Source organism: Oncorhynchus gorbuscha, linkage group LG12, assembly GCF_021184085.1.
Source record: "Oncorhynchus gorbuscha isolate QuinsamMale2020 ecotype Even-year linkage group LG12, OgorEven_v1.0, whole genome shotgun sequence".
NCBI classification, from domain to species: Eukaryota; Metazoa; Chordata; class Actinopteri; order Salmoniformes; family Salmonidae; genus Oncorhynchus; species Oncorhynchus gorbuscha.
This window is the reverse complement of record NC_060184.1, coordinates 27,513,287-27,657,465: the sequence shown is the minus strand read 5'-3', so window position 1 is coordinate 27,657,465 and position 144,179 is coordinate 27,513,287. Positions and strand designations below refer to the sequence as shown.

The following is a 144,179-nucleotide window of genomic DNA, read 5'->3' as shown; positions in this document are numbered from 1 at the left end:
ACGTATAAGACGAACGTATAGCAACCCAAAGGTTGTTTGTTTGAATCTCATCATGGACAATTTTAGTATTTAAGCTAATTTGCTCATTTGCAATTACTTTTTATGTATTAGCTACTTTTCAACTACTTAGCATGTTAGCTAGTCCCTAACCCTATCCCTTTAACCTAACACCTAACCTTAACCCCTAACCACTAACCCCTAGCCTAGCTAAAATTAGCCACCTAGCTAATGTTAGCGGTAGCCACTTAGCTACCTAGCTAACATTAGCCACTGGAATTCGTAACATATCATAAGTTAAGCAAATTTGTAACATATTGTATTAATTGCAATTCATAACATATTGTATGAATTGCAATTCGTAACATATGATACAAATTGTAATTCGTAACATATCATACGAAATGGATGATGGCCAACCACAAATTAATACATATACAAAACTTAACATATCATACTAATTGGAATAGCCCAGATTTGCGTTTACTATGTTACATCTACCACTGAGTCGAGGTTGAGTAATTTGAATTCAATTAAGTTTGTTATTTTTTGTGACCTCAATGTGCACATTGCACAGTTTCTCAGGAGCTAAATCAGATCAAGCCTGAACTGTGCGATGTAGTAGTACAGAAAACGTGGTAATTAACTACAATGACCATAATCCACTACGGGACCACTTGTCCGGTCTGTATGTGTTTTTTTAACGCACGCATTAGGTTACTGTGGAGCAGACAAGAAAAGAAGAGACTGAAGAATGAGCGATAGAGAGGGATAGAGAGAAGATGCTTCAAGGATTCTATAAGTGATCTAAGTGATTGATAGTTGGTATTCAGCAGTCATAAAAGTATGCCTTTTTTATAAAGAAGAACTACTAAAATAGTGATTTGTCATACAGCATAGGCAACGGCTCTATAGATGAGATGACTTGGAGGGAAAAAAAAGTCATCAAATACAACATGTGTAATATTCCCAACAACTGGAATATTTTATTGATGTAAAGTAATGTGAGTAAATTATTGTTAATATGCGGCAGGTACATTACATTACATTTACATTTAAGTAATTTAGCAGACGCTCTTATCCAGAGCGACTTACCCTAGCAGTTAAGAGCGTTGGGCCAGTAACCGGAAGGTCTCTGGTTCAAATCCCTGAGCCGACTAGAGGAAAAATCTGTCGATATGCCGACCTCAAAAATAAGTAATTTCTCAGCACTAATTAAGACTTGTTTTCAGATGCTTCATAACATAGTTTGAAAAACAAAAATTCTGCACACCAAGTTTAGACCGCACACCTAAAGTAATGCACCCCCAATGCAGTGCATAATAGAATTTGATGCATAGCTAATTACCACTACCTCACCAATATGCATTAGTATCTTAGCCGCCCTCATCAACCACTCTATTACCCCCATTTATCCCCTCCAGAATTCCAAAATGTTCCCGCTCCACATCCTTGCTTCCCTGTGATGGTGTCCCTGAGGAGGGGGTCCTTCCCACTAGAGATGAACTGTCTGTGAAAACTCTCTCTATTGAGTAACACAATGATGGGCTGCCTTCTGTCACCTTCTCGCTAAAGTGGAACAAATGTTAATGCATCTCTGCTGTCTAAAGGTGCCTGGGCTATGTCAAGGACAAAATTATATTGCGTCCGAGATTGTTCCCCATATGACTTGGCATTTTGCTGTCTTGCTGATTAAAACATTCCCTCGCTCCCCTCTCTTGTTTTTCCATGAAGAGTAGAGGTCTTTGGGGAGATCCACATAATCATTTGAACTCTTCCTGCATATTTTATGACCTTTAATATTAGTATTTTTGACCTTTAATACTCATAACTCAGAAACTCACAAATGATAAGAATTGTCAAAATGACCCATGCTTGGAGATGCTGTGGACTTTGCAACTGTCTCTACATAGCTAATTATGACAGATGATAGTTACATAGCATGTTGTATTGAATACACAGATGTGGGATCTTCATTTGATCACCCTCTTGCAGGAGAACTTTCCTGCATTCCAGGACATTTAAAACTTGCAGTGTATTTGAGGTTTAAAAAGGCTTCTGAAGTTTGTAGTTTACACTGTGAAATTTCAGACTTGATTTTTCTTACGAACACCTACAAGAAAATGGCCATTAATTATAATCCACAGAATAATTCACATTTCCTGATGCTGCAGGATTATTTTCCTGCTGATGCAAACTGTCTCAAAGTAAGATCCTATGTCTGTGGTAGGTGTATTGACTGCTAATGTTCTACCAAAAAGTACTAAGATTTCTTGCCTGTGAATTAGTTGTGGCCTAATAATATTCAGTGAAGTGCAATAAAGGTTTTAACCAGAGATATATTTGGTTGTGAAGTGGTTGTTTTGCATTTGGACTGTTTCCAGCAGTATATATGTTGTACATTGTAGGTCATTTGTTTTCTGTGTCTGAAACACTTATTTCACTGTCAACAAAAAGGGGATGAAGCAATTATGTTCCAGAGACAGTCCACCTGTGTGCAATGCGTGAATGATAAATCTTTCATAATGTTGAGATAAATTATTCCTACACAGCAAATTGTCCAGTGTTAAGTCAGCACTGACACTGTTCAATTTAACACTGCTCTGGTGTCTACGAGTCCACACTTTTCAGTGTTAACACACTTCTAAGTGTGAAGTCTTATTTACGTATACCCCTTTGTCTTTTGAGTGAATTGTAGAGTTGTCATAAATTACTGTATTTGTTAGTGACAGAGACAGTTGTTGCATTCATCCATTTTCAGTCCTGTGACGTTCACAGTGGCGATTTTAGTATTCAGTGCCCTTGACTTTTTCCACATTTTGATACGTTACAGACTTATTAAAACATGTATTCAATTGCTGTTTTTCCTCATCAATCTACTCACAATAACACATAATGACAAAGGAAAATATCACATTTACAAAAGTATTCAGACCCTTTACTCAGTACCTTGTTGAAGCATTTTTGGCAGCGATTACAGCCTTGAGTCTTCTTGGGTATGACGCTACAAGCTCGGTACACCAGTAATTGGGGAGTTTCTCCCATTCTTCTTTGCAGACCCTCTCAAGCTCTGCCAGTTTGGATGGGCAGCATCGCTGGACAGCTATTTTCAGGTGTTTCGAGAGATGTTTGACCGTGTTCTAGTCCGGGCTCTAGCTGGGCCACTCCATGACATTCAGAGACTTGTCACTCCTGCATTGTCTTGGCTGTATACTTAGGATCATTGTCCTGTTGGAGGGTGAACCTTCACCGCAGTCTGAGGTCCTGAGCGCTCTGGAGCAGGTTTTCATCAAGGATCCTGACTAGTCCCTCGATCCTAACTAGTCTCACAGTACCTGCCACTGAAAAACATCCCCACAGCATGATGCTGCCACCACCATGCTTCACCCTAGGGATGGTGCCAGGTTTCCTCCAGACGTGACACTTGGCATTCAGGCCAAAGAGTTCAATCTTGGTTTCATTAGACCAAAGAATGATGTTTCCCATGATCTGAGAGTTATTTAGATTCCTTTTGGCAAACTCCAAACCGGCTATCTTGTGCCTTTTACTGAGTAGTGGCTTCTGTCTGTCCACCCTACCATAAAGGCCTGATTGGTGGAGTGCTGCAGAGATGTCCTTCCGGAAAATTCTTCCATCTCCAAAGAGGAACTCTGGAGCTCTGTCAGTGACCATTGGGTTCTTGGTCACTTCCTGACCAAGGCCCTTCTCCCCCATTTGCTCAGTTTGGCCGGGCAAACAGCTCTAGCTAGAGTCTTGATGGTTCCTAACTTCTTCCATTTAAGAATGATGGAGGTCACTGTGTTCTTGGGGACCTTCAATGCTGCAGACAATTTTTGGTACCCTTCCCCAGGTCTGTGCCTCGACACAATCCTGCCTCATAGTTCTATGGACAATTGCTTCAACCTCATGTCTTGGTTTTTGCTCTGACATGCACTGTCAACTGTGGGACCTAGACAGGCTTTTGCATTTTAAAATAATTTCCAATCAATTGAATTTACCACAGGTGGACTTCAATCAAGTTGTAGAAACGTCTCTAGGATGATAAATGGAAACAGGATGCCCCTGAGCTCAATTTCGAGTCTCATAGTAAAGGGTCAGAATAATTATGTAAATAAGGTATTTCTGTATTTTAATTTTTAATAAATGTGCAAAAATGTGGTGTATTGTGTGTAGATTGATGAGGAACATTTTGTATTTAATCCATTTAAGAATAAGGCTGTAATGTAACAACATGTGTAAAAAGGGAAGGGATCTGAATGCATTGTACATCTTGGTGGGGCAAACTCAACCAATTTTTAGTTGCATGCCAGCAAAGCCACAACACAACATTTGCTGGATTGACAGCAGGCCCAATGTATTCAACCTTATCTGGCCCATTGTGTTGCATGTGAATGTGCATCCTTTTAAGCTTGGAATAGAAACCCTTTCAGACAGATGTTTTATATCCTTAACCCAAACTTGGACCACACACCCAAACCACCGAATGGTAGGCAAAATAGTGATTGCTTTGCCAGGCTTGCTGTTAGCCATTGATTCCTTTCAAACCACCTATTGTTGAATTTGCGATTTTCAACTTGTTGTGTAAAGTTTATGTCCAATGATAGATGAGCACCGATACATTTTATCTATAATTTGTCTTCGTATGACAAGGATTGAAAACGATTTGCCAGCAGATTGCTGATGTGATTCATGATGATGACTGCTTGTCTAGCTGGCTAGCTAAGATTGTGAATGTATGATGTTGACACGATCAGTCCAATCAAAGCAACAGTAGATATGTGATTTGAAGTCATATTATCTGTGGCCAATGACCTTGAGCATTCTTGGACGGGTACTTTTATTGCGAATCTATGGCAGCACCCAAGGGGGCTTGAACTGCCTAGCTCTCTCTATAGATTCAACAGTGATGTAGTGTCTCCATGAGTGACAGAACACTGAGACAATCATGGCTCAACTAGAGAAGATTATTAACACCTATGCTCTGTATTTTCACTGGCTGCCCCACCACCACAGAAAGCATTGAGCTGGGCTGAAACACCTGCATTTTGGAGCTGACTTACTCAAGAAAGAGACCCTGTTTGTACGCAGCCTTATTAACTCAAGGACACTTTTTTCTCACATTGTTGGCAAACTGATATGCGACACAAATTAATGCCATAATAACATGCAAAACAGGGACCATTTTCAGTTTTTTGCTAAACAGGTGGGGCTCAAAATCACCTTCCTTGAATGATGTTACAATGTTACATAATGTTACACTGAAACATCTACAGTAGGTAACACTAGCCAATTTGCTGTCTTGCCATCAACTTTCATTTTGTCTAGGTCTACCTTCCTCTCAGGCCAAATGTCTCCCCCTCAAAAATCCTCAAGTCCTTTTGTTGTCAAAGCAGTACCCTAAAGTATTTACTACTGCAGAATTCCAAATCAATCCGTGGCTTCTAACCTCCAGGCACTTGTGGGCAATTCCATGGTAACGGAATTACGGTCTGTCTGTCTGTCTGTCTGTCTGTCTGTCTGTCTGTCTGTCTGTCTGTCTGTCTGTCTGTCTGTCTGTCTGTCTGTCTGTCTGTCTGTCTGTCTGTCTGTCTGTCTGTCTGTCTGTCTGTCTGTCTGTCTGTCTGTCTGTCTGTCTGTCTGTCTGTCTGTCTGTCTGTCTGTCTGTCTGTCTGTCTGTCTGTCTGTCTGTCTGTCTGTCTGTCTGTCTGTCTGTCTGTATATGTGTGTGTGTGTGCCTTCCCGCATGTGCGTGTATGCGTTTATGTCTGTGCCCACATGTGTGTATGTATAGTATGTGCCTGTGAGTTTACGAAGTTACTTCCACCCCCTGTGTTTGCCATATAAATAGATAAATGTAGATGTTTGCATCTCTCAGGGCTCAGTTGCCCTGAGAGGTAGTGAATAGTGATGCATTTGAGGATGGTTATCCTGTTGAAACTCCTCACGTAAATATCAGGAAACTTTGACTTTTGGCCAGATATTATCACTTATTCAGGAGTCCAGGATTTTAATTAACAGTGGCACAACCCATTCCAGGGTGACCCTGACGTGTGAGGTTGTCAATAAACCCTGGCTGTTTTTCCCTTCATTTCTCTAGTGTCTAACGGGGAGTAGCATCCTTACATGATAAAGTGCCTATCATAGCACCTTTTCAGCACTAGGCTTTAGTGTTTGGCAGCCGATGGTCCGGAGTTAGCGATCCGCCTCGTGGGTTGTCTCTCTTCAAGGATAGCCTAATTAATGGTGAACTCCCAGCTCAAAGATGAGTGCTTCGTTTCAAATGGATGGATTTATTTTGCCCTCTACAAACAATACCCAAGTGGGGTACTGTGGGCCAGATCTGTTATGCTGCACAAACTTCTCTAATCTAAGGCCACTGAGGACACAGAAACCAGACTGCTACAGATGCTGTCAAGGTTACCAAAACTAAACATTTCTATTATGTTGTTTCAACCAAATTTGATGTGACATAAGCACTTTCCTCCATAACGTAATGTTAATGTGAAGATTGTAAAAAAAAAAGCTAAGGATGTTTTGAACTTTAATAGAGCAATACGCAGCTAAGATTCACACATCTTTATTTTGCATGATTTTCAGAAGATATTCATGGGTGATACTCCGAGAAAAGGTGAAGATAAATCTGATGGTCTCATGCTCAGTTTGCATGGGCCAATTAATTTTCTGCATTATAGCATGCATGACACCATAAACAGTCCATTATACACATAACTCACACACACACATTGTCCCCCTGTTTGGGTATAAATCATGCAATTACTATATGCATGAAATAAAACATCTAATGTTTTCCGCATCACACAACTCATTTGCAGGAGAAGTAGGACATGGGAGAAATTTCAAAAAGCAATTTACTAATATCCCAATGATGCCGCTAATGGTCTCTGTGAAATCGCCATGGAAACTATGTGTAGTTGTAGTATTTTGACTCTCCCTCCTCCACTCCAGACAGACACATCTGCTAGATGTAGATACTACATAAAGTGGAGTGTCGAGGCTGCAGCAGAACCAATCCAGTTAGCTCCACTACCAGTGGATGTGTGACTGTGCGCAGATCAAAAGGTTTGGGGAAGCTAGATAAATGAATTCCTCATGGCCAGACTCACTCTGGTATTCGCCTCTTGAATGTTTATGTGTCCTCAGAGAGGGCATGCCTATAACGCAGCAGCACAAGTATGTCTTTGCAAAAGTGTCCTTTTTCAAGCATCACTTCTTGTAAACAATGGACGCAGGTTCAAAAGTGGTGCTTTCATTGGGCTGTGCCTATGGTAGCAGCCTGAAAATGAGAAAATGGTCACATCACTATCAATGACACTGAAACATGTCTTTCCCACAAAAACAAAAGAGCCAAGAGGTGTAATCTGCATGCGGACTAATGAAGGCCATTTAAATGCATGATACAGTGCCTTGCAAAGGTATTCATCCCCCTGGGCATTTTTCCTATTTTGTTGCATTACAACCTGTCACTTAAATATTTTTTATTTGGATTTCATGTAATGGACATACACAAAACAGCCAAATTGGTGAAAAAAAACTAGTTTCAAATTATGTGGTGCGTTTGCTATGAAGCCCCTAAATAAGATTTGGTGCAACCAATTACCTTCAGAAGTCACATAATAAGTTAAATAAATTCCACCTGTGTGCAATATAAGTGACACATGATCTCAGTATATATACACCTGTTCCGAAAGGCCCCAGAGGCTGCAACACCACTAAGTAAGGGGCATCACCAAGCAAGCGGCACCATGAAAACCAAGGAGCTCTCCAAACAGGTCAGGGACAATTATGGAGAAGTACAGATCATGTTTGGGTTACAAAAAAGTATCCTAAACTTTGAACATCCCACGGAGCACCATTAAATCTATTATTTAAAAATGGAAAGAATATGGCACTACAACAAACCAGCCGAGAGGGCTGCCCACCAAAACTCATGGACCAGGCAAGGAGGGCATTAATCAGAGAGGCAACAAAGAGACCAAAGATAACTCTGAAGGAGCTGCAAAGCTCCACAGCGGAGAATGGAGGATCTGTCCATAGGACCACTTTAAGCCGTACACTCCACAGAGCCGGGCTTAACGGAAGAGTGGCCAGAAAAAAAACATTGCTTAAAGAAAAGAATAAGCAAATACATTTGGTGTTCGCCAGAAGGCATGTGGGAGACTCCACAAACATATAGAAGAAGGTACTCTGGTCGGATGAGACAAAAATTTAGCTTTTTGGCCATCAAGGAAAACGCTATGTCTGGCGCAAACCCAACACCTCTCATCAGCCCGAGAACACCATCCCATCCCAACACCATGGCCTAGTCAAAGCCCAGGCCTCAATCCAATTGAGAATCTGTGGTATGACTTAAAGATTGCTGTATACCATCCAACTTGAAGGAGCTGGAGCAGTTTTGCCTTGAAGAATGGGCAAAAATCCCAGTGGCTAGATGTGCCAAGCTTATAGAGACATATGCCAAGAGACTGCAAAAGGTGGCTCTACAAAGTATTGACTTTGGGGGGGTTGAATAGCTATGCATGGTCAAGTGTTCCGTTTTTTGTTGTCTTATTTCTTGTTTGTTTCACAATAAAAAATATTTTGCATCTCCGAAGTGGTAGGCATGTTGTGTAAATCAAATGATACAAACCCCCCAAAATCTATTTTAATTCCAAGGTGTAAGGCAACAAAATAGTAAAAATGCCAAGGAGGGTGAATACTTTCGCAAGCCACGGTATATGTTGTCATCATTAATGTGTTACCAAACACTTTGTCTACTTCCAGCAAAATCTACTGAAACTGTAATGAAACTGAGGCCTGATATATACTTTTTCATCACCACGCCATGCATCATTTAGCCTTAAAAAATGAATCGATTAGGCTACACTCTGTATTGTTCCAGCTATGGTAAATCAAATCAAAATAAATTGTCTTGTTTGTCCGCTTTAACCCCGGAGTGTGTAGAACGTTTGATATTCATATTCTTGTGATAATCACAAGTATGAGCCTTCAACCACCACTGTAAAAGTGCAATAATAAGTATGCAATAACATGTTACTCAAGATACTAGATTTTATGTCAACTATTTATTTTACATATCAAGGTAGACCTACCGTGTAATGTTCAGTATTAGTCAAAAGTCTTTGGGATCTTGAAAGTGTATTTACCATGGTAATGAATCATTTTCATTGCTATCACTATGAAAATGGGAACTGTAGTCTAAGAAAAGTAGTTGAAGAGGCTGGAGTCTGGTGGCACTCACTTAATAGACTGAGACAGAGCTCTGAGTTGTGAGTCTTTCAACCAGCCTGGCTCTGAGTACTACTTCATCCATTAGCTCTGTCATCAAACTCCTCTCAAGTGCCCCCCCCCCCCCCCCCCCTCCCCCCCCCTCCAGCCTCCCCTCGCCTCTACCCTCTCCCCCTGCCTGCTTCCAGCTGTTAGCCCGGGGCCACATCCCTCACGCGTGCACACACCTTCTTCAGGACCTTTCCACTGATTTATCGACATGTCCAGGCAATGCTTCAAAAAGACTGAAATGTCCTTTGGAAAAATCTGCGCGCATCACTCAGTTAATGCCTCTCTGATGCATATTCCTTGTCTGCCAAATTACATTCCACCTTATGGGGAGACAGACAGACAGTTAGAGCAGCACAACTTTCTCACAGACAGAGAATGACAGACAGGCTTCTGCTTAAGTGACCTATTTTCTGATGTAGACTCAAAGCACGATGCATTTGGTTTCTTTGCTGGATCGATGCAGAGACTCCCTGGACGGTTGTTGTCATTTATCTTGTAGACTCAAAGCTGGACATGCTGCTGAACTTCCCTAATTCCACAGGGAAATATCATAACGAAACTATTGGAGCATTTATTTCCAGTTTGTTCAACCTAATTTGTCACACTTTGAATTCGTCTCATAGACTGTTATCATTGTGCAGTTTAGCTGTGGGCAGACTAGTTGATCAAGTGACAGAGTGAGTAGAGTGATGAATATTACCCACTACTCAAATGTAACTATTATTTTTATCCATTCAGACTAAGACAATAGTTCCTTGTTGGTAATAACCACTATGGACGATCCATGAAGCATGAAATGGATCAGTTTGGTCAGTTTGGATGATGTGCCTACTGATAACACTCAAATAAAACAATTGTCTTCTTCTCCTGTTTTTTTTATCATATTTCTCTCTCACCATTGAGACACACAGGTGGACTGATGATGTTTCAGAGAGAGAGAAAGAGAGAGAGAGACTTTATTAATGACCAGGAGGACTAGTTCTAATTGTCCCACATTATGTGGTGGCTAGGCCGGCTCCAGGCATAAGCAACGTAAGTGGTCGTTTAGGGCCCCAGGCCGCTTGCCCCCCCCCCCCCCTTCAATCGGGGTTTCAGCTTACTGTTGAGAATTAGAATAGTTGAATACACAGGGTGCAAGTTCGACATTTGGTGTGATCAGCAATTTTATCTTATATCAGTCACTGACAGTCACTCAATTAGCCATGTAACCTAAACAAATGTTGATTGGTAAAATAGTCTAGCCAGCTATTTCAACTTGTAGTAATTATGTCCAAGTACAGACCAGCCACATAGGGCCCATTGATTTTGTTACCCACTCTCACTAACATATCAATAAAATGGCATAAGTCAATTCAAAATATGTAGAATTGCAAGAAATTAGCCATAAAGTTAAAAAATAATTGCCCTCCACCCCCAGATAAAATCCTTTTGCTTTTAGGGCCCCCAAAATGATTGAGCTGGCCCTGCGTTGTGGAAGCATTACCTACTGCCATCCCCACACAATAAAGGTTATTGTGGGACTTATATTAATTTCTCTCCCCTGAGAGAGAGAGAGAGGGGGGGGCAAGCAGGATGAGGATGATACCAATGTAGGCCTTGTGTAGAAAAGCAATTAGCAATCTAAAGTGTTTGAAAATTAATTGGTTTTATCAAGAGTTAGTCATTTAACATTGATAGCTTGATTTAGTAGAGTAATATCAAATTAATTTCCAATGGGAGGGAAAATATTAAGGGAAAAGCTATTGGGTTTTGTAAACCAATAGGCTTTAGGCTAGCTAATGAAATGGAACAAATCACAGTTCCATCTTATTGCACTGGGGCCCCTGTGGCCATTTGGGATCCAGCTTCTGATATTATTTCCAAAGGGGTCCATGTAAGGCATCATTCATTTTAGGAAACTCAGTCCAGAGACCCCTATGGCACCAAACTAAGTTAAGCCTGTCTCCGAAAGAAACATTGATCCAGTTTTTAAAGTTACACACAACTCATTGAGGCAGAATTACATACCACTTTAGGCAGTGTTTGCCAAGTTCACCATGAACACATGTTATTAAATCAAGCCAGGGGTTGGAACCAAAATGATTTCCAATCGTTTCGTTGTGAACAGAACCACACATTTCTTTTGTTACGTTCCACTATTCCGAACAGCAAATTAAAGTTCTGAACCGGTTCGAACCCCAAAAAAGTACCGGTTTGTATCGTTCTTTCTGTTCCCGTTTTAACCTGTGAAATCAACAGTATTTTTATATTTAGCTCATTAAAATACTTCACCAATGTGCAGATAGAGCCGTTATTCACATGTGTGATGGACAGACAAATGTAGCCTATGGGGCAAGATGCAACAGATAGGGTTGAGGAGGAGGCTTGAAGTGCTGGGCATCTTGTTATGACATACTTTAATTTGAATTAGGTCTACAGAATTATACTTGGGAGGAGCAGCTTCCATGGGTATAACATTTACAGAAAATACAGAAATTCGGTGTTGCAGTCTAGAACCACATTCCTGTAAAGCTTAGAGAGGATCTCATGTTAAATACTGTTGAAGTAATATGGTTACTGTCACGTTCTGACCTTTATTTCCTTTGTTTTGTCGTTATTTAGTATGGTCAGGGCGTGCGTTGGGGTGGGCAGTCTATGTTTGTTTTTCTATGATTTTGGGATTTCTATGTTTCGGCCTAGTATGGTTCTCAATCAGAGGCAGGTGTCATTAGTTGTCTCTGATTGAGAATCATACTTAGGTAGCCTGGGTTTCACTGTTTGTTTGTGGGTGATTGTCTATGTTAGTTGCTTGTGTCAGCACAGGTCTTATGATAGCTTCACGGTCGTTATTCGCTTATTGTTTTGTATAGTTTGTATTCAGTTGTTCAGTACTTTCTGTAATGAATAAATCATCATGAACACACACCACGCTGCATTTTGGTCCGCGTCTTACGACGATCGTGACAGTTACAGGTTCATCTGCCTCACCTAAAGCCCATTCTTATGGGAAGCTGCTATAGACCACCAAGTGCTAACAGCCAGTATCTGGATAATATGTGTGAAATCCTTGATAATGTACGTGATATAAACAGAGAGGTATATTTTCTGGTTCACCTAAATATTGACATGCTTTCATCAAGCTGCCCACTCAAGACAAAGCTTCAAACTGTAACCAGTGTCTACAAGCTGGTGCAGGTTATCAGTTAACCTACCAGAGTATTTAAAAACAACACAGGGATTAAATCATCAACACTTATGGATCACATCTTTTCTAATGCTTCAAAGCAATATCCAAATCCATCGAATGTAGTGATCACAATATAGTAGCCATTTCTAGGAGAATAAGTTTTGTAGTGATTCTTATGTTGATGTAAATAATATTTGCTGCTCTGTGATGTGTAATGAGGAGCAGCCAGACGATGCACCTGACACATTTATGAAATGGTTTATTCCAGTTACTAATAAGCAGCACCCATTAAGAAAATGACAGTAAAAACTGAAATCCCCTTGGACTGATGAGGAATTGAAAAATGTTACGGTTGAGAGGGATGGTGCAAAAGGTATGGTAAATAAGACTGGCAGCACAACCGATTGGCAAACGTACTGCAAATTGAGAAATCATGTTCAAGATAAATTATATAAAGAATCACCTTAAATTACATTTTGGGCAAAAAGGCAAACTCAGCTCCATCACAAAACCCACTGATATTGCCAACGACTTTAATATTTGTTTTTATTGGAAAACTTAGGCATGACGTGCCAGCAACAATCTATGTATGTGGATGACTCAGGACTATACACATCAGCTACCACAGCAACTGAAATTACAGTAACACTTAACAAAGAGATGTAGTTAGCTTCAGAATTAATGTGAGTAATAAATCTTTCAAAAACTAAAAGCATTGTATTTGGGACAAATCATTCACTAAACCCTAAACCTAAACTAAATCTTGCAATGAATAATGTGGAAATTGAGCAAGAGGTGACTAAACTGCATGGAGTAACCCTAGATTGTAAACTGTCACGATCAAAACATATTGATAAGATTGGGAGAAGTCTGTTCATAATAAACAGCTTTGCCTTCTTAACAGCACTATCAACAATTCAGGTCCTACAGGCCCTAGTTTTGTCGCTCCTGGACTACTCATCGGGTGCCACAAAGAAAATTGCAATTGGCTCAGAAAAGGGCAGCACGGATGGCCCTTGAATGTACACAAAGAGTTAACATTAATAATATACATGTCAATCTCTCCTGGCTCAAAGTGGAGGAGAGATTGACTTCATCACTACTTGCATTTGTGAGAGGTATTGACATGTTTAATGCCATGAGCTGTCTGTTTGAACTACTGGCACTCAGCTCTGACACCCATACATACCCCACAAGACATTCCACCAGAGGTGTCTTCACAGTCCCCAAGTCCAGAACAGACTATGGGAGGCAGACAGTACTACATAGAGCCTTGACTACATGGAACCCTATTCCACATCAAGTAACTGATGCAAGCAGTAGAATTAGATTTATTTTTAAACAGATACAAGTGCATCTCATGGAACAACGGGGACTGTGAAGAGACACAAACCCAGGCACAGACACACACGATAACATACGCACTATACACACACCTACACATGGATTTTGTGTTGTAGATATGTGGTAGTAGAATAGTGGCCTGGGGGCAAACACTTAATGTGTTGTGTAATCTGTTGTGAGTGTATTGTAATGTTTAAAAAATTGTATAACTGCCTTAATTTTTGCTTGACTCCAGGAAGAGTAGCTCCTGCCTTGGCAGCAGGTAATGGGGTTCCATGAAGAATTCGGATAGCTTTTTTCCCTTAATACATTTGTGTAATATTAAAATGAGTTTGACCTGAAACATTTAAGTGTGACAAATGTGCAAAAAAATAAGAAATCAGGAAGGGGGCAAATACTTTTTCACAGCACTGTATAAATAAAGACCCAGTTGTTATTACAGTGGCTTGCGAACGTATTCAGCCCCTTGACATTTTTCCTATTTTGTTGCCTTGCAACCTGGAATGAACCATTTTGGGATAGGGGGCAGCATTTTCACTTTTGGATTAATAGCATCCTACTCTGTCTCAGATGCTAATATATGCATATTATTCGTATTGGATAGGAAACACTCTGAAGTTTCTAAAACTGTTTGAATGATGTCTGTGAGTATAACAGAACTCATATGGCAGGCAAAAACCTGAGAAAAATCCAACCAGGAAGTGGGACATCTGAGGTTAGTAGTTTTTCAAAGCTTGGCCTACCGAATACAGATTGAGATATAGATGAGGTTGCACGTCCTAGGGCTTCCACTAGATGTAAACCATCTTTAGAAACTGGTTTGAGGATTCTACTATAAAGGAGGGGCTCATGAGACGGCTTTGAGTCAGTGGTCTGGCAGAGAGCCTTGGTCTCATGACGCGCGCTCCCGACGGAGTTACTTCTCGTTTCAGTGCTTTTCTGAAGACAAAGGAATTCTCCGGTTGGAACATTATTGATGTTTTATGTTAAGAACATCAATAATGATTGTTAGATTGTTTGATATGTTTCTAAAGGACTGTCACTGAACTTTTTGAGTTTTTGTCTGGATGAAGTGCCTGCGCCTCATGAAGATGGATTACTGGGCTGAACACGCTAACAACAAGTGGCTATTTGGACATAAATGATTGAGCTTTATGGAACAAATCAGTCATTTATTGTCGAACTGGGATTCCTGGGAGAGCCTTCTGATGAAGATCATCAAAAGTAAGTGAATATTTATGGTGTTTTTTCCAAAATGGTGGATATTCCTCTGGCTGTTTTGGGTTCTGAGGGCCGTTCCCAAATTATGCTTTTTCCGTAAAGTTTTTTTGAAATCTGACACAGCGGTTGCATTAAGGATAAGTCTATCTTTAATTCTGGGAATAACACTTGTATCTTTTATCAATGTTTATTATGAGTATTTCTGCAAAATCACTGGATGTTTTGGAATGAAAACAGTACTGCAAGTAAGGCACCAATGTAAACTCAGATTTTTGGATATAAATATGCACATTATTGGAACAAAATATACATGTATTGTGTAACATGATGTCCTATAAGTGTCATCTGATGAAGATCATCAAAGGTTAGTGATTAAATGTATCTATATTTCTGCTTTTTGTGACTCCTGTCTTTGGCTGGGAAAATGTCTGTGTGTTTTTTCGACTTGGCTATGACCTAACATAATCATATGTTGTGCTTTAGCTGTAAAGCATTTTTGAAATCGGACATGATGGGTAGATTAACAAGATGTCAATCTTCTATTTGCTGTATTGGACTTGTTAATGTGTGAAAGGTACATATTTCAAAAAGAAAAATTGAATTTCGCGCGCGCTGCCTTTTCAGCGGAATGTTGTCGAGGGGTTCCGCTAGTGGTTAAGGTTAAACAGCTTGGAATATTCCCTAAAATGATGTCATGGGTTTAGAAGCTTCTGATAGGCTAATTGACATCATTTGAGTCAATTGGAGGTGTACCTGTGGATGTATTTCAAGGCCTACCTTCAAACTCAGTGCTTCTTTGCTTGACATCATGGCAAAATCAAAAGAAATCAGCCAAGACCTCAGAAAAAAATTGTACACCTCCACAAGTCTGGTTCATCCTTGGGAGCAATTTCTAAATGCCCTCTCGGCTGGTTTGTTGTGGTGCCATATTATTTAAATTTTTTAATAATGGATTTAATGGTGCTCCGTTTCAAAGTTTTGGATATTTTCTTCCCAGTAGCATACTTTGTGTGTGAGCTGCTGACTGCTCATAACTTGCAGATGATTGTTGACACATCAACCAGGATTAAGGAGCAGGGCAATTGGTGACTGTTCTTGTTTTGGTAATCAGTGGCTATATTGGAAAGGCAGTGGTTTCTCCTCTCCTAGACAATCAGCAATTAGTACCGGGTGGTGTTGGCTTCACCTCTGCAAGGCAATTAGCTATTAGTGTTAATACTTCAGTCTCCCCAGTTTTCTCAGCAGCAGCTGTAACCTGTGGCCGTGTCAGTGGCGGTCTCGTAGACAAAGCAAGTACAACACTACCATGTTGTTTTGCGGCATTATGAGATCAAGGCTCCAAATTGACTCTCTCATTTGAGTATCTTACCTAGTTATTTTCCTATTTCATTTTGCTCTTTTGTAGCTTTGGCAACTACGTGTGTGTTTTCTATACCTGTATGTTTTAGATGCTCCTGACAATTTGGCTGCAACCGTTCTAATTTAATGCACTCTGTGGAATTCATGGTCTCCAACACCATTTGAAACTGTCAAACTGCGATCAAGAACGCTAGTTCATCTCAGCCTACACTCTAGAAATTAAGGGCTCAATGGTTCTTCTAAGATCCTCATAGTTCTTCGAATAACCTTAAGATTCTTGGCACTGAAAATGGCCCTCAAAAGGTTCTTCCAAGAACCCCATAGGAGGTAGGGTTCATTGAGGAACCACCTCAGTTGGTGGGGGTTCTTGCAGGAACCTATCTTCCAAACTGAAACATTTGGCTTTGAATTTGAAAGGACAGCAGGTAAAGGCACCTGACTAAAACATGTAAAGATTTCCTCAATTTAAGGTAAGGTTTGTCCCTTGTAGGATTTAAAATGATATTGTTTTCTGATGACACATCTCTTTTCATATTTGTGCAAATCTTTCTAAAACAGAAAATGGACACAATACAATGGATATCAATCAACAAAGCGGTAAGAATATGTTCTGTAGGCTATAATAATATGTTGAAGGCTGGCTGTATTGGGTGCAGATGACTGAACTGCTCACTTTTGTGTCTGTCTACAGTTATACAGAGGCATACAAAGGTATGTCATTTGGTATGTTATGCAGATCAGACTTACCATCCTCCTCCCTTACCTCTTCAATGAATATCCCATAGGTCTCTACATTATGGAAACGGTATGTCCATAATAATAGTATTTTTTTCATTCACATTTAATACAAAAACCAAGGTATGAATACTGTCGTGGGCATGTTTTGTTGATCATCTGTATAACTCTATTTTTTTTAGGATTCACAGACATCACCCTTCCTACACCTCTGAATATAACAGGAAACCTGTTCTATCACCATGCTGTGCAAACTCATTCTGGTGATAGATACGGAGAACATCTACACATTAACATCAACACGCCAGAAGATACTTTACACTTTAAAATGGTTCTTCAAAGACCTTATAGGGGTTCCCTCATTGTTTCAATTTGAAGAACCCCTTAAGGATACTCCAGGAACCTTTTTCTTTTAGAGTGTATGCTGCCCTTCAGTCCCTAGACTTTTTGGCCCTGACGGGGACATGGATCACCCCAGAAAACACTACTTCAGCTGCTCTCCCTTCATCTGACTACGTGTTCTCTCACAGTCAGAGCATCTGATCGTCGCGTTGGATCCTGGGAGCTACTAATTTCTCCTCTGAGATTTTATTTCTTCTCCCTCACTCAGCCAGCTGTACATCTCTTCATTTGAATTCCATGCTGTCACTGTCACCTCAAGCTTAAAATGGTTATTTATTTCCCACCAGGTGCCCTTAAAGTTAATCAATAAACTTGACACCTTGATAAGCTAATTTATTGACGATGGCTTACTGCTCTTCGTACTGGGCGACTTCAACCTCCCTATGTCTGCCTTTGATTAATTTCTTTCCCCTCCTTGCCTCTTTTTTATTTTACCTTTATTTAACTAGGCAAGTCAGTTAAGAACAAATTCTTATTTTCAATTATGGCCTAGGAACAGTGGGTTAACTGCCTGTTCAGGGGCAGAACAACAGATGTGTACCTTGTCAGCTCGGGGATTTCAACTTTCAATATTCCGGTTACTAGTCCAACGTTCTAACCACTAGGCTACCCTGCCACCCCTCTTGACCTCTCTTTCCCAGTCCCCTTCCACCCACATGGCAGGCAATATGCTTGACCTCATATTTACGAGTCTGCTCACCTACTAATCTCCCTGCAAACCCCCTCCAGCTCTCTGATCACTACCTTGTTTCTTTTTGTCTTCCTCTCCTCCAATCCTAGTCCCTCAACCCCTACACAAATCTGCTGCCTTTGACACAGTGAACCATCAGATCCTCCTCTCCACCCTCTCAGGGCTGGGCATCTCAGACTCTGCACACTCTTGAAATGCATCCTACCTGGCAGGCTGCTCCTACCAAGTGACTTGGAGAGGATCTGTGTCTGCACCACGTACTCTCACTACTGGTGTCCCCTAGGGCCTGGTTCTAGTCCCTCTTCTCTTCTCTCTCTATTCATTACCTTCAGAAGTCACATGAGTTAAATAATTAAGTCCACCTGTGTGCAGTCTAAGTGTCTCATGATCTCAGTATATATACACCTGTATATATACACCTGTTCTTCAAGGCCCCAGAGTCTGCAACAACACTAACCAAGGGGCATCTCCAAGCAAGCATCACCAAGCAAGCGGCGCTGTGAAGACCAAGGAGCTCTCCAAACAGGTCAGGGACAATTGTGGAGAAGTACAGATCAGGGTTGGGTTATAAAAAATATCAGAAACTTTGAACATCCCACGGAGCACCATTAAATCCATTGATAAAAAATGGAAAGAATATGGCACAACAACAAAAATGCCAAGATGGCCGCCCACCAAAACACACGGACCAGGCAAGGAGAAAAATTGAGCTTTTTGACCATCAAGGAAAATGCTATGTCTGGTGCAAACCCAACACCTCGCATCACCCCGTGAACATCATCCCCACAGTGAATCATGGTGCTGGCAGCATCATGCTGTGGGGATGTTTTCATCGGCAGGGACTGGGAAACTGGTCAGAGTCTAAGGAAAGATGGATGGCACTAAATACAGGGACATTTTTGAGGGAAACCTGTTTCAGTCTTCCAGAGATTTGTTCACCTACCAGCAGGACAATGACCCTAATCATACTGCTAAAGCAACGCGAGTGGTTTAACGGGAAACATTTTAAATGTATTGGAATGGCCTAGTCAAAGCCCAGACCTTATTTCAATTGAGAATCTGTGGTATGACTTGATTACTGTACACCAGCGGAACCCATCCAACTAGAAGGAGCTGGAGCAGTTTTGCCTTGAAGAATCTGCAAAAATCCTAGTGGCTAGATGTGCCAAGCTTATAGAGACATACGCCAAGAGACTTGCAGCTGTAATTGCTACAAAAGGTGGCTCTACAAAGTATTGACTTCGGGTGGGTGAATAGCTATGCATGCTCAAGTTTTCCGTTTTTTTGTCTTATTTCTTGTTTGTTTCACAAGAAAAAATATTTTGCATCTTCAAAGTGGTAGGCATGTTGTGTAAATCAAATGACCCCCCCCCAAAAAAAAGAACATCATTTTTAATTTCAGGTTGAAAGGCAACAATATAGGAAAAATTCCAGGGGGGTGAATACTTTCGCAAGCCACTGTAAATATGATCTTAACTCTGTTTCTTGACCTGCATTGTGGGGTTAAGGCCTTGTAAATAAGCATTTCAAGGTATTCGGCGCAAGTGACAAATAAAATTTGATTTGACACTCAACTAGTTTTCTCCTTCCACCCTTCTGACACCCAGGTGGCAACACACATCTCTGCGTGCCTTGCAGATATTTCAGCTTGGATGTCGACCCACCACCACAAGAAGACGGAGCAGATCTTCCTCCTGGGTACGCCCTGCCCGCTCCAAGACCTCTCCATCACTGTTGGCAACTCCATGGTGTCCACCTCCAGACTGCAAACATCAAAGCAGACACGCTCCAGCAGTTTCATGCTCTACAACATCTGTAGAGTATGACGCTACCTCACACTGGAAGCGGCACAGATCCTATTCCAGGCACTTGTCATCTCCCGTCTGGACTACAGCAACTCGCTGTTGGCTGGGCTCTCCGCTTGTGCTATCAAACCCCTGCAACTTATCCAGAACGTTGCAGCACACCTGAGGTTCGACCTTCCTGAGTTCTCCCATATGGGAGAACGTCAGAGTTCAAGGGCTAGTATTTGTTTTACCTTCCTTTCAGTCTGTCTATCCATTATTGATATTTCTGATTCTTTCTGTGTGTTCTTGTTCCTATCTACACTGTTGACCCGTTAGCAATACGGATCTGAGTTATACTGCACTAAACCAAGAAGAGACTGAGCTAAGAAAAATCATGTGGAGAGAAAAGAGTTGCAGGACGGGTCGATATGTTAATGGATTTCAGCTCTACACTTAAATGTAAGTAATTCATCACAGAAGCCCGACTGTAGTTATTATATTGTATAGATAAATAAATAAACTAAACCCATTTAAGATGAGAATTTCTAATAAATGGATATGGCTACTCTTGTTCAAATGCAGCCAAAACTTTGTTTTATGAGAAAGAGAACTCCATTGATGCACTTAGGCACTATAGTGCTGCTATAGTGCCTAATCAATTAGACACTATAGCAGCACGTTAAAATATTGTTCTAAATAGGCTACATTAAGTAGTGCAGACATTTGTAACTCACAAATGTGCTGTATGTTCAGCTTTTGGTTTGCTATTTGGCATGATTCTGGCTTTTTATTAACACTTTATAAGTATCGGTTCACAATTAAGCGTACTGCTAATTGAGAGTGCCTAATGACACAAGTGGCTTTGACCAAAAGAAACTACTCTCAAAGCTGTGTAGTAACACTGTTATTGCAGCAATAACATTGCTATTCTTACAGATGTATATGTTGCTTTGGAAGTTATTCTCTCATTAAGTAGAAACTGCAACACATCTCAGTGGATGGTGATGGCTTGAAGTGGATGTCCACTATGGTCTGTGAGAACAGGATCGGCTCATGTATGGGAACTGGGATAATTAAGTTGAGTGTGTTTCAGACTCGGCAGCAGAAAGCCTGCTCCTCTCCTTAATACTATAACTTCACTGTTAGTTAGCCTCTCTTACACACTTTGATCAGCCTTGACAAACACAAACTGTCTGCAACTTAGGGATGCATTTTCTCTTTTCCTGGTCATCCGTCCTGAGCTAAACACTTTTCCCAATTTCTAAATATCCCTCTTGGTCTCTGGTCTCACCACCACAATAACCCTGTCAGAGACAAGTGTCGGTGACTCATCAATAGTGAAATGCATAGCTACGTTAAAAAAAATGCTAAATGAAAACGCATAGACATTGAGTAAGTGATGTCTGATAGCAGAAGAAACAGAAACCTCCTCAAAACACATGGTGCAAGTCTGTGATTATGCTGAAGAAGGCTGCTACAGTAAGGGCCTCTTGGGCATGGAGGGGAGAACAACATTAATAACAGAAGAGGGGGGGGGGCAGAGGGAAAAAACACACTGTGACATTGTTTGACAGATGCCTCCAGCATGAGTCTGGCAGTGTCTGTGGAGACAGCTGGGAATATAAGGTCACTTTAAATGTCATTACTCTTCCTGATAATTAGGAGGAATGGAGCGTTCAGTTATAGCCCATTATGGCCTGTTACTTTTTTGGTCATTACTGGATTTCAAAATTTCTCCAGTTAGCTGTAGCTAATTATCATGGCTTGTGCTCTACATCTGTTGGTCCTTCCATCAAAAAAAGATGCATGAAACTCATTGGTAACATCCTCCAACACCAGCGCACGTCATGCCCACATGTCAAAACACATATGCAAGATGTTCTTATCAGCAAGAAGAGCTGTAAAAAAATGACTATTTAATGAGTGGCAGTAAATCTCCCCTACCCACGTTAGCATGTTCCAGTGTCATGTGGGGAGGCAGGAAATCTCTGAAGCATGTGGCTGAAATCGCTGACTGGGGTGTCGCCGGGCAGATCTCCAGGGTCATGTTTTTTTTAAAGGTTTCACGCTGATGGAATGACAGTGGGGCAGTGGCGGCCATCTTGGATTGGCTAAACGCTTAATCCCTGTGATCTCACCTCCACTCGGACGAGAGAGAGCGAGAGACAGATGGGGTTGGGGGTTGCCTACACTGGGAAAACCCTTTTACAGAGGGAGATTTCATAGTATATAGTGTTCCTTTTCAATTAAATGTATATTCTTTTGTTGGAAGATTTCAGTGAGCAAAGAATGCCATTCTGTAAGATTATGGACACTATGTCCTTATTAGCAATTGCTTCACATGGAGTACTTTCTCATTACTGCATTGTAATGTGTTGGATGTTGTACTATAGCTATAGTACATAGCTGATAGCAAACAGACTTCGTAAGATACTAAAACAAAGATGACCATGACCATTACGGAACAACTACCACCTGTCAGGAGATAATTACAGGCTAATTTCAGGTCAAAGACACTGGGTTGTTGCTATGTACTGGTCAACTTTTCAGTAAACAGTGGATCACACCATAGGGGGACATGCTTTAACGATGCCTGGAGAAATAAATAAAATGACATTTTATTGGTCGCATACACATATTTAGAAAATGCTAGGGGTGTAGCAAAATGCTAGGGGTGAAGTGAATACTTGTTGTGTGGCAAAATGCTTATGAGAGGTGTTAGTGGAGAGCTGCCTCCTGTGGAATGCTTAGCTATATATGTCTTAGATTCTGAGTTACTCTATGCCGTGTTTGTGTAGGCTATAAAGTACAGATGCAAACGGATAGGATGGATACTATTTACTGTCAATATTTTGGCTGCAATGCCTTTTAGAAGAAAAGTCATGAGCAACATCATAACAAACATGGATTAGAGTGTTTAGGCCTGCTGAAATGACTTACGGTTATGCAACGTTGTATTATTATTAACATTGTGGATTGACAGCACACTAAATTTAGCTAAAGCTCAGAAGCCTTCTATTTTAAAACCTCATACAAGAGGCCCAAGTTGCTCCTCAAAGCAATAAGCCCTAATTTTCTAATGCTGTGCGGGGTGGTTGATGTTAGCAGCCACTGAGCCACCACAGCAGATGACTGGCTGAGTGAGTAACATGTCATAATAAGCCTCTGATCGTTATTCCCTTTCTTCTATTCCAGGAGCTGCAGGATTCTTGCTCTTCATTTTGTCCTGACATCCACTCCTCTCATCTTCATGCTACTATCTTTACATCCCCCTCCTAACCAGCTCCTAACAACGGTGGGGAATTATGGGCTGCCGCAAACATAACAGGAGGGTAGGATGGAACACTGACAGAGAGGATCTTAGTCCCTATTTGGTAATGACATACAGTACATTGGTGGGATTAGTTTGTATGATATTGTATGTTAGTGACAGTGTCATTACATTTTCATGGGTAAAGAGGAAACACTGTTATTTTTCTGAATCTTTGATATTTTGACCGTCCAAATGAAAATCCATTCTGGCTTTATTTTTTATTTATTTTACTAGGCAAGTCAGTTAAGAACAAATTCTTATTTTCAATGACTGCCTAGGAACAGTGGGTTAACTGCCTGTTCAGGGGCAGAACGAGAGATTTGTACCTTGTCAGCTCGGGGATTTGAACTTGCAACCTTCCAGTTACTAGCCCAAAGCTCTAACCACTAGGCTACCTTGCCATATAGCCTATAGAAATTATGATCAAGGCTCTAATATGGAGAGCCTTGATCAATGCACATCTAAGTTAACCAGTTGGATGCTTGCCTAATACAGTAAGGCTCTTTGACAGCCCAGTATTATATATTGAAATATAGTTCCACTCATCCACGGGGTTTATAAATTCCTGTGTTTTCCTATTCCGTTCTAACATACATCACTGTCAGTTGTGTTCTCAATCAGAACCCTATGACACTGTCATCTGGGCAGAATCCCTGGGTATACTGTACTGCATGGGGGAGGCAGTATATTGTCTTCTCAGCCTGAGAAGATTCCATTAAGTGTATTCCTTCCTAGTGATTCCAAGATGCCCCACATAGAACGCTGTGGAATGTTTGAAAACCATGGAGTCAGAGTGGAATTTACCATCGGGTCCCCAGCAGGGTAGGGTGGTGGGTAGTGACTGGGCTACAGTACATCCCTGAGTAGGACAACCCCTTGCATCTGTATGGCAGGAGGTACAGCTTGTGAAAAATGCATGGTAAATCATTGATAATGTACACAAAGCATTGGAGGGGGAGAGAGGCTGGGAAAGAGGCAGATCCCCCCCCCCCCATAAATAAACCCACAATTCTCTCCGCTGTGCCATGCCTCCTGGATTCACTTGCTGTTTTTTCTTCCTAATATACAACATGTCTAAGAGTGACTGAGGCTCCCTGATCTTTTTATAACACTGTCAGTCGGCAATAATTGTGAATGTTAAAAAATGTATTGGCTGTGGCAGAATAGTTTCATGTGAGATCCATCAGATTTCTCGAGGGACTTTGTTTAATGCGCCACAGATTGTGCAGAGACCCTCGGCATTGCATTCTACATAAATTATGAAATATGTTTTCTCAAATTGGGATCTGGATGCAGTGAGATTCAGGTGAACCCAGTGGAGACTGGGAGGCCATTACACACAGAGAACAGGATGGAGACAAACATTTTATCTAATTTGTTTTTGTGTCAAAGGATGGGACGGGATGTGTTTGTGTGTCTGCACATTTACCTGAGTGCATTTGTGGAAATAAAAATGTCAACAATTCCTCTGAGGACTATTTGTTATGTAGTTTGTATGTATTCCGTGCCAGGGTATAGCCCCACAAGCAGATAACGTCAGGGGTAATCCATCATCTCAAATGAGAGATCTTATAGGAACAACACCATGCTATTGTATAATATTGCACAAATACAAAATACAAACCCCCCAGAGTAAATCTGAACGGTTAATACCATAAAGCTTGCCAGCCAGTTGAACTAAATGGCAGCGCATGCATGTTGTTTTCACAATCAGTCTTTTCAGACCACCATCGTAGCAGAGCCAAACAATCAGAGTTTAATTTCCTTGAAAGCTTCCATTTGTGTGTGATAAAGGAAATGTCACATAAAACTACACTCACCGATTGAGTGTAAACATAAAACTACACTCATCGATTGAGTGTACACATAAAACAAGTCTCTGCCATATATTACGGCCATTAGGGCTAGTTGGTTTGTGGCAGGCAAGCAGGAAGAAGGGTGGCTGGTGAGAGGTTTAAACACAAGAGGTCCCATGGGTAAAACATGGAGCACCCCCCACCCCATTAGTCACTGGTAGATCAGCCTAATGCCTGCTGTAGAACTTTACAGCAGCACCAGTAGTACCAGTACACTGCATTCAGCTCATGATGACCATGTCTACTAGTCTCAAAACTCCCCCGCAGATTTTCTTCCTCCTGCCCCCAGGCTTTGTGTGGGTGGGTGTATTGAGGACTTAAGGTGTTGGACATTGGATTTGGGAAAAGTGAGTCTCCTTCCCAAATCAAATCACATTTTATTTATCACATGCTTCAAAAACAACAAGTGTAGAGTAACAGTGAAATGCTTAGTAAGGGCCCATCCCAACAATGCAGAGAAAAAATCATAATAATAATAGAAAAATAATGACACAAGGAATAAATACACAATGAGTAATGATAACTTGACTTTATACACTGGGTACCAGTACCGAGTCGATGTGCAGGGGTACAAGGTATTGTAATTGAGGTAGATATGTACAAGTAGGATACAGTGGCTTGCGAAAGGATTCACCCTCCTTGGCATTTTACTATTTTGTTGCCTTACAACCTGGAAATAAATTTGATTTTTGGGGGGTTGTTTCATTTGATTTACACAACATGATTTACACAACATGCCTACCACTTTGAAGATGCAAAATCTTTTCTTTAGTGAAACAAACAAGAAATAAGACCAAAAAATGAAAACTTGAGCATGCATAACTATTCACCCACCTAAAGTCAATACTTTGTAGAGCCAGCTTTCACAGCAATTACACCTGTATGTCTCTATAAGCTTGGCACAGTAGCCACTAGTAGCCACTAGTATTTTTGCCCATTTTCAAGGAAACACCACTCCAGGTCCTTCAAGTTGGATGGGTTCCACTGGTGTACAGTAATCAAGTCATACCACAGATTCTCAATTGGCTGAGGTCTGGGCTTTGACTAGGCCATTCCAATACATTTCAATGTTTCCTCTTAAACCACTCAAGTGTTAACTTAGCAGTATGCTTAGGGTCATTGTCCTGTCTCAAATCTCTGGAAGACTGAAGAATTTCCCTGTATTTAACGCCATCCATCATTCCTTCAATTTTGACCAGTTTCCCAGTCCCTGTCGATGAAAACACCCCCACAGCATGATGCTGCCACCACCATGCTTCACTGTGGGGATGGTGTTCTCATGGTGATGAGAGGTGTTGGGTTTGTGCCAGACATTATGTTTTCATTGATGGCCAAAAAGCGAAGTTTTGGTCTCATCTGACCAGAGTACCTTCTTCCATATGTTTGGGGAGTCTCCCACATGCCTTTTGGCGAACACCAAACATGTTTGCTTATTTTGTTTCTGAACACTCCTCCGTAAAGCCCAGCTCTGTGGAGTGTACAGCTTAAAGTGGTCCTATGGACAGATACTCCAATCTCCGCTGTGGAGCTTTGCAGCTCCTTCAGGGTTATATTTGGTCTCTTTGTTGCCTCTCTGATTAATGCGCTCCTTGCCTGGTTCGTGACTTTTGGTGGGCAGCCCTCTCGGCTGATTTGTTGTAGTGCCATATTCTTCCGTTTTTAAATAATGTATTTAATGGTTATCTGTGGGATGTTCAAAGTTTCTGATATTTTTTTATAACCCAGCCCTGATCTGTACTCCTCCACAACTTTTTAAATTATCTGTTTGGTTAGATCATTGGTCTTGATAATACCGCTTGCTTGGTGGTGCCACCTGCTTAGTGGTGTTGCAGACTCTGAGGCCTTTCAGAACAGGTGTATATATACTGAGATCATGTGACAGATCATGTGACAGATCATGTGACACTTAGATTGCACACAGGTGGTCTTTATTTAACTAATTATGTGACTTCTGAAGGTAATTGGTTGCACCAGGTCTTATTTAGGGGCTTTATAGCGAAAGGGGTGAATACATATGCACCCACAACTTTTCCCTTTTTATTTTTTAGAATTTTTTAAAACAAATCCTTTTTTTCATTTCGCTTCACCAATTTCGACTATTTTGTGTGTCCATTACGTGAAATAAAAATAAAAATCCATTTAAATTACAGGTTGTAATGCAACAAAATAGGAAAAACGCCAAGGGGGTGAATACTTTTGCTAGGCACTGTAAGACTCAATCTAGTCAAAATGCAAAGAGCATTAGAGCACCACTCTCTCTGTTAAAAGTAATTATTTCATGGATGCAAATATCTTCATGGCTACTCAGTCACTGACTGAATTCAGCATCATCGTGCTTGGTACTTCAATATTTGATTGGGGGTCAATCCTGAATGTACCAGACAAAATGTGCCAGTTCTGAATGTATTTTAAAGGATACTACTGGATTTTAGCATTCTATTCGATAGCCATAGACTTCCATTCATTTCGCTAACTCTAGACAGCAATGCCTTGCTAAACTACCTCAAACTTCCTTCATACTGGACACAAAGACATAAAAATGGTATCCATGAGTTCATCTGACTCTGGGTAAGTAGATAAAGGGCTTCATTGCCAAGATACAGAAGTATCCCTTCGATACAATGAAGGTCTTGATGACAGCACTCTGGATTCTAAGGACAAATTACTGTTGCTAGAGGTTTCAAAATGCTTTCTCCCATTCTATGCCAAATGAAAGCGAACCGGTCAGGTTAAAGGTTGACTTGATGGTGAAGGGCAACATTCAGTGAGGGGAAGTGTGCCCAAAGCATCAACCTGCAACAAGGTCAAATTAAAGGGTTGTTTTACAACCCAGCGATGCAGCACCACCGTGGTGGGCCTTTATGAGCAATGGCATGTCATCTCTTCCATCTGAAGCAATCTCATGATAGATTTTATGACAGTGCTCTGCTCCAAAATGGTAAGGGGTAGGAAACGACTGCTGTACCTGTGCATCACATCCTGTGTTATTGTGATTTCATATTTCAGGCCCTGGAAAGACCATTTACATCCAGTCAGTGGAATTGATATTTGACAGAGGCAGATCCCAATATAGCACATATTGTGTATGGTGGGATGGATATCTTCACAGTAGAGGTAAAAGAAGCAGCCTACTCCCTCCTACAGTGTAGTAATCTTATTACTTGCCAAACCTCTTCCTTGAATTTGGCCTCAGGATATGTCATGTATTCTTGGGTTTGTTTGTCTGCGTCCGTGCGTGTGTGTGTTTTCTGCGTGGAGAGTGATGTGTCTGCAACGCTAATAGTGTCATTCAACAGCAGGCCACACAGTAGTTCACACAGAGAGCTCCTGAACTAGAAAACATCTATTGTGAATATGAATCTGCAGCTTAGACCCACTGCAAGGCTGCTTTACAGACGTGTTACTGTGATAAACATCTTAAGTCTGTTCCTATCAGCCTATCAGATCCTGCATCCCCCATCCGGATATTGAATTATCAGCCATTCCAAACACACCAGGAAGACAGTAACTACAGCATTCTGTCAGGAAAATTTCCCAAGGGCACTATATAAGGTTTGGGATGGAAGTTATTCTGGGCCTGTTTATTGCCTGTTTACAGGCTGTCTGTAGATAACAGTATATTACCTAAATTACCGTTCCTGCAAGAGCTGCTGCAACAATAGCTCTGGTTAGTTGTCACAAAAACGATTATATACTAATTATCAAAAATTTTACACTCATGTTTTAAACCATGCATGGTCACATTTCTCTGATTGCATATCTAAGGACCCTACAATGGCTCAAAAGCAGAAGAGCTGACATATAGTGACGCTACGGTGGCAAGACCATAATATTGAACATGAAAGAGTGACGTTTAATTTGACGATCTTCTCCAGTAGAGTTTGTCAACCACTTTGAATAGAAGGTTGATGACGTCCGCTCCTCATTCACTCAGCCTATTGAGTCCGCTGGTCCACTCACACAGAACTACCCTATGCCTTGACATCTTTCTGCACTCTCTTTCCAGATGAAATCCTGTGACTAGTGAGGTCCAGCTGCCAGGACAACCTGCTCGCTCAACCCCATCCTCGCCTCCCTTCTCCAGACCATCTCTGTAGACCTTCTCCCATTCCTCACTTCCCTCATCAACTCATCCTGACCCCTGACTGCATCCCCTCTGACTTCAAAATGGCCAGAGTCGCTCCCCTCCTCAAGAAACCAACACTCGACCCCTCCGATGTCAAAAACTACAGACCGGTATACCTTCTTTCTTTTCTTTCCAAAACACTGAGCGTGCTGTCTCTGACCAACTCTTTCGCTATCTCTCTCAGAACAATGTTCTTGAGCCTAACTATCAGACGGGTCACTCAACCAAGACTGCTCTTCTCTGTGTCACGGAGGCTCTCCACACTGCCAAAGCATACTGTCAGTTGACAACTCCATGGTGTCCCCCTCCCAGAATGCAAAGAACTTTTACGTGACCCTGGACAACACCCTGTGTGTGAAGCAGTGATCTTGTCATCTCCCGTCTGGACTACTACAATTTGCTGTTGGCTGGGTTTCCCAAACCCCTACAACTTATCCAGAACATTGCAGCCAACCTGGTGTTCAACCTTCAAATGTTCTTCCATGTCATCCCACTCCTCCGGACACTCCACTGGCTTCAAGTCGAAGCTCCCATCCACTACAAGACCATGGTACTTGCCTACAGAGCAGTAAGAGGAACTGCCCCTCCCTATATTCAGGTTATGCTCAAACTCTACATCCCAACCTGAGTTCTCCGATCTGCCACCTCTGGTCTCTTGGCCCTTTCACCCCGACCCAATGGTGGAATCAGTTTCCCCCTAAAGCTAGGACAGCAGAGTCCCTGTCCATCATCCAAAAAGATCTGACCACCCCCCCCCCCCTACACTATTCAACCAAAACACTGGCTCCAACTATCTGTGATGCTACGTGGCCAACATATCAATCATATTTGAATTGAATTTGACAAAATAATATCCTAAAATTGAAAGGAAATTAACGGGAGAGCATTCTTGGACAGCTGCAGGTTAACAAACTAATGACTACTGAGGGAGGGGATACGCTATTATAGTACATCAAATATAAGACAAATAAATAGAGAGGATTAAATGAGGTGTGAGGAAAGGGAAATTAGGAGGTACAGGGGGCAGAAAGTAATGGACGTTGTTGTTTAAAAAACACAAGATATAATAAATCTCCCCTGAAGAATCATTTGTTATTCTGGTAACTTCTTACATAAGAGAATACCAGAGACTTTGCTGTCTGTGGTGATGGGATGGTTAAGGACCCTAGTAACACCTACACAACAACAGTAGGTTGTTCCTATTCCATACTGGACTGTATCATAAACAAACCAGAGCACATACCTGATTTAATATTATGATCCAGGTCAAAATCAGCCCATTTTATGTTTCTCCGTTTAATTACATTGATATGTTTTTTTTTCAGCCAATCCACATCCTGTGATCTTTCCTCAGGTCACGTTGTGGTCAAGCAGAAGTAGCCCATAGCAACTGTCGGACAGAACACTCCTTTGGAGACTCCCATCAGTTCTGGAGCTGTTTCTAACTTCCCTATGGCTCATTTCCTCACACAATCTGAAGAGAGACAATTTAGAGAAATTGGGAGGATTAAGTTAATATATTAACTTTGGGAAATATGGTTATGGGAGGATATCCAAGCTCCAACCTGCACTGGTGTGCGGGGGGGGGGGGTATTTACAGAGGAGCGAGCAGTGAGATGCGAAGTGGTTTGGGTACCTTGAAGCACTATTTCTTTCTATCAAAACTTCATTAACATTAGCTGCATAGCCATTTGTACGGTCCATCATGAAGACACAACTTTGTCAGTTTTTTTTGTTGTTTAATGATAAACATGATATCGATTTTGTTGCCATGGGTCCCCAGAAAGGAATTACACATTAGATCTGAGGAAATGTTTCTGCTGCTGCCAGAGAGCAGGAACCTACAGAAAGGTTAAGTCTCAAAGATGTTTTAATTAGGAGCACTAATGAGGGAGCAGAATGATATGGGTAAACTTTAAGTACAGATATACAGTGCAGCCCAAATTCTACCCACCAGTGACAACACCAGAGGGCCTATTGGTTTCTGCTCTATTTTCCTAATGGTACTTGTGTATTTGCAACTTCCATTAATTAACATTGCCAATACAATCTATTCCAAATACTTGACCTCTTTCTTTCTAACTTGTCTGTCCTACCAGAGCTGTTGCTCTCATTTTCTCTGTCTCCTAACTGCCTAGACGTTTCACCAGAATGTTCCATAAGGAGAGGACAGAGTAACTAAAAATTACTCGTCTGCATCCATTTCTGTCAGCCAAGCATGTCATACATAATAAATTACACTTAGCATGTATGGATTGGCTTTCCAGATAGGAGAGTCTCTCACGGCCCAGTGAAAGTCTATGCAGACTGCAGCAGACAGCCAGTGTTGCTATCAGGAATTAGTAATTCCCTGGTGGTAATAGTATTCCTCCATTCCTCCATCCCAGCCCATTCTCCTCCAGTCACATCTAGTCATATACATCACATCACCATGGATCCATCTGCTCTGTCTGCTGCCTGCATGGCTGGAGGGGCCTGCCTGCCTGGCAGTGTGAATGAAACAAAGAGAGGAAAAAAGTGAGATTCAATGTTGATGGTGGTGAGAATAACATTGTGTAGAGTTGAATAGATGGTAAACTGTGGTGGGTTTAGGGGCGGATGTGTTGTGAATCCTAAATGAAAGGTGTGCAGTGTGCAGTATGGCAGAGTGGCCAGTGTTCAACGAGGCATGGGTGTCATGCTACGTTGACGAAGTTGGGTCCCTGGGCGCCCTGTGTCACGACCTGTTTACACCTCTACAAAATCTATGCCTTTCCTCTCAGTTGAACAGGTGACAGCTGAGATATACAGTAGTGAAGAGACTGAGGTAAGCTATGCTTCAGGGATTCATTTCGTATTGTAATTGTACCCATCTCTCTGCACATAGCTACTGTACAGTACATGATTATGTTTATGCTATAAGATATAGAGTTGAAAGAAAGAGTCTGTTTATGCTTGTTTTGTTTGAAGCTACCGGTCAAAAGTTTGGACACACCTACTCATTCAAGGGTTTTTCTTTATTTTTACTATGTTCTACATTGTAGGATAATAGTGAAGACATCAAAAATATGAAATAACACATATGGATTAATCTAGTAAGCAAAAAAGTGTTAAACAAATCAAAATATAAAATATATTTGAGATTCTTCAAATAGCCACCCTTTGCCTTGATAACAGCTTTGCACACTCTTGGCATTCTCTCAACCACCTTCATGAGGTAGTCACCTGGAATGCATTTCAGTTAACAGGTGTGCCTTCTTAAAAGTTAATTTGTGGAATTTATTTTCTTCCTAATGTGTTTGAGCCAGTCAGTTATGTTGTGACAAGATAGGGGGAGGGGGTATACAGAAGATAGCCCTATTTGGTAAAAGACCAAGTCCATATTATGGCAAGAACAACTCAAATAAGCAAAGAAAAATTACAGTCCATCATTAGTTTACGACATGAAGGTCAGTCAATGCTGAAAATGTCAAGAACTGAAAGTTTCTTCAAGTGCAGTCGCAAAAACTATCAAGCGCTATGATATGATGAAACTGTCTCTCATGAGGACCGCCACAGAAATGGGAGACCCAGAGTTACCTCTGCTGCAGAGGATAAGTTCACAAGAGTTACCAGCCTCAGAAATAGCAGCTCAAATAAATGCTTCAAAGAGTTGAGGAGTGTCTGTTACTTGAACATCAACCTTTCAAATGAGACTGTGTGAATCAGGCCTTCATGGACGAATCGCTGCAAAGAAACCACTACTAAAGGACACCAATAATAAGAAGAGACTTGCTGGGGCCAAGAAACAAGAGCAATGAACATTAGACCAGTGGAAATGTGTCCTTTGGTCTGGAGTCCAAATTTTTTTTATTTCCAACCGCCGTGTCTTTGTGAGATGCGGTGTAGGTGAATGGATGATCTCCGTATGTGTATTTCCTACCGTAAAGCATGGAGGAGGAGGTGTTATGGTGTAGGGGTGCTTCGCTGGTGACACCGACTGTGATTTATTTAGAATTAAAAGGCACACTTAACCAGCATGGCTACCACAGCATTGTGCAACGATTAGCCATCCCATCTGGTTTGTGCTAAGTGGGACTATCATTTGTTTTTCAACAGGACAATGACCCAACACATTTCCAGGCTGTGTAAGGGCTATTTTACAAAGAAGGAGAGTGATGAAGGGCTGCATCAGATGACCTGGCCTCCACAATCACCTGACCTCAACTAAATTGAGATGGTTTGGGATGAGTCGGACCACAGAGTGAAGGAAAAGTAGCCAACAAGTACTCAGGATATGTGGAAACTCCATCAAGATTGTTGGAAAAGCATTCCAGGTAAATATGGTTGAGAGAATGCCAAGAGTGTGCAAAGCTGTCATCAAGGCAAATAGTGGCTATTTGAAGAATCTGAAGAATAGAATTTGAAGAATAAAAATATATTTTGATTTGTTTTAACACTTTTGGTTACTACATGACTCCATATGTGCATTTGCATAGTTTTGATGTCTTTACTAGTATTCTACAATGTAGAAAATAGTCCAAATAAAGAAACACCCTTGAGTGGGTAGGTGTTCTAAAACTTTTGACCGGTAATGTATGTTTCAACAAAGCAATAGAAATGTGCATGGCTCTCTTCATTTAAATCCAGCTCTCATTTCCTGGTTCTGCTGCTATCTAGCATCCCTGGATGTTTCTGTATAACCTGGTTAGAAAGAAGTCTATTTTTTGGATTAACACATGTTTCATAGCGTTAGATGGTTGCCTGATAATGAGGTCAGTGAAAGAAAGGGAGTGGAAGAGAGGGATCTGGTTTGTATAATGCCACAACAACACTGTGATAAAAGACACTCAACAGTTGGGTACTCTTTCATTATCTCACTTTTCCAACAAGGCAGAATTATTAAGGGAATTAGAATCACAGAAACTGTGTCACTGAGTCATTTTTCAGGGGAAGGTTTGGTTGGTAGTCATTTCATAAAGTGCCTTTTTCTATTTGAACTTGTACAGGAGAGCTGAGGTTTGATAGTGACCCATAAAGATTAGCCACCAGTGAGGGCTGGCCATCTGGACAGTGTTGGCATCACTTATGACATCATAGAGGTTAATAGTTAATCGTCCAGGAGAAACACCTCCGATTCAAGCACATTGATTCAAACCTAAGTAGGGTTTCAACTGGGAATTCTGGAATTTGGGCAAAGTTACCAGAATTTTGCAAGACTAAACCTGAGCAGATATCATGATATTTGTTGTGTGGAAAAACTACAGTTAGAGGTGTAGAGGAAGATACCTGCAGGGCATTAGTGTCTGGTACCCATGATTGGGGTTAACCTTGATGACATAGCTAGGGGCCCTAAGTTCTTCCTGATCCTGACTGTGTAATCTGATCAAAGGAACTCATGCCCCTACAATAGGCCACCAGGTTCTGTGTATCTGACCACGCCCCCATATTGCCCCGTCAGCCTGATTGTGTCCCCCAGAGGTACCCAGAGCATTCAGTGACCACAGACTCAATCTGGGTCCTGGATCTGGGAGCCACTGATCTGAACTCATTGACATTTTCACCTAAATTCTACTTCACTAATAAGACTTCAAAGTCTCTAAAATGAAACACTCCTTTGAGTCCAGTTTAAGAGTGAAACAGAATTTTTTTTTTTAAAGTAACTCAATGTCTTTTAAAACCAGCCTGTAACAACTTCTGCGGCGGTGAAGAAAGCAAAGGCCCCGAAAAATCAATCCAATTGCGCCACAGAGCACACTCAGTAATGAGAACAGGGTTGAGGAACTGGCAACAATGGGACCCTTAATAAACTCAATCCCTGGCCTGCATCTAAAGCGGCAATCTTTTGGATCCTATTGTTGTGTGTATAATGTACAGTATTGATTAGCTGTGCATTTACATCAAGGTGAACTCTAGGGACATTGCTATGTGGACACCAGTTTAGTTTGTCTGACTGGCTAACAATCACATCCTTCCTGGAGATATTTTCCAGGCTGATTTAAAGGATGCTGACTTCACTGCCTACTAAAGTTCAATTAAAAAGCAGGGCCCTTCTGATTGAATGGCAGGCAAAACTCTTACTGAAATGATAAAAGAGATAGACAGTGGAAGAGAGAATAAGAGAGGAGAGGAGAAGAGGAGGTGCCAGGCACAGAGAATAGACTGGGTTAGAACAAAGCGCTGATCCAGCACACCGTGTCCTACACAAATAGGCTGATGCTCCCTGGCAAATTTAGAAAGGCATGCAGGCAGGCATTGTTACTCAGTCCTCAGTGTGCAGAATCACTCTCAGTCAGACCGCTTTGACTTTGCAGTATTTTGCACATTGAGTCAGTGCAGCATGACGGACAGCTCTCTCTCTCTCTTTCATCTCTTCATCAGTTAAGCCTGATAGAGTTCCCTAGATTGACACACGGTGGCTATTCACAATCAACATTACGGAGAAAAAGAGAGGAAGTTGAACCTTTACTGAGGAACATTGAGAATCATCTGTACTGTATGTCGTTCAGAAGAAACACTATGTCCATTGCAGCAAGAACTCATGCGCTGTACATTACTTTGAAAATGTTTTTCTGTTGTTGAATTTTTACCACTTTTTCTCCCCAATTTCGTGGTATCCAATTGTTAGTAGCTACTATCTTGTCTCATCGCTACAACTCCCATACAGGCTTGGGAGAGACGAAGGTTGAAAGTCATGCGTCCTCCGATACACAACCCTACCAAGCCACACTGCTTCTTAACACAGCACGCATCCAACCCAGAAGCCAGCCACACCAATGTGTCAGAGGAAACACTGTGCACCTGGCAACCTTGGTTAGCGTGCTCTGCGCCCGGCCCGCCACAGGAGTCACTGGTGCGCGATGAGACAAGGATATCCCTACCGGCCAAACCCTCCCAAACCCAGATGACGCTAGGCCAATTGTGCGTCGCCGGTCGTGCCACCCGGGACCACTGCACCACCCGGGAGGCCCTGTAAAGTGGTCAATTTTTTGTGTAAAATAATTACATTTATTCAAGTTTCAAAAAGCCTATAATTTATATTGGACTGGAGGCATGATAAGATAACATTCCATAAAGGCAGATGGAGAGGAAAGAGGAAAGCAATGAAACACGGTCCTCTAGTTGTTTGTCTCTATAACACAGTGCCAATAATGTACTGTACATTACCAGTAGGCTACAGTACATTTTCACACAGGTTTGTACTGTGGTTTATTCATTCCTTATAGACTGTAAAAAATCGAATCCATTTTTGTGTGGAAGGAGGGACAAAGCACAACTTTGGTGCAACAGGGATGACTAATCAGCAACTTGTCAGGGACGTTCACGTCCCAAGGTCGCTGAGGTTTTACAGTAACTCTCTATCACCCAACTGGCTAGACTGAAATATGTTGTGTAATATAGCACATATAAAATGGTGCCCACACATTGACTCGTTTTGCAGCAAAACTTCCTGTACATAATCTGCTCTGGTTCCTATGCGTAGTTACCCGCAAAATGCTCAGTAGTGCGTATTCACAAGACTTGAAGAAGCTCAGAGAATGATAACCTATTGAATCATATATCATGTCGTATTGGGGTGATATCTCACTATCAATCAAAATGGTATTCATCACATGCTTCGTAGACAACAGGTGTGGAGTAACAGTGAAATGCTTACTTACGGGCCCTTCCCAACAATGCAGAGAGAAAGAAAATAGAGAAGTAATAGAAAAGTAATAACATGTAATAATAAAAGTAATAATAAATACACAATGAGTAACGATAACTTGGCTATAAACACAGGGTACTATTACCGTGTAACTAGGTATAAAGTGACAGATAATAAACAGTGACAATTACAGTACCTGTGGGTAAATGTCTGGAATGCATCAAACTCGTCCATACAAAATACATCAGAGTGTGTTGGGTCATGTAGATAACACCTAGAGATGAGGCCTCACCACAGGGCAGACTCTCCTCTGAAATGGAAAATGGCAAGAGATTACCATGGATAGTGAGTGTGCAGAATAGATCGAATCTTTAAACCATGCCTCCCTGGTTGTGTACAAAACTGCCCTTGGATATTGCCTGAGAACACAGTGGTGAGTAAAGAAGTATCTTAAAAGGATGGTTGTGTATGGAGACTCTCTTTGCTCAAGAACCCTGTACAAATACTTGGAGGTTGCCCAAGAAAATTACATCAAAATACTTGAAGGCCCAGTTCAGCGACACTGTCCCCCAAATGTATTTTACTCTTATTGGAATGTATAAACCACCTTCCACCAAAAGTGTGTTTTTTGATCAGTTTAATAACATGATTAGGGAATGTGATTTTGGGAAAGAGGTCATCTTAATGGGAGACTTTAACATTAATTATGAAGACAAGTCTTGTAGAAAAACCATCAAATGGATCACTAATACCTTTGACCTTACACAACCAGGGTGACTTGTTGTTTCTAAAACACAGATTGATCTGTTGTTCAGTAATAAACCAGAGAGAGTGACTAAATCATTCATTATGGTTACTGGGCTGTCTGATCATAATATGACACTTAAAGCCAGAAATCTTTCCAAGAACAGGTTTAACCGCTCTACTGTTAGAAAGCCTGTTCTGCTCAGAATACCTAAGAATTAAATTATTAAGAAAACGCAATTGAGGGAATTAACTGGAATGATCTTTTGTCCTATACGGATAGGGTAGCTGTAACGATCTGAGTGTAATGGGTGAGGAGTCAAGCGCAGGAAGCAGAGAGTTCAGGTGAGTGCTATTTTAATGCACCGACAAACGGCGAACATAAGCCAACCCTCACAAACACACAGGGCGTAATGAACACACAAATGCTCCCAAACAGGGGGGCTTAAACGGTCTAGGGAAAACCCACAAAATGGGAAAAACACAAAACCCATAGACGTGCACACAAGTCCACTAAAACAGATGGTCACAATAATTAATCCCGCACAAGGAACTCTGCGGGCCGGCTGACTAATAAAGCCTACTACCTAATTCAAAACAGGTGCACTCAATCAACACATAAGGAGGGGGAGGAAATAATCAGTAGCAGCTAGTAGGCCGGCGACGACGACCGCCGAGCGCCACCCGAACAGGAAGGGGAGTGTCCTTCGGTCAGAGTCGTGACAGTACCCCCCCCCCTTGACGCGTGGCTCCCGCAGCGCGCCGACACCGGCCTCGAGGTCGACCCGGACGACGAGGCGCAGGGCAATCCGGATGGAGGCGATGGAAATCCCTCAACATTGACGGATCCAAAATGTACCTGGTGGGTACCCAGCACCTCTCCTCCGGACCGTACCCCTCCCAGTCCACGAGGTACTGCAGGCCCCTCACCCGGCGTCTCGAGTCCAGAATGGCCCGTATCGTATACGCCGGGGACCCCTCGATGCCCAAAGGGGGAGGAGGGACCTCCAGTACCTCACCGTCCTGTAGGGGACCAGCTAACACCGGCCTGAGGAGAGACACATGAAACGAGGGGTTAATACGATAATAGGAAGGGAGTTGTAACCGATAACACACCTCGTTTATTCTCCTCAGGACTTTGAACGGCCCTACACACTGCGGCCCAAGCTTCCGGCAGGGCACGCGGAGGGGTAGGTTCCGGGTCGAGAGCCAGATCCTGTCCCCTGGTACAAACACGGGGGCCTCACTGCGGTGGCGGTCAGCACTCCTTTTCTGCCGTCCACTAGCCTGTTGAAGGGATTCCTGGACGGCCCTCCAGGTCTCTTTGGAGTGCTGCACCCATTCCTCCACCGCAGGAGCCTCGGTCTGGCTCGGATGCCACGGTGCCAGGACCGGCTGGTACCCCAACACACACTGAAAGGGGGACACATTAGTAGAGGAGTGGCGTAGTGAGTTCTGGGCCATTTCAGCCCAGGGGATGTATCTCGCCCACTCCCCTGGCCGGTCCTGGCAGTACGGCCGCAGAAACCTACCCACCTCCTGGTTTACTCTCTCCACCTACCCATTACTTTCGGGGTGATAACTGGAGGTCAGGCTGACCGAGACCCCCAGACGCTCCATGAACGCCCTCCATACTCGGGACGTGAACTGGGGGCCCCGATCAGAAACGATGTCCTCCGGCACCCCGTAGTGCCGGAAGACGTGGGTGAATAATGCCTCCACAGTCTGTAGGGCTGTTGGAATACTGGGCAACGGGAGGAGACGGCAGGACTTAGAGAACCGATCCACAATCACCAGAACCGTGGTGTTGCCCTGAGACGGGGGAAGGTCGGTCAGGAAATCTACGGATAGATGTGACCATGGCCGTTGTGGGACGGGGAGGGGTTGTAACTTCCCTCTAGGAAGGTGCCTAGGAGCCTTACTCTGGGCGCATACCGAACAGGAGGAGACATAAACCTTAACGTCCCTAGCCAAGGTAGGCCACCAATACCTCCCCCGAAGGCTCCCCACTGTCCTCCTCACCCCAGGGTGACCCGAGGAGGGTAGGACGTGAGCCCACCGAATCAGTTGGTCCCGAACACCAAGCGGCACGTACCTCCGCCCCGCCGGACACTGAGGAGGCGCGGGTTCAGCTCGTAACGCCCGCTCGATGTCCGAGTCCACCTCCCATACCACCGGTGCCATCAGCTTTGAGGCCGGAAGGATGGGAGTAGGTTGGGTGGACCTATCCTCTGTGTCGTAAAGGCGGGACAGTGCGTCCGCCTTCACGTTCTGGGAGCCCGGTCTATATGATAAAGTGAACCAGAATCGAGTGAAAAACATGGACCACCTTGCCTGCCGCGGGTTCAGTCTCCTAGCTGCCCGAATATACTCCAGATTTTGATGGTTGGTCCAGATGAGAAAGGGGTGCTTAGCCCCCTCAAGCCAGTGTCTCCACACCTTCAGAGCCCTGACCACCGCTAACAACTCCCGGTCCCCCACATCATAGTTACGCTCCGCTGGGCTGAGCTTACTCGAGAAGAAAGCGCAGGGGCGGAGTTTTGGTGGCGTACCCGAGCGCTGTGATAGCACGGCACCCACCCCAGCCTCGGACGCGTCCACCTCCACTATGAATGCTAGAGAGGGGTCCGGATGCCCCAACACGGGTGCATCCGTGAACAGCGCCCTCAACCTGTTGAAAGCTCTGTCCGCCTCTGCTGACCATCGCAACCGCACCGGGCCCCCCTTTAGCAGTGAGGTAATTGGAGCCGCTACCTGGCCAAAACCCCGGATAAACCTCCGGTAGTAGTTGGCAAAACCCAAAAACCGCTGCACCTCTTTTACCGTGGTTGGAGTCGGCCAATTACGCACGGCCTTACTGCGGTCACCCTCCTTCTCCACCCCCGAGGTGGAAATGCGATAACCAAGAAAGGAGACGGCTCGTTTGGAGAACACACTTCTCAGCCTTGACGTATAGGTCATGCTCCAGCAGTCTACCAAGCACCTTGCATACCAGAGACACATGTACGGCGTGAGTGGCTGAGTAGATCAGAATGTCATCGATATAAACAACCACTCCCTGCCCATGCAGGTCCCTGAGAATATCGTCTACAAAGGAATGAAAAATGGCTGGAGCATTTTTTAACCCATACGGCATGACGCAGTACTCATAGTGGCCCGATGTGGTACTAAATGCGGTTTTCCACTCGTCTCCCTTCCGAATACGCACCAGGCTATACGCGCTCCTGAGATCCAATTTTGTGAAGAACTGCGCTCCCTGAAAGGATTCCACTGCCATAGCAATGAGAGGTAGTGGGTAGCTGAACCCCACTGTGATGGCATTTAGACCTCTATAATCAATACACGGACGCAATCCTCCCTCCTTCTTCTTCACAAAAAAGAAACTCGAAGAGACGGGTGAAATGGAGGACCGAAAATACCCCTGTCCCAGAGACTCTGTGATATATGTCTCCATAGCCAACGTCTCCTCTTGGGACAATGGGTATACGTGACTCTTGGGATGCGCAGCGTTACCCTGGAGATCTATTGCACAATCCCTTCCCGGTCGATGTGGTGGTAATTTAGTCGCCTTCTTTTTACTAATAGCGATTGCCAAATCGGCATACTCGGGGGGAATGCACACTGTGGGACCCTGGTCTGGACTTTCCACCAAGGTGGCACCGACGGAAACTCCCAGACACCTTCCAGAACACTCCTCTGACCACCCCTGGAGAACCCCGTTTCCACAAAATTTTAGGATTGTGCCGGGCCAGCCAGGGAATCCCTAACACCACTGGAAACGCAGGCGAATCAATAATATAGAGGCTGATACGCTCCCTATGATTCCCCTGCGTTACCATGTCCAGTGGGATCGTGGTCTCCCTGACCACCCCTGACCCTAATGGCCGGCTATCTAGGGAATGCACGGGAAAGGGAGAATATATCGGCACAAGCGGAACACTTAATTTAATAGCAAGTCCGCGATCCATAAAGTTCCCAGCTGCGCCTGAATCGACTAGCGCCCTATGCTGGGAAGAGGGAAAAAAATTAAGAAAGAAAATCAAGACAAACATGTGCCCAACAGGGGGTTCTGGGTGAGTTTGGTGCTGACTAACCTGGGGTGATCGAGAAATGTTCCGCCTGCCATCTCGACTCCCAGACGGACCCCCACAGCACCGATCGGCCGTGTGTCCTCTCCGACCACAGTTGGTGCAGAGGGAGCCTCCTCCTCCGGTACCCCTCAGCAAAGCCCCTCCCAACTCCATCGAAACAGGAGTGGAGGTGCTGGGTGGTGGAACACACAGGACCCTCTCTGAACGCCCGCGGGCAGCCAGCAGATTGTCCAGTCGGATGGACATGTCAATTAGCTCATCCAATGAAAGAACGGTGTCCCGACACGCTAGCTCCCTGCGGACGTCCTCCCGGAGACTACACCTGTAGTGGTTGATAAGGGCCCTGTCATTCCACCCGGATCCTGCTGCCAAGGTACGGAACTCCAACGCGTAATCCTGGGCGCTCCTTTACTCCTGCCGAAGATGGAAAAGTCGTTCTCCCGCCGCTCGGCCATCTGGAGGATGGTCAAACACGGCGCGGAAGCGGCGATGAAAACTCGGGGTAGTGCTCCTTAGCTGAGTCTGGGCCATTCCAAACTGCATTTGCCCACTCCAGAGCACGACCCATGAGGCAGGAGATGAGGACATTCACCCTCTCCGCTCCCGAGGGAGTAGGTCTGGCGGCGGCCAGGTACAGTTCTAGCTGGAGTAAGAACCCCTGGCACCCTGCTGCTGCTCCATCATAGAAACTCGGGAGCGTAAGACGGAGGGTGCTGGAGTCGGGAGATGGGGAGTCCTGAGGAGGGAGGGCCGAAGGTGGAGAGAGGAGACCGCTTCTCTTCCATTGGTCCATTCTCTCCATCACCAGATCCATCGCCGTTCCGATCCGATGGAGAACGGTGGTGTGATGTAGAACCCTCTCTTCAATCGATGGGAGGGGAGTGGCTGTTGCTCCTGCTGACTCCATTCCTCAGGGTGCGGGATTCTGTAACGATCTGAGTGTAATGGGTGAGGAGTCAAGCGCAGGAAGCAGAGAGTTCAGGTGAGTGCTATTTTAATGCACCGACAAACGGCGAACATAAGCCAACCCTCACGAACACACAGGGCGTAATGAACACACAAATGCCCCCAAACAGGGGGGCTTTAACGATCTAGGGAAAACCCACAAAATGGTAAAAACACAAAACCCATAGACGTGCACGCAAGTACACTAAAACAGATGGTCACAATAATTAATCCTGCACAAGGAACTCTGCGGGCCGGCTGACTAATAAAGCCTACTACGTAATTCAAAACAGGTACACTCAATCAACACATAAGGAGGGGGAGGAAATAATCAGTAGCAGCTAGTAGGCCGGCGACGACGACCGCCGAGCGCCACCCGAACGGGAAGGGGAGTGTCCTTCGGTTGGAGTCATGACAGTAGCTGATGGTCAGGTGTTTCTATCCACAATCCAGACTACAATAAATGGCTTCTTAAAGAAAATCAAATCCAAACTTGGCCAAAAGAATATTCTTCCTTAGCTAAATTAAGAAATCTGGAAACTGATGAAAGAACGAGATCATGCTCTAAAAACAGCCCTGAAGTCCAAATTAGAGCATGACAGATGTAGGTTTACCATGGTGAGAAATAATGTGATGAAAGAAATCAGACAGGCCAAGGATAACTTTTTCATCAACATAATTGCTGAAGCAAAGGGAAATTCTAAATTGATCTTGGAGAATCTAAAAAAGTTAACAGGGAAAGACCATAGTAGCACTGCAAAAAAAGACTAGAAATCAGTGTGAATGACAGTCTAACAGAGGATGCAGTCGAAATAGGAACAGCATTCAATTCCTACTTTGTTGACTCTGTCAAGATACTGATACAGAACCCTTCCACTGGTAACTTGGGCTCAGTGCAAGTGAATGACACTCAACCTGACTTCATCATAAGGGAGGTTTCTGAGTCAGAGGTAAAAAAGGTAATTAGCTCACTAAAGAACTCTAAAGCCAAATATGTGTTTGGGCTGGAATCTACCTTTCTTAAAAACTACAAAGAGTCACTCATTGCCCCCATTACTAAGGTCACCAACACATCTATTAGTCAGGAGGTCTTTCCAACATTCTGGAAGTCGGCCATAATAACGTCCATCTTTAAATCAGGTGACCCTGCTGACGTGAGTAACTACAGGCCCATCAGTATACTACTTAGGGTTTCGAGGGTTGCTGAAAAGTGTGTTGCAGAGCAACTGATTGCCCACCTTAACAACAGCCCCTTTACATTACACTCCATGCAGTTTGGTTTCGGAGCAAAACACTCCACAGAAACGGCCAACTGCTTTCTTCTGGAAAATGTGAAGTCCAAGATTGACAAAGTGGGCATTGTTGGGGCTGTATTTCTAGACCTAATGAAAGCTTTTTGTCACATGTTCCATTTATTTTATTGTTGTTCCCTGGAGGGCACCCTTGCTTTGTGTTCTCGTTTCCAGGTTACCCTAATTATTACTTATTGGTTTCACCTGGTTTTGATGACCATCGCTGTTCACCTGGTTGCCTTGCTATTTAGGTTCCTCTGTTGCTTGTATCTGTGCTTAGGTATTATGTTTTGTTTTAGTGCACTCTTGTGCTGTTGCCTTGTTTTTGTCAATACTTTAATTAAGTAAAGAGCTGAATTTACCTTTACTTCTGCTTGCTGTGTTTCTCAGCGTCTGAGTTCACGTTTGTACAAGCATCATTGTAACACTTTTAATACTGTTAACCATGCCGTTCTCATCACAAAACTGTCCAAGTTCAACTTTTCCCGCGATGCTTCGAGATGGAATAAATCATACCTTGAAGGCAGAACCCAGTGTGTCAAAGAGAGCAATGAGCTGTTGCCCACTCTCAGCTATGATGTGGGCATGCCCCAAAGGTCAGTACTGGACCCCCTCCTGTTCAGCCTGTAGATTAATGATCTGCCTTCTGTCTGTACTGGGTCTGAAGTTCAAATGTACGCAGATGATACAGTGATATATGTGCATGCAAAGAGCAAACAACAAGCTGCACAAGAACTCACTACTGTAATGGCCCAGGTTACAAAGTGTCTCAGTGAGTCATGTTTACATCTCAATGTGAAAAAAACAGTCTACATGTTCTTCACAAAGAGGGCAGCTGATGCTACTGAGCCAGATGTCTACAGTACGTGTCTGGGGAGAAGCTTCAGGTGGTATCTGATATGAAGTACCTTGGCATCATAATTCCAACCTCTCTTTTAAAAAGTAGGCGAAAATGGTAACTCAAATAGAAAATTAAACCTAGCTAATTTCCGATTCATACGCAATTGTTTGACTACAGAGGTAGCAAAACTGTCATTCAAATCTATGATACTCTCCCACATAACATACTGCTTGACTAGTTGGTGCCCAAGCTTGCTGTACAACATTAAAACCCATGCAGTGTGTCTACAAACAGGCTCTCAAAGTGCTTGATAGAAAGCCCAATAGCCATCATCACTGTTACATCCTCAGAAAGCATGAGCTCCTGAGTTGGGAAAATCTTGTGCAATACACTGACACATGTCTTATATTCAAGATCCTAAATGGCCTGGCTCCCCCTCCACCAAGTACTTTTGTTAAACAGAAAACCCAAACCCATGGCAGCAGATTCACAAGGTCTGCCATGAGAGGTGACTGTATAGTTCCCTTAAGAAAAAGCACCTTTAGTCAATCTGCTTTCTCTGTGAGAGATTACCATGTCTGGAACAAACTGCCATCAGAAACACATAACTGCACCACCTATCACACTTTCACAAAAAAACATAAAGACATGGCTAAAGGCCAATCAGACTTGTGAACATAATCCCTAGCTGTGTATTTCCGCTTTTAATGTTGTCTGTAGCTTGTGAGGTGTGGAAACACTGTTGCTTTTATGTATTTTGTTTTGTTGCTTTTTGTGGTATTGCTCTGTCTGCCTGCTACGTGTTGCTTGTTCTAAGTTGCTCTGCATGTGCTCACTGCTCATTGTTTGTCTGTATTTTTATTGTGATTGTTCTTAATAACCTGCCCAGGGACTGTGGTTAAAAATGAGCTGATGGGCTAAAATCCGTCACTTTTACTGAAACGTTGAATGATGTGTACTGTCCCTGTAAAAATACAAAATCAACTCAAAAATGTGATTTTCCTGTGTTTTATATGCATTTCTACACTATGAAATTGGAATTATACTATGAAATTGTGAAAATTACGATAATGCCCTTTTAGTGTAAGAGCTGTTTGAAAACACCGCCTGAAATCTCAGCCTGTTTTGGTGGGATGAAAATTAGTTGGGATTAAAAGTAATTAGCTAATAGACCAATAAGAAAGAGAGATCAAAGCCTCTCATCCAATAACAGCTAGTTTTCCCCTTCCCACTCAGATCACTCCAAGACAGTCCTAGCAAACATTTTGCTTGAGAAATTGCTAATAAGCCATTTTTGTTTATTTTTGACCATTTTAATTTAAAACAATCATACTAAGGTACCTAATTGTTACCCATAAAATATTTGATATTGAGATTTTAAAAAATGGCTGTGTTGGACCTTTAAGGCCTAGTTCATCTTTGTAGCAAATTGACACGAGCCGTAAAATGGATTGCAAACAAAATTGGAGTTGAGGTCTGAGAGGGGACATAGTGGATACGGTCAAGAAGTCATCTGGTAAAAGCATGCCTCTTAAGGATCCGCCCCCTTTGTTCAATTTTCGCCTAAAACGACATACCCAAATCTAACTGCCTGTAGCTCAGGCCCTGAAGCAAGGATATGCATATTATTGGTACCATTTGAAAGGAAACACTTTGAAGTTTGTGGAAATGTAAAAGGAATGTAGGAGAATATATCTAGTTAGATATGGTAAAAGATCATACGAAGAAAAAAGCAACCGTTCTTTAGTATTTTTTTTGTGTACCATCATCGTTCAAATGTAAGAGAAAGGCCATAATGTATTATTCCAGCGCAGGTGAAAATGAGATTTTGGCCACTAGATGGCAGCAGAGCATGTGCAAAGTGTTAGACTGATCCAATAAACCATTGCATTTCTGTTCAAAATGTTCTATCAAGACTGCCCAAATGTGCCTGATTTGTTTATTAATAAGTTTTCATGTTCAAAATTGTGCACTCTCCTCAAACAATAGTATGGTATTCTTTCACTGTAATAGCTACTGTAATTTGGACAGTGCCGTTAGATTAACAAGAATTGAAGCTTTTTGCCAATATCAGATGTGTCTATGTCCTGGGAAATGTTCTTGTTACTTACAACCTCATGCTAATCGCATTAGCCTATGTTAGCTCAACCATCCCGTGGATGGGACACCAATCCCGAAGAAGATGTATAACTCTCTGCACTTAAACTTGTACATGAGCCCTGTATGTCAGTGTCAGTGGATACATACGGCACAGAAAGGTCCCCTTCTATTTGTCTGTGATGGGGTGTATACCGCAAGACTAAAGGCCAGTTGAAGAAAAAGGCAGTCCAATTAATAATGTGAGGGTACAGCCGTCCCCCATGCAGTCTGAAACAAATCCATACAGAGTGCTGTGTAGGGTGTTTCTCTGATCAATTTGTGATAATGTGTTAGTCAATATGCCCTGAGGCCAAGCGTACCAGTGCAATAAAAGTAAAACCAAGCCTGAGAATTGGAATTGTACTGTACCAGTCACATCACTGTGTCAGTAGAAATCAGGCCTTGCTAAAAATGTGCATACTATAAGGGACATTCTGTATCTCAAGGAATGTTAATGAGAGCAAAAAACAACAACTTCACTCGGACTCCTGAGTGGCGCAGTGGTCTAAGACATTGCATCTCAGTGCTAGAGGTGTCCCTACAGACCATGGTTCAATCCCTGTATCGTAAACGGCTGTGATTGGGAGTCCCATAGGGCGGTGCACAATTGGCCCAGTGTCGTCTGGGTTAGGGAAGGGTTTGGCTGGGGTAGGCCGACTTGCCTAATAAAATAAGATGTACTGTACACTAAATGTGGGTTGTAAGTGCATTCCATTAATGTATCATAATCACCCACCCTTTGAAAGGGGAGCTGTACATTTTATATTCTGTTAAGAACAAAGCTGTGTCCTACAGTATATCAGCCAATTGCCCACTTGCCATTTCTTGCCATGAGAGGTCAATGGAAAGATACCTTTGGTGATCTGCTTTTCTCCAGCCTATTGCGTGCCAAGGATTTGTCATTGCAGCAGTGACACAAATGTTTTAAAGGTAATCCTCAAAGCTTTGTAATTCTTGACTGAGCATGGCATTCTTCTTAATGAATGTCAGGGGTGTTAAATGTTCCATCATGACTAAGGCCGCTGCTCTACATTTCAACAGGCACTTTCCCTATCAAAGAATACCCAGTGTTTCTTATAATATATATAATATATATGCCATTTAGCAGACGCTTTTATCCAAAGCGACTTACAGTCATGTGTGCGTAGGATACACCTCCATACAGAGACTACACAGACAACATGCAATACAGGTCAAAATAATTAATATTAACAAAGGAAATAGAGACTAACAGTACAGATAGATAGCACACAAAAACTGTACCATAGAGGCATAGAATACGTTAGAGGAAAAACAAAAAGAAATGGAGTAACTTATTCAAGAAAGACCAATGTAATGTATTATTTAAAAAATAAGCAAACTGGATGGAACACTGGGAAAAATGCACCAAATTATTTTAAAATATGAAACATACAGCGGCAAGAAGAAGTATGTAAACCCTTTGGAAACGTCTGGATTTCTACATAAATTGATCATCAAATTTGATCTGCTCTTCATCTAAGTCACAACAATAGACAAACAGTGTGCTTAAACTAATAACACAGAAATTATTGTATTTTTCTTGATTATATTGAATACATCATTTAAACATTCAATGTGTAGGTTGGAAAAAGTATATGAACCCCTAGGCTAATGACCTATCCAAAAGCTAATTGGAGTCAGGAGTCAGCTAACCTGGAGTCCAATCAATGAGATGGAATTGGCGATGTTGGTTAGAGCTGCCTTGCCCTATAAAAAATACACTGACAAAGTTTGGGTTTGCTCTTCACAAGAAGCATTGCCTGATGTGAACCATGCCTCGAACAAAAGAGATCTCAGAAGACCTAAGATTAAGAATAGTTGACTTGCATAAAGCTGGAAAGGGTTACAAAAGTATCTCTAAAAGCCTTGATGTTCATCAGTCCATGGTAAGACAAATTGTCTATGAATGAGAAAGTTCACTGTTGCTACTCTCCCTAGGAGTGGCCATCCTGCAAAGATGACGACTGCAAGAGCACAGCTCAGAATGCTCAATGAGGTTAAGAACAATCCTAGAGTGTCAGCTAAAGACTTACAGAAATCTCTGGAACATGCTAACGTCTCTGTTGATGAGTTTACGATATGTAAAACACTAAACAAGAATAGTGTTCATGGGAGGACACCACAGAAGAAACCACTGCTGTCCAAAGAAAACATTGCTGCATGTCTGAAGTTTGCAAATGTGCACCTGGATGTTCCACACCGGTACTGGCAAATATTCTGTGGACAGATGAAACTACAGTTGAGTTGTTTGGAAGGAACACACAACATTATAAGAGGAGAAGAAAAGGCACAGCACAGAACACCAACATCAAAACCTCATCCCAACTGTAAAGTATGGTGGAGGGAGCATCATGGTATGGGGCTGCTTTGCTGCCTCAGGGCCTGGACCACTTGCTTACATCGACGTAAAAATGAATTCCCAAGTTTATCAAGACATTTTGTAGAAGAATGTAAGGCTATCTATCTGCCAAATAAAGCTCAACAGAAGTTGGGTGATGCAACAGGCCACGGCCCAAAACACAGAAGTAAATCAACAACAGAATGGCTTCAATAGAAGAAAATACACCTTCTGGTGTGAGTCCTGACCTCAACCCGAATGAGATGCTGTGGCATGACCTCAAGAGAACATTTCACACCAGACATCCCAAGAACATTGCTGAACTGAAACAGTTTTGTAAAAAGGAATGGTCCAAAATTCCTCCTGACCATTGTGCAGGTCTGATCCGCAACTACAGACATCTTTGTTTGAGGTTACTGCTGCCAAAGGAGGGTCAACCAGTTATTAAATCCAAGGGTTCACATAGTTTTCCCTCCCTGCACTGTGAATGTTTACACGGTGTGTTCAGACACATAAAAACGTAGAATTGTTTGTGTGTTATTAGTTTAAGCAGACTGTGTTTTTCTATTGTTGTGACCTAGATAAAGATCAGATAAAATTGTGTTAGCAATTTATGCAGAAATCCATACTTTTCCTTGCCACTGTAGAAATGCTACCAAATATATGTATTGAACCTTGATACAAATGAAAGAGTCTCCTATGATTCATCAAACCTACAGAAAGACTAAAGTGAAGAATAAATGACAGAGGAACTTCTTGATGCAATTAAAGCTTTTAAGTCTGGAAAAACTCCAGGGCTGGATGGCATACCAGTTGAGGTATACCAAACCTTGTTTGATGTACTCAGAGGACAGTTATAATAATGTTTTAACCACTCCTGTATAAATGGTTGACTATCAGATACTCAACAAGAAGGTCTGATTTCATTATTACTGAAACAGGACGCAAGTGGTAAATATAAAGATCCAATCCATTTAAACATTCGAGGCCTCTTACACTTCAATGTTGTGATCATTGACGTCACCAGACCCAGGCTTTTGGGGCTTCAGCCCCGAGTCTTTGCCCTGCTGGGATGGTGTAAAACAAGCTAGGCTACACTGCATTACACACTGCAATGGATACTCCAAACATGAGCCCTGTCCTGTCCTGCCGAAAAACAGCATTTCTGTGTACAGTGGCACTTTAGGAGGTGGGGTCAAAGTGGTTTCCCAAAGTCATTTTTGATTCATCCAAAACAATTATATTTTTGCGCGCTTGTTCATTCTCTGAGGGAGAGAGCGCAAACGTAAGAAAAAAACTTTGTTAGCTTGCTATTGCTCTAGAACATTTGGTTAGCCCATGATGAGGTTGAGGTTATTCAGAGTTATTGGCCTCACAGTAATCCAGACTCCAGTAACATTTCAACATGTTGACTCAAAAGCTGCAATGACAGATACCGTTAAGCTAACTAACTAACATGAGGGACAACACAGTCTCGCTAGCAGTGCTACTTCATTAACAGCCTTGCAAAATGAGCAGGGTTTTGGCAGTACAGTTATTGATTAGCTACCACCAGACAAAGTATCACTAACTAACAAATTACTGTCTAATCAAGTACTGTCCAAATTATGCTAAAAGTTACTAATAAAGATAGCTAGCTAACTTAAGGTTAGCTACTTTTGGTAACGTCGGCTCAATAAGCTAGCTATCTATTGAAAAAACTATGCTGGATAGCTGAGTTTAAAAAAAATGTATGTATAGAAGATGGACGTATAGAATTGAAGATGCAGCTCAGCAAACATAGAGATGGTTGTTGCATTTGCAGGAGTAAGTGAATATATTGTGTGTCTATGTTTACAATACAGGGATTTAGTATCTACAGTTGAAGTCGGAAGTTTGCATACACCTTAGCCAAATACATTTAAATTCCTGACATTTAATCATAGTAAAGACCCTGTCTTAGGTCACTTAGGAACACCACTTTATTTTAAGAATGTGAAATGTCAGAATAATAGTAGAGGGAATGATTTAGTTCAGCTTTTATTTCTTTCCAGACATTTCCATTGGGTCAGAAGTTCACATACACTCAATTAGTATTTGGTAGCATTGCATTTAAATTGTTTAACTTGGGTCAAACATTTTGGGTAGCCTTCCACAAGCTTCCCACAATAAGTTTGGTGAATTTTGGCCCATTCCTCCTGACAGAGCTGGTGTAACTGAGTCAGGTTCATAGGCCTCCTTGCTCGCACACGCTTTTTCAGTTCTGCCCACAAATGTTCTATAGGATTGAGGCCAGGGCTTTGTGATGGCCACTCCAATACCTTGACTTTGTGTCCTTAAGCCATTTTGCCACAACTTTGGAAGTATGCTTGGGGTCATTGTCCAATTGAAAGACCCATTTGCGACTCCTGACTGATGTCTTGAGATGTTGCTGCAATATATCCACATAATTTTCCTCTGATGCTGATGTCTTGAGATGTTGCTGCAATATATCCACATAATTTTCCTCTCATAACATGCATTATGCCGTTCTATTTTTGTGTCATTTTGTGAAAACTAGAATGCCCACCAGTCCCTCCTGCATGACAAAAAGCACCCCCACAACATGATGCTGACCCCCACGGCGGCGGCTCTGCCCCCCCTCTGCCCGCAGATCCCTCCGCTTTGGTGGCGGCCCTGGTGCATGGACCTTCACTGGAGGAACCGGGCCGCAGATCATCGCTGGAGGAACCAGACCACCGATCCTCGCCGGAGACGCCGGACTGGGGACCGCCGCTGGAGGCTCCGAACTGGGGACCGCCGCTGGAGGCTCCGGACTGGGGACCGCCGCTGGAGGCTCCGGACTGGGGACCGCCGCTGGAGGCTCCGGACTGGGGACCGCCGCTGGAGGCTCCGGACTGGGGACCGCCGCTGGAGGCTCCGGACTGGGGACCGTCGCTGGAGGCTCCGGACTGGGGACCGTCGCTGGAGGTTCCGGACTGGGGACCGTCGTTGGAGGTTCCGGACTGTGAAACGTTACCCGAAGCTCTGAACTGGGAACTGTCGCCGTAAGCTCTGAACTGGGAACTGTCGCTGGAAGCTCTGGACTGGGAACTGTCGCCGGAATCTCTGGTCTGTGGTAGCGCACTGGAGGCCTGATGCGTGGGACCGGTACAGGTGGCACCGGGCTGATGACACGCACCTCAGGGCGAGTGTGGGGAGGAGGCACAGGACGTACTGGACTGTTGAGGCGCACTGGAGGTCTGGAGTGTAGAGCTGGCACAACCCGTCCTGGCTGGATGTTTATTTTTGCCCTGCAAATGCGGGGCGCTGGCACAGGACGCACTGGGCTGTGCAGACGCACCGTAGACACAGTGAGCAGAGCCAGCGCAGGATATCCTGGTTCGAGGAGTTGTACTGGAGACCAGGAGTGCTGAGCCGGCACCATCATAACACAGTGACTGACCAGTCGCACGCTCCCCACGGTAAGCACGAGGACTTGGCTCAGGTCAGAACCCTGACTCTGCCACTCTCCTCGTGTGCCTCCCCCCACAAAAAATATATTATTGGAGCTGCCTCTTGGGTTTCCGTGCTAGCTGTGTCCCCTCGTATCGTCGCCGTTCCTCTTTCGCTGTTTCCACCTGTTTCCATGGCAGGGTCTTGTCCCCTGCCATAACCCCCTCCCAGGTCCAGGATGTCCTCCACTCTCCCTGCTCCTATTGAACACGCTGCTTGGTTCTTTTTAGGTGGGTAGTTCTGTAACGATCATGGTATGAAGGAGTGGGCCAAAACGCAGCGTGGTAAGTGTTCATGATAAATGTAATACTCAAAACACTCGAACAAAATAACAAAGAGGGAAAAATCCTGTCAGGTGCAGACACTGAACAGAAAACAACTACCCACAAAACCCAAACGAAAAAGGACAACTTGTATATGATCCCCAATCAGGGACAACGATAGACAGCTGCCTCTGATTGGGAACCACACCATCAAAGAAATAGAAACATAGATTTGCCCACCCAAGTCACACCCTGACCTAACCAATTAGAGAATAAACAAGGCTTTCTAAGGTCATGGCGTGACACCTACTGCTAATACATTTATGCTGTTCAAACATAGTCCAAAACAATGGCAGCCTAAAATCCCAATCCAGCTATATTGCACGTAACTAGATTTGTTTTAATGCAAAACATTAATTAATTTGTGGTTTAGGCTGCCACCATATGGAATATTTTGGAACTGCACAGTGTGTGCAGCATGACTAGCTCACATTAGTTATAGTAATGTGACTAACATCAACATGAGGCTTTTTTATTGCCAATCAAATATTGGACATGATTTATGAAAACTTTGCAACAAAATTATAAATACTATTAAGAAGTGTTAATTATTTTGCATCAGGAGAACACAGAGCATGGAAGAAAGCAGTGAGATATGCAACATTAAGTTATGTTTCTGAAAAACTGCTAGGGTGAGGGGCGCATTATCCTCCCCTCCCCCCTCGGAGTCACCCTAGGTCTTCAAGGCTGAGCCTGGATGTTCTGAATGTCTAGTGACGTCCCATGGTGTTTATACTTGCATACTATTGTTTGTACAGATGAACGTGGTACCTTCAGGCATTTAGAAATTGCTCCCAAGGATGAACCAGACTTGTGGAAGTGTACAATTTGTTTTCCGAGGTCTTGGCTGATGTCTTTTGATTTTCCCATGATGTCAAGCAGAGGCACTGAGTTTGAAGGTAGGCCTTGAAATACATCCACAGCTACACCTCCAATTGACTTAAATTATGTCAGTTAGCTTAACAGTAGCTTCTAAAGCCAGGACATTCTTTTCTGGAATTTTCCAAGCTGTTTAAAGGCACAGTCAACTTAGTGTATGTAAACTATTGACCAACTGGAATTTTGATACATTGAATTATAAGTTAAATAATCTATCTGTAAACAATTGTTGGAAAAATGACTTGTGTCATGCACAAAGGAGATGTCCTAACCGACTTGCCAAAACTATAGTTTCGTAACAAGACATTTGTGCAGTGGTTGAAAAATGAGTTTTAATGACTCCTACCTAAGCGTATGTACATTTCCGACTTCAACTGTATATGGGGGATTGGAAATGATGCAGACAATTACATTGATGTAAGCCATAACCTAGCTGCAATATTAAAACAGATCTAACCCCTATTAATTAAAACAATTATGAAATGAACATTCAATACAAGAACTAAGAGCCCATCCTTAATCAAAAAAATGTGTTTTATGTGGATACAATGTGTTTTTCCAACCTGGTCTCAAAGTATTTGGTATTATCCTGTATGTAAATCCGCAACACTCCATTTAGTATGATATCTTACAAATTAGAATTCACATTAGATGTTACAAATTTACAAAACGTACAATGTGTCAATAATTCGCATAACTATTATATGCTATGAATTCTAGCTAGGTTGCTAGGTGGCTAACATTAGCTAGCTGGTTAACATTAGCTAGGCTAAGGGTTAGGCTTAGGGGTTATGGTTAAAGTTAGGGTTAAGTTTAGGAGTTAGGTTAACGGGTTAAGTTTAGAGTTAGGGCAGGTGTAGGGTTAGCTAAGAGGGTTAGGGTTAGGGGAAGAGTTAGCTAAAAGGGTTAAGGTTAGTTAAAGAGTTGCTAATTTTGCTAAAATGCTAAAGAGGTTTGTGATGAGATTTGAACTCGCAACTTTTGGGTTGTTAGACCTTCGCATTATACACCCACCCATCTACCCTGACCAATCATACCAAACATAACTTATCATACTAATTTAAGTATAACAGATTTACATTTACTATGTTACGTCTAGTCTAGATCATGCTGGTTATTCATATTACAGTATTTGCCATTAGCCAGAATATCATACAGTAGGAAACAAAAGCTTTAGAATTAACATTTCCAGAATCTTTCAAACCCTGATTTACTGAGTAAAGCTCATTTTAAACGAAACATGACAATATTGCTATTGTTCTCAGACAGTTAATTGTTTTCCAATTATAAAATAAAAAAGCAACACAAGAAATATTCTTGTGTTCAGTTCACCCAAAACAACTGCAGATTTCCATGCATTTTGAGTCAGTGTGAAAGGTCAGCGGTCAAGAGCAGGGTCTGTTCCACCCAGATAAGGTAATATTAAGCATGGGGGAACCACGAGTTAGAAAAACAGTGGTTAATGTTGTAAACAGATGCTCAGCCTATTGCGCAGCAGGGAGAGCCTGTCAGCCTGTGCTTCTAATCTCCCCCTCATCAGGGACAACAGGCATGCTCTGTGAGCTGTGGGTGGTCAAGCAAGGCTGCAGGTACATGACAATGACAAAATACAAGCTGGGGAGAGTCGATAGAACCGTAAGTGACTCTCCTCTACTCTCCTGGAACGAGGGAGGACCGGACAGTCAGTCCCTAATACACTGAGGCACACACAGGGAAGCAATGGCAGGTGTATGTTTTTACATGTACTGTAAGTTTACATTTCAAATGTTAATGGTCACATGCACCAAATACAACAGGTGTAGACTTTACCATGAAACGCTTACTTACGAGACCGTTCCCAACATTGCAGAGTTAAAAAGTCATTAAGATATTTGCAAAGAGTATATACAGTACCTTCAGAAAGTACACACCCCTGGACTTATTCCACATTTAGTTTTTTTACAGCCTGAATTTACACCTGCACATTGACTCTGTACTGGTACTCCTTGTACCGTGCCTTCAGAAAGTATTCATACCCCTTGACTTATTAGCCATTATGTTGCATAACTACCTAAATAGTAAATGCATAAAGGGTTAGTGTGTATGCTGCAGGGGTATTCAAATGGCAATTTATCCAACATGCCCAGGGCCATTGTTCAACCCAAAGTCTTTACCACAAATACAAATTGTATCTACCTCGTCATATCTACACTAACAAGACAGAGCAAATATCAGAAAATGGCCTGCAGTTTGCATAACAATGCAGTTGTAAAGCAGCCATTTGTATCCACATTACAAATGATGTGCTGACAACCCAGAGTTTCAGTCAGTTACCCGAAATGGGAGGCTTTTGCATTCAGCCCATTGAAAACAGTCAAAGATGGATCTGTTTTTAGGAGCCATGAATGGCAGCCTTTCTTTCTGTGATTAAATCCTAATCAATACAACAAACTCTAGAGAGAAACCTTGGGAATTAGGCCTACGTTGTTGTTACATGACGTTCTTGCCTTATTTTATATACAGTAGTTGTGTAGGGTACTTATTAGCAGATTATCTAAAAGAAACTGTCTGGCAAACCGATTTCCAGAGGTGTTGTTGTTTGTGAAAAAGGTCAACGTGTCCTACTATCTTCGTCTTATGGGCATTTTTGGTTTTCTAAAAAAAAAAACTGTAGGTAGCAGGGCTAGCATTATGGGCGGGCCCTAGGGGGCCTGCCCATTACCAGTCCCCAAAAAATATTGATAATTTTGTTGACCAAGACGCGCGCCGACATAAAGACCATTCAATCTCAGATAAAGCATCCGAGCAAGCCAAACAGTCTGGACAAAAAGTGTCATACTTTTTTCTGGCGAATCTGCCCTGAATAAGCCCAATGTGTTTCTATGGGCATAATATGCAGACCTAAGCTTGTCACCTGCATTCCCGCCTTTGGGCCAATGACTCGCATTGTTAGGGTGGAGACATGAGCATCTTGTGATTATATACAAATCTCTCATTTCAGCCACTTGCAAATTAAAGGAACATTGGCGGGTACACAGTTTGGATGCTTGCTTCCCTCTAAAGTAAATTGATGTTTTGACAAAATTATATAATTACTCCTGTCTAAATTAAATCATTCAAAATATTTTACCAGAGAGCTTGGCTTAGCCACAGAGGATCATTAGGTTATTTAAAAAATAATGTAAATACAGTAGCTGTGGATTGTTGCTAATCACAAGTGCGTAGGCCTATGCATATTTGAGAAGTCAACCATTTGGGCAGCGCACGTGGCAATTGGCCTAGCTGATTATTGAGTTGCGGCTGTCTGTGAAAACAAATCTTAAATGTGTGAAGATAATGTGTCTTGAGTATAATTTAAATTACTGAGACATGAAGAAGGGAGGGGAATGTGGAGAATATGGGCGTCTCTCTTCATAATGCATGCACTCAGCTCTCCAGAATGTGCTCTGCTGTCTCCCACCAATTCTTGCACATTCATTGTATCATTGTGTGAATTGTTTGCCCTTTGATTGTTTAATTTATCAGTTCCTTGTTACATATGTAATCAGTAGGCTAGTAAATGTACTGTTAATTGGTTACATTAACTTTCCTTAAATACATGATTGAAAGAACCTGCATTTTCATCAGTATATTTCAGCCTGCGCTGAAGACATCTATATTCAATTCAATTCAATTCAAGGGGCTTTATTGGCATAGGAAACATATGTTTACATTGCCAAAGCATTTTTACATTGTAGTAAACAAAACAGTGATAAACGAATCCAAAATGTATTTTATATTTAAGATTCTTCAAAGTAGCCACCCTTTGCCTTGATGACAGCTTTGCATACTCTTGGCATTCTCTCAACCAGCTTCACCTGGAATGCTTTTCCAACAGTCTTGAAGGAGTTCCCACATATGCTGAGCACTTGTTAGCAAATTTGGACTCATCAGACCAAAGGACAGATTTCCACCGGTCTAATGCCTATTGCTCATTTCTTATTGGTGTACTTTAGGAGTGGTTTCTTTGCAGCAATTAGAACATAATCTCATCTGAATAGTTGATGTTGAGATGTGTCTGTTACTTGAACTCTGTGAAGCATTTAGTTGGTCTGTTAACTCTAATGAACTTGTCCTCTGCAGCAGGGGTAACTCTGGGTCTTCCTGTCCTGTGGTGGAGAGAGCTAGTTTCATCATAGCACTTGATGGTTTTGCGACTGCACTTGAAGAAACTTTCAAAGTTCTTGAAATGTTCCGCATTGACTTGACCTTTGTGTCTTAAAGTAATGATGGACTGTTGTTTCTCTTTGCTTATTTGAGCTGTTCTTGCCATAATTTGGACTTGGTCTTTTACCAAATAGGGCTATCTTCTGTATTCCACCCCTACCTTGTTACAACACAACAGATTGTCTCAAATGCATTAGGAAGGAAAGAAATTTCACAAATGAACTTAACAATGCACACCAGTTAATTGAAATGTATTCCAGGTGACTAACTCATTAAGCTGGTTGAGAAAATGCCAAGAGTGTGCAAAGCTGTCATCAAGGCAAAGGGTGGCTACTTTGAAGAATCTCAAATATATTGAGATTTGTTTACTACATGATTCCATATGTGTTATTTGTTGTCATCACTATTATTCTACAATGTAAAAAGTTGTACAAATATAGAAAAACCCTGGAATGAGTAGGTGTGTCCAAACCTTTGACTGGTACTGTACATTTTCCAGTTTTTTAAATACTTTGCAAATGCAATTTATTTCTATGTGAAACTGAAATTGCCTGTTTATTCTGTTGCTATTTTAGTCGATGCTCTTATCCAGAGAAACCTACAGTTGTACATGTTCATACTTCTTTTGTACTGGTCCCCCATGGGAATCGAACCCCCAACCAACCAAGTTCAATCAGGTATGCTAGCTCTGGAATAGTTAAAATACATGGAACAGCTGGAGGTGTGTGCACCCCTGCTTGTTGAGGCAATGGTTTTGCCCAGGTAGTGGCTCAATGTATAGGTACCTAGCTTTGCCAGTGTTCAGTAAGCTCTTAACCACATACGGATTATGTCCTCTTAATACGAGAGATCTTAGTAAACAAAATAATAAATTGACTAAATGACAGAATCCCACAGGAAAACAGGAGTCTGTACCTCTCGAACATCCGATGGTGTAAAGGCACACGAGGTACAGTGTGTAGCGTGCAGAACTGCATAAGCAGAGCCTCGAGAAGCCAAGTACTCCTCACTGAGAAGAGGGCCTCAGTGACGTTTTCATTGGTTAATTTTACCACGCTCAACACAACGTAGCCTGCGTGGTGATATGTCAAGAATTACATGTAATAGATTGGATAGTTAGCTGGCTAACATAAGTCTACAGATTCACATCTAACAAAACAAATATTTGCTTTCTAATCGATTTTTGGGTTCATTTTGGTTTCCTTTCACCTTTTTCATGTTTGTTTACACCTTTGCTATGGTCACTGGCAGCTGTCATCTTCCATGTGTGATGATACACAAGATGGAGCTGACAGACGTGGCAGCTCTGCTTCTAGCTCCTAAGCAACTTTGCAGTATTTCATTTTTTTGCGTGTTATTTCTTACATTATTAACACAGAAAAAAAATTATGTTATTACATGCAGCCGTAAATAACTTTTTGATATCAGAGCAGCGGTAACTCACCAGCATCACAATCGAGAATATGACTTTCCCGAATTGAATCCTTTGTTCGTACCCCCCAGGGCAATTTAACTTATCCTAGAGGTTGCTCCAAGTGGCTGCCGGTGGAGAAAAGGTATTCAGAGGGGACTTCTAGTCCGACTCAGAAGGCTGGCACACCATACACCACTTCAGAGTATATGACTTGCTAATGTTCAGTCTCTGGACAGTAAAGTAGACAAGCTCAGGGTGAGGATCTCCTTCCAGAGAGACATCAGGGACTGTAACATACTCTGTTTCACAGAATCAAGGCTCTCTTGGGATATACTGTCCCCATTCATACAGCCAGCTGGGTTCTCAGTTCATTGCGCAGACAAGGAATAAAGAACTCTCCGGTAAGAAGAGAAGCAGGGGTGTATGCTTCATGATTAACTACTCATAGTGTGATTGTTATAACATTTACAAACATTTAAAAGTCCTTATGTTCACCCCACCTAGAATCTGCTAACTGCTAGCTTGTTTAGCCCCGGCCTACTAACTGTTAGCTTGTTAGCACAGGCCTGCTCACTGTCTGAATTGCCATGTCCCCAGCCAGCCCAACCACTCATTGGACCCATATTTATTTTCAATCTCTTTTCGATTTTTAATTTGATTATACCTTCCGGTAACCTGCCTCACCCAATGTGATACGGAATCGCTATTATTCTTAATTGTAGAATACATGCAAGAACCTCCAGAATCTAACCAGCTAATTAGCTACAAGCTGTTTAGTCACAGTTAGCGGCTTTTACCTTCTGCACAGCCAGCCCTGTTTTTAGCCTGGATAATACTCGCCAGTCTACTAGTATCGAACTGTCTCTCCACAACAACGCTGGATTCCTACCGTAATCCCTGGACCACTACTTCTGATCTTCACAGCTAGCTTGCACCCAGTACCGAAGCTATCCCTGAGGCCCACCTCCCGGCCTACTCAGCTGTTCACCCGAACCCCACTCATTCACGGCTAGAGCCCAATACTCCACCGGATCCTTGCTGTAAACTCTGGACCTTGGCTAACGCCACTGCCACGAAGCTAGCACCAGCTAGCCAGGCACATCTCCCTGCTAGCAAACTAAATTCTACAATACCTCTTTCGCCATCTGGCTTGGATTCTCTGTCGACACACCCCCCCGCCTCACCACCACGACTGGTCTGCCGACGAATACCCCATCCGCTGTGCCTTCAACCGGCCTCCGTCTGAGCAGACCCCCCCCTTACCTCCCCTGGGCTACAAACTTTAAACGCTGTGCCGCCCGTGTGCTAGCGTAGTGGCGGCTTCCCTGTTCCATCTACTGCTGACCCCTGGAGACTATGATCACTTGGCTACATAGCTGATGCCTGCTGGACTGTCCATTAATCACGGTACTCCATTCTGTTTATTTATGTTTTATCCGTCGGCCCCAGCCACGAACTCAGGCTCTGTGTGTAGTTATTCCGACCCTCTCTGCCTAGTCATCGCCATTTTACCTGCTGTTGTTGTGTTAGGTGACTAGCTGTTGTTGTCTCACCTGTTGTTTTAGCAAGCTCTCCCAATCAAGACCTGTGATTACTTTATGCCTTGCTGTATGTCTCTCTCAAATGTCAATATGCCTTGTATACTGTTCAGGTTAGTTATCATTGTTTTAGTTTACAATGGAGACCCTAGTTCCACTCCTCACACCTCTGATACCTCCTTTGTCCCACCTCCCACACATGCGGTGACCTCACCCATTATAACCAGCATGTCCAGAGATACAACCTCTCTTATCATCACCCAGTGCCTGGTCTTACCTCCGCTGTACCCGCACCCCACCATACCCCTGTCTGCACATTATGCCCTGAATATATTCTACCACACCCATAAATCTGCTCCTTTTATTCCTTGTCCTCAACGCTCTAGAGGACCAGTTTTGATAACCTTTAGCCGCACCCTCATCCTACTCCTCCTCTGTTCCTCGGGTGATGTGGAGGTAAACCCAGGCCCTGAATGTCCCCAGGCACCCTCATTTGTTGACTTCTGTGATCGAAAAAGTCTTGGTTTCATGCATGTCAACATCAGAAGCTTCCTCCCTAAGTTTGTTTTACTCACTGCTTTAGCACACTCTGCCATCCCTGGTGTCCTTGCCGTGTCTGAATCCTGGTTTAGGAAGGCCACCAAAAATTCTGAGATTTCCATACCAAACTATAACACTTTCCGTCAAGATAGAACTGCCAAAGGGGGAGGAGTTGCAATCTACTGCAGAGATAACCTGCAAAGTTCTGTCATACTTTCCAGGTCTATGCCCAAACAGTTCGAACTTCTAATTTTCAAAATTAATCTCTCCAGAAATAAGTCTCTCACTGTTGTCGCCTGCTACCGACCCCCCCTCAGCTCCCAGCTGTGCCCTGGACACCATCTGTGAATTGATCGCCCCGCATCTAGCTTCAGAGTTTGTTCTGTTAGGTGACCTAAACTGGGATATGATTAACACCCCGGCAGTCCCACAATCTAAGCTAGATGCCCTCAATCTCACACAAATCATCAAGGAACCCACCAGGTACAACCCTAAATATGTAAACATGGGCACCCTAATTGACATTATCCTGACCAACTTGCCCTCCAAATACACCTCTGCTGTCTTCAATCAGGATCTCAGCGATCACTGCCTCATTGCCAACAGCCCCCCCCCCCCCGCAGCTACTCGCCCAAGCCTCCCCAACTTGTCCCATACCCAAATCCATATAGCAGATGTTCTGAAAGAGCTGCAAAACCTGGACCCATACAAATCATCTGGGCTTGACAATCTGGACCCTCTATTTCTGAAACTGTCCGCCGCCATTGTCGCAACCCCTATTACCAGCATGTTCAACCTCTCCTTCGTATCATCTAAGATCGCCAAGGATTGGAAAGCTGCCGCAGTCATCCCACTCTTCAAAGGGGGAGACGCCCTGGACCCAAACTGTTACAGACCAATATCCATCCTGCCCTTCCTATCTAAGGTCTTCGAAAGCCAAGTTAACAAACAGATCACTGACCATCTCGAATCCCACCGTACCTTCTCCGCTGTGACATCCGGTTTCCGAGCCGGTCACGAGTGCACCTCAGCCACGCTCAAGGTACTAAATGATATCATAACTGCCATCGATAAAAGACAGTACTGTGCAGCCATCTTCATCGACCTGGCCAAGGCTTTCGACTCTGTCAATCACCATATTCTTATCGGCAGACTCAGTAGCCTCGGTTTTTCTAATGACTGCCTTGCCTGGTTCACTACTTTGCAGACAGAGTTCAGTGTGTCAAATCGGAGGGCATGTTGTCCGGTCCTCTGGCAGTCTCTATGGGGGTGCCACAGAGTTCAATTCTCAGGCCGACCCTTTTCTCTTTATATATCAATGATGTTGCTCTTGCTGCGGGCAATTCCCTGATCCACGTCTACGCAGACGACACCATTCTGTATACTTCTGTTCCTTCCTTGGACACTGTGCTATCTAACCTCCAAACAAGCTTCAATGCCAGAATATGTGGACATCTATAAGTACCTAGGTGTCTGGCTAGACTGCAAACTCTCCTTCCAGACTCATATCAAACATCTCCAATCTAAAATCAAATCTAGAGTCGGCTTTCTATTTCGCAACAAAGCCTCCTTCACTCACGCCGCAAAACTTACCCCAGTAAAACTGACTATCCTACCGATCCTCGACTTCTGCGATGTCATCTACAAAATAGCTTCCAATACTCTACTCAGCAAACTGGATGCAGTTTATCACAGTGCCATCCGTTTTGTTACTAAAGCACCTTATACCACCCACCACTGCGACCTGTATGCTCTAGTCGGCTGGCCCTCGCTACATGTTCGTCGCCAGACCCACTGGCTCCAGGTCATCTACAAGTCTATGCTAGGTAAAGCTCCGCCTTATCTCAGTTCACTGGTTACGATGGCAACACCCACGCGTAGCACGCGCTCCAGCAGGTGTATCTCACTGATCATCCCTGAAACCAAAACCTAATTTGGCCGCCTTTCGTTCCAGTTCTCTGCTGTCTGCGACTTGAACGAATTGCAAAAGGCTCTGAAGTTGGAGACTTTTATCTCCCTCACCAACTTTAAACATCTGCTATCTGTGCAGCTAACCGATCGCTGCAGCTGTACATAGTCCATCGGTATATAGCCCACCCAATTTATTTTATTTACTTTTCTGCTCTTTTTTATCTCTACCTGCACATGTTCATGTGATCATGTATCACTCCGGTGTTAATCTGCTAAATTGTAATTATTCACTCCTATGGCCTATTTATTGCCTACCTCCTCATGTCGTTTGCACACAATGTATATAGATTATTTTTTTTCTACTATGTAATTGACTTGTTTATTGTTTACTCCATGTGTAACTCTGTATTGTTGTCTGTTCACACTGCTATGCTTTATCTTGGCCAGGTCGCAGTTGCAAATGAGAACTTGTTCTCAACTAGCCTACCTGCTTAAATAAAGGTGAAATAAAAATAAATAAATAAATACCTCAATGAAATGCCGACCGTATTACCTCCCAAGAGAATTCTCTTCGGTTATAGTCACAGCCGTGTATATTCCCCTCAAGCAGATACCACGACGGCCCTCAAGGAACTACACCAGACTTTATGCAAACTGGAAACCACATATCCTGGGGATGCATTTATTGTGGCTGGGGATTTTAACAAAGCAAATTTGAGGAAAACTCTACCGGAGTTCTATCAACACATTGACTATAGTACTCACTTTAAAAAACACTGGATCACTGCTACTTACCTTTTCGAAATGCCTACAATATCCTCCCCCGCACTCCTTTCAGCAAATTAGATTACGACTCCATTCTACTCCTCCCTTCCTATAGGCAGAAACTCAAACAGGAAGTACCCGTAATAAGGTCTATTCAACGCTGGTCTGACCAATCGGAATCCATGTTTCAACATTGTTTTGATCACGTGGGCTGGGATATGTTCCGGGTAGCCTCTTAGAATAAAATTGACGCTTACACGGACACAATGACTGAGTTCATAAGGAAGTGTATAGGGGATGTTGATAACAAGTTGACTATTTAAAATTACCCAACCCAGAAACCATGGACAGTTGGCAACATTTGTGCAAAACCACCACATTTAACCATGACAAGGTGACTGGGAATATGGTCGAATACAAACAGTGTAGTTATTCCCTCTAAAGCAATCAAACAGGCAAAACGTCAGTACAGAGACAAAGTGGAGTCGCAATTCAACGGCTCAGACACAAGACGTATCTGGCAGGGTCTACAGACAATCACGGATTACAAAGGGAAAGCCAGCCACGTTGCGGACACCGAGGTCTTGCTCCCAGACAAGCGAAACACTTTCCTTGCCCACTTTGAGGATAGTGCCACCGACGCAGCCCGCTCCCAATTACTGTGGGCTCTCGTTATCTGTGGCTGACGTGAATTAGACATGTAAGCGTGTTAACCCTCGCAAGGCTGCCGGCCCAGACGTCATCCCTAGCCGCGTCCTCAGAGCAGGCGCAGACCAACTGGCTGGAGTGTTTACGGTCATATTCAGTATCTCCCTATCCCAGTCTGCTGTCCCCACTTGCTTCAAGATGTCCACCATTGTTCCTGTACCCAAGAAAGCAAAGATAACTGAACTAACTGAACTAAATAACTAACTATCTCCCCATAGCAGTCACTTCTGTCATCATAAAGTACTTTGAGAGGCTAGCTAAGGATCATATCATATCACCTCTACCTCACCTGACACCCTAGAATCACTTCAATTTGACTACCACACCAATAGATCCACAGACTATGAATTCGCCTTCGCACGGCACACTGCCCTATCCCATCTGGACAAGTGGAATACCTACAGTACGTCAGAATGCTGTTCATTGCCTATAGCTCAGCTTTCAACACCATAGGACCCTCCAAGCTCATCATTAAGCTTGGGGACCTGGGTCTGAACCCCGCCCTGTGCAACTGGATCCTGGACATCCTGACGGGCCGCCTCCAGGTGGTTAAGGTAGGAAACAAGACCTCCACTTCACTGATCCTTAACCCTGGGGCCCCACAAGGGTGCATGCTCAGTCTCCTCCTGTACTCCCTGTTCACACATGACTGTGTGGTCACGCACACCTCCAACTCAATCATCAAGTTTGCAGACAACACAAAAGTTGTGGGCCTGATTACCAACAGTGACAAGATAGCCTACAGGGAGGAGGTAACGGCCCTGGCGGAGTGGTGCCAGGAAAATAACCTCTCACTCAACGTCAACAAAATGAAGGAGCTGATCGTGGACTTCAGGAAACAGCAGAGTGAGCACACCACATCGACGGACTATCCACCACCTTCGGAGACACCTGGACTGCAGTGGAGAAGTTTTAGTGGTTAAACTGTCCCACTGGATGTCATAAGGTGAATGCACCAATTTGTAAGTCCTCTGGCATACACAAATGTACTGACAATCTGACAATCTGAATTGGTCCACCCACACAGAGTGTGGTGAAGGTGGTGCAACAGCGCCTCTTCAACCACAGGAGGCTGAAGAAATTTGGCTTGGCCCCTAAGACCCTCAGAAACATTTACAGATGCACAATTGAGAGCATCGTGTCGGGCTGTATCACCGCCTGGTACGGCAACTGCACTCCCCGCAAGCCAGGGCACTCCAGAGGGTGATACGTTCTGCCCAACGCATCACCGGGGGTACACTGCCTGCCCTCTAGGACACCTACAGCACCCAATGTCACAGGAAGGCCAAAAAGATCATCAAGGACATCAACCAACCGAGCCATGGCCTGTTCACCCCGCAAAGTCAGTACATGTACATCAAAGCTGGGGCCGAGCTGAAAACAGCTTCTATCTCAACCCTGCATCTTAGAGGCTGCTGCCCTATATACACACTGTAGGCATAGAATCACTGGACACTTTAATAATGTAGTCACTTTAATAATGTTCATTCTGCTTTACTGATCTCAAATGTATATACTGTATTCCATTCTACTGTATTTGGTCAATGCCACTCCGACATTGCTTATCCTAATGTTGATATATTTCTTAATTCCATTCTTTTACTTTTAGATTTGTGTAGTGATGTGAATTGTTAGATACTACTGCACAGTTGGAGCTAGGAACACAAGCATTTCGCTACACCCGCAAAAACATCTGCTAAATATGTGTATGTGACCAATACATTTGATTTGATTTAGAGCTCTGCTACCTGACCCGAGCCTGACGGACCCAACATTATACTGTACATTGGGTTAGGGCCACGTAGGGCCTGTTTTCCATCAATAACTAGGGTACAGGCAGGGCTCGGGTATCACTAAATTGATCAGAGCCGCTATGAGGCAATGGTTTTGCTAGACCTGTGTGGCTCACTTGGTAGAGCATGGCACTTGCAATGCCAGGGTTGTGGCTTTTATTCCCACAGGGGACCAGTATGAAAATGTATGAACTCGCTCTGGATAAGAGGGTCTGATAAATGACTCAAATGTAAATGCGTGCAGGGAGTGAGTGACAGACAGAGAGCAGCAACTAATGGAGCCTAAGCTCGGCCCTTACATTTGGCAGAAGCAAATCGGGCCTGGGGTAGGCTAGGGCCTGAACGGCATGGCTAGGGCTCGGACTTAAAATTAATGCCCGTGCAGGGCTATAATGTGTGGAATTTGCGGTTCGCTTTAAAAATTAAAGTCCCTCGCTGAAAAGGATGCAATGGTTACTAATAGTGGAATCATGACATATTTGGACTAGATAATGCTAAAGGTTGGAATGTTGTTGCCTAATTTTAATTTAAATACAATAATTAATTAATTTGACAACAGAGAGAAACAAACTGTTGAAATCCCATTGTGGATGTATTAGACTGCATAATTGCATTGGGGCATACGTATATGCACTGAACAGCCTTACCTATGGATTGTGAACCCATCGTGTGAACAAATATGTCATAACATTCCAACCTTGTTTGGTATTATCTAGTCCAAATATGGCATGAATCCACTATTTGTATCCGTTTGCATCACTTTCAATGAGGGACTTAGATTTTACAGACAAAAAACAAATTCCACTATTGTGGCTAGTGTCACATACGTAGAGAGAAGTGGGTAACAACGATGTATATAAACTCTGGATTGCTGATGTTATTTATTGGCCATTGAGAGGCTTTGAAGGCACCGGTTGTCCGTATTGGCACTCCCCAGTAGGAGCAGTCCTCCATAGGAATGAATAGAATTCTACAGTATTTCAATTAAATTGTTTTTTTGTAGTGGGACAGTAACATTAGTAATCTCAAAAAAGTACACTTAAAGGAAACATTCAAAAACGTTTTTGTACTGAACATGCCCAGGCTAACCCACTGACCTATACGATTCCTGCTCTACCCTTTGCTTGTCGGTCTGGAAAGCCTCCGCAAATGAAAACGTACCTTAACACAGATGCTGCATTCATCACGTCGGAACCGCCAAACCTCCGAAATAAGTTATTTGCGTGTAGCTTTTTATTTGTTGATTCTGATGCTTTCCAATTGGAAAACTCTGACCGGCCTACCGCCTATCATCTTTCTACAATGTCGTAAAAATTCAGAGTTTCCTTGATCCGACATGTCATGAATGCAGAGATACATGGGACCATTATTAAAAACCTGTACACACCCCCTCCCTAACCTTGAGGCATGCTGAAGTGACTAAACAGCTAATAGTGGCAGCCTTAGTTGTCCCTGTCTATCCTGAACGGGATCAGCAGTGTTGTTTTGCTGAATGAGGGATTGAGCCCACCACTTATCTTCCCCTGGGAATTAAGGAAATCTATGCGATGCACCTCTGCCAGACTATAAGGCAAAACAGAGGTCAGGTTATCAACTGTTGCTGACCTAACTGCTTTTGGAACTCAGCAAAGTCAGGCCACCTGGGAACTGTTTTTCCCTGCTTGGCTTATTGTTGCTTATCTCCCCTCAGCAAATTGCATAACCCAATTGTTCAAAAGTGAATAGTGATGGCAAACGCTCCAAATGATGTCATGACAATTAGTCACACTTTATTACATCATTGATCCCCCCCTCCCACCAAACTTCCTTATCAAACTACAGTAGAATCAAAACCACGTGGCTGTAATCATGCCGAATGATCATAATATACAGTTTGAAATCGTTATCCATTTCTCCTCATTCATCCAAAAAACATTTTGACATGTCAGTTGTCCAGCACAGTTTTGAATATGACTGGTGCAGGCCTCCATTTACTCAGCTTCTTCACTTCCAGTATGTCTGCCTCCCTGTCCTCCATCCTCTTCCTCGCTACATATGGAATACTGCAGAAAGACATCACACACACCAGCCACAAATAAATGGCAAAACATACTATACATCTGGAATGCCTCTTCATCTAAACCTTGCATCAATCATGTACATTTGCATAAATAATATCACTTCTTAAATATAATTCTTCTTCCCCAGGTCTCCAGAAGTGCACAAGTTTAAACTCAACTATCTTAATTGGTTATATGTCTCACCATGTCTTTTTTGGAGGTGGCTGAAGAGGAACGAATGTATCTGCACTGAAGGTCAGTGACCTACAGAGGACAATTCCACTGTGAGTATGAAACCACCATCACACGTCACTGAGCATGCTAATACCCATCTTTTCACAAATGTGAAACTGTGGTTATGTCTCAATTATCTCTCTTTCCTTCCAAATGGTGCATGTCCACTCCCCTTCACTGATTTGAAAGGAAATATGGTGGAAGCTCCCACTGCCCTATGACTCCAGCAATCTACTGCCTTTAGATTGGTTGGAAGTAGTGAACAAGTGTACACTTCAGGTGAAAGGAGAGATTATTGGGATGCTCCCTGTGTGCTAAATTGTTGTACACTTGCTGTTTGTCCCTTGAAACTGGGCAATATAAAGACCAATAGCACCATCTTTCAGCCATCTGTAGAAATTCATGTATGAAAACAAGACAGAGCTACAGTATATCTACAGCACCGTAGCCTACTGTATCCTATTTCAATCAAATATACCATCAACACAACTGAAGGAAAACAAAATCCTTACCCAAAATGTGTTGTTGGCAGTGTTGATCCAAACTTGTGAAAGTCAGGACTGTACTCAGGTGTTAGATAGGGTCTAGAACCAGGTGCAGAATGGCAGGTAAACCTGGCTGGAATGGAGGAACAAGCGGCTACATTATGATACATATATTATAACTTGTTCTCAACTTGCCTACCTGGTTAAATAAAGGTGAAATAAAAATATATTCTCTTGTCTACAGACTACGTAAACATAATCGAGCATCTGACCAAATAATGCAAGATTTTAGGTCTGGGTTAACTGAGATTATAATACATCTAACACTGAGCATAACCTTGTTTAACCCAGAAATAAAATTGTGTGTAATTGTATGTTTACTTAGTCTGTCCAGGAGAAATTACACAGAGCTGTCACGCCCCGGCCATAGAGAGGCTGTTATTCTCTATTTTGGTTAGGCCAGGGTGTGACTAGGATGGGCATTCTATGTTCAGTTTCTATGTTTTGTTTTTCTTTGTTGTTTTGGCCGGGTGTGGTTCTCAATCAGAGGCAGCTGTCTATCGTTGTCTCTGAGAACCATACTTAGGTAGCTTTTTCCCACATGGGTTTTGTGGGTAGTTGATTTCTGTTTCGTGTTTTTCACCTTTCAGGACTGTTTTGTTTATTCCCTTTTGTTATTTTTGTATTTAGTGTTCAGTGTCAATAAACAAACATGAACACGTACCACGCTGTGCTTTGGTCCTCACCTTCTTCAAACAGCCGTTACAAGAGCATAGCCAATCTAGAATGTATTCTTCTATTAGCCTAAGTCATGCATTCCAATGTACCATCAGAAAGCCTAACCATAAACGCAGATAATCCTAAACTACTTATCAACTTTAACACAATAGCCTTCATCGGATAATTTTGTTGAAATAATACTCTGAACATTCTGCAAAACGTATGCGTTTTCACTGCTACTGAATATTTGCAGTACATACCTTGTTTTTTCCTCCCGATGGTGACCTCCAGAGTTCTCTCTGAAGAACACCGTATGGTCCTATACTGGTGACCTCCCTCCAGCAAACAGCGTTTGCCAACATGGAAGGTTCTGGGCTGACCAAAGTTGGGATAAAACGTCCACTCAGTCTGGGACACCATGTTGGCCTCTACAGAAATAAATAAAGAAGAGTAATAGACGTAAATAGAGGTTTGATAAATAGTATGCAAAACATCAGCGTTAGTGACCGAATAAAGAATGACGTCACACAGTTCTATTTATGATGTAGTACTGTACATTCAATAGGGGTTACTGACGAGGTACTGTTTGTCAGATTTGATAAATAGTATGCAAAACATCAGCGTTAGTGATCGAATAAAGAATGACGTCACACAGTTCTATTTATGATGTAGTACTGTACATTCAATAGGGGTTACTGACGAGGTACTGTTTGTCAGATTATTGTCACTTTATACACAGTGTACAAATCATTAAGAACCCCTTTTTGCCCTCAGAACAGCCTCGATTTGTCAGGGCATGGACTCTACAAGGTGTTTGTATTTTGTATTTATTAAGGATCCCCATTAGCTGCTGCCTCTTCCTGGGGTCCAGCAACATTAAGGCAGTTATATACAAAGCACTTACATGTTTTGTCTTGCCCAATCACCCTCTGAAAGGCACACATACACAATCCATGTCTCAATTGTCTCAAGGCTTTAAATCCTTCTTTAACCTGTCTCCTCCCCTTCATTTACACGGATTGAAGTGGATTTAACAAGTGACATCAATAAGGGATCTTATTTCATCTCAATTCACCTGGTCAGTCTATGTCATGGAAAGAGAAAGAGTTATTTTGTACATTGTGAAATCATGGCCTCTTATATATTGGTAAATTAAATGGGGAGGGGGGGGGGTATTGTCAAACAAAAATCAATCATTTGTAGACATGATCTAAGCCCAGTGACTCACGTGGGAAGGACCTGAGCAGTCTGGTCTCTTCAGGGAACTTGATCAAGTTGATGTGAGGGAGTGGAGCATCACTGTAGCGAGGTGCAGGCAGCCACCGCAGACCAGAGCTCCAGTCAAGGTCACACCTGGAGAAGTACAGTACCCAGTCACCAATCCGTGTGCTAGACAGCTACTTGGTGTGCAGGCTTTTATTCCAGCCCAGCACTTACACCCCTGACAGAGCTAATCTGTTAATCATCAACTAACAATCAATAGCTTGATTAGCTGTCAAAAAAAATATATATATATATTGCAGATAAGGAGAGAGGTAGGCTGAGCTACCTTCTAGAAGCACTGCAGGATTACTGGTTGCTGGCTTGCTGCAGCTTCCTCTGCTCTGACATTGTGACATAGCTAATGATGAGACAGACCTGTCAGAATGCCATTGTGGCAAGCCAGTTCCAGAGACATGGGAGTGGTGTGAGTGAACACTTTCTCAGTTAGTATTTTGTGTTCATCTTACATTAACTCTGCCAATGACGTATCTCGGTATGTCAATGAATGAAGTGAAATGATAAAGGAATGCTATTGCCTACAGTCTGGTGTTCTTAGATCCTCTCAACGCGCTGGACTTGGATTTAGCTCGCAAAGGTCACTGTGCCTGTTCTGTATCTTAGCTACCCTACAAACAAACCGTGTAGAAAAAGAGAAAGCACACAAAATAATGTGATTGGTAGGTTGCAAAACTTTAACCTCTAGACTATAGATTGTTGTTTGTAACGTAACCCTTTATCCCTGTACATTGAATCCCTTTTAACAACGTATGTTCATACAGTGTATACAATAGTCTAGAGACGATCACTTACTCTGTTAGGCTGGGCTCTATGTGCTGAATGTGCGGTCTGTAATTTATCTCTCCTCCATGTGAATAGTGTCTGCCGTGGGATCCGAGCTTGGAACACATGCTGAATGGGAACCACCTTTTGCACGAGTTTATTACTTTATATTTCAAGGAAGCGTATCCTGATAGCTATTTTACTTTGACCGTGTTTTGCAGCGGGCATTCGTGTTATCTAGATTAAGTTTAATGCGTCTCGCCCAAAAAGGTTGTTGGAAACAATAGGCCTGTATGATACGTTTGTAGCCTATAGAACGACCCAAGCTGTTGCTAGGAGAGAATGACAAACTTCTCTGAGAGGGGTGGGTCGTTCCACGAATTAGGTGCCTTTTGAGGAGTGTAACTTCGTGAGAGAAGAAACCGTGTTATTTCTCCCAATTGTAACATTCTGTCATAAAGAGCAAATGTTCAACTTAATAAAAACATGTTTCCCCATCTCAAGAGGTCAAATAAAATATCTACTATTACATTTACATTTGAGTCATTTAGCAGATGCTCTTATCCAGAACGACTTACAGGAGCAATTAGGGTTAAGTGCCTTGCTCAAGGGCTCATCGACAGATAACAGGGTCGAACATGAAGGTGCCCACATACATAGGGTTGGTTTGCTTCTAGCAGAACACCGCTAGGCGAAACAAACATCTGTGCTTGCATACTCCCTAAAGACCGTCAATATTGCTGTTGTTTGTCGCTCTTGAGCCACTGTAGCAACAACATTGTCAGAAACACTTCCTCAAAATAGTCAGAATAAACCTAAAATAAATCAATAAATCTGTCATTCATTTCAACGTTTTTGCCAAGGAAGACTTAGTCACAATTTTACATCTAACTGCGATGTTTGGTGCAGCATTTCTCAAGAGAAAACATTTGCATGAAAACTAATCTCTCATTGAATGACAACAAACACTTCGTGTTCCCACTCCTACTACAAGTGTTTTTGACCAGTCACCGACAAAAGGAGCGTAGACTTCGGCTACGAACTTTGACTTGCTTCAAGAAGAAAATGTGTGCTCAAACAGCCGAAAACAAACGTGCCGAATACCAAAACCAACAGAAACATCATAGAACTTCTTCGTAATATATGTGCAGTTTTACAAGCATTCGGTAAGCTTTACAGTGTTGACGAGTTCATCTTAAATAAATTGAAAAATAAGAGTCTGTCTATCTACAGTATGGGTAACGAGTGTTGATGTGTGAAGAGTAGAACCAGCTCACCCACATTACACTATGATTTGACTATTCAATGTTTCTTTTAAAGGAATAGTTTCACTATATTAAAACAATTGAGTTCGCGTAACAGGGATTACCTTAAAATAAGGGAGTAAATTGTTGTTTTGTACCTTAATATGAATCACTAATCACATGAAATGAATAATAATCTTGAGAAATTAGGTCGTTACAATGATGGTGAAAGCTTGGAGAAATGTTGGTGTTAAGTGGGTTAAAATCTTGCTTGAAGTCACAGAGGATACATGAGGAACACACATAATTTTGGCACTTTGGCAAGTCTCTATTTGATAGAGACTTGCCAAATCAGATTGGTTGACTTTTCAGTGCGTCAATCTAATTACATAATTTACAAAACCCCATTTTATTAAACCAGAGATAGCTGTGTGTGTGTGGGGGGGGGGGACAAGGTGGAAGCAAATAGTGCAAATGGCTCAGCTTCAAAATGTTAGTGTTCAATTTACAGTAGTGAAACCCAAGCCTTGCCCGTACCCTAGTTATTGATGAAAAACAGCCCCGACCCGGCCCTAACCCAATGTATAAGGTCAGACCTGTCTGGCTAGGGTCTGGTACCAGAGCTCTAACCCCAGAGATGATGGGAGGGTTACTTGTGCAAAGCATGGAAGGTTCAGGCCTATACCACATTGACAAAGTGTCAGATGCATGACCTGTTATAACAACACATTTTAGTATGAATTTGCTTATAGATCATTTGTGAATGATCATCAGTTTTCTACTTATTATGTCAGTCACTGACAGTCACTCAATTAGCAAATGTCAGCTAAAAACACATGTTGCAAAGTAAGGTAGTCTAGCCAGCCATCCAATAGTACTGTTGACCAAGTGTTGTTTACAAATGTAGACCTTTTCTTGTAGGCTACTATTTAAAAACAGCATCATTTGCTTTTTTGTCATCATTATGGTCAGAAACGAGATATGGTTGTTAGCTGACATGGGTTACAAATGTTAGGTGACATGGGTTAATTGAGTGACTGTCAGTGACTGAAATAACAAGTGTAAAACCGCTGATGCACTACCAAATTTAGAAATTGCACCTTGTGTATTCTAATTTACTAACTCTCAACAGTAAATTGAGTCCCCGACTGAGTTCCTAAGTTTTTTTAAAAACATTTTAAACCGCCAGAGGCGCCTCTGATTATGGTGTCATTATCTGTCACAACAATTTATCAGTGTCATGTTTTTTTGTATTTTCAGACAAGTAGGCTATACTATGTAACCATAGTCACTAGATGGCGCCAACAGATAATTTACTAAGCATTTGCCTGGCTACTACCTAGTCAAGACATCAATTTGACTGTCTCATAATGGTGCCCTGGTGTGCCCTAGTCTAGATACATATGTCAAAGGCTTTGGCAGAGTAAATTGCAATTCGTATTGCTATCCCAATAAATTTCTCGGAGCCAAAATGTAAATAATCTGTGGCATTTTTTTACTTAGCCGTTTTTAAGCCCTATCTATGTAGCCTAAATGTTGGATGCGTCTTATTCTTTGAGATAATCTGTCGACTCTTCACTTGCTTGAAAACAATAGATTACAGTAATTTACATTTGCTAAAACTTCAAAATCCTAAAAAGCATATGCTTTTGAATGGGAAATGGGAAGATAAATTAGATAAACACTACTGCCTGAACACTGGCCCTTTAAATCCACCTGTTGGGGCGCAAGACTGCGCCTTCGGAATCGTGGAGCTATAGGTTAACTGTGGTTTGGAGACACCGTTTATTACGAATGCCAGGAGTGTTGCGGAGCTCCTATTTTAATACCGCCACATTGTAGCCAACCAGATTATCTTTAGTAATTTGCCTGTCCAAAGCATTCTTCCTATCCGGGATGTTTTTGAGCATAATTTGGATCTCTCGATATCCATTTCAAGACATCGCTTGGATTTATATTATTTATATTCTTGTTGTGTAATCTCTGCATTGAAATGTCTGTCGTTTTCATCAAGTCTAGGCCACTGGTCTAATTTCCAATTAAGAAATTGCGCCGCAAAACGTTTCGACTTCAAAGTGAGACCTTGGATGCGCGTTTCGTTGGAGACGTTCTGCAACAATTTGTTGCAAACATTAAAAGCAAAGTGATGGATGGAGTCGTTATCACCTCGGTTTACCATGACACTTTAATCATTTCGTTTTTTTAATGTGATTCATCTGAGTCCTCTTTTCGTGTTATTCAATTATGTTCACTTTCGCTGCCTTTTGCTATATGCTGTCACTGGTCCTCTGTGCTTCCCTGATCTTCTTTGCAATATGGCATGTAAGTGGGCGATTTATTACTTGTTTTAGTTGTTGTTATACGTTTTTTAAGATGTGAAAATACATTTTAATATGATTATGAATGATTTTGGCTATGGACAATATTCCATAATGGTGCGTAATAGCCCAGCGTATTTATACCTGCTCACAACCAATTTGCCTTTTGCGCAAGATAATTAATACATTATTCGATGTATGCAAAGGTGCTGTTTCAATGCCCAACCTTTAACTTGAATTATAATTTTATTAAGATCCCCATTTGCTGATGCCACGCGCTCTAATGGGTAGGAAAATGCAATACATCCCTAAATTGACACGTGCGAACCTGTATCTCAGACGTTTAGCCTAAAACACCACTAATTTCCACTTAATTGACTAAATGGTCATATCAGTTTTATTTTGTTTTTGCAGATTTTTTAGCTATGGTTTCATCAAAGGGTTTTGCAATTCACTTGACTCAGTCATCATGCACCTCTGTAATCGATAAGGAAATCTGTTAGAGACTCTGGACACATTGAGACGAATTCTCCCCCGCACACAGTTTTATCTCTGTGTTATTGTCTTTGTTCAAACCAGCCGGGAGACCCCGCAACACAGAAATGCCAATAAGAACGTATTACAATATTTGGATAATATAATTATTTACTCTGAAAGCCCTTGCGCCCTCCTGCGGAACTTTATATAAAGACAGATTTCGGTCCACACAGTCCTTGGCCCCCATCGACCGGCGTACCTTTGCATAGCAATAGACCTGAGACTGAAGGAGAGCTTCAGGTTTACTTCTGAGCCCAGGCAATTACTGGAGGCATGGCATGTGTCAGGCCCATATGGTGTTCAAAGCAGTGTACAGATCTTATCTAGTCTGCTTGCTACTTAAGAACATACAGCTTATGCCAAGAGCAGAATTATCAACATGGATATTTTCATTCTGTTTATATTACTGTAATATACTGTAATATACACACAGACTCAAATTCACACACTCTGTTATCCAAAACAACTAAAAGCTTATACATTCAATATATCTGGCCCAACTGTGCTCTTGTAAAGCACCATGTTCCAACCAACTGAGACTTATGGGAAACACAATGGTTCTGATGGCAGGGTGGCAATTTCAATTCACAAACACAGGCATAAGCTACAGACAAATCAGAATAGTGTGTTATGCAGGCTACATGGCGTGATCTCACATGCATAGTCAAATACATGGGTTTTAATTACCAGCCCTTTTTCACATTACAGCATGCCTGTCATCCAGACATCATCTGGGTAATTGTAATACATGATCCCATACACTCTGACAGTGAAATGTACCCATACATCCTACAGTAAATATCCATCCCACTGGGCAAAAAAATGGTTAAATCAACAGCAAAGAATCCAAGTCATTTCAACCAAAAATATAAATCTGATGACATTGAATCAACATAGAAAAGCTCAATGGATTTGCAAAAAGTAATCAGTAATCAATGTATTTTCTTCACCCAGCTTTTAACCTAAATCCAATGACTTGGTGACATTTGATATTGATTTCACATTGAATTCACAGTTAGTTGACAACTCAACCAAATGTAAATCAAAACTATGTTGAACTGATGTCTGTGCCCAGTGGGACTTTATTCATTATCTTTCATCTAATTGTCCTGTCGAATATTGCATCCCTCTACTTGACAGGTTTATTACAGTTCTGCCTATTTTTCAGTGGACCTGTCAGGTGTAGCATGACCTACGTATCCTCCTCTTTACTCCCCTGACACGTTTAGAATATCAGGACATGTCTTGTCATTAATCACTGCCTGTTAACAGGCGGTCTCATCTCTCACAGGGCATGTACTGTACTGCACTGAGGCTGACTGATGAGAACCTTATCAGACGTTGACTGATGGATATGATTTGTTGAGCTTCCATGTCCAAGAAATCATCATTTCAGTCTCAGTGATGATGCTTCTCTACATGTCCAGACCGCACAGCACTCCCCATTCTGGGCTTCGGGGGACTCTGAAATGTTCTATCTATAGCAGTGAAATGTATTTTTTACGGTAGTGACAAAGACAAGCTGACGTTCAGTCATCAAGTTCATTGACTAAGCTGAAACCCTCGACTCTATCTAGCTTAACACATGTTCAAGGTTGATCAATAACAAGATAATCTCATTCAATACCCTTAAAAGTCATTCAGTCTGTGGAAGGAAAATCACACCTCGCTGGTTAGCTATCTAGCTTCTGTCCAGATTGAATGATCAGTAATCAATCATGTAATCCCGGTTACACCATCACTCCCTCCTGGGACTGCTTGTAACATTAGGGGGGATTTTAATTAACATACCCAATGAACTGTGTTCTCTTGCACTCCGCTCAGCTCCACACTCGCCGACAGAAAATGGTTGAGTGATTTCCCTCCACGTAGCAAAGCCCCTAATGTATTATGAGTGTCATTATCACCATGTGAATTGCTCCTCTGGATCCAGTGACTTATGGGAAAACCCCTGTGCCCATACGATGTGTAGAGAATGTCCATTGGCTAAGAGGGCATACAGTATGTTAAGTTAACATCATTCACTTTCATTGTGGCCATAAAATTCCCCCTATTGTTGTTTTGGTTTTTCTGACGGTTTTAGTGGATGGTTAGATTACCATAATCATAGGAGGAATCTATGAAGGAGTCATTTGTATACTTGGTTTCTGTCCTGCTGCTTTAATGTGTGCCTCGTGCTGGTTCCTTAGGCAAGTACAGGACATTCACAGGTCTAATGATCCTTCACAGGTCTAATGATCCTCAGAGCATGCTATTATTTGGAAAGGACATCTTGCTTCAAATTTCAATCTATGTGCAGTACAAGAACATTTCTCTTCGTCTTTGAGGCTGTGAGTAGCCTAAGTGGCTCTATAAGAGTCTGCTTGGGTTTAGTTCAGTAGGGCTGCACTTATAAAGGAAGCCCAAATCTGACATTTGTTTCACAAACTAGTCTTGACTAATCAGGTGAGCTCTGAAAAATGTCTGATGTGATTGGTCAAAAGACCAATTAGTGGAAAAAAGATTTGGGGCTGCCTGTGTAAACACAGCCTTTGTGGTTGGTTTTGCACATAGTCCCACACATTCATTAATTCCTCATAGGTTGTTCATCCATCAATGTGACATCAATTACATGAAGTTACATTGTTTCTCACCGTATGTTATATTGCCTTGTATAAATGAAATTGTATTTTCCTGGCAAGAGAAGATAGGAATTTTATTATTCTGAGCCGGGGGGGGGGGGACAAAAATGTTACTTGCCATGCTGGTCTTTGGAGATATAATGTAGGCCTATACAGATGTGAGCATGTTTTAAGGCCAGTCAACCATGACGAAGCAGAAACGTCCAGTCCCAGATATGGAACCAATGCCATTAAAACAAAGTATTGATCGAAAGCTTCAGGAAATGTAATAAAATAAATAAAACACACAGTATAAAGTCCATTCCCTTCATGTAGCTCTGCTGCCTGCAGCCACATAAAAAAGAGCAGCAATCCCCAGATGGGCAGTCTCCACTCACCGAGGAACCATTTCTGAAGCTTCCAAGCGGTTGCACTGGGCGCATCAGACATTTTATTGGTATTCAGTTTAGTGAGTTGATTTGGGGCGTCATCCTGCAATGACTGTGACTGAGCAGACCAGACCTGCCAGTCCATGATTGCCTTTCCAGTCATAGAGAAGTCCTGCACCCAATGATGACAAAATGAACCCATTTCAGGCATTTTAAAATACTCCTGAATAATTATCCATAGCTGGTCAATTATTAAGAATTATCAGAACAACCGTTTTCAGCTGTGCTAACATAATTGCAAAATGTTTTTCTAATGATCAATTAGCCTTTTAAAATGATAAACTTGGATTAGTTAACACAACGTGCTATTGGAACACAGGAGTGACGGTTGCTGATAATGGGCCTCTGTAAGCCTATGTAGATATTCCAATAAAAATCAGCTGTTTCCAGCTACAATAGTTATTTACAACATTAACCATGTCTACACTGTTTTCTGATCAATTTCACATTATTTTAATGGACAATTTTTAAAAATTGTATTAAAAAAACAAGGACATTTCTAAGTGACCCCAAACTTTTGAACGGTAGTGTATGTTTTCACCTGGTGAGCAGGAGGTGTCACTGTGTCAGTTTAGGCAACATTGAAATCAAAGACTTCTATTGAAACCATCCAAAGATGGCATGTCTGCTGTGTGCATACAAGATGTCACCTCATATGGTGAGGATGATAAGCACGAATATATAGCGTGTATTTGCTGAACATTCCATCTCCTCATCACACCCCACTGCCCCAGGTGTTTACAAACAGTCCATCCATGTTGTTTGCCATTGGCCCGTGATGAATTAAGGGAGCATCAACACAGAGAGCCCGCCAGCCAGCCACCAGAATCACACCACAGGGAAATATGGCTGGCTGGCTGGCTGGCTGGCTGGCTGGCTGGCTGGCTGGCTGTGTGTGTGTGTGTGTGTGTGTGTGTGTGTGTGTGTGTGTGTGTGTGTGTGTGTGTGTGTGTGTGTGTGTGTGTGTGTGTGTGTGTGTGTGTGTGTGTGTGTGTGTGTGTGTGTTAATGTGCGTGCGTGTGCGTGTGCGTGTGCGTGTGCGCGTGCGTGTGTAACACAGAACAAATTAATAAACACACACACACACACACACACACACACACACACACACACACACACACACACACACACACACACACACACACACACACACACACACATGACCCTAAGGACTTACATTACATGCAAATACATCCACTCTCTGCCTCTGCTGTGCCACTGAATGGCCACATGGAATAGACATGCAATGTCAGATGTCTCTATAAAAGACGATACCCCCCTATGCAATTACAAGCACTGCTTCTCGTCCTATTCCTAATGCAGCTCTGTCTGTCTGATTGATCCTGTTTGTCATGCAGTGTTGTAATCGCTGTGCTAGCTCCTAGACAGCCTATAGAACCACTGACACAGCTACAGCCACTGACACAGCCACTGTGAGTGATTAACACTGATGCAGGCAGAGAACTAAAACACATTGTTCTTTTTCCTCACTTTGTCACTCTCTCTCTCTCACTCTTTCTCAGATAACAGCCTTTGATGAACTGCAGGCAGACTTTAAGGTCCCCATCGACCAGGGCAATCCACTCCATGCGGTACGTGTGTTTCTCTGCTGTGCTAGTACACGTACATGTTACTCATGTACTACTGTCAAACATGCTCTCTCACTCCAGTAGTGAGTTTATTTTGGCGAACGTGTCTGGAATATGTCTGGAATATGTGAGCGTGTGGAAAGTGTGGTGACTGTAGGATGTGCTCGTGGTGAATTAGTGTATGATGTGTCATGAGTGTGGTATCTGGAATATGCATGTGTAACCAGCGTGTTTAGAGCATGTGAGTGCGTCTGCTGATTGTTTTGGGCAAATATGCGGTGCGTGTGTTAGTGTATGCGTGCGTGTGTGTCTGCATGCCTGATGCTTGCTTACGTGCGTGTCTTTGTGTGTGTGTGTGTATCTGTGTGTGTGTGTGGGGGGGGGGCTTGGAAGAGGTGTGTAATCAGCACCAGGGGCCGCGGCCAGGTGTAGTGCTGCTCCAGAATATCTCCCTCAGTCATCTGCAGCTCTGCATTAATACAACAGGAACCAGATGGCTGCATGCTGTTCAACTCCTCCTCTGGACTGGGACTGAGTGGCTGACAGGCACCTCACATCACAGGTTTAAAGGCCACAACACCCTGGCTGTGTCTGAAATATCATGCAATACTTTTGACCTGGGCCCACGTACCATGTAGTGCAATTTCAGGTGCACGCTGTGTATAAATTATATCCCCTTCATCAGAGAAGAGATGGGACACTGAGGTTGATAAAGGACAGGTTCCGCTCCATGAATCCCCTCTGTGCTTTCTGGGTTATTATTCCCTCTGGCTCCTTAATAGAGGAGAATGACTTGAGCAGTTTAGGTATGATGTCCCTGGGACAACACAGTTTAGAGGTGACTTTGACTGTACTGCCGCAGCACTTGAATGTTGACAGCTGTGTGTCCTTTGGGATAACTAGAGAGAAAAGGTGGATGGAGAGACAGCGTATTCGAGGAACAGGATTGCTGAGCAGTTTCAAATGCAAATGTATGAGTTACTTTTTTCAAAGTCATTGTAGCTTTGAAAATGATCTCAAAGTACAGCGACACTTATTTTTTGTAGCATTTGCTTTGCATGTAATTATGAACAGCACCAGGATAATTAACTTGATGCTAATACTTGTGATCTCAGAGAGAGAGAAAGAAAGAGCCTGAGTGTTCAGTCTTTGCCACTTAAAGAAATTGTGTCGTTTATCACTGTGCAGATTTTTTTTCAAAGCCATTTTAGCTGTCGCACTAGCTGTTCGGTCAAAACAGATTCCCAAATGAAAATTTGTCAGGCTATGCAGAAGTTGCCTCCCACTGAGGCACACGTTGCTAGGCAACCCCTTGGACCTGCCCAGACAGGCTCTGGCTCAAGCCAGTTTAAAAGACTTGCTAGCAAACATTTGTGCTAAGGAACTAAATAAGTACTGCACTCTGACCACAAAAAGTATTTGCTAGATTAGTTCATCGTGTTTTTATTCAAGCAATGAAAGTGAACTTCAAAACGTGGTGTAGTTTTATTGGGATTTGCAGCTGTTGTTGGTAAGAAGTGAAACTGATAGCTTCTGATATGACTTACTCAACCTTTAAATACTTTGACATAAAAATGTATTTAGTCAAATCCATTGCACAACTTCATAGTCTCTCACTCCCCATGGCCTCCATGCTCTTTCCTTCCACTGTGACATGGATATCACCTTCCATTTTTCTCTCCCTCCATCTCTCTTCTTCCACACCATTTCTCCCTCCCTCTCCTACCTCCCTCGACCACCTCATGAGTCCTGATTGGAGATTGATGGCCCTGGGCACCACCCTGCTTCCCTGCCACCCTTGCCACCTCTGCCACCAGCAGTGCCATTCCCATAGGGAGCACAGGGGCATGTGCCCCCTCAGATGTGTTTTTAAAGATAATTGTTTCTCTTTAAAACTACTTGCCATCTAGCAATTTTATGAAGTTGGCTTTAGCTAGCCCAGATACTGTAGATTCCCAATCTCCCAACCTCATAACTAGCCACCAAGAAGCCATTTCAGGCTATGAATCAAGTTAGAGTAGCTATCATAGCTAGCATGCCTGCTGCCAAGGTTGGTAGAATTTTGAAAAGCAAGCAATAACTAAATGTACTGAATAAGACTCCCATTCCTCTCAATCTTTTACCCAGATTTTAGTAGAGATGCAGATAAAAATATATAGTTTATTTAATAAAGAACCACCAGTCAGGAGGATACAGACAGCTCAAGAGGTATGCTTAGATGCATTTTCTTTTACATAGAATTAAGCCTAATGATTATGGCTCTAGATTGCAGGAACAAGCTGTTTCAGGTGTTTGAAAAATGCACAATTCTCCACCACCAGCCATTCTTACATACTTTGTGCCCCCTCAGATTTTTGGGGTGCATGCTACATCAGCCTCACACCCAGGCAGCAGGCTAATTAGTGGCTGACTGTCATCTGCCCTTCCCCCAGGGGGTGTTGTGGGTGTCAGGGCTCACACTAGACCTAGAGCAACCATAGTAGGGATCCACAGACACACAAACACACACACACACACACACACACACACACACACACACACACACACACACACACACACACACACACACACACACACACACACACACACACACACACACACACACACACACACACACACACACACACACACACACACACACACACACACACACACACACACACACACACACACACACACATAGAATCAAACCTCACACACAAACATACACACACAGCTGTGAGTCTCTGGTTCTGGGGCTTCAGGCACATACATAAACACAGGGCCTATTATCACAGGGAGGAGTGCCAACACAGAGAACAGTGGGCTGAAAAAAAGTAGGTTTATTCCTAGAGAGTTTGTGTCCGAGAAGGAGGTGGACGTGTGTGTGTCTGTGTGTGCCCTTGTGTGTAGTGTATAAGTCCTGTGGGGATGTACATTCAGGCCCAGATGTATTTCAGCACTGCCAATGTTGTTTACTTTGAGGAGGCCAGTGCCTATCTCTTCTGATGACACACCAGTGCAGAGCCTGATGAGAATACATTATGCTTTAATACTTTATTCCCCACAGCGCTCAGGGCCCTTCTTGTGATGGGGCCCTGCTTTGTGATGCTGATGGCATCTGTTGCTTCTCCGACTCTGAAATCACGTTCTATCAGCCAGGGATTAGCCTGAAGCAAATAATATCATCTAAGTCTTGCATTAAAAATCAGACTGATAAAACGGTGAATAAATTAATGCAAGGAAGGGGAAGCAGTTACCATAGTTGCATTATCACGCAGAGAGAGGAGTATTACTTATGTTCTGATTTTATTTCCCAAGACTGATCATGGAATTGCGTACTACTCATGTGTAACCTATAGGTTACGTTTGAATTAGATCTCTAGTAAATTAGTACTATAGGTTATATGTCAGTGTGACTCCAAAGGGTGAAGGGTGGATTGGCATAATACTGAGTCCTGTCTAAAAACATTGTTGTTGTTGTTACAAGAAAGGCTTTACAGTAGGCCCATGTAATCGGCCAGATATCAAACCTGGGATGACGGCTCACTGGGTAAACTCTAGGTGTTAGCTCTGGGAGCCGACACAAGTCCTGAGATCTCAGTCAAGGTAAGTCATAATATAAAGCCAGCTTGGAGAACCACCTGCACTATACTGACAGTACATCAGCCTCCACTACTGGATCGTCACATTTCTCCTCTCCTTATGAATATTACTGACGTCAAACGGGAGAGCCAAGGACACGGGTAGTTCCTAATGTTGTAAGATTCTGGCTAGTGTTTACAGAACAACTGGTTCTGAGAGATTAGGATCCGGACTTGCAATTGTAACAGTAAGCAGCTGTAACAAAAATGGATGACTGCAGTGTGGCCGTTATTATGAGTACATGTTCCAAATCAAATCACATGTTATTTGTCACATGCATCGAATTCCACAGGCGTAAACTTTACCATAAAATGCTTACTTACAGGCCCTTTCCCAACAAAACAGTTAAAAATGAAGAAAAATGTGCAATAAAAAGAAGGAAATAGTAACACATTAAAATAACAATAACGAGACTATATACAAGGAGTACAGGAACCGAATCAATGTGCAGGGTTATGAGGTAGTTGAGGTAATTGTGTACATGTAGGTAGGGGTAACTGTCCGAATCAATGTGCAGGGGTATGAGGTAGTCTGAGGTAGTTATGTACATGCAGGTAGGAGTAACTGTGACTAGGCAATCGGGATAGATAATAAACAGAGTATTCAACAGCGTGCGTGAGGAGTGTGAAAGTGTGTCTGTGTGTGTCTGTGTGTGTCTGTGTGTGTCTGTGTGTGCGTGTGTGTGTGTGTGTGTGTGGGGGGGGGATTTGGCGTCTATGCATGTATGTGTGTGATTTGTGTGCGTGTGAGCGTAGGTAGTTTATGTGTGTGTTGGAATGTCAGTGTACAGGGCCTTCAGAAAGTATTCACAGCCCTTGACTTTTCCCACATTTTGTTGTGTTAAAGCCATCATTTAAAATGTATTATATTGAGATATTATATTGACATTGAATGTTCCTACTTACAGTTTTGACTTAAATGGGCTTGGAAATCTATATATAGCAAGACATGAAAATGTCTGTTTAGCAATGATCAGCAACCAACTTGACAGAGCTTGAAGAATTGTTTGTCTATTCATGTTTTTGTATTGTGTCATGTTTTGTGTGGACCTCCAGGAACAGTAGCTGCAGCTTTGGCTGTAGCTAATGGGGATCCTAATAAAATATGAAATGCTCATCTCCAGAAAGTGAACCAGTAATTAGCCCATATTCATTCACTCCTCCGACAAAGCGCTGTGTATACTGTGTACTCTAGACAGTGAAGGTACACACTCCAGAGACGGATTTCTCAATTGTCAAACACTCCTCTTCTTCTCTCAACAGCTCCTTGACCTCTCTAGCTCTCCTCTCTATTCTCACCCTGAGCCTCAGTTGACTTTTGTGTGTCTTATTTACAGTACCCCAGCACACTTGCTTGTCAAGCAAATTCTCGCTGAGTAGCATTTCAAAGCGAGCCCTGTCTAATTGCTTGCTAATGAGAAGTGTTGATACCTCGGCAGTTATCTGGCGTCTCCATGGCTACCACTGGAATATATTAGCATGGCCTCGTTCATACTCCTCGAGATGGGAGAGGAGAGGAGAGGAGAGGAGAGGAGAGGAGAGGAGAGGAGAGGAGAGGAGAGGAGAGGAGAGGAGAGGAGAGGAGAGGAGAGGAGAGGAGAGGAGAGGAGAGGAGAGGAGAGGAGAGGAGAGGAGAGGAGAGGAAAACATGTGTTGAGGCAAATTCAGGTTCGCCCAAATGAGGTGCTGCAGTCCCAAAATAGGGCTAATTTACGGTAACTTCTCATAGATGTTGTGGTTTCATATGCTGAACTACTGCAGTGGGTCGTGAGAGGACATGGGGAGGAGGCAGCAATGCAAAATGTGCTTGGAGAACATCAAAGTATTCTGCAGATTTGACTTCACGTATGCATACGAGACTACCCGCAGCTCAATTTGACGCCTCCTCAACCCCATCCTCTTTCCTACCTCTACTCTTAATATAATAGCACATTTCTCTCCGTGGACGGGGACTTCCTTAAAGTCCAACTTTAAAGTGCATTTAAAACATCTCAATACACTTGGCACTTTTAAAGTAGAAAAACAGTACAGTAAAAGGAGGCAATTGAAGACATTTTCCACCGTCTTAACCCAGAACAATTCCAAGAGGACTGACGTGTAGATTATGTGTCGTATCAGATTTTGAGATGAGAGATAAAAAAAACGGCTGATGCTCAAATGGAGATTAGCCACCAGACTGCACATTTTCCCCACAGAGCCTGTAGAACCGTTGCAATGGTCTTAGTTCCAATGTACGCTAGACTGGCTTTCTACAGTAGTGTTACCTCAGATTACATTATTTAGAGGCGTACAGGCGACTCCGTGATGAATTATACATCCCGTCAGAGGAAGTTCTTCTGTAGTGTTTTTTTTTCTCTCCAAAATACTAATCAAATATGTATGTTTAGTCTTGATTAATGTAGCTTTTGGGAAATAACATTCAACCCCCCCCCCCCCCCTTTTCACCAGCACTCTGCGGAGGAAGATAAGCCTGTTTGGGTGTCATTCATATATCATTTCTCCTCAAGATAACACATCATCCCAAGTATGACAATTTTGCACATCAACCAAGTCAATTTGGTCTGATAGAGACACATGTAGAGACTGGGACTCTCAGGGCGAGGTATCCATCCACAACAGGCATCCCAAAATAGGGAACGTTTCTATGTAATCGCCATATGCCATGCTGCTCACATGCGCCATTCAAGAAATGGTGTCGCCTGGCATTGGTTTTTCTAAATATGGCCCTTGATGTCCTCGCCAGTTTCTGGTTGCACTGTAGTTCTGCAGAGAGAGGAGCGCTGGGCCAAGATGTGGGGGGTAGACAAGTGCTTTAGGCAGTGCTGGGTTGACTCCACAAAGCCCCAGCACCACACACAGACAGACACAGGCAGAGGAAGATGTCTGCTTATAGCTCAGCAGAAGTGGGAAGGTAGGAACCAGCATCATCCATGCCTCACTGTGGGAAAATCCAGCTTCACAGGCCAGCGGCATCACGCTACCCAAAACACTCCTGTATACCTAACACGCTGCTGAAACATTCCTGATTCTCCACAGCTTGTAACAAGTATGCTACAGGCCTTAGTGACTAGACAGTTGGACTTAGTACATTATCTAGTCACTAAGGTCTGTAAAATACCCCTATTTTTGGACTGCTGAACCTCATCAGAACAACTGTTGTGTTTCCATATGTATATTTAATGCAGGTGATGTAACTGTTTCCTGTTTGGCTCCAACAGAGAGAGCGACTCCGGAATATTGAGAGGATTTGCTGCCTGCTGAGAAAGGTAAATAGCCACTGAACACTGTCCTATTTAAAACATTTCCTTTATTACTTCATGTGCATGTGTCATTTAGCCTACATTTTAACACCAGCAAATGATCACAGTCTTCTATATCTAGACTGGTGGCCCGCCAGTTTGTGAGAGTTAAAATAGTAGAATACACAAGGTGCAATTTCTAAATTTGGTTGTGTATCAGCAGTTTTTCTCTTGTTATGTCAGTCACTGACAGTCACTCAATTAGCCCATGTCAGTTAACATTAGTCTAGCTAGCTATTTAAACCTGTAGTTATCATGGCTGAATTACCGACCAGGGGCCCCCCCATTGATTTTGTTAGTCACTCTAACTCAGATATCATATAGAAAACACGTCTCTCCGCCCCATGGCAGAATGTGTAGAATTGAAGGAAATTAGCTGTAAAACTGCAACATTTTCTCTCCGCCACATGGCAAAATTAGTAGAATGAATTCCATTTGTTATACATTGCAACATTATTTCTCTGTCCATGCCAAAATGTGTAAAATTACCGCAAATAAGCTTCAAAACTGCAATATTTGATCTATGCCCCATAACAAAAGAGGGGGGCCACTAAAATGTTTTGCTAGCCAGGTATATTTAATATTAGTATTTTATTAGGATCCACTGCCAGGAGCAGCAGCTACTCTTAATGGGGTGAAAACAGGAAACAAAATACAACAAATAGAATACATAATATACATATACAATATATAATACAATGCAAAATACAATACATAATACAATATATAATACAATGCATAATACAATACATAATACAATACATAATACAATACATAATACAATACATAATACAATACATAATACAATACATAATACAATGCATAATACAATACATAATACAATACATAATACAATACATAATACAATACATAATACAATACATAATACAATACATAATACAATACATAATACAATACATAATACAATACATAATACAATGCATAATACAATACATAATACAATACATAATACAATACATAATACAATACAATACATAATACAATACATAATACAATACATAATACAATACATAATACAATGCATAATACAATACATAATACAATATAATACAATAACATACAATACATAATACAATACATAATACAATATATACAATACATAATACAATACATAATACAATACATAATACAATACATAATACAATACATAATACAATACATAATACAATACATAATACAATGCATAATACAATACATAATACAATATATAATACAATGCATAATACAATACATAATACAATATATAATACAATGCATAATACAATACATAATACAATGCAAAATACAATACATAATACAATGCAAAATACAATACATAATACAATGCAAAATACAATACATAATACAATGCAAAATACAATACATAATACAATACATAATACAATACATAATATATGAAAATGTCTGTGTCTCTTCACAGTCTCGGTCATGCCGTAAGGTGTTCTTTTATCCTAAAATATATATATGTATGGTTTTATTGCTAGCTTGAGTTAGCTGGGGTGGCACGGAGTTCCACGTAGTCATGGCTCTATTTACTACTGTGAATTTCCCAGCCTCTGTTCTGGAACTGGGGACTGCGAAGAGACCCCTGGTTGCATGTCTTGTGTTGTACCGATGAGTGTCCGAACTGTTGGCCAACTGCTTGAACAGACAGTTCGGTACATTCAACACCTCACACAAAGACCAATAGTGATGCAGTCAATCTCACCTCAACCTCAACCTTGAGCCAGGAGAGATTGACATGAATGCCATTGACATTTGCCCTCCATGTAAATCTAGTTGCAATATGTGCTGCCCTGTTTTGGACCAACTACAACTATGCCTATGTCCTTATTTTTACATGACCACACAACTGGGTAGTAGTCCAGGTGCGACAAAACTAGGGCCTCTAGGACCTGTCTCGTTGATTGCGATGTCAAGAAAGCAGCACAGCGCCTTATCTTGGACTGACCTCTTCCCCATGTTAGCAACCTTTAAGTTGACATATTTTGACCATCACAGCTTGCTATCTAGGGTTACACCTAGCAGTTCAGTCTCCTCAACTTGCTTAAACGCCACATTATTCAATAATATATCAGAGGTTTAGGGTTGAGCGAGTGATATGTCCCAAAAACGATGCTTTTAGTTTTTGCAATATTTAGCAGCAGCCTATTGCTAGTTACCCATTCTAAAAGTGACTGTAGCTCTATGTTAAGGGTGCCAGTTGTTCATTTTACTGTCATAGCCGACGTGTGAACTGTTGACTCGTCAGACACACAGGCTTTATTCAAGGTCAGTGGAAGGTCATTGGTAAAAACAGAAAACAATAATGACGGCCCTGATGTCCTCATACTTTTGGATGAGGTCATTTCGTCAAACTTGTGAGGCTCTCCATTCTCATTAGTTTCTCATTCAACATCATTTGCTGCTGCTTCACTCAGTCTCAATCCCACTTGAAAAGGCTCCCTTCCTAGCTGTTTTACATTCCCTAAAACCAAATATTGGCCAAACATTCCCAGATTTTCATTAAACGGCCATACGTGGTCTCTCGTTTCTGCATCACCAAATTTTGCGGTAGGCAACCATTAGTTTGCTAGTTGCGCCGAGTGCTGTGTAGTGCTGCACTTCTCACAATGGTGCTCATTCAGTAAAGTTAGATCAAAGCTGAACCAATGTCTTGGAAGATCACATAATGATTCATTAGTATTCCACATAACATAACCAAGTATAATAGCATAGTATAATGTTGCTGTTACATCAAAAACACCATCTCATTTCACGAGATTTTAGGATGGTTAGCTGAATAGTCCCAAACAAATCTCACACCACCAAAACTCAAACAGTGCACCACTAGGTTGAATGTGCTCCGACTGAAACAAAACACAGGAGGGCTCTGTAGTTTTCTGCTCTAGTTGGCTCACAAACACTTAAAGAAGATAGAAATGCACATTCCCATGAAACTGATTGAGATCAAATGATTGGCAGGCAGACGCAGTTTGGACATTTTCACTGGTAAAACGTTCAGAATTTACAGTGATGATGCCATGGCCTATTTTCAAATGGTGTTTGAGGGTATTCAAAATATATTTTTTATTTTCAGACAATATGTGTTGGCATGGGCAGATGTTGCAATTGGAAGATGCATTTTATGCATATTCTATCATGATATTCAATAGTGTACATGTGTCAGTAAAAATTTTTTTAATGATGACGTCATTTACATTTTGATTGCTCTCCGGCACTTAAAAAATGAGCGAGAGCCAATCATCAGTCATTTGTGCCCGTGCTGAGCGTGTTGCGTGTTCTTCCCTATAAGTATGTTGAAAGTCCATTGCCAATTTATTTTCTGTAAAATAACATTATATTTGGTCAAACACAGTTTTTTCCGAAAGTTTGCTAAGCGCAGTTAACAGGCTGATTGGTCGCCTGTTTATACCATTAAAGGGTGCTTTGCTATTCTTGGGCAGCGGAATGACCTTTGTCCCCCTCCTGGCCTGAGGGCACACACCATCTTCTAGGATTATATTGAAGCTGTGGCAAACAGGAGTCACAATGTATTCTGCTTCCAACCTCAGCAATTTACCACCCAGACTGTCGGTACCAATCCTCTTTCTCACCATTTTTGCGGAACTCAAAACTACAGCGTTTGTCTTTCATTATTTGGTTCCATATGCATGAATATGAAGGCTCAGCATTTGTTGTTTGCATGTAATGGTTAAGTTTGCTAGTCTTATCAACAAAAAAGTTATTAAAGTGGTTGGCAATATCAAAGGGTTTTGATAAGAACAAGCCATCTGCCTCAATGAAAGAGGGAGCTGAGTTTGCTTTTTTGCCTAGAATTTCTTTTAAGGTACTCCAGAGCTTTTTTACTATCATTCATTATATAATTTATCTTTGTTCCATAGTATAGTTTCTTCTTCTTTTTGTTTAGTTTAGTTACGTGATTTTGTTGGCATATCTGCTGTGTTGTCAGACTTATTTGCAATTCCCTTTGCCTCATCCTTCTCAGCCATACAGTTTTTCAATTCATCAACTATCCATGGGGATTTGGCAGTTCTTACAGTCAGTTTGTTGATGGGGCGCATGCCTATCAGTAACCGGAAGAAGCCATTTCATAAATGCTGCAAGTGCTGCTGTTCCTCATTACATACATCAGACCAACAAATATTTTTCACATATTTAACATCGGAATCATTGCAAAACCTCTTGTATGTTGTATATTCGTTTATACACAATGTAGTTTTTTCTAGATATGGCTATTATATTGTGATCACTACATCCGATGTAGTGCGGGGGAAGGGGGGGGTTCTGACTGCATATGTGGGTATAGATGTGTGTACGCAGACCCACGAGCCACTGCATCCCCTCATGATATTTATATGTTATATATATATATATATATATATATATATATATATATATATATATATATATATATATATATATATATATATCCCAGCCATTTTCCCCGCAGGAGGTCTTTTGCCTTCTGGTAGGCCGTCATTGTAAATAAGAATTTGTTCTTAACTGACTTGCCTAGTTAAGTTGAGGTTAAATAAATGATTTTTTTTGTGGCCCCCACCCCCATCAAAGTTGCCCATCCCTGATCAAGACTTTGCACAGGGGTGAGTATAGTACTTCAGTCACTGTATCTCAACACATTAAAGGGATAGTGCGAGATGTATTGATTTACCAAGGGTCAGATGAACTCATGGATACCATTTTCATGTCTCTGCATTCAGTATGAAGGAAGTTTGAGGTAGTTTTGAATACTAGCTGTTCCAGTCGACTTCCAGTCATTGCACTTCCAGTCATGCTAACGCTAGTTAGCATTGGCTCGCAAAACTACCTCTAACTTCCTTCATACTGGGGCTGCTGGAATGGAGGCCGTTTTTGTTCTTTATCTCTGTTGTCAACACTGCCTTCGGCTCATCTGTCACTCCTGGAGACTGTTGCAGTACTGACCCAGTGAGAGTGTTGAGCTGCACCATCAACACCACATCAGAAGTTCATTTCCTACCCTGCCTGGAGTCATAAAGCTTATTCATTAGATTTCATCGTTCCTAGAGGATCTTCAGCACTACATGGACTATGTGTATGTTACTGTAGACATGTTTATTGTTTGTTCCTTGTCTGTTACAAGTGCATTCTCTCAGTATTTGCGGATATGAGTCACCCCACACAATATTACATAGAAAATGATCTTGGATAGATTGTGGGGTTTGTCTTATGGCAGCAGGTGCTGTACTTTGCAAGCCAGTCACAGAGGAGCACTAGCTGGTGGTTTTATTTCTCCCGCCCCGTTCGGTTTGTGACTGTAAAACAGCGGTGTTGTCACAGCAACAGAACCAACCATAGAGTGCTGCTCATCTATCTTTCTTTCTTTTTTTGTCTCATTCTCCCACCCCATTCCCCACACACCTCTGTGAGTACCGAAGCAGAAGCACAGAGGTGGTTAGGCCAGCGTGTTCATTTGCAAGGAGGCTGCAACCCTGCTCGATTCCTGCTCCTGAAATACATAGGAGTTCCATTTTCTCCCTCCCCTATCATTTGAAGGGAGATGAAATGTCGGTACAGTAGATGAGAGGAAGATAGAGAGGGGGAAAGATAGGAAGAGATGGAGAGCGATAGAGAGGGGGAAAGATAGGAAGAGATGGAGAGCGATAGAGAGGGGGAAGATAGGAAGAGATGGAGAGCGATAGAGAGGGGGAAAGATAGGAAGAGATGGAGAGCGATAGAGAGGGGGAAAGCTAGGAAGAGATGGAGAGCGATAGAGAGGGGGAAGATAGGAAGAGATGGAGAGCGATAGAGAGGTGGAAAGATAGGAAGAGATGGAGAGCGATAGAGAGGGGGAAAGCTAGGAAGAGATGGAGAGCGATAGAGAGGGGGAAAGATAGGAAGAGATGGAGAGCGATAGAGAGGGGGAAAGATAGGAAGAGATGGAGAGCGATAGAGAGGGGGAAAGATAGGAAGAGATGGAGAGCGATAGAGAGGGGGAAAGATAGGATGAGATGGAGAGCGATAGAGATGAGGGAGGGCTGCTGCTGTGCTCTGGTGATTCCAAGCCAATCAGAGCATTTCTGTCTGCTGTTGAGTCATGGAGGATTCCACTCCCCCCCATGGTGCCTGGCTGGACCCACGCCATGCCACCATGTCTGGATTTACAGACAAACTCCAGTCATTCAGGCTGCACTACCACAGACTGAACAGACAGCCTCCAGTCCCGACTCTCCAGGCTGTACTACCACGCATAGTTTTTAGCTCAGCAAACTAGACTTCTCACAACACTTGAGCATGTTGTTTGGCAATGGATGGGGAGTGTCATCCTGACCTACTGTATTACACTCAGGCATAGTTCAGCTCATGGAGAGTTAACAGAACACCTTGTATGCTGTTTCCCAATGTGTGGGGTTATGAAGCCATAAGGAGTGTACACCTTCTGACCTTCTGTCCTACTGTATTACCACCAGGCACAGTTTAGCTCATCAAGCTATACACTGAGTGTACAAAACATTAGGAACACCTGCTCTTTCCATGACATAGACTGACTAGGTGAATCCAGGTGCAGGCTATGGTTCCTTATTGATATCACCTGTTAAAGTGAATCACTGTAGATGAGGGGGAGGAAACAGGTTAAAGAACGAATTTTAAGCCTTGAGGCAATTGAGACATGGTTTGAGACGTGTGCCATTCAGAGGGTGAATAGGCAAGACAAAATATGTGTGCCTTTGAACAGGGTAGTAGGTGCCAGGAACACCGGTTTGTGTCAAGAACTGCAACGCAGTGTTTTTCACGCACAACAGTTTCCTGTGGTATCAAAAATGGTCCACCACTCAAAGGACATCCAGCCAACTTGACACAACAGTGGGAAGCATTGGAGTCAACATGGGCCAGCATCCCTGTGTAATGCTTTCGACACCTTGTAGAGTCCATGCCCCGACGAATTGAGGCTGTTCTGAGGGCAAAAGTGGGTGCAACTCAATATTAGGATGGTGTTCTTAATGTTTTGAACACTGTGTCATTTGCACTCCTCCTGTTATGCTGTTTCCCAATCAAAGTCAAATTATACATCCTCTTTCAGTGTGCACTAGTAATGGAGCACAGTTTTTTTTACCTTTATTTACTAGGCAAGTCAGTTAAGAACAAATTCTTATTTTCAGGAACAGTGGGTTAACTGCCTTGTTCAGGGGCAGAGCAACACATTTTTACATTGTCAGCTCAGGGGATTCGATCTTGCAACCTTCCGGTTACTAGTCCAACCACTCTAACCACCAGGCTACCCTACAGTTGTACTGTATGTCGCACACAGAAATGATGATGAAATATGAATGTAAATTATGACACAACCAAGAGAGCTATTACCATGGATTATTAACATTAGAGAGTTTTAGTAGATGTGTGTGTCTTCACAGGATATTGAAGATACATTTTTACCTGATATTCTTAGATCTCTCATACTTGACTGTACTACCCTCTTGTCTTTCTAACAGCTCATCCCAGTTCCCAGCCCCACATTATTACACTACAGAAAGAGATATAAAAATAAGTCAATCAAAAAAAAAACTATTCCTCAAATCCTGCATGTGGCTTTGCATCATCCTGACAGAAAAACAACAAATCCTTGTGAGCTCAACAGTGATAAGGAATAGGACTGAGTGTTTCCTCAACACCCTCCCTCTCCCAGGTGCGTGAAATTGCCAACTTCTCTCTCCAGAATATTTTGAGTTTATGCAAAAGAACTGGAGCTCTGATCCCAGGCAGTGGGAGAGAGGGAAATAACACCCAACTGGTGATTGACAGCCTCCGCTAAGCAATTGGAATGAATATTAATAATGTCAGTGCAGTGTGTTTTGCATTGGAAATGGAACTGGGATATGAGTAGTGGGGAACATAGTGTTATTTGACTGTTGTTGGTGATTGTACATTATAACAGTAGAATTCCATTCATCTAATAATTCATTTAAACTCATTTTGTAAGTTTAATCTCGGATCGATTCATTCATGTTTGCATTTATTATTTCTCCAAGTCATCCATTGATTTGGGTAACTCATGCAGGAGGTGCGCCTGTAGCCTCCAGTATTTTGATTAGAGCGCTGCTTTAGAGCTACTCTACTCCTCTGCTTTGATACTCGGGCTGTCGAATAATAAAAATGTCCCCAGCAGGAAGACTTGGATACCAGCCTTGACCTCCCCAGCGCTTAACACATCCATCTGCATCTACTTTTCATCCCTTGTTCATTCCTCCTTTCCTCCCTAATCGAGTAAAGGGTTCAATGTCCCGGTTGCAGAAAACCTCCTGGATGAAGAAGCCTTGTTTTTTTTTTCTTCTCCAATGTGAGTGTCAAGGTGAATCTCCCTCACATCCAATCAGTGCTCAGCGAGCGGTTGAGCACAGAACAGTCCCCCGGTGGTTTCCGTAGCGCCTCATGTTTATTCTTCAAACGAGGAGCTACTTTTGATGTTTCAGTACAGAGTTTCATTCCTCTCCGTCACATTCATCTCTCCAAAAACCCATTTGCATAGGATTGTCAGTTTGCAGAGAAGCGGGGAGGGAGGTAGGGTGGATTGGGCTTGACAGATAAGATGCGTGCTTCACGTGGAGAAAGTAGATGTTACCAGGGTACAGACACAAGCGACTGGTGATGTAGTCAAATGATGTAGCTACAGTGTCAAATGTGGGCCATAGATGACTTGGTGGTTTGAGGAAGCTCTTGTAAGGACTGTTGATGTGGACCAGGAAGTATGATAATGCTAGGTACACTGCACTGAAGACCTGGGGCTATACTATACTGTGGTTATGGGTTTGTTTGTCGTTATGTTGATGTGTGGGTTATTTCAAGTGTATGATGTCCGAACTGTTGCTGCTTTGATTTTATGGTTGGATAGTGAGATACACTTTCACTCTCACGGTAATGCATTTACATTAAGATATTTGCCCGATTGAATTACTATTTTTTTTTAAAGACATACTTTCTTTTCACTGCTCTGATAGAGAAAACACATATTTTGTAGAGGACCTGAAGCTGTATATATATATATATATAGTACATTAGGCTACTTCATTTACAATGTACTGATAGAGACAGGCACATAGACATCGTTAGACAGAGCGAGATAGTCTTTCTGGATATCCCCCAAATCATTGGTTCAGACTGTTGAGCCCGTTAACTTACTTTGGTGGATATTGTGAACTCTGGATAAAATCAATGTTCATCTCTCTCTCAACATCAGTACAGTATAATGAAGGAATTCCCTTCAAGACAGGAACGAGATTTGTTTGTTTGAAATCCTGCAGTGATTCATTCAAGTTTCCCATTTGATTTGTCACATGCACAAGTACAGTGAAATGCTTAACTTGCAAGCCCTACCCAACAATGCAGTATTCAATATCAAAATATTACAACAACAAAAAAACACAATAAATCGTAAATAATAATGAAAGAATCAAAATAACAGGAGACTGTAAGCAGGGTCAGTACCAAATGTACAGTGTGCAGGAATATTGGAGTAGTTGAGGTAGGTAGATAGTAGATATGTACATATAGGAAGGGATTAGGATAAAGAGAATGGTAGCAGGATAAATAATAATCATATTAATAGTAAACAATATAACTGTGTAAACAGGACTGAAAAGTGACTGGTAGCAGGAATATGTAAATATTTATGGTAATATAAATGATAATATATACATGCAAACACGTAATATTGACCAGTAGCAGGATAAATAAATGGATACTAATGGTAAATGCAATCAATAATAAATGAACAGCAGTAGTAATACATCTAGTCAATAATCATTTTAGTAGCAGTGTAGGTGTGAGAGAGTCTGTGCCTGTGGGTCTAAGTATGTGGCTTCAGTAATGACTGCGTGAGTGAGGGTGTGTGTGAGTGTGTGCATGTGAGTAAGAGTGACAGTGAAGGTGTGTATGTCTGAGTGTGTAGAGGCCTGTGGATGGGCATCGAGTCATTGTGGCTCGATAGTCTGTGAGAGAGGGAGAGCAGTAGTTGTTAGCCATTTAACAGTCTTATGACCAGGGGATAGAAGCTGTTTAGGAGTCCGTTGGTCTGAGCCTTGATGCACCGGGACCGCCTGCCGGATGGTACTCATCCCCTTTGATGCGCTGGGCCGTCTGTACCAGCCTCTGTAGGGCCTTCCGGTCGAGGGCGGTGCAGTTGCTATACCAGATGGTGATACAATCATTCAGGATGCTCTCAAAGGTGCAGCTGTAAAAGTCCTCCCCTGCTCCCTGTAGTCCATGATCAGCTCCTTAGTCTTGCTGACGTTGAGGAATATGTTGCAATTCAGTCCAGTTGTAATGGTGCTGTGCAGGCACTGATGTACTGTAGAGAGATGAGTGAATCAAGTTGAGCTTGTTTGCACAATACAAAGTACCTGTATAGCCTTACTACCGTACTACAAGGCCACAGAGAGGACCTTTACTTTCCTCAGGCACTGTGTCACAGCAGCAGTGAGCTGCTTGTGTTGTCTCAGACAAACCTGATCTACACCCTCTGTGCTGTAATGCACTCTGAAGAAACAACCAGTACTGCCTGGAGCCTTTTGCCTTTAATGTGCTGTGGCCAGGGAAAAGTGGAAGAGAGGAGAGGATCCACAGGGGAAACACTCTCTCTCTCTCTCTATGTCTCTCTCTCTGTGTCTATCTCTCTCTATGTCTGCAGTGGCTTGCGAAAGTATTCACTCCTTGGCATTTTTCCTATTTTGTTGCCTTACACCCTGGAATTAAAATTGATTTTGGGGGGCTTTGTATCATTTGATTAACACAACATGCGGAGACCCCGGGCTGGGGACCGTCGCTGGAGACCCCGGGCTGGGGACCGTCGCTGGAGACCCCGGGCTGGGGACCGTCGCTGGAGACCACAGGCTGGGGACCGTCGCTGGAGACCCCGGGCTGGGGACCGTCGCTGGAGACCCCGGGCTGGGGACCGTCGCTGGAGACCCCGGGCTGGGGACCGTCGCTGGAGACCCCGGGCTGGGGACCGTCGCTGAAGACCACAGGCTGGGGACCGTCGCTGGAGACCCCGGGCTGGGGACCGTCGCTGGAGACCCCGGGCTGGGGACCGTCGCTGGAGACCCCGGGCTGGGGACCGTCGCTGGAGACCCCGGGCTGGGGACCGTCGCTGGAGACCCCGGGCTGGGGACCGTCGCTGGAGACCCCGGGCTGGGGACCGTCGCTGGAGACCCCGGGCTGGGGACTGTCGTAGGAGGTTCCAGACTGTGGCCCGTCGTTGGAGGTTCCGGCCTGTGAACTGTCGCCAGACGCTCTGGACTGGGTACTGTCCCCGGACTCTCTGGACTGCCGAGGCGCACTGAAGGCCTGGTGCGTGGTGCCTACACTGGTGGTACCAGGCTGGGGACACGCACCTCAGGGTGATTGTGGGGAGGAGGAACAGAGAGTACTGCACTGCCGAGGTGCACTGTAGACCTGGTGCATGGTGCCTGCACTGGTGGTGCCGGACTGGGGACACGCACCACAGGAGACACAGTACACAGAGCCGGAGCAGGATATCCTGGTCCAAAGAGGTATACTGGAGACCAGGAGCGCTGAGCCGGCACCCTCCTTCCTGGCTGGATGCCCATTTTAGCCCAGCCAATGTGAGGAGCTGGAATAGAATGCAAGAATAGCGTACTGGAGACACCGTGCATTCCACCGCATAACACAGTGCCTGACCAGTAACATGCTCCCCACAGTAAGCACGAGGAGTTGGCTCAGTGCCATCTCCTCGTGTGACCCCCCCAAAACATTTCTTGGGGCTGCCTCTCGGGCTTCCGTGCTAGCCGTGTACCCTCATATTGTCGCCGTTCCTCCCGTGCTATCTCCATCTGCCTCCATGGTAGGCGATCCTCTCCTGCCAGTATTTCCTCCCACATCCAGGATCCTTTACCGTCCAGTATTTCGTCCCATGTCCATGCTGTCCATCAAACGCTGCTCCTCCTTTTCACACTGTTTTGGTCCTTTTATGGTGGGTTATTCTGTCACGGACGTCATAAGGAGGAGACCACGGTGCAGCGTGGAAAGCGTACATAACTCTTTTAATGAAAGAACGAACACTGAACAAAACTATACAAAACAACAAAACGAACCGTGAAGCTATATGGCAACTAAACAGAGAATAACAACCCACTAAATACCCAAGGAATATGGCTACCTAAATATGGTCCCCAATCAGAGACAACGATAAACAGCTGCCTCTGATTGAGAACTAATCTCGGCAACCATAGACACATAAACACCTAAACTACAAAACCCCCCTAGACATAAAAAACCCTAGACAATACAAAAACTAAACAAACCACCCTTTTCACACCCTTACCTAACCAAAATAATAAAGAAAACAAAGACACCTAAGGTCAGGGCGTGACAGCTGTGGAGCTTTACAGCTGCTTCAGGGTTATCTTTGGTCTTTTTGTTGCCTCTCCGATTAGTGCCCTCCTTGCCTGGTTTGGGAATTTTGGTGGGCGGCCCTCTCTTGGCAGGTTTGTTGTGGTGCCATATTCTTTCCATTTTTTAATAATGGATATAATGGTTCTCCGTGGGATGTTCAAAGTCTCTGATATTTTTATAACCCAACCCTGATCTGTACTTCTCCACAACTTTGTCCCTGACCTGTTTGGAGAGCTCCTTGGTCTTCATAGTGCCGCTTGCTTGGTGGTACCCCTTGCTTAGTGGTGTTGCAGACTCTGAGGCCTTTCAGAACAGGTGTATATATACTGAGATCATGTGACAGATCATGTGACACTTCTGAAGGTAATTGGTTGCACCAGATCTTATTTAGGGGATTCATAGCAAAGGGGTGAATACATATGCACATACCACTTTTCGGGTTGTTTTTTTAAAGAATTTTTTTAAACAAGTTCTTTTTTTCTTTTCACTTCACCAATTTGGACTATTTTGGGTATGTCCATTACATGAAATCCAAATAAAAATCCATTTTAATTACAGGATGTAATGCAAAAGAAATAGGAAAAACGCCAAGGGGGCTGAATACTTTTCCAATGCACTTATCTCTCTCTCTCTGTCAATCAATGATAAACAGCTTAGTAGTCCAACATTAGTGGCTTTTAAGCTGTACATGTGAATGCTAAACTGGCTTTACCCAAATACGAGACAGAAAAAATAAATCAACTCTTATGCCTTGGTAAAGTCCCCTTCTAGCTCTCTTTCATTGAAAAATACATTTTCAAATCTCTACGATTTTAAAAATCGAATAGTACTGCATGCAGGATGTAATCAGCTGATGTGTCTTGCCGAGGCCTGATGCGGTTGAGTTACTGTTGGGTGCGTGGCGGGGGCTGGGGGCTGGACAGAGCCATTAGTGTGTCACGCGTCGAGATGCGCAGCCAGTGGAGGTGTGAGATCGCCTCGCAGAACTACTGCATGTTATCATTAGTTGAAACACACTGAAACACACTGTTCTACATCTAGCCTGTGTCTTGATCAATACGATCCTCTAGTATACAGTAGTCTACCCATTATCTCCTCACTTTGCCCCTCATTTCTCTGTCATTGTATCTTGTTCTACCTCTCTTAGTAGGCTGTAAGGGTGAGTAAAGGCATGTCTGAGCTCTGTGTTCATGATGCCATGACTTCCAAATGGGGTGTATGGAGCAGAGCAGCTCCCTGCAGATTTCTGCTATGTCACTGGACACTAGATTAAAGGGGGCCAGCAGCAGCACTCTGCAGCAGCACTCTGCAGCAGCACTCTGTAGCAGCACACTGCCTAGATACCTGCACTTCATTAACAAGGGTGTTGATGTGTCCCTGGAGACTGAGGATCAAAGATCTAGTAGCAAAATACTGCAGAGGTAACAGTCGCCTACTTTGTCAAGTGTCATCTGAAGTCATTCTAGCTCCTCGTTATACAGAGACTTGTGGATTGTTTTATTCCTGTAACCATGGGGTAGTGACCATGGCTTTCACTGGAATGGATTGGAGTGGAATTCAAACCATTTGTTCCTTTCATGTGTAAAAAAACAAGAATGGTCAGCAGATTTTTGTGTTCAGAACATGAGCCATGTTTCACCGGATTAGTAATAGGTTTTCCTGCTCAAACTCTATCTTCAAGCATGTCAAATATCAGAGGTGCTGAGTGGGAAATTGTCGGTAGAAATGTTTTGGAGCTACTGTATGACTATCAACGCAGTAGCAACTCTGTATGCTTGTAATGCAATTATACCGTTCGGTGAAGTCCGTTGGAAATCAATGTCTGCGGAGTGCGTAAAGAAATAGAGCCTGTGTACACATGTCGCGTGTCGCCTAATATTCTACAGAGGCCTTCCAGTCCAGCCTTTGGGGACTTTTCATCTATCCACAAAGTTTGACAAACTAAATGTACTCTGGACTCATGTGCTATTGGGTCTCAGAGGAAAAAGTCTATTTTAAAGAGAAAATATGTATAATTATTTGCTACATTTAATTATTGTTGCTGTTGTAACGAGAGAGAGAGTAATTGGAGAGTAGGAGCTCTTTTGATCAGCAGAGGAAATTTGGTGCTGCTAAAATGAGAGTGATATCCAGATTAGTCACAAACACAAATGATTGAGGCGGAGAACAATATTGCATACGTGATTGCGGATATGTTACAGGCGTTTCATATGATGGATGCCTGGAGAGGCCACTGGGTTTGGCCACTGGGTTTGGCCACTGGGTTTGCTTGACCAGATAAACCACTTTTCTGCTTCAAGTTAATTCAAGTAATTGAATGTGTTCCTTTTTATAATGGACAAACTGCTACTGTATAATTATGAACGTACTGTACCATAGCTATTGATGGCAGCAACACTTAGCACTGTCATGGGACTTGTAGAAAGACGGATTTTTGGGTTGGTGCTATGGTTTCAGACAGTTAGTAAACCTTGTTAACTTCTTATAACATTTGATCTTCTGGTTCCACTGTCTTGTGAGTGTACTGAAGGCTACATGTACTCCATGTATTTGGACAGTGAAGCAATTATTTTACATTTGGCTCTACTCCAGCCATTTGGATTTGGAATACAATGGGTCGTATGAACCGACAGTACAGAATGTCACCTTTTATTTGGGGGTATTTTCACATACATCTCTGTCTTACCATTTATAAATGAAGGCACTTTATGTATCTAGTCCCCCCATTTGAAGAAGTCAATAGATATTTGGACAAATGCACTTATAGTTTATTAAAGTTGTCAAAAAGTGTTGTATTTGGTTCCCATATTCATAGCAGGCAATGATTACATCAAGTTTGTGACTCTACAAACTCATTGGATGCATTTACAGTTTTTTTTGTGATGTTTCTGAACCCATCTAAATGAATCCTGATTATACCATGATTAAGACCAATCATGAATGAATCATGAATAATGATGAGTGAGAAAGTCCACAACATAACATGCTAACCTCTCACCATTACCAATAACAGGGGAGGTTAGCATTTTTGGGAGGGTGTGATCTTTGTGCCTCTGTAAATTTCCACTCATCTCATCGATGAGTCCATGTACCGTGGAGAGGTCGACCGGCTGGTGGCCTAGTGCAGTCGAGATAACCTGAAACTCAACACAGAAAAAATAATGGATATGGAGGTTGACTTCCGGAAACACCCTGCACCATCTCTCCCCCTTGAGATTGATGGCTCTGCCGTTGGCACGGCTGAATCATTCAAATTCCTGGGGACCATCATTTCCCACGGTATCAAGTGGGAGGACAACATCACATTGGTCACCAAGAAGGCACACCAGAATATACTACTTCGTAGAGTCACAAGTTTGATTTTGTCATTGAGTGCTAGGAATATGGGAACAAATACTAAATGTTTGACTACTTTAATAGACTGTAACTGATTTTTTCCAAATACTTCTGACTTTCTAAAATGGGCTGACTAGATACATAAAGTGCCTTCATTTCTAAACGGTAGAACATATATGTATGAAAACAACCTTCTGTACTGTTGCCTCATATGAAACATTTGATCTCCAAACCAAAATGCTGGAGTATAAATTTTAGCATCACTGTCCAAATCTATATGGAGGGGAGTGCATGTCATAAGGAGCCTTTGTTGTATTGAGGGCTGTATAATCACTGTTAAGTGGGGTTAATTGGCCGTTGCAAGCAACCCGACATCGAGCAGGAGAGGAGGAGTGAAGGACTGTCGATCAGAGAGAGAGAGGGGAAGAATGGAGGGAGTGGAGTAGAGGAGAGTGGGCTATAGCTCTGTATATCACCAGAGTGGAGTAGAGGAGAGTGGGCTATAGCTCTGTATATCACCAGAGTGGAGTAGAGGAGAGTGGGCTATAGCTCTGTAGATCACCAGAGTGGAGTAGAGGAGAGTGGGCTATAGATCTGTATATCACCAGAGTGGAGTAGAGGAGAGTGGGCTATAGCTCTGTAGATCACCAGAGTGGAGTAGAGGAGAGGCTGGGTGGAGTAGAGGAGAGTGGGCTATAGCTCTGTAGATCCCCAGAGTGGAGTAGAGGAGAGTGGGCTATAGCTCTGTATATCACCAGAGTGGAGTAGAGGAGAGTGGGCTATAGCTCTGTAGATCACCAGAGTGGAGTAGAGGAGAGTGGGCTATAGCTCTGTATATCACCAGAGTGGAGTAGAGGAGAGTGGGCTATAGCTCTGTAGATCACCAGAGTGGAGTAGAGGAGAGTGGGCTATAGCTCTGTAGATCACCAGAGTGGAGTAGAGGAGAGTGGGCTATAGCTCTGTATATCACCAGAGTGGAGTAGAGGAGAGTGGGCTATAGCTCTGTATATCACCAGAGTGGAGTAGAGGAGAGTGGGCTATAGCTCTGTATATCACCAGAGTGGAGTAGAGGAGAGTGGGCTATAGCTCTGTATATCACCAGAGTGGAGTAGAGGAGAGAGTGGGCTATAGCTCTGTATATCACCAGAGTGGAGTAGAGGAGAGTGGGCTATAGCTCTGTAGATCACCAGAGTGGAGTAGAGGAGAGTGGGCTATAGCTCTGTATATCACCAGAGTGGAGTAGAGGAGAGTGGGCTATAGCTCTGTAGATCACCAGAGTGGAGTAGAGGAGAGTGGGCTATAGCTCTGTAGATCACCAGAGTGGAGTAGAGGAGAGTGGGCTATCACCAGCTCTGTATCACCAGATCACCAGAGTGGAGTAGAGGAGAGTGGGTTATAGCTCTCTGTAGATCACCAGAGTGGAGTAGTAGCTCTGTAGGAGTGGAGTGGGCTATAGCTCTGTAGATCTGGAGTAGATCACCAGAGTGGAGTAGAGGAGAGTGGGTTATAGCTCTGTATATCACCAGAGTGGAGTAGAGGAGAGTGGGAGTGGAGTAGAGGAGAGTGGGCTATAGCACTGTAGATCACCAGAGTGGAGTAGAGGAGAGTGGGTTATAGCTCTGTATATCACCAGAGTGGAGTAGAGGAGAGTGGGTTATAGCTCTGTAGACCACCAGAGTGGAGTAGAGGAGAGTGGGTTATAGCTCTGTAGATCACCAGAGTGGAGTAGAGTAGTGGCAGTCGCTCTGCAGCAGCAGCCCTCTGTCATTAGCTCTGTGTGCTGTAGAGAGCCTGCCTCCAAGTGTTGCTCTGCTCTCCCTCCCAGGGAGCTGCCTCAAATCACACTTGAAAAGCACTTTGGCACTCCGGCCTCTTGAACTGTGGCTGGGTTGGGCCCTCACAGGAGTCCGCTCTAATTGGCCGACAGGTTGAGCCTCGCCACTGGCTAGTGTGTGTGTATGTGTGCCATGGGGTGGTCAAATGTGGAAGACAGAGAGGGAGGAACCCTTCAGAGCTCAGGGCTCAGAGCCCAGAGACAGATCGCTGATCCTAGCCTCGCCCTGCCCAGATGAGCCCCAAGCTCCACACAGCTGGATCAATCCTATACCTTCAAATGGGGTGGCAGGGTAGCCTAGTGGTTAGAGCGTTGGACTAGTAATTGGAAGGTTCCAAGTTCAAACCCCCGAGCTGACAAGGTACAAATCTGTTGTTCTGCCCCTGAACAGGCAGTTAAACCACTGTTCCTAGGCTGTCATTGTAAATAAGAATTTGTTCTTAACTGACTTGCCTAGTTAAATAAAGGTTCAAATTAAACATTTAAAAATCAACACAGAGCATCAGGGCTGTTACTCTCCCCTCGTCGTTAGACTTACAGTAGTATCATGTAGCTGTGTTGCCTCGTATTGATATCCTTTTGTCTTCCATCATGTCACTGTTTTAGTCACGGTTGGTGTGATGACTGCTACTGATGTATGTGCTCACAGTGTATTTTAGGTTGTAGGTTGAATTTAGTTATGCAGAAGCCCTGTACATTAGCATGGGAGTGGTTCATAATGTTTGTCTGCATTCAGCAGGAGTTTAGCAAGCGACAGCGAGGGTAGGATTGGGACTTGATGGATGGGGGCTGAGAATAAGTGGGGGTAATAAAAAGTTTAGCGTGACTATTTGTATTTTAATGAGCATGGCGAAGTGTCGTGTTTATATATAGATCTGTTTGAGCAGCAGTTTCTCCATCACCTGCTGTTAAGGAGCTTCTCCACTGTGCTCCAATGTGTTTTTATGTTATTAGGGAGTATGCAGCACTGTGAATAATGTATAATAGAGCCAATGCACATCATGTACAAGTCCAGGTGTTTCAGACAAGGCTCCAGTTGTACCTTTAGCTTGTTAAATATACATGAACGTGCGGAGGGCTTCACATCAAATCAAATCAAATCACATTTTATCTGTCACATGTGCAGAATACAACAGGTGTAGACCAACAATGCAGTTAAAAAAATAACAAAATAAAAAAGAATACCCATAAAACTAAATAAGAATAAGAAATAAAAGAGTGGTTTATATATTTAAAGAGCAGCAGTAAAATAGCATTATGGAATAGCATTAAGCCTACGTACAGTAGCTCTCGGCCGGTGCTTCTCTCCTTCTGCTTCTCTGAAAGCTTTTTTTTATTTTTAAATCGTTACATATTTTAGAGTTTTCAACAGTGCACATCTGTGGCGCTAAGGAGCACAAATCCTGTTATTGTTGGTATTGCCTAGGATAAAACCTTCTGTATGAGTCAAACATAATAACCTTAAACCCCTTTCCGTGTGTTTACACAAACACAGAGCTGGAAACAGGGCTTACACCGTGAGCATTCAGGACTCAAGACATTGTATTTATCTGCACTGTGGTGGCAATCGCATTGATTTTCAGGTTGACTACGCACATGAATACACCTACTAATCCTGTTGTATTACCGTATTGATATCCTTAGTCTTCCACCACTATGTGCCAAAATAATCAATGGGATACGCTTACGACTAACACACCTGACTCGTACCATAATCATATCAAGTTCTATAAAAACTATTCAGAGCAGACGCAATTTAAACTAAGGCTTTCATTTTTGACTTGACGCATTAACGTTTATTGGGTAGGCTCCTAGCGTCCTCCAAATGTTTTATTTCACACAGCGTTCATTTCACCAGATGAAAGATGGCGCTGACTTTTTGGGGGGAGAGACACTGTATGTGGCCCAGCTAGTGCTAATGACTACTCTGTAATCTCGGTACTCACTCTTTGTCAGACTCTAACCATGTTTGGAGCTCTGCTCTGATGACTAATAGCTGCTGAAGCTGGATTCATTAGTGACCGATGGCAGTTTGCCACCACGTGTTTGACACCACTCACTCAATATGGAAAGCTTATGTACAGTAATGCTATCAAACACATGACATGGCACAAGATCAGTGAGTAACGTTTATGATAATTGCCCATGTATATTTGCTCCCTGGTGGCGCAGCGGTCTAAGGCACTGCATCTCAGGGAAAGAGGCATCACTACATACCCTGGTTTGATTCCAGACTGTATCACAACCGGACGTGATTGTGAGTCCCATAGGGCAGTGCACAATTGGCCCAGCGGTTAAGGGGTTGGCCGGGGTAGCCCATCATTTTAAATAAGAATTTATTCCTAGTTAAATAAAGGTTCCAAAAACTAAAACATATTTGCAGGCTAGCCAGTTGCTCAATGACATTGTGAAGCCCTGTGTGTAATTGTTTGAGGCTGTCTATGATTGCCATATTTTACTGAGTTACAGTTCATATAAGGAAATCATATGACTGTGAATACAGATATGCATATTTTGGTCACAGATAACTATAAAAGTAGGGGTGTGGAAAACCAGTCAGTATCTGATGTGAACACCATTTGCCTCAAGCAGCGCAACACATTTATTTCGCAAAGAGTTGATCAGGCTGTTTATTGTGGCCTGTGGAATGTTGTCCCACTCATCTTCAATGACTGTGCGAAGTAGTTGGATATTGGCGGGAACTGGAACCCACTGTCGTACACGTCGATCCAGAGCCTTCCAGACTTGCTCAATGGGTGACATGTCTGGTGAGTATGCAGGTCATGGACGAACTGGGGACATTTTCAGCTTCCAGGAATTGTGTACAGATCCTTGAAACATGGGTCTTTGCATTATCATGCTGAAACATGAGGTGATGGCGGCAGATGAATGGCACGACAATGGGCCTCAGGATCTCATCACAGTATCTCTGTGCATTCAAATTGCCATTGATAAAATGGAATTGTGTTCGTTTTCCATAGCTTATGCCTGCCCATACCATAACACCACTGCCACCATGGGGCACTCTGTTCACAACATTGACATCAGCAAACCATTCGCCCACACAAAGCCATACACGCTGTCTGCCATCTGCCCGGTACAGTTGAAGCCAGGATTCATCTGTGAAGTGCACACTTCTCCAGAGTGCCAGTGGCCAACAAAAGGGAGCATTTGCCCACTGAAATCGGCTACGATGCCAAACTACAGTCAGGTCAAGACCCTAGTGAGGAAGACGAGCATGCAGATGAGCTTCCCTGAGACGGTTTCTGACAGTTTGTGCAGAAATTGTTTGGTTGTGCAAACCCACAGTTTCATCAGCTGTCCGGGTGGCTGGTCTCAGACAATTCCATAGGTGAAGAAGCCAGATGTGGAGGTCCTGGGCTGGCGTGGTGAGAAGTGGTCTGAAACGACGTAGGAGGTGGCTTATGGTAGAGAGAATAACATTCAATTATCTGGCAACAGCTCTGGTGGACATTCCTGCAGTCAGCATGCCAATTGCATGCACCCTCAAAACTTGAGAGATCTTTGGCATTGTGTTGTGTGACAAAACTGCACATTTCAGTATGGCCTTTTATTGTACCCAGCACAAGGTGCACCTGTGTAATGATCATGCTGTTTAATCAGCTTCTTGATATGCCACACCTGTCAGGTGGATGGATTATCTTGGCAAAGAAGAAATGGTCACTAACAGAGATGTAAATAAATGTGTTCACAACACTTGCGAGAAATAAGCTTTTTGTGTGTATGGAACATTTCTGGGATCTTTAATTTCAGCTCATGAAACATGGTACCAACATTTTACATATTGCATTTATATTTTTGTTCAGTGTATATTTAGAGCTCTATTTTAACTAACCTAACACAATGGTAAATCTAAATGCAGGCGGTAGCACTATAGGTTCAGGGGTGTGTCAGAAATATTTGTAAAATTTTCACTATTACAATTATCCGCACACTTGCTGGTGTTGGCGCGAAAGAGCTGGGTTTTGATGAATTAACAAGTTGTGGGTGTGTCGAGGCTTGGTCCGTGGCAAAATATATGGTTGCTTTAGGTTGTGTATTTACTGTCTTTTATGCAGTAAATTTCAATGTTAGTCCGTAATAGTTTATCAAATGGCTTACAGAAACAAAATAACAAAATATAGACCTATCACATCTTCGCTAAATTTGCAGTCCACATTGTTCTAAGTAATTGCATGACTTCAATAGAATTCACACTGATACAGGGGCAAGGCCTACTGTAAATTGCATTATGGTTGAGCATGGACATGCCAAACATTGTCAATAAGCAAGATTCAATTCATTATTGATAAGTCCTAAAAAGAGAATGAATAATTCTACTCAAATTTGAAACAAAACTAAACAACAACTTGTTTTAAATAGGCTTATGTCACACTTACAGGAATATTCTTTTCTCCCCGTGGGCATATAATATTAAAAGAACTCAGACTATGGAGGATTTAATGGACATCCAAAACGGTACCTGCATGGCTAAAATAATGTGGGCTGCCTACAATTCATAGATAAAAAGGGAATGTTATCTCACTGTTTCACTCCTCTAAAACTTGATATTTTAATCGAGTTTGGGGGATTAAGATTTATTTTCAAGAAGCCTCTGGAGCCAAACTCTTTACTGACAGTCTTTTTGATTACTTCCAGATTGCATTGGGTCAACAAAAAAGCTGCCATTGAGATGAGGGGAGGCTATGCTTGGTTGTATGTTTCTAAATACGAAGTATGCAGGCTTCAAGTCACATTAGGCTACTCTTTTTGTAAATGTTTTGTTTTATTTGTTTGTCTTTGTCTTTTTATTTCTATTTTCATTTTATTTTTTATTTTTATTAACAACAAATCAATACAAAAAGTACATGGGGACATTAGGCTACTCTTGTTCCATAGGCTGTGTTTCCGCTGTCAAAATTCATGCCATAACCAACTGCGTTACCGCTAAAACTAGCTTTTAGCACTTCGGGTCATGTTTTTAAGACAGGTAAATAGCCAAACCTGGCGTTAGGGCTGGAAAATGCGAGTGCGCCAGTTTTTGCATGACGAACTGTGTTAGACACAAAGCACGGCCTTAACGCCATGTCAAATGGTGATGAATAATCTGTGAATGAGAAGATTTGATGTGAAATGACCTCTCTCAAGAGCATTTCACTTTCCCTCTTACCCCACCTTCACCCCCCTCTCTTCCGTTCTCTCTCCTTCCCTCCCTCCCAGTTGGTGCTTCCAGAGTATTCTATCCATGGGCTGTTCTGTATCATGTTCCTGTGTGCCCAGGAGTGGCTGACAGTAGGCCTCAACATCCCTCTGTTCTTCTACAACACATGGAGGTAACTATCGAAGCTAGACAAGTCTTTTCTTGTCTTTCTTTCATTTTGTATGATGCCATTAATTCAGTATGGTGCCCAGAAGATAAGCACTTATTTATGTATGTAGGTATTTTATTATGTATGTATTATATTATATATGTATTATATTATATCATGCATGTGTTATATTATGTATGTATTATATTATATGATGTATGTATTTAACGACTTGAGCATTTGTCATTTGACAGACAGGCTGTTAGTGACTTTGGTTATGATGCACTGAAACCTCACCTTGAAAATTGGTCTCCTGTCAAGGCTTCCTCCCATGAATATGTTGTTTTCTCCCTTCTTTGGGCTTGTTGTTGTTTCGTTATTTGATGTGAATCACTTGCAGAACTCTGTGATTGTTTTGCTCAGCCAGTTAAAGTTACGCAGCAGCACTCACTGTTTCATTAATTGCAGACTCTGCCAGATGCCCAGTGGCTACATATGCTGTTTTCTCTACACATCTGAGGGGAGACAGGGAGAGGGGGGGAGAGAGAGAAAGAGAGGCACAGAGACAAAGATAGAGGGATGAAGAAATAAAGAGAATGATACAGAGATATGGGGGAGGGTGACCCACTGCAGCTACAGATCTGTCCATTTCTGCTTTCCTTCCCAGTGAGCACAGCTGATGCCTGATGTCTTCAGCGCGTCCCTCTCCTCTCCTCACCATCAGCCCCCACTGGCTCTGCCTCTCTGCCAGCCTCTCCTCCCCACCTCCGCATGCAGCAGGGGCTCAGTGACACACAGGATAGTAGAGAGGTTTAGATGTAGGTTTAGCAGCAGCAACACAGTGGACGTCTCAGTTTAAGGCCAATTCCAAAGCTTCGTCAAAAGAGGAGGCTCATGGTTCTCACCCACTTCCATAGACTTACACAGTAATTATGAATACTTCCAGAGGACGTACTCCAACCTATCAGAGCTCTTGCAGCATGAACTGACATGTTGTCCACCCAATCAGAGAATGTATCTTGTACCGAAAGCATAACCTACAGCCAGCTAGCACTGCAGTGCATAAAATGTGGTGAGTAGCTGACTCAAGAGAGAAAAAAAAAATTGTTAAACAGTTTTGTACAAATTCATTTATTCCTAAATAAAGGGAGAGAAGTACAGAGAGAAATACAGAGAGTACTTAGCTAGCAAATGCAGCTAGCTAGTTTAGCCTACTGAAACACCCTGCTCAAACAGCTATGACTATCCAACACAACACTGGAACTCTTCCATGTCAAGGCAAGCGTTTGGTTTGACTAATTTATTTCCACCGGGGCCCGCTGGTGAAACTGCTTACTGTACACTGTAACGTTACTGCATGATTGTAGTGGGTTTACTAACGCGTTAGTTCTCTTAGCTATGCTGACTATTACGTTACTTTAGCTAATAAGGTGACAACGATGTAGGCTGTGTGTAGCGGTTTGGCTTGGAAAGGTTTTGTCACCTGGTCACATACAGCTGATATGTTGTGCATTGAAGTCCACAAGTGAAGGGAAGAAGTGAAAGGAGGAGAGCGCATAACGTAGATGCAAGAAGGAATTCAACATGGCTGTGAAGGAATTCAACGGGGTGTAATTCAATCTTTCAGATTCTGTTGAAAAACGTTTCACAAACAGAAGCAAACGGAACAAAACGGGGAACAGGTAAAACATACCTGAATTTATCCAATAAAACTCTCGTTTGCAACTGTTGGAATAATGATTACACCCACTATCAGCTAGATGCAGGCAACAATGTGCAAGGCGGTATTGATTTCACTGTCTATCCATGTGTCACTGTCTGTCACATCAAATTTGTCTCTCGACCTGTGTGCACCTACGTTGTAAGCTTTCATTCATAGGCATGATGGGTATAGGCAAAATTTGAGTATCATGTAGTAGCCTAAACCTATGACTGTTACATTGAGCTGGGTCATTGGAATATGAATGACAGTCATCCAATATGATGTAATAGAAATAAGGCCATGCTCATGAAAAAAAAAATGTCATCCCTAATCTGAAACGGCACTGACCGCCACTGTTCTAAATGGTACCACATAGGGGTTATTAAGCTTGTAACCATAGCGTAACCCTTTTTTGGTGCTATTGAAGGTTAAATAAAGAACCACACTCATAAGGTTCTAAATGGAACCTGTATGTTGCTATAAAGAACCCTTTCTTAAGGTTCTATAAAGAACCATAGCATTTATTTTCTATATAGCACCAAAAACAGTTCTGCTCAAAAACAGTTCCGCTATGTTTACAACCCTATTTGGGGCTATATAGAACAATTATTTATGGTTCTTTATATAACCTTTATGGAGAAGGGTTCAATAAATAACATCTCAAAATCTTAAAGGTTCTTTGTAGATTATTTTGAAGAACCACACAGGTTTTTTTTATTCTGGTCAGCCATATTATATTGTTAACATTACATTCTTATTATTGTGTTCATTGACAAGTTGAATCAAGTGAGCTATCTCTGGAACAGCTGGGGCTCCCTGAGGAGAGATCCACTGACTGATTTAGTCAACTGTTCTCAATTGACACAAGGCCATACATGAGTCTTTCACAAGACACCGTCGCTGGCCATAGTCATATATCATTATCACTTATAGACTTCGGTGCACAACACAACAGCTGTCTGTGACCAGGTGGAAAAAAAACTTCATACCATAACCGCTACCCACAACCTACAACATTGCCACCATATTAGCTAACGTCATAGTCAACATAGCTACAAGAACTAACGCGTTAGTACACCCACAATCCAATCCATGGGTATAATCACACAGTAGTGTACAGCAAGCAGTTTAGCAGTTACACCAGAGGCCCCCGGTGGCAATACATTTCTAAAACCGAAAGCTTACCTTGAATTGGAAGTGTTGGCCACCTAGCTAACATGCGTATCTTTTTGAGTCAGGATGTTGACCAGGCAAAATTAGCTAGCGTAAGTGAAAGTAAAAAAAATACACTTTTTGAAAAAACTTTTTTAGTCAGCTACTCACCATATTTTATTCACGGCAGTAATAGCTAGCTGTAGTTTATGATTTCAGTACTAGATTAATTCTCTAATCCTTTGATTGGATGGACAGCATGTCAGTTCATGCTGCAAGGAAGATGTCCCCCGGAAGTCGTCATAATTACTGTGTAAGTCTAAGGAAGGGGAGGGTGAGAACCATGGTTTTGTACAGGTTTTGTATTGAAGTCAATGTACCCAGATGAGGACAGAAGCAAGCTGTCCTCCGGGGTACACCATGGTGCTACCCTACAGAGGGCTGTTGAGACTACTGTAGATCTTTAGTGCAAAACAGTGTTTTAATCAGTTATTTGGTGATGCAAATATATTTTGTATAGTTCTATCTAAGAAGGATAACTCTGTAATGTTTCACAATTTTTATTTTATTAAATTCACTGAGTAGGATGGTCCTCACCTTTCTCCTCTGAGGAGCCTCACATGTAATATAGTATAATAAGTAACAGGATAACACAACACATTAGTGGAATGACACATTCACTCACTTTTGCGCAAAAAGAGCTGTATGCAAACCACACCCCAAAATATTGTAATGAGCTGCCTCCACAACATTTTAAAAGAGGAAATAAACATTTTGTGAACTGTAAAGAACCATTGAAGAGCTCAAAGGTTTCTTTGGGTTAATATGGATCCCCATAGAACTATCACCCTTCCAAAAGAACCTTGAGGAATCTTCTTTTTGTGTGTGTGTACAGTAGAAGGGATCCCGCTCTCTCTGTGTTTTGAGCTGAACACATCCTTTAGCACACATACGGTACAGACAGCTGCTCCCTATCCCCCACCATGGCCCCCTCACTGTCACAGAGAGGGATATCTTTCTCTACAAACCTCCATGTGGGTCCCTCTCTCTGTGCCTGTAGCTCACTCTACCGCAGGTGCTGTGGAGCCCCACAATCAGGTAGAGTCAGTCAGTGTGTTGTAGAAATATAGGCCACCCCACAGCAATGAGTTATGGTGTGCTGTGAAATAGGGCACTACTGTCTCAGGTGGTGCTTGTCCTAACAGTAGAGGGACTATATGACGCAAATGTGTTAGTGGAGTGACTTACCAGGTGGTAGTAGTAAGAGTAGTAGTAGTGGGTTGAGATTCAGGTTCAGCTGGGTTTTTCAGGTGTTACAAGGTGCATGAGTAGAAATGGAATGGGCAGAATGGTTCTGATTTTGTATGATTTATTTTTGACTAACCTTTATTTTATCAGGTACATTAAACTGTCTGGCAAGACATTCTCTCACACATTCTCATTTACAGCAATCTTGTTCTACATGAATTTCAAAAGCCCTGTCACAATTTATTTAATAGTCTGTCTAGTACAAACGACTTAGAAATCATTACTGAATAGTTTGTTAGTCATTAGCAAACTATTGGTAAATCATTATAAACCATGTGTTCATGTATCTATTAACATAATTAAATACATGTACAGTGCCTTGCAAAAGTATTCACCCCCTTGGTGTTTTTCCTATTTTTATGCATTACAATCTGTAATTGAAATAGATTTTTATTTGAATTGCATGTACTGGACATACACAAAATAGTCCAAATTGGTGAAGTGAAATGTAAAACATTACTTGTTTAAAAAAAAAGGAAAAGTGGTGGGTGCATATTTATTCGTCCCCTTTGCTATGAAACCCCTAAATAAGATCTGGTGCAACCAATTACCTAGACGAAACATAACTAGTTAAATAAAGTCCACCTGTGTGCAATCTAAGTGTCACATGATCTGTCACATGATCTCAGCATATATATACATCTGTTCTGAAAGGCCCCAGAGTCTGCAACGCCACTAAGCAATGGGCACCACCAAGCAAGTGGCATCATGAAGACCAAGGCGCTCTCCAAACAGGCCAGGGACAAAGTTGTGGAGAGGTGCGGATAAGAAACTTTGAACATCTCACCGAGAACCATTAAATCCATTATTTAAAAAATGGGAGGGCCGCCCAACAAAACTCACGAACCAGGCAAGGAGGGCATTAATCAGAGAGGCAACAAAGAGACCAAAGATAACCCTGAAGGAACTGCAAAGCTCCATAGCGGACATTGTAGTATATGTCCATAGGACCACTTTAAGCCGCACACTCCACAGAGTTGGGCTTTACAGAAGAGTGGCCAGAAAATGAATAAGCGAACATGTTTGGTGTTTGGCCAAAGACATGTGGGAGACTCCCCAAACATATGAAAGAAGGTACTCTGGTCAAATGAGACTAAAAATGAGCTTTTTGGCCATTAAGGAAAACATAATGTCTGGCACAAATGTCTGGCCCAATACCTCTCATCACCCCATGAACAACATCCCCACGGTGAAACATGGTGATGCCAGCATCATGCTGTGGGGATGTTTTTATCAGCAGGGACTGGGAAACTGGTCAGAATTGAAGGAATGATGGATGGCGCTAAATAAAGGAAAATTCTTGAGGGAAACCTGTTTCAGTCTTCCAGAGATTTGAGACTGGGACGGAGGATCACCTTCCAGCAGGACAATGACTCTAAGCATACTGCTAAAGCAACAGTTGAGTGGTTTAAGGGGAAACATTTAAATGTCTTGGAATGGCCTAGTCAAAGCCCAGACCTCAATCCAATTGAGAATCTGTGGTATGACTTAATTGCTGAACACCAGTGGAACCCATCCAACTTGAAGGAGCTGGAGCAGTTTTGCCTTGAGGAATGGGCCAAAATCCGAGTGGCTACTGTGCCAAGCTTATAGAGACATACCCCAAGATACTTGCAACTGCAAAAGGTGGCTCTACAAAGTATTGACTTTGGGGGGGTGGGGGGTGAATAGTTGCGTAGTTCTGTGAATAGTTACGCTCAAGTTTTCCGTTTTTTTGTCTTATTTGTTGTTTGTTTTACAATAGAAAATATTTAGGATCTTTCTTACATACAACCCCCCCCCAAAATCAAATGTTTTCCCCCCAGGGTGTAAGGTAACAAAATAGAAAAAATGCCAAGTGGGGTGAATACTTTCGCAAGCCACTGTACCTACGTATATGCATAACCATGCATTACAATTCCTACAACCTTTAATCATGTACAACGTAATCATACGAATCATGAACAGTCAGATGTTTCATGTGTCCCCCTACTCATCCTCCATCTCTCCATTCTTCCTTTCATCCTCCCCTCCGTCCCTCCGTCTCTACGGGTCAACTACCCCTCGTGTGTCGTGTCCCTATTCGGTAGGTACTTCCACAGCCCCACAGACACAAAGGAGCTCCTCTACGACCCAGCATCGGTCATGAACGGGGACACACTCAAGTTCTGCCAAAAAGAGGCCTGGTGCAAGATGTCCTTCTTTGTCCTGTCTTTCTTCTACTATCTCTACTGGTGAGTGACGAAGGGCACTTTCCAGTGTGTTGTTTGGTAATTGTTCACCTCAGTGACTATCAACTATACACAGTACATCGAGTCTAAGTAGAGTATAGTTGTTATTCCTCTTGTACATTTTTCCGATGTTTAGTACAGGCTTTTACATGCTTTTACAAGCATGATATGTGCATATTGTTTTGTATTGCTCGGTAAATGTTACTGCACTGTTGGAGCTAGAAGCACAAGTATTTCGCTGCACCTGCGATAACATCTGCAAATCTGTGTACGCAACCAATAAACATTTATTTGATTTGATTTGACCAGGGTCAATTCCATTTCGGTTTAGCCAATTCAGGTAGTGATTGGGTAATTTTCAATTCCCGAACTAAAACGCTTTAATAAAACGTTTTCATAAACCCATTAATTTCATTGACTAAGTTGAAATGGAATGGACCCCACAGTCCCTGGAGTACTCGTGACCTCTCACCAGAAGCACAGAGGTTTTTTCAATTGACCAATCAGAAGTGTTGAATGTGACTCTCCTCCTCTCGCCTGTAGCGTGTACTGGACCGGACCTTCCCCTAGTAGTGAGTCTCTTCAGTGGGTTTGTCACCTCGTGATACTGACCCCCTCACTGCCCCACAGTGCCCTGCCCCCTGCATACACCACCATACCACCCTGTGAATCTTTCCCTCTCTCTCTTTCTCTCTCTCTCCCCTCCTTTCTCCCTCTCATTCTCTGTTTCTCCTCACTCAGCGATACTGTAACACTAATGGACACAGCCTTTTCTGGAGAATGGGCCTCCTCAGGGAGATAACCTTTAACCTCTGACCTCCATTACTTCAGTCCCCCCTGACCTACTGGTGTTTGTTACAGTGGAGGTGGTCACTCTGGTGTAGTCCAATATGGAGTCCAATATAACAACTGACCTCCATTGTTTAACCTTGATGAGATGTGCATTTTCTCCTGATGTTTAACCCCTGCTATGGATGTTATGTAACGTAACTGTATATGAATGCTTCCCTCTTTGTCTAATAAGTACCACTCCTAACTTGTTCTCACCCACTTCTCCACTTGTCTTTGGCATGATCACTAACCCTTCCTTGCACGCACACACACACACACACACACACACACACACACACACACACACACACACACACACACACACACACACACACACACACACACACACACACACACACACACACACACACACACACACACACACACACACACACACACTGTACACACACTGTACACACACTGTACACACACACACACACTGTACACACGCGCACACACACTATTGAAGCTATTGAGCATCAGCTGAATAATGCTCTCCCACTCACAGATTGATGGGAAATCAAAGATTGACTCTGGAGGCCTAATCCTCCCAATTACAATGGCCAGGTTTGCTTCGGTTCATTAGCCCAAAAGCCGTTTAAATATAATGGAACAGGAAATTACTACATGGCTCTGATAAGCAAGCAGAGCTCCATATAAATGTTTATGACAAGCCCTCAGTGAGGAATATGTTATATTTGCCTGTGGAAGCCAAGCTACTGGGTGAATTGAAACAACCTCAATGACAGAGAGATGACAAGCTGACAGCAAGGACATATGTAGCATCTCTGTCTACCATGAATAGCAGTCTAAAGACGAAATGTGATGTCATTCACATCGTATGCCGTAATGTAATGATATAATGTTATGTTAATGCAGTATCAAACTGAATGTATATTCCAAGTACAGGGCTTGAAGTTGTTTTTTACAGTACCAGTAAGTGGGAGATCCAGTAGCTAGAGAGTGTCTGTTCCACACATCTCCTCAGCTGTTGTTCAGCTTATTGTCTTACTGTTTGGTGCAGTGTTGAAGACCAGACTTGGTCTTCATCAAGTGACCAGGTGATTAAACCAGTCTTTTTTCACCTAACAGCTGAGCAATAATGGAAATGTTTGTACGGTAGAATAGGCCCAGTGATCATGTGATGAGCTACGATTTGTAGATACAGGCTACTAATTAATCTAGCTACAGCTCTGAGGGGTGATGGAGCCTGGGCATGATGGAGGTCATGATCTGTCTAAACTGCCTCTGGGTCCCCTGCGTATGACACCTCCAGGCCACCATATGTATTGTGTGTCCATTATATTAGGAAACATGGATATTGATAACCCAGGCAGACAGGTGAACTCAGGCTTCACCACAGCAGCAGGGATTAGTGTCTCACTGGCCAGAGGACACCAGAATGAATGCACATTTCTCTATTTGGGAGAAGCTAAGTGATCCTGATTAGTTAAAGCAGTAAATAAGCTATTATGGTACAGTTAGCTAGGAAGCTGAATTATTTTAGAAGATGTTTATTTACCTAAGGCTAAGAACAAATGTTAAGTATTGGCATCTGGGAAATCTAGACTTGTCTGAGCAGCTCACAAAATGTTATTAGGCTAACATGACTAATAGTTTGTAAAGAACAAAACTGTCCTTACTCTATTAAACCATCAAATCGTATATTTCATGAGCAGTGTTGTCCCCGCTAAGACGTAGACATACCTCTTAGTTCGAGCCCAGTTCTCCAAATTAATATGAAATATTTCAATTTGGTTTATCGACAAGCTTAATCAAGCAAAACTGCAGCGGCCTCACATCAATTTCTTGCTTATTTATTTGCTCGTGTTTTGAATAGGCAAAATGTTTACTATCCTTTGTAGTTGAGAAGGCTATATGCAGAACATTAAAGGGCTCTTTTAATTGCAACTTCAAATAAAGAAACACAAAGAAATATCAGTGAATCTGGCAGGCACCCAGACATGGGTCATGAAAAAGACTGAACACACTACTTTACCACACATGGATTAATCAGTTGTTTCTGAAACACGTTTAACATGCACTTGAATGCTCCTTTCTTGAATGCTTATTAAATTCCAGTGGATCCGTTTTAAATGGGATCATTTTTGGTACTGTTGATAGTTATTGTTTTTTGTTTTTACCGTTTGGTCCAATCATGTACTGTTGTCTCAGTCATTGATTTGTTATCTTGTGTTTTTCCTCCTCTCTTGTCTTCCAGTATGGTCTACTCCTTGGTAACCTCATAACAGCAGAACTCTCAGTATTTGAGCCATCCTCCGGATATCAGAGACTGTTTTCTGGAATTCAAACTAGCTAAGCACAAAAACCAACTTTGCAGCAAATAAATAGCACTTTGGGTCACAACTTTTCTGTTTCGTCAGAAGGACAGTCGGTGAAGGGAAGGGAAGAATTTCAGCTCCAGTCCCCATTGTCTCCTCAATGTATGTAAAGGGACATTACTGTTTACAGTTCTCTATAGGTCAAAAGTCCTTTATGAGTCACAGTGACCACCATATCTACTTTTGTCCGTCACTGCCCGGCTAATGTCTGTACTTACAGCCTGTCCTGTCCTGGAGAAGTACAGTAGCATCACCACTACCGTAGTAGGTTACACAGTAGTGTTTGCACAGTTTGTCTCAGGCACAGCACATAGAAACACAGCACAGCACATTCGTGTTTGTCATCGGGACCAACAGGTCTTCTTCTTCACCCATCTGCCCTTAGAGTCTCACCGATAGTAGCTTCTTCTTCACTGGTGGGAAGGGAAGATGACACATCCTGTACAGAGACATGGTGAACCTTCTGTTCAGCGACAAGGAAACCGGGTCTGCGAATGTTGCATTTTTACCTGCTGCAATACAATACATGGCCTGTGTGTTTATATACATTACATACCTGTATGTGAATGGCTTTTGTGATGTGTGCATTTTGTGTATTCTTAACAAAATCATTTCTAATGGAAATATGATCTATGAAGAATCATATACAAATGGAATATTGTGTGATTCTCTGTGGTTGTAGTGTTGTTATTTGGTAGAGAAATTAAAGCTTGTTTTTTAGAACTAGAAAAGCAGTAATTCTTTGCACAGTAGTGTAGGCCTATATCATTTTCTTGCCAAATATTTGCAATGTTTGGTTGTGTTTCAATACTCTATAGTCTACCCAAATGAGCAAAGGTATCACTGTTTCCATAATGGACCGAATGTGGTACTTATTCATTCACTTAAATTATTCATAGTCATTTAAAATGAATTGTTTCCCTTGTCCAAAATACTTTTCAGCAAATATAAGTGAATGGCATATCAGCCTCCACTGTAAGATGACTAATATATCAACTGAACGACACTGTTAATGTTCGAACTACCCCCTCTGTCATTACCATTAGCTAGCAGATGCTGCCAGTAATGAAACGGTGTCTGAAAACAGCTATGGACTTCAGAGCTTTTGGCAATGCTGTTTCATTTGATTGTCTTTCAGAGAATTCATTGAGAATTCAATGCTGTCGGTTTGCCGCATAGTTCGTAATCATGCATCTTTGCGCAGAAGTTTTGCATTAACCTTTACTCAAGGACAAGACAGGAATGCCCATATTGTTGTTTTCTTATTTAAGAGCATTTTGTATGTTTGCTGTGTATGTGTCAACCTAAGATGAATTTAAATAATTGTTTATGAAATAAAGTATGACTATTTTAAAATGTGACATCAGCGGCTTTCTCTTTTTGACATTTAATGTTTTAAAAAAAACAATAATCCTGTCATGGTGTAGGTTTTTTAAATGGATAAAGGACTATAACCTATATCTGCACACATGCATTTGTTGTTTCCTGATCTCAGCACCTAGAACTAAATAGTCCTACAGTCCCACATCTCTTGTCATCTCCTGCTGTATCCTGTCCACCTGTCTGGCATCTGTATCAGTTCCTTAATGTGGTTACGAAAAGGTAGGATTCTTTGTTCTTCTGATTTGTGTGAAGAGCAAAGGAAGCTGTGATTCCTGCTGTTGTCATTTGCAGTCCTTACCTGTGTGATTATACAACTGTGTGTGTGTGTGTGCGTGTGCATGTGCGTGTGTGTGCGTGTGTTTTCATGCATGCTTTCTGAACTGTGCCCATGTCGCCAATGCGACGTGAGGGCGGCAACAGATCGGTGACAGCCTGTCCTCCCACAATACACCTGGGCACTCTCCAGATCATTACCACATGCCTCATAATTAAACTGCAGTCAGACTGCCGTTACCCTCGACGTTCCTCTCCCTCCCCCTGCATTCCCCCCTCGCTTCCTCTCTGCTCTCCTTGGCAGCATCTGACGTCCTCTCCCACCCCCTGCATTCCCCCTCGCTTCCTCTCTGCTCCCCTTGGCAGCATCTGACGCTCCTCTCCTCTCCCTCCCCCTGCATTCCCCCCTCGCTTCCTCTCTGCTCCCCTTGGCAGCATCTGACGCTCCTCTCCTCTCCCTCCCCCTACATTCCCCCTCGCTTCCTCTCTGCTCCCCTTGGCAGCATCTGACGTTCCTCTCCTCTCCCTCCCCCTGCATTCCCCCTCGCTTCCTCTCTGCTCCCCTTGACAGCATCTGACGCTCCTCTCCTCTCCCTCCCCCTGCATTCCCCCTCGCTTCCTCTCTGCTCCCCTTGGCAGCATCTGACGTTCCTCTCCTCTCACTCACCCTGCATTCCCCCTCGCTTCCTCTCTGCTCCCCTTGGCAGCATCTGACGCTCCTCTCCTCTCCCTCCCTGCATTCCCCCTCGCTTCCTCTCTGCTCCCCTTGGCAGCATCTGACGCTCCTCTCCTCTCACTCACCCTGCATTCCCCCTCGCTTCCTCTCTGCTCCCCTAGGCAGCATCTGACATTCCTCTCCTCTTCCTCCCCCTGCATTCCCCCTCGCTTCCTCTCTGCTCCCCTTGGTAGCATCTGACGCTCCTCTCCTCTCCCACCCCCTGCATTCCCCCTCGCTTCCTCTCTGCTCCCCTTGGCAGCATCTGACGCTCCTCTCCCTCCCCCTACATTCCCCCTCGCTTCCTCTCTGCTCCCCTTGGCAGCATCTGACGCTCCTCTCCTCTCCCTCCCCCTACATTCCCCCCCTCGCTTCCTCTCTGCTCCCCTTGGCAGCATCTGACGTTCCTCTCCTCTCCCTCCCCCTGCATTCCCCCTCGCTTCCTCTCTGCTCCCCTTGACAGCATCTGACGCCCCTCTCCCTCCCCCTGCATTCCCCCTCGCTTCCTCTCTGCTCCCCTTGGCAGCATCTGACGCTCCTCTCCTCTCACTCACCCTGCATTCCCCCTCGCTTCCTCTCTGCTCCCCTAGGCAGCATCTGACATTCCTCTTCTCTCCCTCCCCCTGCATTCCCCCTCGCTTCCTCTCTGCTCCCCTTGGCAGCATCTGACGCTCCTCTCCTCTCCTCTCCCACCCCCTGCATTCCCCCCTCGCTTCCTCTCTGCTCCCCTTGGCAGCATCTGACGCTCCTCACTTATAGCCGTGAAATGGCATTCAGCTCATGTTGAACGCCTCTGGCACTCAATCTCAAACTCACTTAACTGATTCTGTGCTCCCACTCCAAAGACGCCCCTTACCCAACTACAGACGGCTGTGTTGTCAGTAGATGTGCTGTACTGCATGTGCTAAGAGGCTCCGTACAGGACATCTCTTTTTGATCTTTTCATTTTAGAGAGTAATCAGGTGACTGAGATGTTAATATGTCATGTCTTGCTAGGCTGTAACGTCTCACCTCCTCCCTAAAAGTGAGTGACAGATTCCTGATTCCAGCTTTCTACCTACAGAGCCAGTCTGACCTGAAAATACCCCCTACGTCTAAAGCCACCTGCCTGTTCCTGCCTGTTCCTTCCACTCCCTCTAACCCTGGATCTGAACACATATGACACCCTGTGCTGTATCTTCCGTCATAACTCACCCGCGGTCCAGATCAGAGTCTGTCTCGTACTGTCCACTCCACTAGCTTTGGTTTACATGGGATACCAGACACAATAGATGGGAGTCTGAAACAGTGTTATAAGTTATAACACTATGTATTTTTCAGAAGGAGTTTAAATAGATAAATAATTGAAATGCTAAAATAACTCTTGGCCTCAGCTGTAGATCAAAACGCAAATCTGAATGTGACATTAAAAGGGCATATAGAGTGCAATCGGAAAGTATTCAGACCTTTGACTTTTTCCATTTTGTTACATTACAGCCTCACCAATTACTTTGCAGACAGAGTTCAGTGTGTCAAATCGGAGGGCATGCTGTCCGGTCCTCTGGCAGTCTCTATGGGGGTGCCACAGGGTTCAATTCTCGGGCCGACTATTTTCTCTGTATATATCAATGATGTTGCTCTTGCTGCGGGCAATTCCCTGATCCACCTCTACGCAGACGACACCATTCTATATACTTTCGGCCCGTCATTGGACACTGTGCTATCTAACCTCCAAACGAGCTTCAATGCCATACAACACTCCTTCCGTGGCCTCCAACTGCTCTTAAACGCTAGTAAAACCAAATGCATGCTTTTCAACTGATCGCTGCCTGCACCCGCATGCCCGACTAGCATCACCACCCTGGATGGTTCCGACCTTGAATATGTGGACATCTATAAGTACCTAGGTGCCTGGCTAGACTGCAAACTCTCCTTCCAGACTCATATCAAACATCTTCAATCGAAAATCAAATCAAGAGCCGGCTTTCTATTCCGCAACAAAGCCTCCTTCACTCGCGCCGCCAAGCTTACCCTAGTAAAACTGACTATCCTACCGATCCTCGACTTCGGCGATGTCATCTACAAAATGGCTTCCAACACTCTACTCAGCAAACTGGATGCAGTCTATCACAGTGCCATCCGTTTTGTCACTAAAGCACCTTATACCACCCACCACTGCGACTTGTATGCTCTAGTCGGCTGGCCCTCGCTACATATTCGTCGCCAGACCCACTGGCTCCAGGTCATCTACAAGTCCATGCTAGGTAAAGCTCCGCCTTATCTCAGCTCACTGGTCACGATGGCAACACCCATCCGTAGCACGCGCTCCAGCAGGTGTATCTCACTGATCATCCCTAAAGCCAACACCTCATTTGGCCGCCTTTCGTTCCAGTACTCTGCTGCCTGTGACTGGAACGAACTGCAAAAATCGCTGAAGCTGGAGACTTTTATCTCCCTCACCAACTTCAAACATCAGCTATCTGAGCAGCTAACCGATCGCTGCAGCTGTACATAGTCTATTGGTAAATAGCCCACCCATTTTCACCTACCTCATCCCCATACTGTTTTTATTTATTTACTTTTCTGCTCTTTTGCACACCAATATCTCTACCTGTACATGACCATCTGATCATTTATCACTCCAGTGTTAATCTGCAAAATTGTAATTATTCGCCTACCTCCTCATGCCTTTTGCACACATTGTATATAGACTCCCCCTTTTTTCTCTACTGTGTTATTGACTTGTTAATTGTTTACTCCATGTGTAACTCTGTGTTGTCTGCTCACACTGCTATGCTTTATCTTGGCCAGGTCGCAGTTGCAAATGAGAACTTGTTCTCAACTAGCCTACCTGGTTAAATAAAGGTGAAAAAAAAAATTACAGACCCTTTTTTCCTCATCAAGCTACACACAATAACCCATAATGACGAAGCACGAATGACAAAGCAAAAACAGATTTTTTTTTAGATGTTCCAGGTTTATTACAAAGAAACAACAGAAATATCACAAAAATATTTAGACCCTTTACTCGGTACTTTGTTGAAGCACCTTTGGCATCTATTACAGCCTTGAGTTTTCTTGGGTATGACGCTACAAACTTGGCACACCTCAAGCTCTGTCAGGTTGGATGGGGAGCGTCGCTGCACAGCTATTTTCAGGTCTCCTGCTTTGTGTTGGTTGTTTGCTTCGTGTCGTTGTCCAGTTGGAAGGTGAACCTTCACCCCAGTCTGAGGTCCTGAGAGCTCTGGAGCAGGTTTTCACCTTTACCCAGTACTTTGTTGAAGAACCTTTGGTAGCGATTACAGCCTCGAGTCTTCTTGGGTATGACACTACAAGCTTGGCACACATGTATTTGGGGAGTTTCTCCCATTATTTTCTGTAGATTCTCTCAAGCTCTGTCAGGTTGGATGGGGAGCACTGCTACACAGCTATTTTCAGGTCACTCCCAAGATGTTGGATCGGGTTCAAGTCCAGGCTCTGGCTGGACCACTCAAGGACATTCCGAGACTTGTCCAGAAGCCATTCCTGTGTTGTCTTCGTTGTGTGCTTTGGGTCGTTGTCCTGTTGGAAGGTAAACCTTCACCCCAGTCTGAGGTCCTGAGCGTGCTGAAGAAGGTTTTCATTAAGGATCTCTCTGTACTTTGCTCCGTTCATCTTTGCCTCGATCCTGACTAGTCTCCCAGTCCCTGCCGCTGAAAAACATCCCCACAGCATGATGATGACAGCACCATGCTTCATCCTAGGGATGGTGTCAGGTTTCCTCCAGACTTGACACTTGGCATTCAAGTCAAAGAGTTCAATCTTGGTTTCATCAGACCAGAGAATCTTGTTTTTCATGGTCTGAGAATCTTTAGGTGCCTTTTGGCAAACTCCAAGCAGGATGTCATGTGCCTTTCACTGAGGAGTGGCTTCCGTCTGGCCACTGTACCATAAAGGCCTGATTGGTGGAGTGCTGCAGAGATGGTTGTCCTTCTGGAAGATTCTCCCATCTCCACAGAGGAACTCTGGAGCTCTGTCAGAGTGACCATCTGGTTCTTGGTCACCTCCCTGACCAAGGCCCATCTCCCCCGATTGCTCAGTTTGGCCGGGCGGCCAGCTCTATGAAGAGTCTTGGTGGTTACCAACTTTTAAAAATGATTGAGGCCAAGATTGATCAAAGACAAAGTGTTCTTGGGGACCTTCAATGCTGCAGACATTTTTTGGAACCCTTCCCCAGATCTGTGCCTCAACACAATCCTGTCTCGGGGGTCTACGGACAATTCCTTCGACCTCATGGCTTGGTTTTTGCTCTGACATGCATTGTCAACTGTGGGACCTTATATAGACAGGTGTGTGCCTTTCCAAATCATGTCCAATCAATTGAATTTACCACAGGTGGATGATCAATGGAAACGGGATGCACCTGAACTCAATTTCGAGTCTCATAGCAAAGGGTCTGAATACTTATGTAAATAAGGTATTTCTGTTTTTTTATGTTTTATACATTTTCAAAAATGTCTAAACCTGATTTGCCTTGTCATTGTGGGTTATTGTGTGTAGATTGATGAGGAAATACAAGTATTTAATCCATTTTAGAATAAGTCTGTAAAGTAATTAAATGTGGAAAGAGTCAAGGGGTCTGAATGCTTTCCGAATGCACTGTAAATCAGCAGTAACCAGACATACAGTATACAGTATTTGCTATTTGGATAAACTTGACATTTTCAAGAAAGTTTCAGAAATTGTCTTGTCAGAGGTTATACAGTAAATTGATTGTTAGTTTTAGGGAGGGCTGTAAAAATCACATATAAAACCTGTCAGATTACAGAATCATCCCATAATAACAAGTAATTGTTTCGTTGCCTCTTTAAATTATCTTCATCACACCAAAGATTATATTCATATCCAACTAAGACTCCTGATGCTTCAAATCAACCTCTGAATGTTCTGAGAGTTAGCATTCTAGTAACATCTTATTGCCTTCAGGTAAAATAGCATACAGAGTTGGGATGCGGAGACAAAAAAGCTTGATTAATTAAGAAATAATGAGAGACTTATCATTAATCACTTTACAACACTATCTGGCTCAGTGTTCAGGATTAGCTAAATGGCCAAAATGTTTTTCGCTCCTTGACTGAGATCTCTCTTTAGACAGTAGTTTCTGCCGGCATTAATGATGAAGTCAACTAGGTCAAGTTAAAGTACAGTCTCTCTTTTCAGTAATTAGCAGAGTGAGTGTCTGCCCGTGACACCCTGCAGGCCTGTCTCTAAGGGGTTTCCTGAAGCACACAGTGATGTATGGCTCATTAGTCAGTGGTGAAGTAAGCAGACTCTTAAAAATACTACTTGAAGGTACCTGACTGCTCCAGGCTTTCACTGTTGGGTTTGTCAGAGATACAAACACAGAGGTCATTAATATACTGTACTTTGAACCACATTAGTGTCTTTACTGTGTGTAGGTTGAGCATTTCATGAACCTAGACCTATATCAGAGTCATGGCCAGACAGTTAGACAGTTCGCTAAAGCCCATCCAGCAGATCTGGAACCAGGATAAGAGGGCAGTGAGTTTGGTTTCCTTCCACTGTGGATTGAGTGGTGTGAATCAGATCCAGTCCACAGCCCACCAGGCCCAGTAAGCTCACAGTGCAGAGAGCAGAGATCCTATTCAATGAATATGTAATTCTATGTCGCTGAGAGACAAACACGATGGCATCAGATTAAATACACAGCCTATGACTCCGTCTGCACCAAATACCTCCCCATTTACTTCCCACCATCTACATAGAACAAACTGCTGTCTAGAATATCCCACTGCCTTTCCCATTGTGCTCATTGTGCTCAGTCATTGGCTGCTACGCTAACCTAACTAGAATAGGTGACCCACTCCCTGTTGTCGGCCCGCGAATCAATATCGTAGTCTCAATTTATTGTTGAGAGTTAGACTAGTAGAATACAGTTTTTCTCTTGTTCTGTCAGTCACTCAATTAGCCCATATCAGCTAACATATCATTTTTGGGGTAAGTTAGTCTAGCGGCCAGCTTTCTAAACTTATAGTAATCATGGTTGAATTACCGACCGGGGGGCACCCACTCAGATATTTATGTTAAAAACAGAACATTTTTCTCTCCACCCCATGGCAAAATGTGTCAAATTGCATGAAATGAGTTATATAATTGCGAAATCTTCTCTCTGCCCCATGGCAAATGTGTAGAATGTCAGAAAACTTGCTTTAAAACTGCAACATGTTCTCTACGCCCATATGGCTCTCCGCAGTCGAGAGAGGGCCCGTTCAAATATGTTGTTCGCAAAAAGCACACCACTGATATCACACATCACACTCTCTCTCTGTCTCACACACCCACATACACACCCACATACTGCACACATACTCAGCCCCCCTGATGTTAACCATACAATAACCTCACACACACACACACACACACACACACACACACACACACACACACACACACACACACACACACACACACACACACACACACACACACACACACACACACACACACACACACACACACACACACACACACACACACACACACACACACATATATATATTCACAACTTCTCTCAGAGGGAGCACAGTGGGTCAAAAGCCACTCCTTTCCAAGAAGATGCCAATTCTCATTGTTCCTGACCTTTCCTGATAACCTGGTCTGCTGAGGATCCTAATAAAATATGAATTATTCTCAGGAAAACAGCAGCTCTAAAACAAGACACGGACTCATAACTGACCTCTGTCGGGTTGTTCTCGGCTTGTATTCAGATTGACTACAGCATGATACCACTTGTTCATTGTCTGCGGCATGGCTCACCATGTCTGTGTTCACTTGCTTTTCTATGTCCTTATTTCCCACCTGTTCTAATGCATGCTCTCTCTCTCTCTCTGTGTGTGTGTCGGGGTATGGATGTGAGTACGCATCCTCATGATGATTTCAAAGTTGCCCTTCCCTGATCTAGACAAAAGGTCAGAAGACAGGCGAGCTATGCCATAAACACACACACACACACACACACACACACACACACACACACACACACACACACACACACACACGCAGAGGTGGGCTGTTTTTAGGAAAGACTAGATTTGTGACTATCTGATGATTGCTGTATAGAACTATCTATAATCATTGGATATACTGGATATACTAATTTTAACAGAACTACTTTTAAATGTTCTGCTCTTCACCAGAGCAGATATCCTCTATTGATCCTTATCATAGCAAGCTTTGGGCCGTGGATGATCAACACTATGTGATATTGCTGCTGAGGTTTGATATAGATCTGAGAGTGGATATGCTGAAAAATAAGTTGTGGGAAAGGCACTTTCTTGCTCCATACGCCTTTTGACTTCAATGGAAATTAGTGATGGTAACTGAGATGTTTGTATGGCCAGCAGAAGTCTGGATTTGCATCCATCAGAGCAGAGGCATATCTTGGTGACACGTAGGCTGATTCAGTGTGTGCGTCTGCACGTGCCAGTGTGCTCGTGCGTGCGTGGGTGTGTGTCCACGTGTGTGTGTGTGTGTGTGTGCGTGTGTGTGCGTGTGCCAGTGTGCGTGTGCATGCGGGGGGCGCGTGGGTGTGTGTGTGTGTGTGTGTATGTGTGTGTGTGTGTCCTGCGGCTTGCTGAGACACAGATGCTGGGCTCTCAGTCAGAGTGCTAATTAGCACCGATCTGTTTCTCCTCGGCACTGAAATGACCTTCATCACTGTTCCCTCAATCAGTGCTACTGTATACACTGGAGTTTACACAAACACACGCACACACAAAACACCATAATGCTCTGCATAGAAAGCACACCACTAATATCACACTCTCTCTCTCTCACACACACACACACACACACACACACACACACACACACACACACACACACACACGCACAGCTTCTCTCAGCAGGAGCACAGTGGGTCATACGCCACTCCTTTCCAAGAAGATGCCAATTCTCATTGTTCCTGACCTTTCCTGATAACCTGTTCTGGATCCTAATAAAATACTAAAACTTCTAAGAAAAGCAGCACCTCTGAAATAAGACACTGGCTCATAACTGTGGACCTCTGTCAGGTTGTTCTCGGCTTGTATTCAGATTGACTACAGCATGATACCACTTGTTCACCGTCTGTGGAATGGCTCACCATGTCTGTGCTCGCTTGCTTTTCTATATCCTTATCTCCCACCTGTTCTAACGCATGCTCTCTTTCTCTCCCCCTCTCTCTCTCTCTCTTTCTATCTCTCGCTCTCTATCTCACACACACAATGTACTACTCAGCCCTACAAGTCCATGGACACAAAAATGTATGTTAGTGGTCTTTCCACACGCACCACGGCTCTCCGGTGTTATGTCATAACATGCATTCCCCTTCAGTATCTCTACATGGCCTATATGTGGGGTTCCCACAGTGATGATGAATGTGATAGCTGTCGTGTATCAGGCTGTATTTCTGTGGAACAGGGCTAGCCTGTGTCTGGTAGCCCATGGCTGTCCCTCTACATCAGGTATGTCAGCATGCCCACAGCCTGGACCCTACCACTGCCACTGAAGGCTGGCCAACACAGGGCTCCAGCACAGCCATGGAGCTACACACACATAGAGTAGAGAGGCACACACCCACATACACAACCACATACTGCACACATACTCAGCCCCCCTGATGTTAACCATACAATAACCTCACACAAACACACACACACACACACACACACACACACACACACACACACACACACACACACACACACACACACACACACACACACACACACACACACACACACACACACACACACACACACACACACACACATTCATCTGTTAAACACACTCAAACACACTCAGACACCGTATACACATACTCAGTCTCTCATGTACACACACACACACACACACACACACACACACACACACACACACACACACACACACACACACACACACACACACACACACACACACACACACACACACACACACACACACACACACACACACACACACACACACACACACACACACACACACACACACACACACACACACCATACAGAGAAACTAACACACACTTTCTGCACGCAACACACTCAAACACACCACACCCTGTGTACTGGGGGAGCCAATGCGAGGGGGCTGTGTTTACTCGTAAACAAATCTATTAACAAAGAAGCCGCGGGCTGCTTCAGACGGAGGACCTCCTAAAATAGCCGAGCTCCTGTGTGACTACTGGGATGACTCCAGCTTCTGCCTGCCTTCTGCATGCTACAGCTAGCTAGCTACATCCGGCCCACCGTCTGCAAGTGGAGTGTGTTCAAATACTCACGGGAGTCCTGCTGTGGTCCTGGGAGAGGAGAGGAGAGGAGAGGAGAGGAGAGGAGAGGAGAGGAGAGGAGAGGAGAGGAGAGGAGAGGAGAGGAGAGGAGAGGAGAGGAGAGGAGAGGCTAGGAGAGGAGAGGAGAGGAGAGGAGAGGAGAGGGGTATTCTCTCACAGGCTGTTGGTTTAACATTCTGGCAGCAGTTTGACTTATTTTTACATGTCTACAGATAGGAGCTGTTTAAATGTTGTTGCTATTTATATACAGTAGTTCTGTACTGTATGTCCCCCGTTCTTGCTTTGAGCTCTTTGGAAATGGAGGAACAAATAGGCAGGGACAGGGTATCTAACGTAACATAAGGTTATAGGCAGGGACAGGGTATCTAACGTAACATAAGGTTATAGGCAGGGACAGGGTATCTAACGTAACATAAGGTTATAGGCAGGGACAGGGTATCTAACGTAACATAAGGTTATAGGCAGGGACAGGGTATCTAACGTAACATAAGGTTATAGGCAGGGACAGGGTATCTAACGTAACATAAGGTTATAGGCAGGGACAGCGTATCTAACGTAACATAAGGTTATAGGCAGTGACAGGGTATCTAACGTAACATAAGGTTATAGGCAGTGACAGGGTATCTAACGTAACATAAGGTTATAGGCAGGGACAGGGTATCTAACGTAACATAAGGTTATAGGCAGGGACAGGGTATCTAACGTAACATAAGGTTATAGGCAGGGACAGGGTATCTAACGTAACATAAGGTTATAGGCAGGGACAGGGTATCTAACGTAACATAAGGTTATAGGCAGGGACAGGGTATCTAACGTAACATAAGGTTATAGGCAGGGACAGGGTATCTAACGTAACATAAGGTTATAGGCAGTGACAGGGTATCTAACGTAACATAAGGTTATAGGCAGGGACAGGGTATCTAACGTAACATAAGGTTATAGGCAGTGACAGGGTGTCACGCCCTGGTCGAAGTATTTTGTGTTTATCTTCATTTATTTGGTCAGGCCAGGGTGTGGCATGGGTTTTTGTATGTGGTGTGTATGTATTGGGATTGTAGCTTAGTGGGGTGTTCTAGTTAGGTCTATGGCTGTCTGAAGTGGTTCTCAATCAGAGGCAGGTGTTTATCGTTGTCTCTGATTGGGAACCATATTTAGGCAGCCATATTCTTTGAGTGTTTCGTGGGTGATTGTCCTTAGTGTTCTTGTTCCTGTCGATGTGTTAGTATACACAAGTATAGGCTGTTTCGGTTTTCGTTACGTTTATTGTTTTTTGTAGTGTTTGTATTTAGATTCATGTTACGTTTGTTTATTAAATTATGGATCGCAATCTACACGCTGCATTTTGGTCCGACTCTCCTTCACCACAAGAGAACAGTTACAGAATCACCCACCACAAACGGACCAAGCAGCGTGTCAACAGGCAGGAGCCACAGGAGAAGCAACAAAGGCAGCAACAAATCAAATCAAATCGAATTTATTTATATAGCCCTTCGTACATCAGCTGATATCTCAAAGTGCTGTACAGAAACCCAGCCTAAAACCCCAAACAGCAAACAATGCAGGTGTAAAAGCACGGTGGCTAGGAAAAACTCCCTAGAAAGGCCAAAACCTAGGAAGAAACCTAGAGAGGAACCGGGCTATGTGGGGTGGCCAGTCCTCTTCTGGCTGTGCCGGGTAGAGATTATAACAGAACATGACCAAGATGTTCAAATGTTCATAAATGACCAGCATGGTCAAATAATAATAAGGCAGAACAGTTGAAACTGGAGCAGCAGCACAGTCAGGTGGACTGGGGACAGCAAGGAGCCATCATGTCAGGTAGTCCTGGGGCACGGTCCTAGGGCTCAGGTCCTCCGAGAGAGAGAAAGAGAGAATTAGAGAGAGCATATGTGGGGTGGCCAGTCCTCTTCTGGCTGTGCCGGGTGGAGATTATAACAGAACGTGGCCAAGATGTTCAAATGTTCATAAATGACCAGCATGGTTGAATAATAGTAAGGCAGAACAGTTGAAACTGGAGCAGGAGCATGGCCAGGTGGACTGGGGACAGCAAGGAGTCCTCATGTCAGGTAGTCCTGGGACATGGTCCTAGGGCCCAGGCCAGTTGAAACTGGAGCAGCAGCATGGCCAGGTGGACTGGGGACAGCAAGGAGTCATCATGTCAGGTAGTCCTGGGGCATGGTCCTAGGGCTCAGGTCCTCCGAGAGAGAGAAAGAAAGAGAGAAGGAGAGAATTAGAGAACGCACACTTAGATTCACACAGGACACCTGAATAGGACAGGAGAAGTACTCCAGATAAACAAACTGACCCTAGCCCCCCGACACATAAACTACTGCAGCATAAATACTGGAGGCTGAGACAGGAGGGGTCAGGAGACACTGTGGCCCCATCCGAGGACACCCCCGGACAGGGCCAAACAGGAAGGATATAACCCCACCCACTTTGCCAAAGCACAGCCCCCACACCACTAGAGGGAAATCTTCAACCACCAACTTACCATCCTGAGACAAGGCCGAGTATAGCCCACAAAGATCTCCGACAGCGGCGCAATGAGGATTGGACATGGGACGATATATTGGATGGCAAGGGTTGCTACACATGGGAGGAGATCCTGGCGGGAAGGGATCGCCTTCCATGGGAACAGGTGGAGGCAGCGAGGAGAGCAGAGGCAGCCGGAGAGAGGAGCCGGCGATATGAGGGAACGTGGTTGGCAAGGAAGCCCGAGAGTCAGCAGCAAAAATTTATTGGGGGGAGGCTCACAGGGAATAGGGCTACGCCAGGTAGGAGACCTGTGCAAACTCCCTGTGCTTACCGGGGGGCTAGAGAGACCGGGCAGGCACCGTGTTATGCAGTGGTGCGCACGGTGTCCCCAGTGCGGGTGCATAGCCCGGTGCGGTATATTCCAGCTCCTCGTATCGGCTGGGCTAGAGTGGGCATCGAGCCAGGTAAGGTTGGGCAGGCTTGGTGCTCAAGAGCTCCAGTGTGCCTGCACTGTCCGGTCTATCCAGTACCACCTCCACACCCCAGCCCTCCGGTAGCAGCTCCCTGCACCAGGCTTCCTGTGCATGTCCTCGGTCTACTACCACCAGTACCAGCACCACGCATCAGGCCTACAGTGCGCCTCGCCTCTCCAGCGCTGTCGGAGCCTTTCTCCTCTACTGCGCTGCTGGAGTCTCCTGCCTGTTCAGCGCAGCCAGAGCTGCCAGCCTGCATGAAGCAGCCAGAGCTGTCAGTCTGCATGAACCAGCCAGAGCTGCCAGTCTGCATGAAGCAGCCAGAGCTGCCAGTCTGCATGATGAAGCAGCCAGAGCTGTCAGTCTGCATGAAGCAGCCAGAGCTGTCAGTCTGCATGGAGCAGCCAGAGCTGTCAGTCTGCGAGGAGCTGTCAGTCTGCAAGGAGCTGTCAGTCTACATGGAGCAGCCAGAGCTGTCAGTCTGCAAGGAGCTGCCAGTCTGCAAGGAGCTGCCAGTCTGCAAGGAGCTGTCAGTCTGTAAGGAGCTGTCAGTCTGCAAGGAGCTGCCAGTCTGCACGGAGCCACCAGAGCTGCCAGTCTGTAAGAAGCCGCCAGAGCTGTCAGCCTACATGGAGCAGCCAGAGCCGCCAGTCAGCGTTGAGCAGCCAGAGCCTAGGCAGGGACAGGGTATCTAACGTAACATAAGGTTATAGGCAGGGACAGCGTATCTAACGTAACATAAGGTTATAGGCAGGGACAGGGTATCTAACGTAACATAAGGTTATAGGCAGGGACAGGGTATCTAACGTAACATAAGGTTATAGGCAGGGACAGGGTATCTAACGTAACATAAGGTTATAGGCAGGGACAGCGTATCTAACGTAACATAAGGTTATAGGCAGGGACAGGGTATCTAACGTAACATAAGGTTATAGGCAGTGACAGGGTATCTAACGTAACATAAGGTTATAGGCAGTGACAGGGTATCTAACGTAACATAAGGTTATAGGCAGGGACAGGGTATCTAACATAACATAAGGTTATAGGCAGTGACAGGGTATCTAACGTAACATAAGGTTATAGGCAGGGACAGGGTATCTAACGTAACATAAGGTTATAGGCAGGGACAGGGTATCTAACGTAACATAAGGTTATAGGCAGGGACAGGGTATCTAACGTAACATAAGGTTATAGGCAGGGACAGGGTATCTAACGTAACATAAGGTTATAGGCAGTGACAGGGTATCTAACGTAAACATAAGGGTAGAGACAGGGACAGGGTATCAAATGTAAACATAAGGGTAGAGGCAGGGACAGGGTATATAATGTAAAGATAAGGGTAGAGGCAGGGACAGGGTATATAATGTAAACATAAGGGTAGAGGCAGAGACAGGGTATATAATGTAAAGATAAGGGTAGGGGCAGGGACAGGGTATATAATGTAAAGATAAGGGTAGAGTCAGGGACAGGGTATATAATGTAAACATAAGGGTAGAGTCAGGGACAGGGTATATAATGTAAACATAAGGGTAGAGGCAGAGACAGGGTATATTATGTAAACATAAGGGTAGAGGCAGTGCCTGGGCATCTAATGTAAACATTGCAGGGACAGGCTATATAATGTAAACATAAGGGTATATGCAGTGACAGGGTATCTAATGTAAACATAAGGGTAGAGGCAGCGACAGGTCGTTCAATTTTTATATTTTTTATTTTTTATTTCACCTTTATTTAACCAGGTAGGAAAGTTGAGAACAAGTTCTCATTTACAATTGTGACCTGGTCAACAACACAGAGTTACACATGGAGTAAAACAAACATACAGTCAATAATACAGCCGAAAAATAAGTCTATATACGATGTGAGCAAATGAGGTGAGATAAGGGCCATGGTGGTGAAGTAAATACAATATAGCAAGTAAAACACTGGAATTGTAGATTTGCAGTGGAAGAATGTGCAAAGTAGAAATAAAAATAATGGGGTGCAAAGGAGCAAAATAAATAAATACAGTAGGGAAAGAGGTAGTTGTTTTGGCTAAATTATAGATGGGCTATGTACAGATGCAGTAATCTGTGAGCTGCCCTGACAGCTGGTGCTTAAAGCTAGTGAGGGAGATGTGTTTCCAGTTTCAGAGATTTTTGTAGTTTGTTCCAGTCATTGGCAGCAGAGAACTGGAAGGAGAGGCGGCCAAAGGAAGAATTGGTTTTGGGGGTGACCAGAGAGAACCTGCTGGTGCGTGTACTACAGGTGGGTGCTGCTATGGTGACCAGCGAGCTGAGATAAGGGGGGACTTTACCTAGCAGGGTCTTGTAGATGACCTGGAGCCAGTGGGTTTGGCGACGAGTATGAAGCGAGGGCCAGCCAACGAGAGTGTACAGGTCACAGTGGTGGGTAGCATGTGGGGCTTTGGTGACAAAACGGATGGCACTGTGAAAGACTGCATCCAATTTATTGAGTAGGGTATTGGAGGCTATTTTGCAAATGACATCGCCGAAGTCGAGGATCGGTAGGATGGTCAGTTTTATGAGGGTATGTTTGGCAGCATGAGTGAAGGATGCTTTGTTGCGAAATAGGAAGCCAATTCTGTATTTAACTTTGGATTGGAGATGTTTGATGTGAGTCTGGAAGGAGAGTTTACAGTCTAACCAGACACCTAGGTATTTGTAGTAAAACCGTCCAGAGTAGTGATGCTGGACAGGCGGGCAGGTGCAGGCAGCGATCGGTTGAAGAGCGTGCATTTGGTTTTACTTGCATTTAAGAGCAGTTGGAGGCCACGGAAGGAGAGATGTATGGCATTGAAGCTCGTCTGGAGGGTTGTTAACACAGTGTCCAAAGAAGGGCCAGAAGTATACAGAATGGTGTCGTCTCTGCATAGAGGTGGATCAGAGACTCACCAGCAGCAAGAGTGACATCACTGATGTATACAGAGAAGAGAATCGGACCAAGAATTTAACCCTGTGGCACCCCCATAGAGACTGACAGAGGCCTGGACAACAGGCCCTCCGATTTGACACACTGAACTCTATCAGAGAAGTAGTTGGTGAACCGGGCGAGACAATCATTTGAGAAACCAAGGCTATTGAGTCTACCGATGAGGATGTGGTGATTGACAGAGTCGAAAGCCTTGGCCAGGTCAATGAATACGGCTGCACAGTATTGTTTCTTATCGATGGCGGTTAAGATATAATTTAGGACCTTGAGCGTGGCTGAGGTGCACCCATGACCAGCTCTGAAACCAGATTGCATAGCGGAGAAGGTATGTTGGGATTTGAAATGGTCGGTAATCTGTTTGTAGACTTGGCTTTCGAAGTCCTTAAAAAGGCAGATATAGGTCTGTAGCAGTTTGGGTCAAGAGTGTCACCCCCTTTGAAGAGGGGGATGACCGCAACTGCTTTCCAATCTTCAGATCTCCAATCTCAGACGACACAAAGGAGAGGTTGAACAGGCTAGTAATAGGGGTTGCAACAATTTCTGCAGATCATTTAGAAAGAAAGGGTCCAGATTGTCTAGCTGATTTGTAGAGTTCCAGATTTTGCAGCTCCTTCAGATCAGCTGACTGGATTTGGGAGAAGGAGAAATGGGGAAGGCTTGGGCAAGTTGCTGTGAGGGGTACAGTGCTGTTGACCGGGGTAGGGGTAGCCAGGTGGAAAGCATGGCCAGCCGTAGAAAAATGCTTATTGAAATTCTCAATTCTTGTGGATATATCGGTGGTGACAGAGTTTTCTAACCTAACAATGCAATCATAAGGACAGTCATGCAGGTATAATAGGGCATTCTGGACTAGGTTTGAACCCAGAAACATGATTTGGCTTATTGCTCTCAAACACATAAAATGACACCCCATTCCCCTCTCTCATTATCCCCCCATTGGCTGTTTCGTACCATGTTAACCTCTGCAGGACATATCTGTTTACTGAGGGATAAAGCCACTAAAACAATGAAAGATGGAGCGGATGGAGCCTGTAAAACCCTACAGCAGCTGTCGGCAAAAGGCATCCCACGGGCCAAAACAGGGAATTAGAAAAAAAATATTGTATTCCCACAAATAAGAAAAAAGACATACAGTGCATTCGGAAAGTATTCAGACCCCTTGACTTTTTCAAATGTTTGTTACATTACAGCTTTATTCTAAAATGTTTTTTTTTATTCTACACAAAATACCCCACAATGACAAAGTGGAAACAGGTTTTTAGACCTTTTGCAATTGTATAAAAATTTTCAAACAGAAATACATCATTTACATAAGTATTCAGACCATTTGCTATGAGACTCTGTGCATACTGTCTTACATTTTTTATTGTATTTAACTAGGCAAGTCAGTTAAGAACAAATTCTTATTTTCAATGACGGCCTAGGAACAGTGGGTTAACTGCCTGTTCAGGGGCAGAATGACAGATTTGTACCTTGTCAGCTCGGGGATTGTGAACTTGCAACCTTTCGGGTTATAGTCCAACACTCTAACCACTAGGCTACCCTGCCGCCCCACATTGATCATCCTTGAGATGTTTCTACAACTTGACTGGAGTACATCTGTGGTAAATTCAATTGATTGGACATGATTTGGAAAGGCACACAACTGTCTATACAGAACAGAAACCAAGACATGAGGTCGAAGGAATTGTCCGTAAAGCTCCGAGACAGGATTGTGTCGAGCACAGATCTGGGGAAGGGTACCAAAAGAATTCTGCAGCGTTGAAAGTCCCAAAGAACACAGTGACCTCCATCATTCTTACATGGAAGAAGTTTGGAACCACCAAGACCCTTCCTAGAACTGGCCGCCCGGCCAAACTGAGCAATCAGGGGAGAAGGACCTTGGTCAGGGAGGTGACCAAGAATCCGATGGTCACTCTGACAGAGCTCCAGAGTTCCTCTGTTGAGATGGGAGAATCTTCCAGAAGGACAACCATCTCTGCAGCATTTCACAAATCAGACCGTTATGGTAGAGTGGCCAGACGGAAGCCACATCATCTCAGTAAAAGGCACATGACATCCTGCTTGGAGTTTGCCAAAAGGCACCTAAAGACTCTCAGACCATAATAAACAAGATTCTCTGGTCTGATGAAACCAAGATTGATCTATTTGGCCTGAATACCAAGTGTCACGTCTGGAGGAAACCTGGCACCATCCCTAGGGTGAATCAAGGTGATGGCAGCAACATGCTGTGGGGATGTTTTTAAGCAGCAGAGACTGGGAGACTAGTCAGGAACGAGGGAATGAAGAACGGAGCAAAGTACTGAGAGACCCATAATGAAAACATGCTCCAGAGCGCTCAGGACCTTTGACTGGGGTGAAGGTTCACCTTCCAACAGGACAACAACCCTAAGTATACAGCCAAAACAATGCAGGAGTGACAAGTCTTTAAATGTCCTTGAGTGGCCCAGCTAGAGCCCGGACTTGAACCCAATCGAACATCTCTGGAAACACCTGAAAATAGCTGTGCAGCGACGCTCCCCATCCAACCTGACAGAGTTTGAGAAGATCTGCAGAGAAGAATGGGAAAAACTCCCCAAATACAGTTTTGCCAAGCTTGTAACATCATACTCAAGAAGGCTGTACTCGAGGCTGTAAACGCTGCCATAAGTGCTTCAACAAAGTGCTGAGTAAATGGTCTGAATAATTGTATTTTTTATTTTGCAAAGATGTATAAAAATCTGTTTTTGTTTTGTTATTATGGGATATTGTGTGTAGATTGCTGAGGGAAGAACCTATTTAATCCATTTTCGAATAACAAAATGTGGAAAATGTCCAGGGGTCTGAAAACTTTCCCGAATGCACAGTATGTTATCGTGTGAAGTAATCAAGGAATGTAATCTTTTTGGACATAATTGTGTTCAATTTGCAGAACACAAATGATTATAATTATGTTCTGTTATTATAAATGTGTTTGCGTGTCTGTGCGTCTGTGTGTGCGTGCATGTCTGTGTGTGTGTAATGAGTCAATGGCAGTCAGAGACTGGCTCCTGCCTCTTTCCTTTCCGTGTTTCTATGTCTGAAGGGATTAAAGCCTTTGCCAGACCACATCATTTCCACAAGCACTCCTTATTCTCCAGCCTGTTTGCTGCACAACATCCAGCAGGAAGGAAGGGCTTAGCTTTCAATTAGGTCAAATGGTCTTCATGCAAACAATGGAAGACTTATGCACCAAGATGTTCACTTCACTGTCACTTTTTTACATTCAGAATTTTTCATAAACTCTGTTTTACGTGTTACTCCATTGACTAGAGACACTTTTTCCTAGATTCCTCAAATAGCCTCAATATGTGAAGGTCTTAATGCAGTTTTGTGTGTGTGTGTGTGTGTGTGTGTGTGTGTGTGTGTGTGTGTGTGTGTGTGTGTGTGTGTGTGTGTGTGTGTGTGTGTGTGTGTGTGTGTGTGTGTGTGTGTGTGTGTGTGTGTGTGTGTGTGTGTGTGTGTGTGTGTGTGTGTGTGTGTGTGTGTGTGTGTGTTGTCCTAGACTTCACACTTGACAGAGTGAGTGTAAAATGCAGCCTCTGGGGAGGCTAAAATAGCCTGGGTGAGAAGAGAACACAGGCTCTGCAGCCAGCTCAGCACTGATGCTTACTGCTTATGCATGGGTTGTTTATTCTCCTTTATTCTTTATTCTCCCCCTCCTCCCTCCCCCATCCTCCCTCTGTCCTCCTTCGCTTCATCCTCTCTCCTTTCATCCTCCCTCCCTCCAACCTCCCCTCTTTCCTCCATTCTCCCTTTATATTCCATCCTCCCTCCATCCTCTATCCTTCTTAGTCTGTTCCATCTTCCTCAGCAGATCTGTCCATGGTGGAGGAAAAAGGAGTTCCCAAACCCCCACATCAGGAACTATAAATGGCTTCTTAGACCAAATGTGACCTACAGGGTCGATATCGGTTTTCTGTAACAAAATTTGACATTTGTTTTTTTACATTTGATAAAAGTAGAGACTCAGAGCTAGAAAAGAGTATATCATACACTACAGTTGAGGTACAATGGGAAAGTAATTCTGCTTTGAAAGTTGTTAAACTTGTAACCTCACTTTTGAGAAAATGAGCCTGGAATGTTTTGGTACACCTACCAGAGAGCTCTTCTTTGTCCACACCCATTCAGCATCGTTCACACCCTCTTAAGCCTTAGCCCCATCCATCTCTTTAAGGATTCACATGTGAGGCCCTGTACTAAACAGCCAAAGATTTCAAGACTAAAAGCTGGTTGTCGCAGTGACAACATTTTATTGTCGTCCAACATCAAACTTGTCATTGTCGTTATGAAAAAGTATAAACACAAAAACCTACAGGCTGCATTACAGCCTTGTGGTCCAAAATAGCATAACTAGTGTATTTTATCACTAATAAACCCACCCGTTTAAAAATAAATGTAGTATATGTCAATCTAGCAAAATATGCAACTAAAATCAACTTTCTAAACAATGGTTGTTTCTAGCTTGTTAGCTAGCTAGCTAATGTTAAGTTAGCTTGCTAGCCAGATCAAATAATGACCATATCATATAGCTGACAATGTCGTCACTTGTCATTTGTCTTCATTATTACAAGAAAATAGACTCACAACAAGATAATTATTTACAAGTTAATGGTGAGTCAATTACAGAAAATAGCTTACGGTTGTGAGTGTGACAAAATAAAAGCAGGGCATTCGACCATAGAATTTTAAGAACTCAGAGACTGTCTTGTTGGCCTAACATTATATCCTAATTATACTTTGGTGCAGGTCATGTTGTTCATATTACCGTCTCTGGTAAACACATACTATATCAAATAAAATCAAAGTTTATTTGTCACATGCACAGGATACAGAAGGTGTAGCGAAATGGTTACTTGCATAGTGGAGTCCTTTTAAAAAAATGTTTTTTTACATGTTGCTAGATAATTAATTAACCTTAATCCCAACTCATAACGTTACTACCCTGCATGAATCTGCAGGTAGCTAACCAACCAGGATCAATGTTAACTAGCTAGCTAACAATAGGCTACAACTAGCAATTACTACACCTAATGTTAGCTAGCGAGACAGCCAGCTAACGTTAGCTAGCTAGCTAACAGTAAACTTTAACTTGAAATGAAAATGACTTTGTGACAAAATTAGAAACTTATAATATCTGAAAATGTAGCTAGCTAGACTATCTTACCCGTATTCATGGACGGACACTTCCCCCTCTCTGTCACAGATGCCATGGTTGCCCTTAGTTTGAAAATGTAATCTGGAGACAGGTGTTTTATACAACAGCCTTCTGTGTGTTCTCTTTTCAACTCTACATATTTGCAATCAAACGCCAGAGATTTCTTCATCTCCTTAGCTATCATAATCTAATTCACGAGGCATTACACTGATTTCAAAACTCGGTCCTCCAGAAAGTGGAGAGCAACACTTTTTCAGTTCTACTAAGTGATATCTTTCAAAACAGCAGCATTATAAAGGATTATCTACATATACTGAACAGCTCATGTTATAGACAGAAGCATGCAGACCAATCCAAACTCATCTCTTGGCATGTCCAACCCATCCATTATCTCAGCCAATCGTGGTTAGCGGGAAGGTTCCTGTCTTTTTCCACGTCTAAACCAACTAGGCTCATCATTTAACAATTTTATTAATATTTACAGATGGCATACAAATTTGTTATTGAGGCACATGAAATTGCAAATGTTCCAGAAAGCATTTCTGCCAAAAAAAGCATTTTGATTTAAAAAAAAGTTTACGTTTAAATGCCTCTCCTGTGATGTAGTGACACATGACATTTTCCTGAAAGTTTCAGTTTCCTGAAACGAGTCACAAATGTTATGACAGGGTGGAGAGGCATTACTGTAGTGATTCTAGTTCTTGAAAAGTATCTCAATTGATCACCCTGGAGCCCTTTTCTTTGCTTGGTCCCCTAAAGGGAGAAGCGGTTTGAGCGTGGAGTTTTTACAGACGATAGCTGCTGACCTTGCATGGCCTATTGTTCTGAACCACGGCACTCAGAGCCAAAGCCTGTATTTTCACTGTGCTTTCTCATTCATGTATGCACCAAACAGCATTGCTGATGTGATGTTTGACTCTCCTGTTGAGTGTATAATGAGAGTGCTCTGTAGTCCTGTTATTACCTGTGACACCCACTGTAGTGAAAATA

General features: G+C 43.1%; 2 protein-coding genes across 4 annotated transcripts; one reads left to right on the top strand and one right to left on the bottom strand.

The window, feature by feature from the left end:
* Window positions 1–67,557: 67,557 nt before the first annotated feature.
* Window positions 67,558–72,715, bottom strand: LOC123990805 (spermatogenesis-associated serine-rich protein 1). Of its 2 annotated transcripts, XR_006830718.1 has the most exons (7): window positions 72,393–72,715; window positions 72,123–72,208; window positions 71,548–71,672; window positions 70,580–70,747; window positions 69,627–69,732; window positions 69,085–69,144; window positions 67,558–68,883 (listed from the first exon to the last, which is right to left on the bottom strand). XR_006830718.1 is itself a non-coding variant. In XM_046291687.1 (6 exons), exons 1-6 carry the CDS (start codon window positions 72,488–72,490, stop codon window positions 68,766–68,768), a joined length of 675 nt encoding a protein of 224 aa, XP_046147643.1. In that variant the 5' UTR covers window positions 72,491–72,715; the 3' UTR covers window positions 67,558–68,765. The 2 variants fall into 2 exon arrangements, 1 of the variants encoding a protein (XP_046147643.1); XM_046291687.1 differs by lacking the exon at window positions 72,123–72,208.
* Window positions 72,716–75,411: 2,696 nt separating this feature from the next.
* On the top strand, window positions 75,412–121,811 carry LOC123990806 (protein cornichon homolog 3-like). Of its 2 annotated transcripts, XM_046291688.1 has the most exons (7): window positions 75,412–75,928; window positions 81,034–81,102; window positions 87,941–87,988; window positions 110,817–110,929; window positions 117,137–117,280; window positions 117,821–117,849; window positions 120,330–121,811. In XM_046291688.1, the coding sequence occupies exons 1-7, from the start codon at window positions 75,851–75,853 to the stop codon at window positions 120,347–120,349; spliced, it is 501 nt and encodes a 166-aa protein (XP_046147644.1). In that variant the 5' UTR covers window positions 75,412–75,850; the 3' UTR covers window positions 120,350–121,811. The 2 variants fall into 2 exon arrangements, with proteins under 2 accessions (XP_046147644.1, XP_046147645.1); XM_046291689.1 differs by lacking the exon at window positions 117,821–117,849.
* Window positions 121,812–144,179: the final 22,368 nt, after the last annotated feature.

Coding starts and splice junctions, on each gene's coding strand:
- LOC123990805 (XM_046291687.1), bottom strand. CDS start 72,490: ATGTGTTCCAAGCTCGGATCCCACGGCAGACACTATTCACATGGAGGA. Junction 69,145..69,626: donor CTGCCAACAACACATTTTGG/GTAAGGATTTTG, acceptor TGTCCTCTGTAG/GTCACTGACCTTCAGTGCAG. Junction 68,884..69,084: donor CCACCTCCAAAAAAGACATG/GTGAGACATATA, acceptor GTCTTTCTGCAG/TATTCCATATGTAGCGAGGA.
- LOC123990806 (XM_046291688.1), top strand. CDS start 75,851: ATGTTCACTTTCGCTGCCTTTTGCTATATGCTGTCACTGGTCCTCTGT. Junction 75,929..81,033: donor TCTTCTTTGCAATATGGCAT/GTAAGTGGGCGA, acceptor ACTCTTTCTCAG/ATAACAGCCTTTGATGAACT. Junction 81,103..87,940: donor AGGGCAATCCACTCCATGCG/GTACGTGTGTTT, acceptor TGGCTCCAACAG/AGAGAGCGACTCCGGAATAT.